This window comes from Apiospora aurea (genome assembly GCF_038362705.1).
Source record: "Apiospora aurea strain CBS 24483 chromosome Unknown utg000004l_segment0_segment0, whole genome shotgun sequence".
In the NCBI taxonomy this organism is placed as follows: Eukaryota; Fungi; Ascomycota; class Sordariomycetes; order Amphisphaeriales; family Apiosporaceae; genus Apiospora; species Apiospora aurea.
The window spans coordinates 4184335-4315155 of record NW_027117391.1 but is presented as its reverse complement, the minus strand read 5'-3'; the positions used below and the strand labels follow the sequence as shown (position 1 = coordinate 4315155).

Below are 130821 nucleotides of genomic sequence, written 5' to 3'. Positions count from 1 at the left end.
CATGCTGCTGTAAGCGGTGCTCGGATTGGGATAGAAGAGGCTGGGCAGCGTGCCGTCATGTTCGTGCTTGAGCCTCGAGGTCGAGAGCTCCATACTGTCAGCCATTGATGTTACCACAGGCTCTGGATCGGTCCGGTGCGTAAACATCTCGATGCCTTGTCGGGTGTCGTTTCCTTCGTAAATCGGCGTCGGGTAGTACTGGTAGTCTTTGCTGCTCTCAAGTGCCTTTACATCCTCCACCGACATGACAGGCTCCATGGGCAGATCATGCGGACGATTGTGGCCACTGTATTGGCCGCGGTGCTCATAATTACCCGTGCTGTAGGTGGATCCGAGCATAGAGCTTCCTGGACCATAGTCCTGCATTTGGGGCGCGTACCCGCTGAGAGAACCTCCTGCAGCCCCGGGGCCGCTGCTTGCGCTGCCTCTCCTCTCCGACTGGTAATGCCCTGGAGAGCGCCCTCGAACAATCATCTTGGCCGACTTTCTGTGCGCTACCTTCATCCATTGGTCCGCCACGCCCCGCCCAATCTCGCCCACGTGAGCATGCAGCTCAACGACGAGATGGTAAAATTGCTGGGCAGCTCTTCGCTTCCCGTTGTTCGCAGTTGCTTGTTTGAACTGTATTCGCTCGAACGTATGCTCCGTAGGATGCCCACTCGGCGACTGGTTGAAGCCGTCGTATAGGCTTCCCGACGCCGGGCCAACTCCCAATCGGTGACTATGGCCATGGCTGTCAGGATATAGCGTTCCTAATGGGTGCGGTGTCTGCTGGGGCGGCTTGGGGCTAAGCTCCACCCTATCCGGTCTGGAAACGGGGCCCTTGTCCCGCTTCGGGGTATGTTGAACAAGATCAATGGTGTGCGTGTCGCTCTCATGGACCATGGCCGAGATGGACATGGCAAAGCCATATACCTCGTAGTGGGTCGCGCTCGAGTTTGGTGTGTAATGCATGGCAGCGCCAGGGTAATTTGGCGTCAGGCTGTAGGAGCAGATGCACGAGAAGTAGTTTCGTCTGTAGCAGGTCCACTCGCCCTCGGAAAGGAAGAAGCCCTTATCAATAGTGCCGTTGATTTCGACTTTGATGGGACTGTGGCCCGTGGCATATGCGAGTTGTCCATGTTGTTGGATGCCCTGAAGAGGGGGGATGTTCTGGTTGCTTTTGGCTCCGTATGGTGGATCCATGGTCCTGATTGGGTTTGTGGTGAATCCAAGCCCGGGGCTGGGTGTCGGCGACAGTGGATGCCGTCGAGAATGAACTGAGAATGGTGGCGATCTCTGTGGGTGGTCGAGTGCCCTGGTGTACCCCGGAGTCACTGATGAGTAGATGTCTCTGGTCGTCTTGTATCCTAGGTTGGGAAGCGGGTGGGATCGAGGCGCATTTGCCATGCCCACCGACGACGTGCTATAGGTGTCGTGAGCAAACCAAGACAAGTCTTGGATAGGTTATTGCACAAGGCAATAGAACCTAGAGAGAATCATGGCATGCGACGTACCTAGCGCCCAGCCGTGGCCTAACGTCCAGGTAATTTGAACCGGGGTGGTAAAATGGGCTGCTCTCCGGAGGAAACCCTGTGGAGGCGTTGAGAAGGGGTACAGTTGCTGGAAAGATTACGGGCGGTGGCGGTTGACTTTCTAACGTCGTTGATGAGGAGTTGTTGGAGTCTTGGGTGAATCTTGTTGTCGGCGCACATCAGCAAGGACACTATAGCAGATAGGTAGGCAGATCGTGAATGGGGTGCAAGGCTGCCACGGCAATGTTGTATTGCAATCCCATACGAGACAGCACTCAAGTGCCACATGGGTATTACAACCAACACTTAACGTGGCACGAAAAAGTGCGGGTGCCGATCGGAACGTGTGAACCACTTGGACATGCTGGGGAACCCAGAAGTACTGCCTGCAGCCAGTGCTACTTTTCGCTCTGGCGGCTCAGGCAACCATGCTCCTTGGATTCGGACCTATAGCACGGAAGAATGCAAATGTCGGCCAAGAGTCCCCGTCAGTAGGTGACCACGGCTGCCCGACGGGTAGCCCTGAGCATCTTCAATGGCCACAGTACTTGCGCTGCAGGGTACGAGAATGAACTGCGAGCTTCATACTCCAGCGGATATGATATATGGGCGTTTTTGAAAGAGGTGGAGGAATATTCCATAGTGGATCAGAACTCGAATTAGGGGGGACTTTTCACTAACCTCATCTCAGACGGGGGTGGTATATCGAGGTAGTCTAGCCCGGACGGAGGAGACTCGAAGTCCTGTCCAGCGAGAAATGCAGGTCAGCCTAGGGGTTGATTCATTGAAATTGACAGCTAGTTACTGGTGTTTGTGAAGAGGGAAGGCCGTTTCCGAAGGTGCCATGTTCACAGACTTGGAGAGTTCAGGTGGACATGATTCGCAGGATCTGCAGCGGGTGACTGTGACTATTAGCGGTCTGTCTGTAGGCTGCATAACCGTGCTCAGTTTTGAGGAGGAGGGGGGGGGAGGAAGTCAAAGGCAGGACGGGGAGAGAGAAGGACGCGAGATGTGTATCGATTGTATGTCTGCCTTCAACTATAGCATGGTAAGATGACAGACACCGTCCTCTTCCGGTTTGCTGGCGTACATGAACAAGAAAGCAGCTTCCGCCGGTGGGAACGACTAATCATCCAAGATAACGGTTGTTGTTTTTATCGTGCCACTAGGTCACAGAGGACTGCCCCTGGGGTAGTACAAGTGCAGTTCATGGGGGAAGCGAAGTGGCATTTCCTGTCAGGGAATGCCAGGAAGCCTTCCCACAAGAAGATATGTGCAGGATGGGGGTATTTAAAGAGGCAAGCCTCCCTCGGGTCCGACTCGCTTCCTTCTGCGCAGCGATGCAAGAGCCAGGTAGAACGGGGAATGGGAATTGATTGCAGGAGGACCAAGGCGGATCAGAGGTGCTTGTGGGAAAGTGAGATCGTTGTATAAGGTGCTCGCGCATCTTTGGCGTATCAATATGAGGTATGTAGTACTCACTAGTGTTTCCTGAAGAAGTTCGATGTGATGCACACCAACCACGCTTTCGCCTTGCCTGCGACCACGAACCACAGTGTAACTCTCCGGCCGTGGGTCGAATATCTTTTGGTTTTTCCCCCTTCAGAGCGGCTGATAGGTCAATCACGTACTTTGGGTCAAAGAACCGGCATGCGCAAGCTTATATTGCGCCTGCCCGCTCCGCAAAAGCCATTATAGGTGACAAGGCACGAAGAGATGAGGGAAGAGAAAAAGAAAAAAGAGAGGGAGGGAGAGATGGGGGAAAGATCCAGTGAGAATAACGATGATGATGCACAATAACACAACAAACAACCAAAGGAGCGGGCTTCACCTTGTGGAGAGAATTGGTACTCATAAGCAGAAATTCCCAGTCGAAACTGGCGTCGCTCAGTTACAAACGGTGCGTGTTCCGGTTTCCGTAATGCTGGTTCTGGGTCTGGGTCTGGGTCTGGCTCAGGTCCCTGGTTCTGCTAGGCAAGAGGTACCCATGTTGGGCCCAAGTCAGCGAGCGCTCCAAGTTCGGTTCTGTCTGGTCCCTCGTGCTGTGCGTGCTGTGCGTGCTGTGCGTGTTGTGCTGCAAATTATGCCCAAGGCATGGGGGTAATAATGAAATGTAATGTAGGGGTGCGTGTCTGCGCCGCACATACGACCCCCCGGTCAAGTCACTTTTAGCGCAGATGGATGGGTACAGCGACGAGGGTACGGGTACGGGTACGGGATGGCCATCCATCAAATCTCAACGACGGTCTGGATGAATGGGATGGGTGTTCAGGGTGCTGCTCACTCGCTCGCCTTCATTCAAGGGTATGGCCTGATCTAACCTAGCGATAATCCCCTGTCGCCAAGTGATCCAATCGCGCGGCTGCTGTTCCTCTGCCCTGTACCTGTATTTTCCATTGGTCGTCAGCCTGGCTTCCCGACAGGCAGCTACCGTTTCGGTCAAAAGTCTCGCGACCGACAAACAAAGACGAGGAAGGTGGCGATCCAGCCGCCGGGTGAGCCACGAGAGGCCGTAGCGTAGGTACTGCCAAAGCAGCCGCGGATTCGGCACCCAAGCAAGCAAGTATCGGAACCGTCATGACGTCTTGCTGGCAGCAGGGCTTCCAAGGGGCACTGCCCTCTTGATCGAATTCTGTGCCTCTGACTGGCCCCCGAGATATGTACCGGTCGTGCCGCCTCCGAACCATCCTACCAATACCATGTTTGCGCTCTGACGTGGCTGCATGGGCTTCCCGAATCGAATGGCGCTATGCGACAGCTTCGGGGAGAGATGGTAGAGACGGTGTCTGATATGCAAGACTTACAAAACGTTCCTGTCAGTCGATCAGCGCCATGTCCGTTGTTTCCGGCTCTGTGATTGACCCGTCCAGTCTCCGCTGAAGAATGGCGTCAAGCGCCACGGGCCCCGAGCCCTCGGGACCAGACACGGCAACAGCCCCCCCTCTTCATTGCGCATATGTATATGCGTTGAGCGTAATTGGACTCGTAGAAAGGACGGTTCGCGACGTTGAGGAGCATTTGGAAAGAGTATGCGTACATACCTACTCTACAGTGAAACCAGGACTCGAAAACTTTCAGCTTTCAGTGTTGTGTATCGGTGAACATCGGAGTCGGACCAACCGTGGCAACGAATCGTGTCTTTCATGAGGATGCTTGACTTTCGAATCTGGGCCAACAGGAGGACGAGCGGACTGGTACAAAGTGATGTGGAATGCCACTGGAGCGTCTTTTGACTGTTCTTGTCAACTTGGTTGGTTTGGCTAGGTCAAGTTGGAACCGAAATGCCATGGTTAAGGAGGAAAGGGAATCTATATACTTAGGCGCTAGCCCCGAGCCCCCTGGCGTGGCTCCCGAAGACACAAGGACCCTGCGAGGAAGGATAGAGACTCCCAGGAGCTAGACTGCTTGTACCACGGCTGCGAGCGCAAGCCAAAGCTAGTTGTTCTCATGGACTTGTTGCAGTGGCTGCATAGACGATAGTCGGCGGGATGGAGGCGTCAGACGCTAAAGAGCAGCTCTTGTATGATCTTGTCAACTCGGAACAAGACAGGCAGGTCTTTTTAAACAGCAAGATCGAGATAGCACCTACATCTAGGGCAAAAGGCAGGTTGCTCGCACTCACCATGGGCCGACAACGGTCCTGAAGATGGCTGGAGTAGTGTGCATGCTCGAAGCCTACTAAGCTGGTTGTGTAAGTGGTGATGGATGGAAGGGCCCAAGAAGTTCCAAAGCCTACAGCCACAGACTCGTGGCCACTGCAATTAGTAATCATATATCAATCAAAAGGCGCATGGAAAGTGTAAGTTGGCTTCACCTTCAGGTGCTGTGAAGCGCAATGGAGCACGGGACACTTCTAGCTGACTGGAGCGCTGTATGTCAAGTATTCGATATCCCCCATACCTCATATCCCACGCAAGCAACCACGCTAGGAGCTTAAGGCTTATGGTTCCAGGTGCTGCTCCAGTCGATCTAGCCTCACGGACCAAACAAGCCTCTGGTCATCACCTCAGTACTATGACTTGCCCTGCTTGGGGGCAGGCAGCCTCCTGATGTGCGCTGGCATGAGGAACTACACCAGACCTTTCGAAGTCAGATGCCTGTTTCATGTATTTTGGCCGCATTACGCCGTATAGCATAGCAACTTGCAAGGTCGAGTACGTGAGCTAACAGCCAGTTGCAGTGGCGGATGATGTATATGGGATGCTGGAAGGTGGACATTGCGCGGAAGCAGCTTACCTACTGGAGGTCTGGCGAAAACTCCATATCTCGTGCATCAAGATCTGCAGCTACCCTCCCTATCCTCCTACGAGACGCCACAAACACTGCTGGTGATTAGGAAGGGATCTACCTGGCCAAGGTTGGTATACACTCCTCGGCTACCTGCATGACACGCATATGAGCGTCATGGGCGATATGAAGTCGGAGCCTGCTATTGAGATCGGAAGAGCCTGGGCTTTGTGTGTCTTGCATTTGACTGCCGGCCTTTCCAGTCAGAGGTAACCTGTACTTTGCCATTTCGGGCGAGAACTCTGTCCGCATGGCGACGGTAGGCTTGAGGCTATCCTAGAGAGGCCCACGCTGCCTTCCGAAATGCGTGGCATTCGTAGTATACCAAGCTTGTAGCTCGCCGCAGTGATCGAGTTCCAGCTGAGTCGTAAGACTCAGGCGCGGCTTCTAGGTCCTGCTGCCATAGAAAACGCGACATCCCCTTGCGGGAAAGCGCCTGGAATGTTTTCGGCCTTACCTTGACGAACCACGTTGCGTCCAGAAGCCGGTTGGGATCCGTTCCATTACACTGCTCGGCAACGACCGAACCATCGCAACCAAGGCTTGGCTCTAACGGCTGTGGTGTGCCAATAATTATCTTCTTGCGCCAGTGGAGTGGGACCCCCGGAAGGTACGGACGTAGAGTAGGTAGAGGAGAGGAGAGCAGAGCGAGAGGGAAAAGCCAAGTCCCTTTGGCACTAACGTTGTCGATGATCCCGCCTGACACGTGTGGCTCTATGAACGTTTTCTAAAATGATACCGAGATCAGCTTAGCCTCAGCTAAAGATCCCGTCCGGTTCGCCTGTGGTTGAGGCCAAGTGAGCGACGGTCTATACGACGGCCGCTGTCTCTCCTGTCGACGTCGGCCCCGAACTCTACTGCAAAGCTTACATTGAACATTGGCATGTAGGGCTGCCCCGGTGTACTTGAAGGTGTACTTGGTGATGGAGACACCCTCCTCCGTCAGACCAATCACCGGCCGGTGTGGAGCGCACCTGGCTTGGGTACGTACATACGCCCTTAGTATGCAGTTGGGTTCAGTCCGGATGCTCGACCAATGAAGTTGACGAATACCCGAGGCTTGAGGCTGGCTTGGGGAAGCCCTCCCAGATGGGCTATAGTCAGCTTCACCAACCGCCAAATTGGCTTGGGCCGATTCTTTAGCTGGTATGTAAGTACAATGCGTGCTTAATATAGTGGCAGGCCCATTGGTCATGCACCGCAGCATCCAATAAGTCGCTTAAGCAGGCTGCCGCTAGGTCGGTCGCAAACTTGAGGTTTCGACAGCATGGGCCGGCCGGCCATATACGTGCGGTCACGGCTAAAGAAAGGGCCAGAAGAATTCCCATGTCCAGACTGGGATGTTTCAGATGACGGGTTCCAGGACCGTTTGAAGAGCCACTGCAGTGCTGAGGCCCGGTGTTCCATTAGCAGTTGCCGAGTCGATCACAGCTTGAGAAGTCGTGTCCAACAGCTACAGGAACTGTTGGAGTAGGACCAAATCAGAAAACGGCACTTGCGCCTTTGGTGGTTGTAGGCAGGTAGCTCCCAAGCCAAGCTGCATCCAGGTACACATTGATGTAGAATTCGAGCATTGATAGAAGTGGGTAAAACGTCCTGTGACCACCCCAAGGAAGAAGGTATGAGTATGGGTGTACTTTCTTCTGCTGTTTAAGGCCTTTATCTCCCACTTCTCGCCCCCTCCCCCCATCCCATCCCCCATGGAAAGGTTCGCGAGTCCTTGCAGTTCTCGAGTTCAGTTTTGCGTCGGAACGGGCCGTGTTGTTTAATCGGGGCCTACTGCCAGACGAGGCGAAAAGGACTCAACTGCACAGGGCACGTTTATTGGCAAAAACTCAATCGCGCACGCAACTGTTCAGTGCTGACTGCAACATTCATTGCAGCTGGGCTTGGAAGCTCATATAAGCTGGGTCGTTCACTCCGACGTCCCAGATCTTGTGTGATGTGACTGATCTCTGACGAACCTAGGTCTTCTTTCGTGTACACGCCATAGGCCAGAAACGGCTGCTTCGTTCGGTTCTTTTTAGTAAGTCGAGCAGGTGTGTGCGTGTGTGTGCGTGTGCAGGTGAAGTGTCGAATCCCATTACATGGCACCACATAGCATCCATCCTACAGTATCGCGTGCAGAAAGCAAGTCAGAGATGCATGGGCACAAGCCACGGCAGGGGTCACACATGGTAACGGCCTAAAATGAGCCAGGGTTGAACGTGTCGAAAGGCATCTTCACGCCCTGGTTGAGCCTAGCCAGGGGCCATGACAGGCAGGCCAGGAGAAGCCTGTGGTGTGGAGAAATGGTTGAGGTTGCTGGAGCCAATCTCGAAGGGGAATAGGGAGAATAATGTATATCAATGGAATGGGGAAGTGGAGAATCGTCGCGGGAGACAACACCTCCTCCCACTACATGCATCTTACTAATAAAGCGTAAATAGCAGCGGCAACTGTCAAGTTTAAGCACGGTGGCGTGGTTCGGGACTGCAAAAACCACTAGTCCAACTACGAATGGGCTGTAGGTGGGTTGGCTGACGTCTGGTACCATTCTACAGTGAAGCTAGGGACCTGTCTGTACTTGAGGATCCAGTATGTAGGTATGTACTTAGTGGAAGAGAGCCCCTCACGCCAACAATTGATGTTCTGCTCAGGCGGGCCAAGCCGAGAAACTCCTCTGTCCGTCCCTCCATACCAAGCTTTTACTACCTAAGTGGGTATGTACTTGGGGTGCATCAATACTTGGAAGTCAGCCAGCCTTGGTTAACCTCTCCTCTCGCTAACTTAGAGAAGTAGGCAAGAGGCATGTACATGTCTTTTAAGGAATCAGGTACATAGGGCCTTCCCTCCCAGGAAATTGCCTAGGGGACTAACTCACTGGCCTCGTTGAATATCCTATTAGTGATACAACAGAAGCGGCACCAGGTTGGAAGCCCCTCACCTCCTTGGTTACATACATACTTCAGATGCTCACATACAACCGGAGTATGTAGCCACACGCACCGTTTGGCCTTCACACTAGCCAATTGCTGCCGAGGACGCCCAAGCACTCACCGGTGTGACTTGAAGTCCTTCGCGCCTTACCCGAGCCGGAATGGGACAGCTTCGTCGACTCAGACGTTGAGTCGTTGGCACGGTGTCGCTTCCATCAACCTTAAATCATGGAGGCGAAGCTTTGAGGCGACAGAGCCTCGGCCTCGGCTTCGACTAAAAGCCTTCCCCCGGTGCATCACTGCATGTGGCCCGTCCAGAGCGCCTGGCAAAAGGAGGGATGGAGCCGGACGTTGGGAGCTCCTGCCACTCGGAAACGGCCCTGGAGTTTATCGGATGCTCTTGCAAGTTCAGGCTCACTAGCGGCCCCAATTCGCCTGAGACCATCAGCCATCCATCCAACTACCTGCCTTAGGCTACCTCCTATGTGCTATGCTATGTGATGCTCGGGGGGAGGGGGTGGCTTCAACGAGCGACAGCCTTCGGTCGAGGACACGCACGCATACCTACCATAACGAAGCCTGCTCGTCGAGGTTCGTACCACCTATTTTTGTTTTTGTTATTCACCCACGCTCAGTCGATGGCTGGCTTGCAGCTCTGCATCTAGATTGCTGTTGGGGGCACCCGCTCGGTGGGGGGACTTGGACGTTGAGACTTCAGCCCTGCTTGGTCTTGAACCCCCAGCGGTGATGCATTGAAAAGTTGATGGTCAACAATCTGTGTGGTTGCGCTGGGTACCGATTCCAAGTACCAGAGTATCCCAACGGATTTCCACGGTAACTGGCCACCAAACCCGATGTTCTTTTGTTGTCCAGGACTCCTCCCAGGGCAACCGGGCCCTGTTTCTCTCGACAGGGCGGCTGCCACAGCAGTCGACCAAGCGAAAACCGTCATTTGTGATCAATGACTCGATATGCAACCAGCCAAGGGCTTTTTCGGGTTACGCAAGGCTTCCAGCACCTGTGCCAAAAGCTGCAGCTTCCCGAACAGCCCTGGCCCGTTTAGAGAGCCTGGCTTGCTGTTGTTGCCACGGAACTCGGTGAGCCCAAAACACTGCATATTACGAAACAGCAAGTGACCAAACTATACATGAGACAGATGAGACGTGCTCCGGTATGCCTACATGAACAGTCCAAGTTTTGGGCGGCTCACTTTACACGACGAGGCCGTCCCTCTACTCTTCAAACCCCTTCCGGTGCTGTACATATAGCTTCGAGAAAGCAACTGGACCTCACCTCCGACCAACCCCCCTCCCGAATGCCGTAATCAAGCCAGGCGATGATTACGTGTCCACTCGAGCTGCAGAGTGACGGAGGCAATGTCCACTAGTAAACTGTAAATCTTGACCGACTTGCTCTGGAGTGATGGAGCGATGGAGTCTGAAGCGAAGAAGCCAATGAGTTGCTGACAGCATAGTGCAACAGGCCGGGCCATCACCACACAGAGGTTTGAGAGGTGGTCGATCTGCTAATTCCGGCACGGCTCTACTGTAGTTGTACTGAGGGTCATACCCGAAGTACATTATTTTCTGCAAGGAGAGGCCTTATCATTGGCATCTGCTGGCCCCTGCAATTAAAGCTCCGTGGCCAATGGCAGCAGGCCATCTCAAATCATGCGTGCAGCAACTCCATAGCAAAGGAACAAACACCTGCCCTTCTCTCCGACCATCAGCCGAGGGAAGCCATGGGCTTCCACTTATCGTCGCGCCCTCTACGTACCGGCAGCATGTTTCTCGCCGTCGACTGGGCTGGCAGTTCGAGTTTGAGACCCGCATGCAAGCTGGTTGGCATGGCCAGAAGCCACTGCACCGCAATGCGCGACGAGAAGTGGAAGTGCCCTGTATTCCATCTGCCGGCATGTGGTCTCTGGAAATCAGGCCATATGCCTCAATCTGAAGCGTTGATTTCCTAGCACTGTTTCTCAAGATCTCAACCCCCAGGGGCTAGCGCTCTTCCAGACCTCACTTTCCGCATCTGTTCGCTTCCCATTTCCGAATCCGGCAGGGTCTCATTCTCCATCAATATCTCCAGCTCAGGTAGTCCGGAGGGGAATCATCTTGGGCTGACGTCCACTTGCCCCAAAATATGCCTTCTTCATCTAGACTCCTAGAGAAAGGACATTGCAGGGACATGTGGTCGATCGACCTCCAACCCGAATGACTAGGAATGAAAAGGGCCGAGCAGTTTGTAGAATCATCATCTGGGGCCTGGTTTAGATATCGCGATCAGGTCTGGCCACGAGTTTGGCCATCACGCCGACGGACCAACCCTACCCTAGATCTGTAGGCATGGTGAGGAAACAATGTGCTGAATATGCGGATGAGCATGGCCTTCAAAGATGCGTTGAGATGTTTTTCTGCGTGCCGTCGATTGTATTTGCATTTCAAAAGGTCGCCCCGCAAGTCTAGATGGATGGTGTTGACCACCTGACCAATATTATCGCAGTCCCAATGCCCGGTTGATCCGACTTTCAAGCTTCCATTCAGGGGAAGAGGACGCGTCAGGCCTCCCAATCTTTTACGACATCTCCCTCCCAGCCTTTCTAAAAAAAAAAACAAAAAAACAAAAAAAAAAAAAAAAAAAAAAAAGACTTGAAGTCGACTAAACACGCAAGTTTCCGTGAGCTGGGTCGTTCATATGCAGACAGCTTCATCACGCCCAAGGGTAGAAAACAGCCCGCGAGCGACGTATCCGCAAAAGACCAGTCAGTTGATTTTACTTGGGAGTCAACGACAATGACAACCAGGCATTCGCGACTATTTCTCCTGTTTTGAGTTCTATCTCTGATATAGTCTCTGGACCCTCGGTAGAGCAGGGAAATGTAAGTGTCCTCATTCGGGATGGCCCGACCTAGGATGCAAAGAGAGACTGCGCCATGTGTTCTAGGTGTCTATCAGAACCTGGAAAGTTCCTTACAGATACGCTGGCAGCGCCATGTCTCATAGCACCTGGCTGCTCTGCTCGGCCAATGAGCCACCCCGATGCCTAGGAGAGATCTCAGCTCATCTATACGCTACAAGACAGGTCTACATCGCAGACCGGGTTATGCTTGGTTCAATAGCCTCCTTGAGCAGGCTTTTTGAACAGGCTCTCCAACGAGTGGCATGCAAGCCAGTGTGGTCGGACTTTCAATGATGTACGGGATGGCCCCGGAGTCCGGTCTGCAGCAATCAAGCAAGCAAGGCGATTTTTCACCCTGGACGAGGCAATCCTGGCTTATCCTGACCGGTATCTCCCCCGCTCGATGTTCAGTAATCAACCAGTCTAGTCCTATCGATGATCAATGAAAAAGGGCGGGGGGTGAGTACCTAACTGTTGTATTTGTTTGGGCTACTCCTCTATCGCTGGGTCAGATACGCTCCAGGAGACAAGGAGATGACATGGCCAGTCCAAACCGGCTCGAGCACACACGCCTATCAACCCCGACGTGTTAAGCCCCCCCCCAGGTTACACCAACATGAGCCTACCGGTCCTTTGTTCTGGCTTGACACAAGCACACACGCACACGCACACACAACGGCATGCATGGCAGACAGTTTCTTTTGTTTCTGCCAAGAGAACACCACGATGTAGGACGTAGATCTGCCCAACGTCGAAAGGGTTAACGGAGGGCCACATAAGGGGGAAGCAATGGGAATATAGATATATCCCGTCAACCCGGTAAATGGACATACCTGGGTAGCGGATGGTGAAAGAAAGCCTGCTCCGGAAGCAACTAAACAATGATCAAGAATTGCCGACGAGCCCCCAACTCCCCAACTTCCCGTCCGTCCTAGCTGCATCACTCGATGGGAATTTTGCCGAAGAAACACCATCAGAAACGTCATAACGCTGCTGCCATCACATCCCGAAACCTTGCCATAGAAGAAGCCCCTTAGTCCCCCTGACCATGTAGCCGATATCACCAATCCTTCTCTCCGGTAAGCGACGGGCCAACCCCCTTAGTCGCAACGATCGCGGCGGCCAACCTCGTTCATCATAATGTCGAGAACTATTTCTCTTCTCAAAAGGGGCCCATGGGGCTAAAGAGAAACGTGATACAGTGCACGAGGTACCAAGCGGACGAAATATACTGTCCTCTCTGTCCCACCAACATGACAAGCCTGGTCAGTCTACGGCCCACCCAGCGCATTCCACGAAGCAATCGCAGCGTCCGGTTCGGGTTTTCCATCGAGCTCAGGAACATGTACTGGTATTAGTGACACTACCTCACTCGCAACTCTGGGGAAGGGGGGCATGTAAAGCAGCAACGGCATGAATGAGATGAACCTCTTGAGCATTTCCTCATCAACCCAACAACAGCAGCCCCTCCTTTACTCCTCCTGTCGATCTACGGTGGTACCGAAACCAACAAAAAAACTGCAACGACGGTCCAGCGAGAGAGCAGCATACCTCCTCCCTCCCCAGTTTTTCCCTCCCAACCAACGAACAACCTCCCCGGGGGGCGCGACCAAACGGGACTGTGCGTGCGCTACAAGGCGCGCGCTACTCGCTACTCGCTACTGCTGGCTGTTTATTTATCCGGGACTATGTGTACAAGAGAGAACGAAGTAGTAGCAGAAAGCGGACGGTGCGTGTAAGCGTGTGTGTCTCGGGAAGATGACGCGGTCCCGAAGAGAAGGGGGAGGGAAAAACGAACTAAGGGGATGGCAAACAAAGACAAGGCCCTTCTCGCTCAGTGGACGGGTAGACGCCGAAACAGCAAAGACCTCACTCGCTTGCTCACTCGCTCACACACACACACACTCTCTCCCTCTGACAAATAAGGAGGCCTGCAAGAAGGAGTTTGCGAGAGGAGTCGAGCTAGAGAACGCAAAATGATTAGTCGACCAAGAGAAGCATTCCCTCTTCTCTTGGCGAGCCACCCGATGCTTGTTTCCCATCTCTTCTCTTGCGTTCTTCTTCTTGCAGCGAAGAGTTGGGTTGGAGGGGTGTGGGAATCCGGCAATGCCGCCCGCTCCATCTTGCCCTCGACGAAGTTTGACTGACTGAGGCTTGGGACTTGCACTCATCTGCGCTGGTAAAAGACAGGGCTGCAAGCGCCGTCCTAGCCAAGTATACCATAATACTCTAGCATGCCTAAACGGTAGCCTACCTCTGATCTTCGTCCATCTGTGTTTGACTCCACTGCAAGTCAGTTCGGACAATATGCCGCTCGTCGCGCGGCCCGTGACTATGCCCATTATGCCGTCCTCAACGCGAACTTGAACATTCATCATCTGCCTTCGAGATACGATTGCCTTTTAAAATAACCGTAGCGTAAATGCATTGATGGCTGTCTGAAACATTACTGTTCGTATTGTTGAATATGACTGGTTCTCTATTCAGTTAATAATGATGTTGAGAAACAACGCGTTTTAGTCTCCTTCTATCCTGTATACTTCAGAGTTCTTTATGATGTGAATACAAGTATGGTGTCTTCCCCGTGTCTATGCGCATATAATTCCCAGTAGAACCATTTCTGCTCGGCCTACAAGGACGCTTGGCTGGCCATGAGGCCGCCTACCACAGTGAAGGACAGGATCGGTGATATGAGGTATGATATCTGCGAATCGGCTCGTTAGAAACAGCGCCCGGCGCACATACTAGGGTAGTGTTTTCGTTTTATTGCAAAACTTACCGTAAGCAGCTTCGCAATGGAAGCCTCCTCGCCCTCGTCGGCGCCGCTTACCTGGACCATGGCGATCAACTTGGTCGCCGGTGGGCCCACGGGCATGAGCATCATGGCGAACCGTAGCATGGGGTCGTCCCCAAGCAAACTCGTATGAGACGCGAGCCCGTAGACGATTCCTATCGACACGCCAGTCCAAAGGATAAACCGCACAAACAAGATGAAGCATAGCGTGGCCTTTGGGAGCTTCGAATTGGCCTTGTTGGCCTGGCCCTGGCCATTGCTGCTGCTATTCGTCTTCTGGAGGGACGAGTATAGCGACACGCCCGCAAGCAGGACGGGTACGGGAACGAATACGCTACCAATCTTTTTCAGGGGCGAAGTAAGCCAAGCGGCAAAGATGCCGCCCTCAGCCGGGTCGTTGAAGAAGGCGCGATGCAGGGCCGGCACCATACCGATGGTGGCGCCGAGGAAGGCGCCGAGGAGCGGTGCGTTGAAGAAGTCGGAAGCGAGGGTGAGCCACCACCGGGCGTGCGGGCCGATCTTGGCCCACTGCTTGCGGGTGATCAGAGTCACCCGCCTCCTCGGCGGCCTGCTTAAGAGGGCGTCGGATCCCGAGGCCCTGGCCGCCTTCTTGGACAGGAAGATGGACGTGCTCGACGAGGGCGAGGAGGAGAACGGGTTCACGGAGCGTAGCGCGTCGGCTGGGTGCAGGAGCGCGCTCTCTTCGTTTGGCAGCGTGTCCCCCTCGTTGGGGTCATCGTCTCCGACGCCGTCCATATCCTTGTCCTCGTGTTCTTCTGGGGCGTGTTCTGTGTCGATTAGACGCGGGCCCACCGCAAAGGTCAGGCAATTCGAAACCGTCGAAAATACGAGCAAGTAAGCCTCTGCGTGCTCTAAGGCCTGGCTGACAGACTCGCCGCCGCCGCCAGTGGCCGAGGTCAGCAGTTTCAGGACCCCGGAATCGGCCAGCGCCCCGATCAGCAACAGCGGGTAGCTCGTCGAGTTATTGAACATGACGGCGACGATGGTCCAGTCGGGCATGCCGAGTACGTGGTGCGCGAACAGGCCGATCAGGAACGACAGCAGGTGGCATGCCAGCGCCCAGAGCAGGACGATGCCATACCGGCCCGCCGAGCCAGGCTCCAAGTCGGACCCAATCTTGGTGAGGAGCAGCGCAGGCAGAAAGATGCGCACGCACAACTTGGACAGTGGCTTCGAGCTATGGGCATCGAGAATCTTGCATTGTGCTGTGATGACACCACTGGCGATGATGACCAGGACCGAAAGACTGGCTTGAATGGCCCCAACAAAGGACTCGTGCAGTCCGCTTGGTGCCATTGCAGTCTTTGATTGGAAGGCCCGGTGATTTCGGGTGTTGGACTGCCTTCAGAAGTGGTTGGTTGATGTTCAAGTTGAAATTGGTGACCGTGTCTGTAGTCGTAGGTACGAAATATACCTAGTCTATCTGGTGGATCGTCACGTCCCCCTAGGCTTTACGTCATCGATACCGCTAAGACGCACAATAGTTACGATCTAGTTTGTTGTCCAAGTAATCAAGCACCTTGACAAATAAGTTCTCAGTTAGTTTCGGAGTGGCAGCATCCTCTCCGGATCGCTCCCCACTATATTTTGGACATAAATTCATGTAGTGGCTGTATCGCCATGAGTGGTGGTCGCCCTAGAAGATTTACCGATGTTGAATGGGCACTATACTATTTTCAAGAAACGGACAGCAAGTTTTGCAATGCCTCGAGGCTTCCAGTTCGGTACCAGAGTCCGAGATCCAAGAGATGGCTTGCTTTCTTTTCTCTCACAAAGTTTGGTGGTAATGAACTCAAGGCATCAGGTCTCCTTCATCCCGAGTTTCTGTAGATTATCAATATCTCCAGATGGCGTCGGCCATCTTGACAACCTGTCCCATCTCGGTGACATCGTGCACCCTCACAATATCAGCGCCGCCCTGCACTGCAGCCGCTACCGTTGTGGCCGTGCCGAAAATGCGGTCCATTGGCTGTGGGACCCCAGTGATCTTTCCGATGAAGCTCTTCCGGCTCGAGCCCAGCAACCAGGGGAACCCTTCAAGTCCGGGCCAGCTCCGTAGTTCGTCGAAATGCCGCAAGATGTGGAGATTCTGCTCGCCCACCTTGGCAAATCCCAGACCGGGGTCCAGAATGATGCGCCATCTCCGGATTCCAGCTGCCTCGGCTTCTGCGACCCGCTCCAGAAGCTCCCGGGCAATGGTCGGGACGATCCCATCCGGGTAGTCGTTCAACTTACTCATGGTGCCGGGGTTCCCGCGCATATGCATCAGGCAGACCGTCTTCCCCAACTGTGCCATGGTAGAAAGCATACGGGGGTCGAGTTGCCCGGCTGAGATGTCGTTAACGATGTCCGCGCCTGCCTTGACAGCTGCCTCGGCGACACTCGCGCGGTACGTATCAACACTGATTGCGACTTCGTGGGTCTCCGGTATACTGCGAATGAGCTCAATGACGGGAAGAACGCGAGTAATTTCCTCTTCTGCGGTAATGTCGGGCGTGCCGGGTGAGCTTGATTGGCCACCGATATCAATCATTGTTGCTCCTCCGCGAATGAACGCGAGGACGGTGTCTCTCAGCGAGTCCGGAGTGTGGACGCCTCCATCAGAGAATGAGTCAGGGGTAATGTTCAAGATGGCCATCACCTGCGTCTTCCTTGTCGCCTTGAGTGCCGTCAATGGTTTCACCGAGGAGCAGATCGGGGTCATGGTAGAGAGTGGCTCTTTCGACGGCGGGAGGTCATTGAGGAAGTCCTGTACCAGCCTCCAGGGCCTGTCTGGATAAGGAGCTTTCGTGGGGATAAGCTCAGCCAACGGTCGTAGTACGAAATCCCGCTCAGGGATGCCAATATGCGGAATCTTTAGCCTCTCATGGTCAACCTTCTCATTCTCATAGAGGAGAACATCCAAGTCAATGTTCCGCGGTCCCTTATCGATGAGCTTTTTGCGCCCCATCGACTTCTCAATATCTTGTAGTTGGTCCAGGAGAGGGAGCGGCTCAAGATCAGTCTCGACCTAGAGGGTTACTCATCTTTAGCCACGGCTGGCAAGCTTGGGCAGAGAAGGTCGTTGAACACACCTCGCAGGCTCCATTGACAAATCTATCTTGGTCCAGGACGTACATAGGCTCGGTCTCCCATAGACTGCTGGTCCGTTTTACCTTGATGCCCCTGGCGTCGAGCTCCTTGCAGGCCTGCTCGATCATGGCCACGCGATCGCCCAGGTTACTTCCCAGGGCAATGTAGGCATTGCGCTTTGGAGTAGGCGCCAAACCAGCGGCGGCAGCACTGCAGGCGCAACCTCCAGATGAACAGCCATGGTTTCTCTGCGCACCCTGGTCCATTGCGAGCTTGGCGAGGCGCACACCTGACGGGCGCGAAAACAAGCTGGGGGTTACAAGGGGTCTAAAGCGGCGCGAAGAGGCGCTCCATGCTCGAGGAAACGCAGGAATCTTCATCAGAGTGCGGACAATGAAACAACCAGTGAGCCAACCCCTAAATGTCTACGGACTCGGAAGCAATAGCGTGCGCTTCATGGGCATCGTAAGCACAATTGCATCTCGGGCGAAAAATTCGACGGTTGAGGGCCCTCTTTGGCACGGATGATTTTGGCGTGCATCCATGACGGTCCGAGTGTGGGGCGCTCATCGTTAGCAGAAAAAAAAGCTCCGTCCAGCGTTTTGGGTACAGCTTCCAAATGCTCGGTATGCTTACTTAGGTACATACTAAGTATGTGCATACCTGGGGAGGATGCATGTGCATCCATGTATGCCATAACGGCCCTGAGGCCGTCTGCTTGTGGTGTTGGTGACTTTTGCGCGACAACTTCGATTGGAGTCTTCAGTCTTCAAGCCACCGAAAGCTGCATGTAGTCAGTCTGCAGGAAAGCAACCATCATCTCCGAAGAGCGCAATCGCATCACTTTATCGAATGAGATGTTTCAAAATATGGGCCGGTCTTAAGTTCATCCCTTGAAGGTTTACGCATTCGGGCCTGGGATTGCCAGACTGGCATGGTATGACCGTCTCGCCGTATGAGACGCGGCACGCACCCTCACGGACCTCACCCTCTTGGGCCTCGGCATTTTCGACGGCTGGGTGGGGGCTCTCTGAGCCTCTGACCGGCTCTGGCCTGCGCTGCCGCCATCGCTAACCGCAACAACGTTAGCCTGTGACGCCACTTCCATGATCCTCGGCCTACAGCACCAGCAGAAGCCTAGCCGACTTGGTCCCATCGACCTTCCCCAGATTCGACCTTCCCAAAGCCGTCTGTCTCCGCTGCATCGTTGGACCCGGAACCAAAGCCGCGAAGTCCATCCTTATATAGAGCCGGCCCCTATTCATTCCACCTGCCTCTCGGAGAGTCCATTCATCTTCCTTCAAACTCCTGCGCTTCGCTTCTTTTTACCCGACCTGACCTGACCCATCTACGTACGACCTCTACATCCAAACCACCTACCACCTACCCTCGACAAAGTTCAACAACTCCGGAAGGTCTTCCGCATATCTCAAGATGGCGTCTCCTCGTACGTCTTAGCTCCCACTCCTGTCGCGCAATCTGGGCATCCGCTAACCGCTGTTCGCAATGTAGAGAAGATTCGAACGACCGTGACCGATCTTTTCAAGATTAACCACCCGATCCTACTAGCTGGCATGAACGTCGCCGCAGGCCCCAAGCTGGCAGCCGCCGTCACCAACGCTGGTGGACTCGGTGTCATTGGTGGCATGAGTTACAGCCCCGAAATGTTGAAGGAGCAGATCGACGAGATGAAGTCATACATGAACGACAAGAATGCGCCATTTGGTATCGACCTGTTGCTGCCCCAAGTCGGCGGTAATGCGAGAAAAACAAAGTGCGCCGCGCTACAACGTGCCGAAGAAGACTAGGGGTGCTAACTTTTCTGTCTCCCAGCTACGATTACACAAAGGGCAAGCTCAACGAGCTCATCGACGTTATCATCGAGTCCGGCGCAAAGCTCTTCGTCTCTGCTGTTGGCGTGCCACCCAAGGCCGTTGTCGACCGTTTACACAAGGCTGGCATCTACTACATGAACATGGTTGGGCACCCTAAGCATGTGCAGAAATGCCTTGACATTGGGTGCGACATCATTTGCGCTCAAGGCGGCGAGGGCGGCGGCCACACTGGCGATGTCCCCACCACTGTCCTCATCCCGGCCTGCGTAGAGATTTGCAAGAAGTCCAAGAGCCCGTTGACGGGGAAGCCAGTCACTGTGATTGCGGCAGGTGGTATCCACAACGGCAACATGCTTGCCGCTTCTCTCATGATGGGCGCCAGTGCCGTCTGGGTTGGTACCCGATTCATCCTTGCTGACGAGGCCGGTGCGCCCGAATCCCACAAGGAGGCTGTCAGGACCGCCAGCTTTGATGATACGGTTCGAACCCTCATCTTCACTGGGCGCCCGCTGCGGGTCCGAACAAACCCGTACATCGAGAACTGGGAGAACGAGCGGAGGGATGAGATCAAGGAGCTGACGGCCAAGGGAATCCTGCCTTACGAGGCGGACCTCGAGAAGGTCATGAACGGCAGCGACCAAAAGCCCCCGGGTGTTGAGGAAGCAGCAGCCGAGAGCAGCGACGACGATGAGGTTGACGACCTGATGGAGCAGTTCCGGCCGTACTTGATGGGCAAGTGCTCGGCTCTCGTCAACGAGCAAAAGAGCGCCAAAGCCATTGTGGATGAGTTCATCACTGATGCCACAGCAGCAATGAGCAAGGGCACTCAGATGCTGGCCAAACTGTAGGACTAGACGAACATTTGCAGGGCGGCAGATTCGGGCTTGGATTATTTACTACCTTGGTGCTTTAGCGCAGCAAATACGTTGAATGTTGTACATACATATCTTTTATTTAGTCACTTATCCTAACTGTACTGGATTGATGGGTTCCGCAGCCACAACTGTGAAGTCGCCACCTCAAAATCCCGAGTGGTCGTCGTGGAGGGGCACTTCTTAGTTCTTGCTACCACGGTATGGCACCTGTGCGTTTTAAAGAGGAACAAAGTGGGATATTATTGCATCATCTTCGAGAACGCCCAACATGTACATCTACGACATTAGCTTTTACTTTTCCTTTGCCTATGAAAAAGACAGCATTACGCATCGTCGATGACAGGAGCAAAAGTTCCTTCCTACCTAAGAGACCGCTTCCGGGTGCGACCCACTGATATACTCTACGTCATCATCAGCAAAGCCCCAACAAACACAAGCCAACCATAAAAGCCGTGAGCTGCCGTCATGCCTACATTTATTCTACAATAATCGAAATTTGATCTTCCTGAAGCTGTTGATTTCTCGACATTCCCACACACCTGCATACTACCTCTACACCAATCCACCCCAGCCATTCACGTCTTCAACATCACACTCAACATGGCCGCGACGCACAACTTCGACGTCAACAGCCTTTTCGGCGTCAAGGGTTATGTCGCCGTCGTCACCGGAGGAGGCAGCGGCATTGGCCTCATGGCCGCGCAGGCCCTGGCACAGAACGGCGCCAAAGTGTACATCACGGGCCGGCGGATGGAGGCGTTGAAGTCGGCGGCTGAGAGCCATGCCCCGACGCGTGGGGAGGGCCAGATCATCCCCGCCGGACCCTGCGACGTGACCAAAAAGGACCAGCTCGAGAAGCTCGTGGCCGAGATCCAGGAGAAGGAGAAGTACATCCACCTGCTCGTTTGCAACGCCGGCGTGTCGGGCCCCAAGGCCGAGCCCAAGGCCGAGGACGCCGAGGAGCTCAAGAAGCAGCTCTGGGAGAACGAGTCGGTCGAGCAGTGGGGCCAGACGTTCGAGGTCGACGTGACGTCGGTCTACTTCACGACGGTCGCCTTCCTGCCGCTGCTGCAGGCCGGCACGCGCCTCAAGGGCGGGCCCCTCGAGCCCTTCGCGCCCAGCGTGATCACCACCAGCTCCATGTCCGGCCTGATGCGCCACGCGCAGGGCCACTTCAGCTACAACGCCGCCAAGGGCGCCACGGTGCACCTCTCGAAGCTCATGTCGGCCGAGTTCCAGAAGGCCGGCATCCGTGTCAACTCGATTGCGCCCGGCTACTTCCCGTCGGAGATGACGGCCAAGGAGAGCGACGAGAACCAGAAGAGCCACCTCCCGCCCGAGAAGATCCAGGACAAGGAGCACGTCCCGCTCATGCGTGCCGGTCGTGAGGAGGAAATGGGCATGACGGTCCTTTATTTGGCCAAGAACCAGTACGTCAACGGCGAGATCATTGCTGTTGACGGCGGTGTGCTCAACGTACTGGCTGGCCGCTAAAGCACGGAACTGCCTTCGAGTTACGGAGTTATGAGATGGAGAAAAAAAGTGATATTGGACCACGTTAAGGCGTTGACTGGCGTTCTGAAGTTTGTTTGGCTGGAATACCTTGAAATGAGGGGGTGAAGAGTCACCATTGTGGTGGCTTATACATTACCATAGATGTGCAAGGAGAATGAGAAGAAACCTGCCTACCATTATTTTGTCTCTATTTGTGTGATAGACTTTCCATAACCTCCAATTGTCAACCCGCCAATCTGCTTATCTCCGCTGACTCACTAACAGCGCTCTACTATACTTTATTCATGATTTGAGGTTGCGTCAGGGGTGCTCTATAATGCCATATAATGCCCACTGCTAGTATGAACAGGAGCGACTCTTTTCACTCAGGCTTTCATTCTGCCGGTACGCGTCGGTTGGGGGTGGTTGGCATCAATGCATCCTCTCCTCACGACCATCCAACCAACTCGTGCAATTGACACAGCGCACCGCCTGCATATATATAGTGGTTAGTTTCATCGTGTTCTCCGACATAATAAGTCTAAAACTATAAGTATAGGACTCTACCTTGTCGCTGATTTGTTTCTTGCAGTAACGGCATTTGACAGTGTGCTTGATGATCGGCTCGGGAGAGATGCACTGGTAGACGCGAGCCAGACAGTACAACGCCAACCCGACACCGAGAAAGTTGACACATTTGTTTACGAAGACGCTGCCAAGAAGTGACGGTCAGTTCATGTGCTTCTCCTCCAGTACAGCCAAGAGTGGGGAGAGGGACAGGAAGAAGGCAGCTTCGGCTCTTACCCATAGGCCAGGACCACGGCGCCGTCGAGCTGTGCTTGGGCTAGCGTGGTGTAGCCGTCCAAGTCGTCATACTTGGGACCGGCCTTGAGCACGGCGAACTTTTCGTCTATGTTGCGGTTGAGGGGCAGGATGACCGCGATGGGCGGAAGCAGGATGTCGCTGACGAAGGAGGTGGTGAGCTCGGTGAAGGCCGAGGCGAGACTATATTATGATCGGCCAGTCTACTGGTCAGCAACCCCACCTCGCTAAGTTGTTGGTGCTCGTGAATAATATCATGGTTTGATATGTTGCTATATCGCTGCCGGCTGTAGGAGCATAGCACCGGCCGGGAAACAATTCCATTGGTAGGGGGGGCTATCGTTGAATTCTGGACGAATGAGAGGTAAGAACCGAGGAATACTAACATCAAACCGACTGCTATCTCCAATATGTTTCCATTGAAGGCAAAGTCTACGAAATCATGGAAAAGTCGGCGAGCATGTTCCTCGCCTCGCTCGAGAAGCTGGGTGCGCTCATCGTCGTCCAAACGAGGCATTCTGTGTACCGAGGCCGTCGGATCGAATATATTTTCTCTCCAGACGAAACAACGACGCTCAAAAAGGCGACCAAGTCAGGTGCTCCGGCGAGAGCGAAGAAGACCCGAAGAATGAAGAGACTGTGGTCTTGCTGCTTTTCTCCCGGCATGCCCAACGTCGCTTTTATCTGCCGGCAGATTCCAGCGGTGGAACTGACGGCGGCGTGCAGTGTGGGACCAGTTCATCCCAACAGCGGACAAGTGCGACCTCTGGGGCTCCTTAATAGTGCAGGAACCGGTGGCTTAGACACTGACGCTTGCCGCGACAACAGCTGCTGGCCACGGTTAGATAAGTTGACGATTAGTATTCATTCATTGTTTGGTCCAGTTGTTGATTCGCTGGTCAAGTAGTTGATATCCAAATCTTCAAGTGGTAGGTACCCAACGTGGGTCGTTGTGGGATTTTGGCCAGCTCGCGCGTTGGGCTTGTGACAATGATCAACGTCGTCGATCCACGATCCACGCCGCGGGCAGAGCTGACCGAGACAGCCACATCCCTGGGGAAAGCTGTCGCGACTAAACATGTATGAATAATCAATTTCGCGTGAGCTAGCTTCTAGTGGTAAGCCTTCTAGAGACTGAGGACTATAAGTAAGGAAATTTGAAAAGCAGATCAGGGTATAAAAGTGCCAATAAAATCGTCAAACATCATGAATCATATTTGTGCCCAGGCCAGTCACGTCCGCCTCGTAAGATTCCGTACCCAACTTCACAATTACTGTATCACCAACAACAAGTTCCAAACCAGATAACAATCTAGATTCGTCAAGGTCTTCCGAGCGACCCGCGTCATTATACTCGTTACTCTTCATCGCCCGGGTGAGTTTTACACCCGAGAAGCATGCGCGTCGTAGCTCGCACGCTCCTTGTCACTCCTGTGCTGCTTTCTGGGAACACCGCTCCGTCGGTTCTTCAGCCAGATGCCGATCCAGGAGATCAGGGCTACGACGATGGACCCAAACGCCACCCAGGTGATGATCATGAACTTCCCGCCCGCCTTTGCGGAGATGCCCACGTCGTCGCCCTTGTCGTTGATCTCGGACGCGCCCTTCTTGGCGATGGCAGTCGAAATGGCACTGGCGATGCCAAGAGCTAGGGCGGCCAACGTGGCGGTAATCGCGCTGGCCACGGAGAACAAGGTGCTGGGGCCGATGGTGAGGGCCCCGATGCAGAGAAGGAACACGATTCCAGAAAAGCCGATGCCGATCACGTAGAGGGCGAAGATAGCCAGAAGGAAACCGTTCAAATAGTTGATCGCCTCCTGGATGCCTTCAGGGATCTTGAGATCGGCAGGGTTGAGATCGAGGGGCCCCACTTCAATCTCACGATCGAGTACGGACGACAGGTTGAATTGGAAACCGGCCTCCTGCGCGGTACAGTTGGTCTGGTTGAACCAGGCGCCGGGGCTCGTGGCGTTGGGCGCGTAGTTGCCCTCGCAAGCATTCATAACGTGTAGAGAGTACCATTGCGAGATGCCAATCTCGGCCGAGAGCTTATCCGCAATGTCGTTGCTGATCTTGTTCAGCTCGTCCGAGACGGAGGACTCAATGGTCGCTACCACACTGCTGAAGAAGCCACCGATGCCTCCATCATCGGTCGAAGTCGGATCCGAGCCTCCACTGGTCGGTGTTGGGACCAGGTCGTGACCAAAGTTGGACATGTTGATCTACCCAGGCATTGTCAGTATTGGTACCCAAAGGCGCGCGGCAACAACATGTCAGATCGCAGACTTACGGAGATGATATGGTAATCTTCCATTTGACCAGGCTTTGAACCGGCAAACAACGCCACCAATGCGAGTGCGAAGGCCGCTGCCGAGAATAGTAAAGGGCATAGCACGAAGGCCCGGCCCGTGGATTTGTTAAGCCCCCGGGAGCGCATTTTGGGAACTCGAGTCAAAAATTAGATATAAGTATAAGTGTTGGATAAGGTTTTGAGACGACACTTCAAGCTGGTATAAGGTGAATGCCGATTGCGAGAGTCCAGAGCAGCGGCAGCCTTACGCATAAATAGGTACTTATACGCTTCGTACGAACAAAGGAGCGCGGTGTGGATATATAACCAGCAGACGTCCAGCCCAACCAACAAGTTGGGAATCCAGGTCAGCAAGCCCATCTTGCCATGATGCAATGCGGAAAGGTGCTTGCCCACCACCCACTTTCCTTTGAGACCCTGGTCCAAGACATTGGGAACCCACTCAGTCAGGAACTAGGCTTGCTGATGTCGTCGTTCGTGGCAGGCCGGCAGGCCAGAAGTCAGGCTAGGGACGAACACGAAATGGCCTTTCTGCGAAATCTGATTGGCCTTGGGCAGGCGCTGCGTCATCAGGGTCTTCAGGGGTGGGCATGGCAATTTGCCAACCCCGGACCCAGCCACGCTGATCTAAAGATCAAGAGCCAAACGTCATCAAAGCTTGGCGTCCACTGGAAACCATCTGCCACCTACATCTGGATATTCACCGGACGATGCTATTTAAACATCGCTTCTGATGATTCGAGCCCGACCAAAGCGCGGCATACAAATAGTCAGGTTCGGCTGAGAGCAAAGAAAAGAAACGCGGATGAGCTTTCATTATTTGATACGTCGATTCCAGAACCTGACTGGTATTCGACCAGCACCTTCCCCGATTTCACGGTTAGTGTGCGGAATTGCCAGTGTCTCGTAGAATTTGAGTCAGGAATCAGGTCCCATCGTATTCCACGAGGGCACTGCAGTGCTAGAAGCAGATCAGGAGAAATAAAATACCTTATGGTCACTCTGTTTATCAGGCTGTATTGGAGGGTGGATTACTTAAGTAGGAAGATATTTTAAGTACCTGTTTATCATTCGTACCTGCGACTGCGAATCTGGCTCAGCTGCCAAGCTGCGTGCGATAACGATCTGAGTGAGAAACTCATCGCTGTTCGCCTAATGCACGATGTCAAATCTTACTCCGAATTGGATGTGACAATTCCCGGGTCTGCTTATCGAAAACAAGCAGCCAGCCACCTTGCATGCTTCTATACTCGCAGGAATCCTCAAGCCTCAATGACTCGACTTGGATCTTCTTCGTGAAGCCACATGCCGATATTCATTGGGCAATTGGAACAAAATGAATGCGACGGCCAATTGTGCACTGACTATCGACGGCTGGTCTGGCCCGACCGTCCAAGGATGCCGGGACGACTTTGACTTCACCTTATCTTTCGAGCAATATATCTTCACCATCCTTCCAGCGTCTGCTTTGCTCATCGTCGCGCCACTTCGGATCTTCCACTTGCGCAAACTCCCTGCCGTTGTCGGGGGAAGCCTCCTCCGCCACTTGAAACTCGTGGGGTCATCCCACATGTTGATATGTTATGGAGAACCTGGGATCAGCTCACCTACTAAATGATGATATCGTAGGCCGCCCTTTTGTCTTTTGCTGCTCTGCAATTGGCCTATTGCATTGTCTGGGCGACATGGTCTCCGACGAGCTCAGCAATTCGCTCAGCAGCAATTGCGGCTGCGAGCATTTCGTTTATAGCCACACTTTTCGCATGCGTGCTCTCGTATTCTGAGCACGCCAGATCTGTGAAACCCTCGTCTACACTAAACGCGTATTTGCTGATCTCTATCATCCTTGACGTCGCTACTCTTCGAACACTATGGCGAAGCCAGCTTCCGGTGGCTATCCAGGCGTTAGCCACCGCATCGTTTGGTCTAAAGGCATCCATTCTTGTGCTCGAAGCAACCGAGAAGCGTAGGTATATCCTCGACAAATGCTACGCCCGTAGCCCTGAGGAAACGAGCGGAATATATGCCCAGGGGTTTTTCTTGTGGCTGAACTCACTTCTCGGAAATGGGTTCCGGCAGTTGCTCAAGCCCACCGACTTGTTTCCGGTAGAAGAAGGCATGTCTGCTGCTGTGCTGGATGGCAAGTTCTGGAAGAACTGGCACCGCTGTGAGTATCTTGAGCTATTTCCACCCAAAGTGGCAAGCACTAATAAATATTGTAGCCTCCGAATCAAATAAGTATAGGCTACTGACGGTCTGCTTTAATACGCTCCAATGGCCCCTTGCTGTGACTGCAGTGCCTAAAATTATCCTACTAGCCTTCACCATATGCCAACCCCTGTTACTCAGTCGCTTCCTATCTCATCTGCAAAACACCTCAGAGCCTGCAAACATTGGATATGGGCTTGTTGCAGCATACGGCTTCGTCTATATCGACATGGCAGTCTCCTCGGCCTTTTACTACAATAGAGCGTCCCGAATGGCAACCATGCTTCGCGGGATGCTAGTCTCCGCGGTATATAGAAAAACTATTGGGACCAGTGTCGCTGCTACTGATGAATCTGCGTCTGTTACGCTCATGAGCACCGATGTAGGTTCAACAACAGGCTACCTTGACGACGATGGCCCCTGCTGACTATTTAATAGGTTGAAGCAATTGCCAGAGCTGCGAGGTTCATTCATGACATATGGGCTGATATCGTCCAAGTTGCCATTGCAACATGGCTATTGAGTCGACAGATTGGACCGGCAGCAGTAGTTCCCATAATCGTGTGTTTACTTTCTCTTGGGCTTACTTTCTACATGAGCCCCAAAGCTCAGGGGGCTATGGGTGCTTGGGTCGAGAAGGTCCAGCGACGAGTTGGTAAGTATTATTTGGATATCATTCCGGAATGACTTATACTGACCCTCGACTAGGAATCACGTCGAGGATGCTGGGCCACATGAAGGGTATCAAGATCTCTGGACTTACGAAGAGCCTCGCGGGCTCCATCAATCAGATGAGGACGGATGAGATCAAGGCTGCTGCGCCGTTCCGCCTAATCAGTTCACTGTCTGCCACCGTTGGCCAGATCCCTATCCTTCTGGCCCCGTTTGCCACTTTCGCTTTCTTTGCTATCATATCCCTCCGTACGGGACAGACGTTCGAGGCCACGAGAGTATTCTCGTCCCTCTCTTTCGTCATCTTGTTAGCCGCGCCCCTGTTCGGCACCTTGGAGGCAATTTTCGACACGTTCTCGGCACTCGCGTGTTTTGAGCGAATCCAGAAATATCTCAACAAGCAACCTCGCCGGGATGGGCGAAGGATGGATTTCCCACCACCAGGCCCGGGCCAGTCACTGGGCCTTCCATTAAGCGTGCGCAGACCATCAGAGCGAGAACCACTATATGCACACAATGACCAGGTTGAGCTCACGGACACGCCTACAAGACCCGCGGCGCTCCAATTAGATACAACCGAGCACTACGGCATCCAATTACGGAACTCGTATTCTGGCTGGACGGATGACGGCAAGTTTGTCATAAATAACGTCAGTTTCGTTGCGAAGAAGAATCAATTTGTACTCTTAGCTGGACCCGTCGCCTCCGGGAAAAGCACGCTACTAAAGGGACTGCTCGGTGAAGTGCCTTTCACCTCAGGGACTGTCACATTGAGCAGCCACAAACTATCGTGGTGCGACCAAACACCGTGGCTAACGGTAAGTGGCAGCATTATTGTAACCCAGAATTGGGCGGTTACTCACAACCAGTCTTGTTAGAACGGGACTCTACGGAAGAACATTATTGGTTTTAGCCCCTATAATGCCGAGTTGTACGATCAAGTCGTTTATGCTTGTGACTTACAGAAGGATTTCGCACAACTACCCGATGGAGATGATTCCATGGTGGGAAGCAAAGGCATATCGTTGAGCGGTGGGCAAAAGCAGCGAGTTGTAAGTCGGCTTCGCATACGCTCTTTCTGAGAGAACCCGGTTTAACGGCGGGCAATAGGCGCTTGCGAGAGCTGTATATTCGAAGCCGGAGATTGCCCTGTTTGATGATATATTCAGCGGGCTTGATGAACGCACAGCTAATTTAGTCTGTACGCGCCTTTTCAGCATTGGCGAAGGCCTACTCCGAAGCTGGGGTACCACCGTCATCTTGGCGACCCAGTCCGGTAGGTGAAGTAGATCACCGTTATTCAGCACTCCCCTCTTACTGATGTTTCATTACAGCTTGCTATTTGTCCATTGCTGATCTAATTATCATGCTTGGGCAAGACGGCTCCATCGAGGACATGGGCACCCTGCCAGAAGTCTCGACTGGCCCTGGATTCCCCAAACTGTTTTCACCATCTGACAAGCACACTGCGCACGAAGACGTAGCGAGCAAGGAGTCTACCGCGGTTAAGCCACCACCGAAGAACTTGACTGAAGACGCCACACCCAACGACAAACGTAGGCAGCTTGGTGACCGTGCAGCTTACGGATTCTACTACTCATCTCTAGGGGTAGTATTTGCTGCCATTCTGCTCGTTCTCGAAGTTTTCACTGCCTTCTTCCAGACTTTTCCCAGTAAGCTAGGATGTCACTTCTCTTTTGCCAACATAGGACTCATCTGGTTTCTAGGCGTGTGGCTCAAATGGTGGACGGATGCTAGTGCTGCTGAGGGCAACAATGACATCTGTCTCTATCTTGGCGTGTACGCAGCTCTGCAGGTCGCCGGGGTCATCTCATTCTTTGCTATAACCTGGTAGGTCTAGTAGCCCTCCCCTCAGGGGCTCGTACTAATGCAGGATAGGTTTGTGCTCATCAAGATCATTGAGAAATCAGGCCTGGAAATGCATCGTAGATTGTTGCATGCAGTAGTACGGTATGTAAATTCTCTCCCATACAAAGCTGGATCACCACCTGACCCATGGATACATAGGGCACCATTGTCACTCTTTACTACTGAAGATACCGGATCGATTACCACAAAGTCAGTCTTGCACCTAGGGCCAATTATTACGGCATTTACTAAATATTCCAGATTCTCCCAGGATTTGGGCCAACTTGACCATAACTTGCCAATGGGGATGCTTGTGAGCATCAGCAGTAAGATTTCACTCTCGGCAGATTACCGAGCCTTGGTTTGCTGACGAACAGGCCTTCTCGTTTGCATTGCGCAAGCCGTTCTCATCGCATCCGCAACATGGTATCTGGCCATCAGTTTTCCCGTCCTGATCGGAGTCATCTACTGCCTTCAGAAGGTTTTCCTGAGAACATCACGCCAATTGCGACTTATGGACCTGGAGGAAAAGGCCCCTATATAGTAAGATATTCCAGTGATAAAAGATTGCCACAATGAAGCTGACCCAGTTAGTACACAATTTATGGAGACGCTGGCAGGTCTCACCACTATCCGAGCCTTTTCGCGGGAAGGGGCCTCAACCGAGCTGAACCATGACCTCGTCGACCGATCTCAAAAGCCATTCTATCTGCTTTTGATGGTGCAGCAGTGGCTCGTTCTGGTACTCGACCTAATCGTAGCCGCCCTCGCTCTTCTCGTGGTCGGGCTGGCTGTCAGACTGCGTGACACGGTATCCATTGGTTTCACTGGCGTGTCGTTGGTACAACTCATCACGTTTGCCGAGACCGCCAAGATGCTGATTCAATGGTGGACATCACTCGAGACGTCGATAGGTGCCGTTTCGAGGATCAAGCAATTCACAGAAGATACACAGGATGAGAACTTGCTGGGCGAGAACCAGTCAGTACCGGAGAATTGGTCCGCTCGTGGATCGATAGAAATCGGCGGTATCTCTGCCTCTTACGGTGCAGGGGGTCGGCTAAACAAAGCCTTGGACGATGTTACTATTTCCGTCAAGGCTGGAGAGAAGGTCGGCATCGTAGGGAGAACCGGAAGGTATGGTCCAGCATTTTGCCATCAGGCTTTAGGTTACCTTGTTGACACCAAGTATAGCGGCAAGTCGTCTCTACTCCTCACCGTGGTTAGGATGCTCGACATCGCAGCTGGATCCATCACGGTTGATGGGTTGGACTTGGCTACCCTGCCTCGCGAGGAGGTACGGTCCCGACTCATCACGATCACGCAAGACCACTTCTTCCTGCCTGGAACGGTGCGACAAAACATTGACCCCTATGAGTCATCGACCGTCGCAGAGATCATAGTCGTCTTGTCGAAAGTGGGCCTCTGGGATGCCATCCAACAGAAGGGCGGCCTAGACGCCGATTTTGACGAGGAGATGCTCAGTCACGGGCAGCGGCAGCTTTTCTTCCTCGCCAGGGCGATCCTAAGAAAGGACTGCGGTAGGTTGGTCCTTCTCGATGAGGCCACTAGCAGGTGAGTTAGCTTCGAGTACGACTTGGTGGGTCGCATTGATGCTAATTGATGTCCGTATGCAGCGTTGACCAGGCTACTGAAGCACGTGTCCAAGAACTCCTACGAGAAGAGTTTCGTGGCCATACTTTTATCGCCATAGCTCATAGATTGCAGACGATATCTGACTTTGACCGAGTGGTGGTGTTGGAAAAGGGTTGTGTTGTCGAGCAGGGGAAACCGAATGATATACTTCGGAGCCAAGGTCCTTTCAATTAGTTGTGGAGTACCAGGTACGGCTCCAGCAACTTGTTAAACCGGAGCAGCAAGCTACATGTCGTTCATGCATACTTACATATACTTGATGCTGGTATCAATGTCATTTTGTAAAGCACGGTTTATTTTCTACTTTGAGCAGACTGCTTGGTCATTCTGCACTACATATAGTTGAGGTAGGAAGGTGTTGATAGCTGCCTAGAGAGAGAGAGAGAGTGCCAGTGACTCAGTTGAAGCTCGGACCATCAATACTTATGCTCCATATCGTCGGGTGCCCGCCCTCAGTGTCTGCGAAACTTATTATATGTAGGCCATCTACCTTTTTCGTCCCGACTTCCATTATTTGCACTCTCACCGGGCCGGTGCTTTCGTTTTCGAATCCACTTCTGCTTGTCCAACTCTCCTCAAGTGTTTGTTCCTGAAGGGCTGTTATGCCTAAAAAGAAAAGATATCAATCCCAATACGCCAAACCACCGTCAACTGCCCCGCCATCCCTCAGTCTCTCGAGGGGGGCATCGTCACAGACCAATCCTGGTAGGCACCCGAGACACTGCAATCGCTGCGCATATATGCATTCCTGGCTAACAAGCAACTGCAAAACCAGACCATGCTCGCTCAGTCAACGATATACTCTCGGATCTCCGGCGGAGCAACCTGAACTCGGCCGGCGCATCCCGCGGCAGCCTGCTCCCACAAAACGCACCCAGCGTCCCTCCCGCCATCCGCCACATCTTTCAGATCCCCGACACGCCCGCCCCCCGCTCCCCGGAGACCCCAGAGGCGAGGTCCCAACGGCCGAAGAGTACCCCCGGGGCCGCCGCCGCCGCGATCATGGTTGGTCTTGTCGCAATCTAGGCATGCGCCATCTGCCCACCAGCACCCCGCAGCATCCCACATCCAGAACTGGCCCCTGCCGGGCGCCTACTACCCAGATGATGGCAGTCTGATCGACGTTACCCTGCGTCATATGGCGGCAGATTGGGTAACGCAGAGAGATTGGAACAGGTTCTATCTGTATACCCTCTCGGGCGGCATGCGATCGGCTTTGTTGTATTATGTTTCTACGCTGCACGAGGACGGCATATCTGCCGCAGATATCCGGCTGGTGCTCGGTGGCCCTCCAGAATCCGAGCTGGCTGAGTATGAACTGGAGAAGCCGGACGTCAATAAGTTGAACAAGGACATTTTCCATTTGGATCTCACCGGGTCGGTTGGAAAGGGCTTGTCACTGAAGAGCCTAACAGACCTGCTATTCGTAACTACGCGGCAACAGCAGGGCGAGGTCGAAGTCCAGGACTCGTGGGACGCTCCAGAGCTAATCTCGGAACCGACAAAGCTGCTGCCCAACCTCACACATCTATCACTCGCTATGTCTCCCACTTCGACTTCGAGCGCTTCGTGGAAGCAGCTTCTCGCTCTTGCCAGCAAACTGCCAACCTTGACGCATCTCAGCTTGTCCGGCTGGCCAGCACCGTCGCTGACACCCAATGCGATGGCAGCCAAGGTTGTGTCTCCGGTCACGGGAAGGGCCGCGAATTACGGTGCCACCAACCACTACAGCCATATTCTGGACGATGACTGGTCTGAAGCAGTCCTCATTCTCAGGAAGTTGAGCAAAGCGCTCTACAGTCTGGTGTATCTGGATCTCACTGGATGCGGCGATTGGTTCCCTGCCTTACGAAAGGAGGCCGAAGGGGAGAGCTCGACCAGCTCGGTGGATTGGGCCAGTGATTGGGGCAAGATTGAGGTGCTGCGATTGTGTTCTGGCTATGCGGCAGATCCTGATTCAACCGCTCACTTATCGAGACTCTGGGACTGGAAGCGACAAGCTGTTGTGGTGGAAAAGAACATCAGGTCGCAAAGGGCAGGTCGGGGACGCTTCATTACCGTGGAGATGGATGAGCTGCCTGATTTGGTCGAAAGTCCAGTGGGGGTGAATGCTGGCCTGGCTCACAATGCCTGATTCAATTGAGGGCGTACTTATGAATCCTAATAACAGCAGAATTTCCTGCCGTATTCCAGAAGGACGCCATCTCGGTGTCCTACCTGGTTGTCGACTACAACGCCAGCTCCCGCTGCCTCAGACATCTATACCGTGTGTCCGTGAGGAATGGGGGCACAGATGAGTACTGTGATCTCACTACTTCGGTAGTGAGAGAGGAGCACGAAAGCCTGTAGTTGCTATCCTTTTGTTTCTCTCGCACCAAAAAGGTTTTGCTCTGGGTGGGATTCGAACCGTGGGATATCAAAGGCCATTTTGGCTGTTTGGCTCAGTGGTTAGTTGCACGGATTCTGAAAATGCGCACATGCAGCCCATTGTCTGCTGTGCTTCTTATCCTGCCTATCAGACCAAGAGGGAGCTGGTCCGATTTTGTCAGGGGGCAACACCATACCATGTCTCACTTTGCCCCTTGTATTCAGGTCCGGGGATTTGTGGCCCGGACCAGCCAACGTTTCGTTGTTGGACATGATTTGGGCGTACCATTGGAAGATACCACGGCTTCTCCTATTGACACAAATCGCGATGCGTGCCACAGGGCCATCGTATGCAAGTCTAAGCGAGCAGCAGCAACACACAGTCGCAAGGTCTGATGACGCAGTACAGGCAGTGTCATGGAAGACAACATTGTCGATGCCAGTAGTAGTCAAAGAAAAGAAACGTTGAACGTGCTTGGACCAAATCTTAACCGTCGTTTCATGCTTGACCCCAGACGCTAAGCTTAGATCCCGGGAGCAATCAGCAATAGCCAATCGCTCCTGGTGCAACCCCTATTCCGGGAAACCTCTTCTCATCCTCATCAACCATGGTCTATTTGCCTGTGAGGGAGAGGTCAGGGACCCTCATTGTGATTCGCTGGGGGCCAAAACGCCTTGTTGCCTTTCTTCTCGCCATCTCTTTTTTTATTTTTTGTGCAACACACTGTTCAACATGGTAGCTGACGCTGATATTTGCCCGCCGCCCGCTACTGTTAACACGTTGACGGACGAGACGAAATATTGGCACCACCAGGATCAAAGCAACCGCCTCGCTCGTCAGGCCAAACGAAACGTTGAACCACGTTGACTCCAGACGACGTGTATACACGGGAGCTGTTGGCCTTGCTACGTTTCCAAGGCCACGAGCAAAGGATCATCCCGGCGAACCAGGTACAAGACCTCAAATTTGTGCTGTGCCAAAATCGGTACCTGCATTCTTTCCGGCAACCGCCAATTGATATCGATCTTCTCCCAATACCAGCTGGCCATTTCGTCTGGATTGTCGGACATGTCATCACCGGCGCTGCGGTCCGTTGGTTTCGATCGCCTTGTACCTTCTGGACAACTCTCATGTGGACTGTGACAATTGCGCTTGCGGGACCTTTTGTCCACTCTGATGATATCGCACCACGGCTTCTACTTCCGTTTTGCCGTCGTATGCTCTTCATTGCAACGGCACATGGAACGCATTGGGTGCTTGTCGTCAGCTCATTATATTTTCTGGTCCCATTTCCTTCTGGAAGCAAGGCCCATCAAGTCTACTACTAGATTGTTCGCCACTCTCATCTCCTACGAACACAGCCGACATAGGGCCATCGAACTCGCTTCACTATAGACATCTCTCTGTAGAAGCAGGATGTTCGTCAAATCCGTCCATGGCGCGGCCGCTTTGGCTGGCAGTTTTGTGGCCCCCAAAGATCTGGACATCAATGATGTTTGTAAGTTGGCGCTGTTTTGTTCTATCATTAGGGGACAATTTGTTGACCCTAGAACCGCAGCTTCAATTCGCAGTGTCGCCTCGACACTTGCGTACGGGACTATGTCCTATTATACCGGCAATGTCACAAATACCCCCGAGGTGAACCCTTCCTTTGAGGGCATTGTCGATCTCGAGCTGCGCTGACTGTTCTCCTAGACGCTTGCCGTATTCCCGGCGCCGGTTTACTGGTGGGAATCGGGAGCGTGTTGGGGTCCATGCTGGACTACCAACACTACACCGGAGACACTTCGTACAAGGACGTGATCACTCAGGCACTGATTTCCCAGGTGGGGCCCAACTTCGACTACATGGTCCCCCGCCATCAAGGCGACGAGGGGAACGACGACCAGGCATTCTGGTCATTCACCGTTCTGGAGGCAGCGGAGCGCAACCTCCCGCAGCCCGACGACAGCATCCCCTCCTGGCTCACCATGGGGGAGAACATATGGAACTCGATGGTGGCTCGTTGGAACACGACGGCCTGTGGCGGTGGCCTGGCCTGGCAGATCTTCGAGAGCAACCCCAATGGCATGACTTACAAGGTACGTCGATGACGAGCACACACGGCCATCCTTGATCAAATTGTGGGATAGTAGAACTCATTATGCCTTTCTTGTATATGAAAATTAGAACTCTGTCAGCAATGGCGGATTGTTCCAGCTCTCTGCGCGGCTTGCTCGTGCTACCGGCAACCAGACGTACCAAGACTGGGCGACCAAGATCTGGGACTGGTCCGAGTCCGTAGGCTTCATCGACAAGGACTTCAACGTCCTCGACGGGGCCGACAGCAGAGACGACTGCCAGAAGGTCAACCCGGTCTCCTTCAGCTACTCGCAGGGCATCTACCTCTACGGCGCGGCGGTGCTCTACAACCACACGCGCGGGGACGCGACCTGGGGCGATCGCACGAACAAACTACTCAAGGCCACGGATTCCTATTTTGGCCCCTTCGACAACGCGACGGGCGTCATGTTCGAGCACGCCTGCGAGACCGTCGGCAGGTGCAACACGGACATGCTCAGCTTCAAGGCGTACCTGAGCCGCTTCATGTGGGCCACGACCCAGATGATGCCGTCCACGCTCTCGCAGGTCCAGGCGGTGCTCAACACGTCCGCGGCCGCGGCGGGGAAGGCCTGCTCCGGTGGCGCCAACGGCACCCTCTGCGGCGAGAGATGGTACGTGGATGGGTTCGACGGCAGCACGGGCCTCGGGCAGCAGATGTCGGCCTTGGAGGTCATCCAGGGCCTGTTGGTCCAGGAAGCCACGCCCCCCTTCAAGGCGGGCGAGATCCAGCATGTGAAGGGTATGATTCCCGATTCCCACGAGTCTCCTGCTCCTACTACTACCACCACTCCCCCCAACTCAACGACTCCTAACCCTCATCAGTCGACGTCGCCTGACCCGCTTGAGTCCGGGTCGCCGGCTCCGTCTCCTACGGAGACATCAAGTGCTGGCTCATGGATATCTCCTCCTAAATGGCGAACTATGATGGTCAGCTTCGTAGCTGGCTTCGTCATATGGAGACCAGTATGATGGTTGAGGTCTCAGTAGTGTCGGCAAAGAAATGCAAGACAGGTGTAGAAGAAGAAATAGGTGAACGAAGGACTTGAATAGGTTGGAGCTGCTTGGCATATGTTCAATCATTTGCGAATGCCGGTTGTATTATTTCCTCCAAGGTTGATCTCGTGGGCTTGGCTACTTTGCTTTGTTGTAACATTCAAATTGTTAGGTACTTTGGTTCAATGATTCGAATTCTGTTCCAGACCTATTTAAAACCAAAGCTGTGACGCCGTCTCATTTGAAAGGGTACCAAGCCTAACTGCAAGTGGCAAGAAGTATAGCAATACTAGCTCTGGAGGGCTACTGCCTATTTATACATACCCGACGGTGGCCTACACAGCATCTGTAGTCAGAGTCAGGAGATGCCTTACTGCCTGCATGAAAGAGGGTTAAGACACCCCCCCCCCAAACACTGGAGACTGAGGGGGTATCCTGGTAGAACAGGGCACCAATAGCTTTGAACCAATTAGAACCTGCTTCCGACAGCCCAGCAGTACATATATTTCAGAGCAGACGCGACTTCTTTTGTGCACTTGCACTGAGACCTGCAACCTGGCTGGACCATGCATCCCTGTCCAAACGGAGGTTAAGGAAGACTTGCTGTGTTTGCGGCTCTAGAATTCCCTTCATGGGTGTAGTTTCACTGGACTTAGTTCAGGGTCCTAGGGATCGAAATAATATATCCGGGAGTGTGCCCATGGGGTGACGCTCCCCGAAGCAGAGAGGGTCTCTATCAACATGAGCTCTTGTGCCACGCTCATACTTCACCCAGAGCATAGCTCGTCGGTCAACTTGTACCTGTCATTCCCAAGAACGTTACTCGGACTATCTCTGATATCTGCTTACTATCTCTTCGTAATGGCTACACGAGAGCAACCGCGGGGCCGTGACCAATCATTCTGGATCACCCACTTCCATCAGCGAGGATACAAACGCCCCGGACAACAGCAGCAACACCAACTATCAGGCTACCCTCAGGGCGGTGGCAACAGTAGCAGCCGCAGTCGTAGTAATACCAACAATGCCAGAACCGCTAGTACATCGGGCAAGGAACTCTCGTCTTCGCCACCATACCTCTCCCCCAAACCATCCGCGACCGTTCGACCATATCGAGAGCGAGCGCCAGCACTTACAATACCTTCTGAGCGAACAGGACCGACGGGCGCGCGACCTGTTCTCCCGGATCGCCGCGGTGGACGAGGCATACGACTTCGGCAGCGTCCACGAGCACCGGCAGGCGCGCAAAGACCGCGTGTGTCTCCGGCGACGCATCAACGAGACCGTCGACCGGGAAAAGGAGATTCTGGGCCGGTTGGGAGAGATCCACGTGGAGATCCAGTGTCGGGAGCGCTGGCACATGGTGGAACAGCAGAGAGCCTTCCTGCGGCAGCAGGGAGGACAGCCGCAGTGCGATCGGGGCTGGAGCAACGGCAGCGGCGGTATTCTGGACTGGTCTCAAAACCAAAGGGGGTTCGATGCGAGTTCGAGTTATCATCGCCACAACCTTGGGTCTGATATTGTGGGCAACTACACCCAGCAGCAACAGCAACAGCATGCCTGGTCGGTGAACCCGCATTATCCTTCGATAGCTGCTGGGACGTGGACAAACACACCAGAGTGGTACCCGCACTCTAACACACCTAACGGGGCGGATCGCGGTCGTCGTATTTCGGGAGCTCAGGATATCGGTAAGGTGCGATCATTGGTGGGGCAGCCTGCCTACCCATCAAGTCGTTCAAGTTTTCGGTCAAATGCAAGCTATGAGGCAGAGACTGGTAAGCGGATTGGACCGTCACGCAACTCCGTACTGCCTGATTTACGTCTACCAGACCGGCGTCGGAGCCTACCCACCATGCACTACAACTGGGACGGGGGCGGAGGCAGCGGTCATCGGTGCATGGGTTACATAGCGGAGGAGTAAAGAGAATGCACGACAGAACTAGCGGCTTCCCTGGGTTGGTTGGGTGGAGACGATGGGATCTGGATTGCCAGGAAAGACAGTTTGAGTATTTATCGCATCGCATCTAGAATGTAATGATACCCCCTAGAAAACCAAGCCCGCGGCTTGGTAGGAAACTGCCGCCCAATAACCTCAAGCGAACTCCCCATTCTGGCCGTCATCGAATCCTAAGTCTGCTGCCGAGGGCTTCCCACGTTGGTGCGTATGGACTTTGGAGCTTTGTGCACTGGGTGGGGGAGGAAGGATGCCCGGGGCCCGTGTCGACGACGCCGACGAGGGAGGCGGGGGCAGTGAGAATGACGCGAGGGGCGCGCTGCCCTCGGACGACGAAGTGCTGGTTTCGCCGGCGTCGGGCCTCCGGCGGCCGAAGCGGCCGGGCAGGTTGACGGTGATGGTCTCGCCCTCCTTGAGGCTGTAGTCGCGCTTCTCCTCCTCCTTCTTCTCCGAGGCCTTCTTGGGCCCGCCGCCGGTGGCGTTGTTCTGGGGCTGCTCCCAGCCGAGGGACTTGCGGGCCTCCTGCAGGGCGACGCTGAAGTCGAAGGCGTCGCTGCGCTCCTCGAAGCCGATGCCGAGCGAGGCCTTGCGGCCGGCCTCGTCCTGCACGCGCACGGCGAAGAAGCGCGAGCTGTCCGAGACGGGCTCCACGACGACCGCGGTGGTGTAGGGGGCCGCGGCGAACAGCTGGCCGTTGCTGGCGTCCTCGAGCACCACGTCCGTCTTGACCTTTTCGCTTTCCTCCTCCTCGCCGCCCGTGTTGCCGCCGCCGCCGGGCACGGTCTCGGCCGTCTCCAGCACGCGCAGGCGCGCCGTGAAGATCTGGCGCTTGTTGCCGTCGGCGGTCCAGCCGGCGGCGACGTGGCCCTTGCCCGGGACCATGGGCGGGATGTTGTAGACGTGCACCTTGGGGGCGATGAACAGCACGCGCTGGATGGCGTCTGAGGCCAGCGGGCGGCCGGTGATGGGGTCAATGCCTTCCATTTTATGCGAGGGGGAGCTTTCTTTCTTTTAGTAATTTGAAATGAAGACTAGTAAGTAGTTGGGATGCGTCTGTAAAAAGTGAGATATGGCCTTTTGGGAGGGTTTCAGTTTCGTATAGACAGTCTAAGTAAGGTAGTTGAAGGAAATAGCAATGTTGATTCACGCCGCATAGGGGTCCAATTGAACCCCTCTACGGAGTACGGCAGGTAGCTTAAACCACCACAAGTACAGAAGGCACGGGACTCTCTCATTGGTCTTAAAAACCCCCCGGGTTCCTTCCAGCATAGCGCATACGTTGCCATTCCATTCCATGTACTGAGAAGACCTCACATGGTGCCGATTCCCTTTAAAGCTGAAGAGTATAGAGATTCAGGCATGTCCTTATATTCAATACAGTGGTCTACTGCTGCCTTGGGTCCTTAGCAGGGTAAGTGGCATGATTGCTTCCAGCCGATAGATCGAGCACATGTACAGTGTACAAGCAACCTACAGTTGAACCCACCTGGTCGTAGTGGGCCGGCCTTTCCAGACCGGGCCGATGAGGAGTAACGAGAGAGAGAGAGAGAGAGACAGACAGAAAGAGCTCCTCCCTCGGTGATGCGGGCAGAAAATGAAGGTGTGGTATCATCACTTCATTCTCACGTTAAGCAAATGTCACATAATAGCCCATCTATTCTAGGTCGACATATTGACTACATGTAGGGCAGTACAGGTATGTAGTTATTGAGGCCATTGGCAGGCGGTGATCCGATGTACCTAGAACAGCTAAGATGTTGGTTGGTTTGTGCGCTAAAAAATACCATTGATTCATTAATTGATTAATAAAAAGAATCTAGCCGCTTCTACGGTAAGTTAAGGCAAAGAGAGAGCTCCTTCCTCGGCGCTCGGTGATGATGTCGTCTTTTTTGACGTCCGAGCTTTCTTCCATCGGGAGCTTTTGGATTATTAAGGCGGTTTCGTAGATCCAACGATATCTAGATTTCCCCCATCACCACTTGTCATTGGTACAGGGTTTCCATTCTGCATACTTAGATTTCGAACTTGGTCGGTAATTGCAATTGTACTATTAATTTTCTTTTGTTTCTTCAACCCTGCGGTAATCCTTCCTTCTCCCTCGAGGCCATTTTGCCCCTCCAAACCCATATCCGTAAGCCAGCCCGCCGCATCACCATGCTGTGTCGCCAACAGCTGTCGCGGCAGCTCGCGGTAAGAGCGTCGCGAAGGCCAGCGCAACGTCTCCATGCCACCGCATTCTGCCGGTCATATTCGCTAGGCGCCAGCGCATTCTGCCCGCGCACCGAACAGCTGGTCGCGTGCCCACGACCGACCTCCGCTTCACATCCCGGCTTCGGACCGACAGCTCGCTTTTCCACCTCGGCCGCACGACGGAAAGAAAAAGATAACGACTTCTTCAACCAAAAGCTCGAGCCTTTGTCCGAAGAGGAGAAAAAGGCCAACTTGGAGAAGAAAGTCGAAGACGTCAACGAGGCCGAGCCCAGTGAAGCCAAGAGTACCACCTCTGACTCACCCGCTGCGGGCGAGGCGGCAGACGGCAAGGGCAGCAGCGCAGCCGGTGGTGGTGCTTCTTCTGGCTCTAGTGGCGATGGACCCGGAGACGGAGGTCGTAAGGGACGAAAAGGCGCAGATAAGGCGCTGCAGAAGCCCGCAGTGCCCGACGTGTACCCACAGGTCATGGCCATTCCCATAGCGAAGCGACCTTTATTCCCTGGGTTCTATAAAGCCATAACGATCAAGGATCCGAACGTCTCCGCTGCCATCATGGAAATGATGAAGCGTGGTCAGCCTTACGTCGGGGCTTTCTTATTCAAAGACGAAAACGCCGACGATGACATCATCCGCAACGCCGACGATGTATATGATACCGGTGTATTTGCGCAAATCACGAGCGCCTTTCCTGTTCACGGCGAAACCAACAGCCTCACGGCCATCCTGTACCCTCATCGCCGCATCAAGCTTTCCACGCTGATCCCGCCCGGAGCACCCGAGTCCAAGAAAACCGATGGCGAGCCCGAGATTCCTGAGCCTATCCCCAGTAAGACCGATGAGGAAGCGCAGCGGGAAAAGAAGGGAGATGTAGTTGCCAGTTTCGAAGAAGGCGCGGTTGCTCCGAAGAGCACCGAGGCTCAGACTGAAAAGTATGAGCCGACTTCCTTCTTACGGAAGTACCCGGTCAGCCTCGTTAATGTCGAGAACCTGACGGAACAGCCCTTCGATCCTAAGAGCCAGGTCATCCGGGCTATCACAAATGAGATCGTCAATGTCTTCAAGGAGGTGGCCACTATGAACAGTCTTTTCCGCGACCAAATATCGACCTTCTCAATGAGTCAGTCGACTGGCAATGTTGTAGCAGAGCCTGGCAAGCTAGCAGACTTTGCTGCTGCTGTCTCCGCTGGCGAGCCTGGTGAGCTTCAGGAAGTCCTGGCAAGCCTCGATGTGGAAGAGCGAATGCAGAAGGCTCTTGTCGTCTTGAAAAAGGAGTTGATGAATGCTCAGTTGCAGTCAAAGATCACTAAGGATGTGGAGCAGAAAATCACCAAGAGACAACGAGAGTATTGGCTGATGGAACAGATGAAGGGCATCCGACGTGAGCTCGGAATCGAGTCCGATGGGAAGGACAAACTGGTGGAGAAGTTCAAGGAGAAGGCTGACAAATTGGCAATGCCCGAGGCTGTTCGCAAGGTTTTCGACGATGAGATCAACAAGCTGGCTCACTTGGAACCCGCCGCTTCAGAGTTCAACGTCACCCGGAACTACCTCGACTGGCTTACGCAAATACCTTGGGGACAGCGGAGCGCGGAGAACTTCGGCATCAAGAACGCAATGACAGTTTTGGATGAAGATCACTACGGTCTCAAAGACGTCAAGGATCGCATTTTGGAGTTCATTGCTGTTGGAAAACTCCGTGGCACTGTCGAGGGCAAAATCCTCTGCTTCGTGGGTCCTCCGGGTGTTGGCAAGACGAGCATCGGCAAGTCTATCGCCAGGGCGCTCAACCGTCAATACTACAGATTCAGTGTTGGTGGTCTCACGGATGTGGCCGAGATCAAAGGACACCGACGCACCTACGTCGGTGCTCTGCCAGGTCGAGTCATACAGGCATTGAAGAAGTGCCAGACCGAGAACCCATTGATTCTTATTGATGAAATCGATAAGATTGGGCGGGGATATCAGGGAGACCCCTCCTCTGCTTTACTTGAACTTCTTGACCCCGAGCAAAACAGCTCGTTCTTGGATCACTACATGGACGTACCTGTAGACTTATCGAAGGTCCTGTTCGTTTGCACAGCCAACATGACGGACACCATTCCGAGACCCCTTCTCGACCGTATGGAAGTTATTAGACTTTCTGGATACGTGTCAGACGAGAAGAAGGCCATCGCAGACCGTTACCTCGCCCCGGCCGCCAAGGAGCTGGCAGGATTAAAGGGTACCGATGTGACGCTATCCGACGAGGCTATTGATGAGCTGATCAAATCATATGCCCGTGAATCGGGTGTCCGCAATCTTAAGAAACAGATCGAGAAGATCTATCGAAAGTCGGCGCTGAAGATTGTTCAGGATCTCGGCGAGGAAGCGCTGCCGGAGGAGGAGGCCCTAACGGAAGAGGGCAAGGCCGCTATGGAAGAGGCAGAGAAGGAGAAGGAGAAAGACAAGAATCCTGTCACATCCGAGGCATCCGAACAGGAAACAACGGAAAAGCCCCGGGTTGCTCTCAAGGTTCCCGATACTGTCCACGTTACTATCGACAAGGAGAACCTGAAGGACTACATCGGACCCCCGGTCTTCACCTCGGACAGGCTATACGATGTCACGCCGCCCGGTGTCACCATGGGTCTTGCGTGGACCCAGATGGGTGGCTCTGCCATGTACATCGAGTCTATCTTGCAGTCTGCCCTGAGGCCAAGCAGCCGCCCGGGCCTTGAGATCACCGGTAACCTGAAATCAGTCATGAAAGAGTCGTCGACCATTGCGTACTCCTTTGCCAAATCAATGATGGTTCAAGAATTCCCCGACAACCACTTCTTCGACAAGGCTAAGATCCATCTGCACGTCCCCGAAGGGGCAGTGCAGAAGGATGGCCCGTCTGCAGGCGTTACGATGACGACTTCGCTGCTTTCATTGGCACTGGATAAAGCCATCAGCCCCACAGTGGCAATGACTGGCGAGTTGACCCTGACAGGAAAGGTCCTCCGCATTGGTGGCTTGAGGGAGAAGACGGTGGCTGCGCGCAGAGCAGGATGCAAGATGATCATCTTCCCCGAGGACAACATGTCTGACTGGCTGGAATTACCTGAGGTGGGTGTGCCCTAGTAACCACTGAAAATGTACGTGCCATGCTAACCATGATTTACACAGAATATCAAGGAGGGTATTGAGGGCCGTCCGGCCAGTTGGTACAAGGACGTCTTCGAGCTCGTTTTCCCGGACGTCGACAGAGAGCTTGCCAACAAGTGCAAGATCTGCGAGTGGAAGAAGGAACATGGTTTCCCGTCGGAGAGTGAGAAGAAGGATGAATAAGCGTATAGATGGTGTATTATAAAGAGGGCAGCATCACATTTACCGGGCGTTTCGGCGCATGGGGGGTTACACGAGTCGACGACATGGTTCGAGGCGACCCAACAACTCCTCTACTCTTTTACCGAACAGCGATACACTGTATTAAAAAAAGGACAATCCTCCATGTTAAGCATGGGAGGCTTCCAATTGCAGGATACTGTATAAATATCATGTCAACGTTCAATGCCATATCGGTACCATTTATCCCGGAACCGAGTCCCCCAGGTTACGGCAGCGCCAAGTTCCGGGCTTACGCTACTGATTGTACATGTTTTGCTCGAATGTTTGGTGCATATTGTCAAGCTAGGTGCGACGGAGAATGCGGCAGGTGTATCAACATAAGCCGTCGTAAGCCTCGTAGGACGAGCATCTAGTCAGCCAGCTCCCGGGCCTATCTATCAACTACAAGAAAAAACGTAACCGCGGTCACGAGGGGGTATTGGAAAGCAAAGTGTGCGTGCCCAACGGCGGAAGGTTTGCGGACTAGTGACTTGTACAACTCATCAAGTTCATGAGGCCAATAAGTGCCCAACTCGTCTGCTACCCCCTAACCCGCCTACCCGCAACCCTCCGACACAGGAATGATCAGAAAGCAGGACGAGGAAGAGGAAGCGCATCGGCTGGGGTCTGGTTGGCTGGTTGGCCTCTGAGGGCCCCGCGCGCCGGTTGGAAATGATTGAAAAAGATCTGAAGGTACGCTTGCGTAGTTGTGCGTCCCGGGAGTCAGCAATACATATACTATTGCGTTGATTGCGTCGCATTGAATTTGGATATATATGATAGTACCTACTGCTATCCATATAGGGGGGAAGCAAGCTGGGTGGGGGCAGCAGCGGGAACGAGTGCCAATCGTTAGGTAAAGGTACCCCCGGATGGAACCCAGAGAGCCATGACCAGTAGTAGGCACCATACGCTCTCGATCTCGATATACCACTATTTCGTACATGATCTGCCGCTACTCCAGCCACGAATGGGTCTTGCAATCGCGCAGGAGGGGCAACTCCACGCTATTAGTATATTACGGCGACTGCGGCATATTGAAAGAGAGGAGACGGGGCGAAGACGCACGCGCGCACGTACGCACGCATATAGCAGAGCTTCATGGCTGCTGGGAGTACGCGCTTACATCGAAGATCGTTCACGTGAGCGTGGGAGAGAAGACGAGAATGACGGCTAAAGAAGACGAAGACGGAGAAGAGGAAAGAGAAGGACCCCAGCCGCCGTTTCTAACACCGACATGACATCGATACATCCAGTCGGCTGCTGGGGGTTTGCGTAAGTACCGGTACGGCCTGTACAGACAGGAGAGAGTAAGTAGACATGCAGGTAGGCGCAGGAAGAAATGACATGGGAGCCATTCGTTGCTAGCCAATATTTGACAACCAGCCTCGCTTTTCCATGCCGCGCTGAGCATGCACCGACGAGGAATATATGTATCGCTGCCCAAGTCTGTGCCCTCTTTGGTTGGAGAGTGGTTAGATCGGGTAATAGGGCTGATAAAGTTCGGATGGGGGGGTGGACTATTGGACGCGACCAGCACGGGTCGAGATCAGATCAGGTAGCCGCGTGATCGGAAGCTTCTGCTGTGGTTGGGTTAGGTTCCAATCGTCTGTAACGGCCGGGGCTATAGAAAGTCCAGTCGGTTTGTCATATACTGTCGCAGAACTACGTAACCTAGCAACAGCCTAGGTTGCCTAGGTGGTATTGGGGTTGGAGATGAGCAAAGCGGCTCAAGTCAACGGACGCCGCACCCGTTTGTTCCGGCTCAGCGCCGGGCAGGCATCCTGACGCCATGTGTCGTGTGTGTGTGTGTGTGTGTGTGTGTGCTTGTATCAAGTCGGTCTTTTAGCTTTTGCTGCGTCGCATGCCTCTTTTGGTCTGACCTGGAGACTTTCATGTATCTGGCATGTCCCAGTTGTAACGTTTCGGGACAATCTTGAGGGACAAGGTGACATGCTGAACGGGGCCTAAAGAAGGGGCCGCTCACTAAAGCGCCGTGCTAGTCCGCCGTGCGCTGGACCACTGGTTCGTTCCTCGCTTAATGTGCGTCTATAGCTTGGAGCAGTGCCCCATCACACGTCATCCTGTCTCTAAAAAGTCCCCCCCAACCTCTTTCGGTACGGGATGGAAAAAATCGTACAAAGCGATCTGGTGGTCTGTGTTGGCGTTCCTCTGTGTGAGGGCGGCCCAAAGGTGCAGCGGATGACGATAGACCGCGACCGCCGGCCATGCCAGCGCAGCGTGTGCGAGAAAGTCGATCGTAGGTAATCGCAAAAGGTTCTATCTGCCCTGGCCGACCTTCACCGACAGGACCGATTCCTCAAGCAGGTCAGTACGAATCCGAAAAAGTGTCAGTTTGTTAGTTCCAAGCTAGACTAGCCGAGATCCATAACCCGCTACAGCAGAGATGCGGTCAACGAGTCTGCAGGTGAAGGAGCATGGGCAGCGCAGGTCGCAAGAATGACTGGTTCCCCAGAAACGACACTGGCCGGACCGTAACGCCCTCGAGCGGTTTTCGTTGCCCTCCAGCGCGATCAAGTGAGACATTGCAAGAGAATGGTCCCCGCTCGAGCGGCAGATTCTCCGACAGATCCTAGTCGTCCAGTCTCTCGTAAGATGACGGTGCATCGTCGTGCTACCCGTTGCTTGTCTGAGCCAGAATTTGCAGGATTTGGCGAGAGAAACGACATGAAGCCAGGTAGGCGAGGCAACAGGCAGTTGATGCGCCGCGGGCTCGCCGACCGGGTGAGCGAGCGACGGCTTCTCACGTCTTCAATATTGCACTTTTGATGGCTGCAGATGGCATGGCATGGCACTAAACCCGTAGCCTAACCTAAAGGTCTCCAGTGGATACGTGTATAGACTTCGGCACATTACTGAAAACAGTAACCACGGTTCTTCCCGTCGCATTCTGACGGCTGTGCGACTCTGCAGACGTCTAGAAAAGGAGCAGAGGAAAGGCACAGGGTGGCAGCCCCGGCGGCTGCAAGGAGCCAACGCCGAACTGCGACTTGGGAAGAGAAGGGTTGGCTAGCTGGGTTGCAAACAAGGTGGTTATGTCCAGTCCGGCCAAATGAGGCGGGAGGGAGAGCGATCCAACATCCAAGACGGGATGTGACTGGAGAGAAAACGATGCACCGAAGCCCAAAGCCGCAGATGGTTGGCATGGCACGCCTCTTCCTTTGCACGGGTTTCTTGCCAACCAGCATTTTGCCCGCACCTACATTGGAATACACTATATACCTGGCGAAAATGAGAACGGCCCCCTCGTCAGTTGTACAACACATCAGCAGAATCCGGTCAATCACAGAGTTGAATTGACACAAACGGGTGAAGAAACAAGCCCCCCACCAGGTAAGTAAGCCCTCGACCCTGACGTAGTTGCAGCGAGGGTTCCGGTCGAGTCATCACTCAGTATCGATACGATAATCCATCTCACTACCTAGGTATGTACCTACCTGTCTGTGGTAGCCGACTGCCAGGTGCTCTCTGAACATGCAGGCCACGCAGTATAGCCATACTGCACAATGCATGCACCTCCTGCTCGAGAGAAGCACTATGTAGAAAAGCATGTTGAAATGGTGGTTGTATGTAAAGAACAAAGTCGGCCAATCCCTGTCGACCACGAACCGTGAACCCCTCGCCGAGCCAGAAGGGTGCTAGCACCAGTCTACTAGTACCACTGCGAGTCTGCGGCCACCACAAGCACTGACAGAAGAAACAACCCCGGCCTAAGCTAAGCCGATGGGCTGCCCGTCACCCTAACTGTAAGCGGCCTAGACGGGTGCCTGTGCCTGCCTATGCCTGCGCTTAGTGGGATGCTGCTGCTGACTGCCTTCACCGCAAGCATCTTGTCGCGCACGAGGTAGGTAGAGGGGAGAAACTGGAGATGCTACAGTAGGTACTGCCGCCATGTACTGCTACCGCACGTCTCCGCTGCCCGCATCTGCAGCATAGACTTCTGTGCTGCTACTACTGTTGCTGCTGCTGCTTCATCTCCTCCTGCATGTTTTCAGGGTGTGCGATGGAGATGGTCGACCTTTGCGGCCCTAACCGACCTCGACCTTTTTTTTTTTTTTGCTAGAGCTACGCCCAAGCACCATCAGAACGAGAGACATTCATCCATCCCATCACGGCGCCGCGCCCAAATGCCAACACAACACCAACCCCATCCTCGGACCCTCGACTGGACGGGCTGTGACTCTTCACCAATAACATCGTGGGCGCCTCACTCGACCCCAATTGACTCCCACGCCGCACCCGTCGACTGACCACCTCGTCATTGCCGTTGCATGTGTGGTGGTGGTGCTCGTGTTCCATGCTTTGGCTGCCATACGCTCGCTTGCGCTTCTTTCATGACGACCCAACTTTCCAACCAACATAACTTCTAGCTTCGATTGCCTATCGAGATCGGTTGCTTGCATAGACCTGCGTTCGACAAACATACCCCGACGTTGTCCTGCTGGCTTCTGCTGGCTTCTGCTTCCGCCCCAAGGATATCCTCTTTTCCGCCAAATCACCTTGCTCCTCCTCGGGGGCCCTTCATCTGATACAACCCGCTGCGAGACGCGTCTCGTATGGCCGAAAGCCTCACTCGCCTGGTCGAGATTACGTCAAGTCCAACCACCCCGACAACGTGGAGCAACCCAGCCCACCAACCTGTCAAAGCTTTTCTAGCCCGTCTGCTGTATCCGAATAGTCGGTCCCACCCTTTCCTCTTGCGGAGCAGCAACTTCCTGGAGCAAGACACCTATGACCCCTCGTCGACCACCTCAGCTTTCACCGAGTCTCCGCCAACATGGCAACACAGGCAGACCTGCCGTCGCACGAGTCCCCGCCGGCCGATAGCAAGAGGTTTTCGGGCATCTTCAAGAAGCTGATGTCGTGGAAGCACAGTACGCCTCCTTCGCCTGAACTCGCGGCTCAAGAGGCTGACGAGAAGGACGAGAAAGTGAGCAGACCGGCCTCGCCTACCAAGGACCTTATGCGCCGCGTTTCACGGAGGGTCGTCCCAGGCTTACCGCGCGCAAAGACTTTCAAGAGACAACAATCCGAAGGACGAGACAAGCTCGAACCAAACGCGCCCACCCAAGCCGAGCGGAGGGCAGTGTCCGTCGATCGAAGAGCGAACCATCCCCGCAGCCCGTCCCATGCAAGCCAGCAGCACCAGTTGCCTCGGGCGAGTGCGCCGGATTTCCTTGATGATACGTATTCTGTAACCACAGCTGGGCAGACATTGTCGGTGCCGCACAGCCCCGTCGGGGAAAAACACTTTCTGGACGGGGGCGTAAGCGCCGTGGATATCGATCATCCTGAGGATAGGGAGCTTCTCCGCCCTGGAACGCCGCTCGGGATCCATTCTAGGGATCCCTCCAGGGATCCCTCCACAGCGGGTGCGCGATCTACCACGACTTCATTATACGAAGCCCAAATCCATGAGGAATTGGAATCAAAATGGATCTTGAACCTTTCAATGCATTTCCGGGACAAGTCGAAACGAGAAAAGTTCTTTGTCACCTTTCGCCAAAACGACTTTTTGTGGCGTCGTGTCACAATTTCATTGGACTATAGGAATGCACCTGATGATTCCCTAGAGAAGGACCTCTTAGACACCAAATTCCAGCGGGAGAAAAGCGCAAAGATATACGAAGCAATTCGAGAAAGTCTCCATGACATTCAATTCTATGAGACTGTCACCAATCTTAAACTCCAGACGACTGAGGGTAGGCTGCATGTACATGTAGTGGAGGATGTAAATGTAGGTTGTCTCCTTGCCTCGGATGCTCTCGCCTGCTTAAAAGGAATCATGACTTATCGGTTTGATAACAGGAAATCATCCACTACCCTACTGTTCGCATGATACAACACTTGCGGTGTAAACGGATCCGAGAACGCAACCTTGATTTTGACTCGCACATGTCGGGGTTTGTTTACAAGATTCGAGTTGGTGAGAAGACTCTAATCAAGAAGGAGATCCCTGGCCCAGATACGGTTGACGAGTTTCTCTATGAAGTGAATGCTCTCAACGCGTTAGCATTCTCTTCGAGTGTCATCAAGTTCTACGGTGTAGTCGTTGACGATAATGATGAGAGTGTCAAGGGGCTTCTCATTGATTACGCTTCACAAGGCGCCCTTATTGATCTGATCTACGATTCACAAGAGGACGGTCTAGTCCTGTCTTGGGCAATGCGAGAACGATGGGCCCGGCAAATTGTCCAAGGCCTCGCCGATATCCATGAAGCTGGATTTGTACAGGGGGATTTTACCCTCTCGAACATTGTAATCGACGATGATCGGAATGCCAAAATCATAGACATCAACAGGCGTGGCTGCCCAGTCGGCTGGGAGCCGCCGGAAGCAACCCCGCTCATCGACAGCAACCAACGGATCTCAATGTATATCGGAGTGAAGTCGGATCTCTATCAACTCGGGATGGTGCTGTGGGCGCTTGCGACGCTAGAAGACGAACCCGAAGCCCACCGAAGACCGCTCCGCCTGGATCCCGAAATTGAAGTCCCGCACTGGTACCGAAACATGGTGGAAAACTGCTTGAGCGAGAACCCCCGGATTCGTCTGCAAGCCAGCACACTTGTGACCATGTTTCCGGAAACACAACAGTGCGACGACTTCAACAGTCCTCAGATTCGCGTCGAGGATGGATTTTCCGTACAAGAATATCTGGTGGATAGCTACGACCAACGTGGCCGGCCGCAGATTAGGACTGTAACTCCTCGGAACGACTGGTCCTATTTCGGTGCTGGCAGCCAATCGCATGCCGAGTCGCCCGGTCTCTCCGACGACTCATACTACTATCCACCTCGTGGTCGATCTCCTCCCAGCCCGCTCCCCAGCAATTCCGGATGCGACTTGCCATACAAGGCACGAAAGCCGGTGTGGTATGGGAATGATGACGTCCCATCAACAAGAAGCTCATCTTCCCACGATCCACACGCACCCACACCCAGAGACGTACACGCTGCGGAGGGTTTGGCCGTTGCGGACAGACTAGAGGAGGACCTCCGAGCGGTGAGCGGGGGCGATGGGGGTCTTGATGACGAAGTGACCCCTGACGGAAGCAAGGGAATATCTCGTATGCCAGCGCAAGGGATTTCTGCTCCGCCGGAGATCGTTGTGGACGATACCGAGGATCCCCCAACACCCCGCATCGCAGATGCATCTTCGGGCGTGGATGAACCGACGCCCGCCCAGGATATGGAAGGCCAAACCTCTGGGCCCAAAGCGACCAGCGCCCGTGAGCCTGCCGAAACTCACGAGCCCGCGGCAACAAAGGAAATGGCACAATCAAAGGTATCCGAGGCCACAGAACATGAGTCAAATTCAGCTCAGAGAACCTCTACTTGCGTCCAAAGGGACATTCAAGAGTTAGGCGGATTTCCCAGGCAAGCGGATAAAGGACCTGGCGAAGACAGAGTTTCATTCGAAAGGGTGACGCCAACCGATCTAGATCACGAGACACGCGAAGACACCGAGACACAGTCAGACTCTAGTCCTAGTTATACCTACGACAGGGCTGAACGGAAGGAAGGCCGGCTGGGAGGGTCTACTCTTCCACAAAATAGAACACAGCCTAACATGCCGAGTGAATTGACCGGTATTGGTTCAGGCCACATCGTCCAGGATGGCGAATTTCGACAGAAGATCTGTTCAGACGAGGATCTCGGTCTTTCAAGCCACACGGCAACACAGAACGTAACATCAAAGGCGTAAAGGGGCGCATTAACATACAGCATCTAGGGAGGCTATATTTTCTCTATTGTTTGTTTTTTATTTCCCTATCGGAAATTTGGCCTCGGGCGGTTTTTGAACGGCGCACCACTTGCTTCAGCAGCATCGCTTCTTCGAATTCCGGAATGATACCGATACAATGAAGCAAATAGGAGGATTTACCACATGGCATGCGCGGCATGCAAACGGAGTTTTACGACCGGAATGAACGAACCATCTTAGCTGCCGAAACCCTTTTTTTCTGTTTCTTCTTGGATGACTGACTACCTTACCTTTTATCAGTGCAACATCGAGCGGAGGCGAGCAAGCTGGTTGGCTTTCCAGTATCGAACGAATGCCTGAAACGAGAGACGATAGTAGTCTGCTATGTCCATACTACACCCTGTACTATTTACGAATTTAATGAGATAATCCACATCCCTATGTATTCTACCATTGCCCGAAAACTGCTTAGTGGTCTGATTCTGCGTATGCATTATGCAACTGGGGGATATCTCTCAGTTCATTATGTTCGCTAACACCTCGGGACTGCGAGTGGCAACATGCATTTCATGCTGTAGCCTGTGGGCAGATTTGTTGGCCAGCTTTGCAGCCCAAGCAGACACTTTTCAGTGTAGAGTTGTTGGCTGCAGTCGCCATTGGTTTCGGATGGCTGTCCTATCAGGCAGATATTCGGCTAAGACGCCCGGGGCATTGCCGCCCGTACTATTCAAGGTCGGCCCCTCGGCCCCTCGACACCTCTAGTACCTGTCAATACAGGAATCACTCACAGGATACTCCGTATATTTCGTGATATTGTGCTCTCAGCCCTCGGTAGCCTCGAGTCCGTTTGTGGCCATACTCTTTCCGCGAACAACAACCTGCTATTGTTTAGCTCATGGCTTCGCTCATCATTTAAGGGGCAGGAGAAGTCAGAGGATTAAGGTTGGCCGACTGTTGTCCTATCGAGAATTCGGCTAACAGCACTACAACGGAGCAGCTGGGTCTCTTTGCTAGCGACGAGAAAATGTTAGTCTCGGCCAGCGCTGGAGCAGTCAAGAGAGGCTAAGGGGGTTGATTAGTTATCTACTACACGAAATTCATCTCTGCTCTCCTCATTGATGCCATGCGCTCTGACATGGCTTTCATTGCAGGCGTATATCAGACGTCAAAATAGCCCACGTTCATGGCGATGACCAAACTCAGGGGTAGCTCTTACGGTTGACTGATCACACTCCTCGACGCCACCATGCTCGAGTGGCATGTGCCTGTTCAATTCGTACTTGGATGACAGCCACTGCGACAGCCCCTGCAAATACTTGGCTGTCATTCTCGGCCTAGACTCAGCCTCAATGAGATGGCACAGGCCTCTCAGAAAGCCATGCTGACGATTTCAGGGTTTGAGATGCTCATTAGAGTTGCTGAACGTTGTTCACGATCGATTCATCTGAAGATGGATGGGCTGATGGGTTCGTCGTTTGACAGCGGGACGGGTGGCGTTCCCGCCCTTTGGCCACCCCCTGGCCAGCCAGCCAAGCACTGCCGATCAAGACGCTAGAAAGGCTTCCAGAACAAAAAGCAGCTAACCTAGGTTTGGAGGGGCTGCAGGGGTAGTTTTATTTCCGCCCGGCTACTCGCCAATCGCCCGCGCGCTTTCTCCAGAGGTGCCATGGGGACAAAGATCGGCTTTCTCGGATGCTGGTTTTTTGCCGGAGTGTACCTAAGGTATGTATATAGCTGCGACGTTACGTTCTGTTGAGCTTCGTTGGAGTGGCCTCTTGCGCTCGCAGCAACCTGTAGGGCCGCATCAGAACAAAGTGTATTGGCCTCAACGGCCACAGGACAAGCTACGGCCTATAATTAGCGACTGATCTTAGATCAGATGCGGCAATCTAGGAACCCGCAATCGCAATATTGTCGAGTAGTACGAGCTGTCGAACGATGCTCGCGAGAAGGAGTAGGAAAGCAAAGTTTGGGGGTTCAAGAAGTTGGGGGAAGTCCCCGCCCGCCGCCCGCCGCCCGCCGCCCGTCAGCCTTGAAACCTGTTTCAGCTGGTAGGTGCGTCCCTGTCAGGAAGGTGAAGACGTCTGGTACTTCCAACTTCCAACTTCCACCTTTCAACCGCCGCTCGGAACTGGCTTGACGCCTGCTTTGGACAGCCAGCCCCTCGATCCTGATGAGCTCGGAAGCGAAGCGTGGCATGGGATGGGGATTCATGTCAGATATTCCTCGTCCATTCGGATTCGGGATGCGGGGACCAATTAATTGAGCGGCGCAATTGGGAAAAGATTGATTAGAGGTACCTAGGTACTCGGTACAGTCCGATAAGATGGATCTGGGCGTGCCTTGTTTGGGGCTCGAATGGGAAAAATGCCAGCCACCCCCAAACGGGAAGGACCCTAGTTCTGCGAGCCAATCAGCGTCAGTTGAAACTTCCCAACAAAAAAAACCCTCTTGCAAGTCGCCCCCCAACAACCACCACGCCACGCCGCCCGTACCTCATCTGGGTACCTACCTACAATACTAGCCGAGGAGGGAGGCAAAGGCAAAGAAAAACAGAGAGAAAAAAACGGCCGCCACGGAAAAAGACGTACATGGTGCATGGGTTTTGAAACCGGCAGGAATGAAGGTGTCAGCAGAAGCGCAAAACAGCACAATGCTTTCCCCACGTTTACAGTATTTGCCTCCTCCTTCAGTCTCCGTACTGTCTGAGTCTGAGTCTGAGTCTGAGTAGGTACCTGCTGCACTTACTGCCCGCCCGTCGTCTTTGCCTTTGCGACTCCATGTTCCCTGACCAGACGGTTGGAAGCTCTCATCAGAGGAACTTCTGCCACTATGGTCATGCTGTCTCTATGCATTGATGCAATCGTTGGCTGCTGATTATCGGTGGTGTGCATCGACGTAGGAGATAAGGCCAGGCAAGTACGGGGCGGGCGTAATCCGTCCGCTACTGCTACTGCCCCGGACAGAAGGCAGTTTGTCGGCAGGGATAAAGGTTCCCTCCCCTCCCAATGCTTGCCCTGGCTTGCCCGGCTTGCCGTAGTAGTAGGTCGTCATTTCCTTGGGGAGAACGTAGGCCACAGTAGGCCACAGTAGGCCCTGATCCCAGACTGCTGCTGCCCAGGACTAGCAGTAAGACCCAGATCCAGAACCCATTTCGCTGCAGGCCGGAGCCACTCTTCTGCCCATCCACTCCCCGCCATCTCGCCTTGGCTGCTTCGTACCTTTCCCACCAATTCCCCCAAAGCTTGAGTTGCTGAGCTGAGCCGATCCCGAGTCCGAGGCGGCCACGTCAAATATAATCCCCCAATCCCACCGCACGCTTCTGCTTCCTGTTCTCTCTCTTGCAGCTTTGTTTCCCCATCCCATCGCATTCTCTACCGCCGTCACCATGGCGGAGTCCAACGTTGCTCAGGTCTTCCCTGACGGCACCACCGACTACAAGCCTCTGCGCAAGGCTGGCTATGACCTGAAGAAGCCGCACATCACCGAGACCCCCATTACCTGGGGCAACTGGTACAAGCATGTCAACTGGCTCAACACCTACTTCATCCTCGGCGTCCCCGCCATGGGCCTCATCGGTGCCTACTTCACTCCCCTCTACACGGCCACGGCTCTGTTTGCCGTCTTCTACTACTTCAACACCGGTCTCGGCATCACAGCTGGTATGTCTTGCACATCTTCGCATAAAAAGAAACGAATCCCTCATCTAACATGAGTCAACAGGATACCACCGACTTTGGTCTCACACTTCTTACAAGGCAACCCTCCCCCTCAAGATCTACCTGGCTGCTATGGGCGCCGGCGCCGTTGAGGGTTCCATCAGATGGTGGTCCCGAGGCCACCGCTCTCACCACCGATACACCGACACGGAGAAGGATCCCTACTCCGTCCGCAAGGGTCTCCTCTACTCCCACATTGGCTGGATGGTCATGAAGCAGAACCCCAAGCGCATTGGCCGTACCGACATTACTGACCTCAACGATGATCCCGTCGTTGTCTGGCAACACACTCACTACATCAAGTCGGTCCTGGCCATGGGTCTGCTCTTCCCGACGCTTGTCTGCGGCCTCGGCTGGGGTGACTACCTCGGCGGCTTCATCTACGCCGGTATCCTTCGCATCTTCTTCGTCCAGCAGGCCACCTTCTGCGTCAACTCTCTTGCCCATTGGCTCGGTGACCAGCCCTTCGACGACCGCAACTCGCCCCGTGATCACGTCATCACTGCTCTTGTCACCCTGGGCGAGGGCTACCACAACTTCCACCACGAGTTCCCTTCGGACTACCGCAACGCCATTCAGTGGTGGCAATACGACCCTACCAAGTGGATGATCTGGACCTGGAAGCAGCTTGGACTCGCCCACGATCTGAAGCAGTTCCGCTCCAACGAAATCGAGAAGGGTCGTGTCCAGCAGCTCCAGAAGAAGCTCGACCAGAAGCGCGCCGGACTTGACTGGGGCATTCCTCTTGAGCAGCTTCCCGTTGTTGACTGGGACGACTTTGTTGCCCAGTCCAAGAGCGGCAAGGGACTTGTTGCTATCGCTGGTGTTATTCATGATGTCACTGATTTCATCAAGGATCACCCTGGTGGCAAGGCTCTTATCTCGTCGGCCATTGGCAAGGACGCTACGGCCATGTTCAACGGTGGTGTTTACCTCCACTCCAACGCTGCCCACAACCTGCTCTCTACCATGAGAGTTGGTGTCCTGCGCGGTGGCTGCGAGGTGGAAATCTGGAAGCGCGCTCAGTCGGAGAACAAGGATGTTGCCGTTGTCAATGATTCAACCGGCCAGAGAATCTGGCGCGCCGGTGACCAAGTCACTCGCATTGCCCAACCGGTTGCCGCAGCTGACGCGGCATAGCTGGGACATTAGACATTTGTCGACGATTATTAGGACAAGGTCCATAGCATTATTAGAGGCGTTTTAGATGGCGTATGCAGGAAAACTCATGGCTGGCACATCATGACTTGGTTTTGGCTGATTTCCAATAAAAGAGTACTGTTTTACTCTGGTCAAATTGACACGCAATAGCGATAAATATCAACAAGCGATTCATTCTTTCACGCCTCTTCTTGCTCTTCGTGCCTACCTAAGTTGCCAGATGCCTATACTTCAGCAGAGCGTGTGGCACCCCTCTACGTGGCCAGTGGATGTGCAGTCGCTCCGCTTCGGGGCGAACCCCTTCGAACCAAGCGGCTTGGCTGGCAATGGAATGGTGCCTGGTTTGGACACCCGCCGCTACCGAACGGTTTTTCCCAACAACATGGGTCAACTACGTAGCAGCTCTGCTGTCACGCCCGATTCGGTCTTTCACATGCTAGCTCAACGAAATGTCCAACGACATTGCATCTGAATGTGTGCGGTGGGTGCAGTTGATAAGAAAGGCTCAACATGCCGTATTTACAATAGTAAGTACATGTGTATGGAAAACACAAGACCAGGATGTCAAGCATGCGTCAGCCAGTTACGTAGCAAGCAACACAAGTGGGCAGCTCCATCTTGTTCATCAACTAAGGCAAACTCGGAATAACCAATAGGTGGTGAGGTGTCTGCTCATCACGTCGACCACTTCTTCCATCTCTCCAATTTGCAGGTGCCTCATCCGTGTCCTACTTGGCCACAAAGCATGTTTGTCAGTCTTCTGAATTGGTTTCATTTCGGGGTCTACATATCTATCTTGCGGCGAAGAAAGGTGAGAAGCTTCAACGCATGCTTTGCCGTAGCTGGCTGCGGCTGGTATCAAATAGGAGGGGAAGAGCGAAAAAGCGAAACTCGAAATAGTAGATGCGCTGCCATGTGAGAAGTGTGACGGCCCCTCAAACGCCTGGGGTGTATAATGGCTTCTTCCCACCCAAGGCTTAACCCCCTATAATGTCCGTCTCTCAGGCAAGGTCATCCCCGCCCGAACGTCATAAGCAAGACCGTTCTTTTGCTGTAAGGGCCCGCCAAAGGGGCCAAACTCTGGATAAGAGTCCAGATGAGCTCAAATAGGATAGTCCATTGAACGCCTGAGATGCTCTGCCCAAGATATCGCAGAAGTAGTGAAAACCATGTATCGTAAACCGTAAAGACGAGCAGATGTGGAAAGAGCCCGATGGCCGAATCACTTGAACAAGCTCCGCAGGTCCATGAGCTTTTGTCTGGCGGCCTCGGCCTTGTCCATGGCTTTGCCGCGATCCATACTGAGGCTGGCCAACTGCTTCTTCTTTTCTTGAAGTTCGAGCATTTTCTCCTCGATGCTATTGGCCATGATATAGCGAACCGTTCGAACAGGACGCTTCTGTCCAAGTCGATGTACTCGGTCGACTGCCTGCGCCTCGGCTGCTGGGTTGTACTGGGGTTCCATGACATAGACATTGCTGCCTGCAGTCAAGTTGAGACCCAAGCCTCCTGCCATGATGGAAACCAGTATGACGTGCACTGAATTGTCGTCTCTGAAGGAGTCCATGGCAGCGGTACGCGCATTTCGCGACATTTTCCCGTCGAGACGGGTATATTTGATGCCATTCTTGTCCAATGCTAACTGGATCAGATCAAGATGGGACGTCCAGCCGGAGAACACCACCGACTTGAAGGGTGCCTCGTCCGGTGTGGCCTCGCTCTGGGCCTTGGTCCTGAGTAGATCCTCTACAAGCGCACGCGTCTTGGTATGCGGGCCAGAGTAGCTCTCTAGGGAGCTCGATTTCTTACCTGTCTTATGATGGGTATCATGCTCCACATCTGCCTTGTCCTTCCGAAGTTCCGTGAGAGACAGTCGAATATGAGAGGAGCACATAGGGCATCGACCGGTACCATGATTGCCCGTCTCACCATCCCACGTTGGTTTGCAGGATGGGCATATCAAGTGAAAGCATGCTGTCAGGTAGCCGAGAATGTTGTCCTCCTTGTCCGACTCTACATCAGTGCTGCCCTCTCGTGTGCCTAGCTTCTTGTCACATATGAAGCACTTGTCAACGTTGGTCTCTTGCATCAGCTCGAGGACCTCATAAGCTCGAGTCTCACCAATAGCCGGTCTGTCGTCATCGTCACTGTCAAGATCAATAGCCGAATCCTCCGTCATACCCTGGACGAGTGCAAGGTCTTCTTCGGAGAGAAGATCGCGCCCATGCGCTGAGATGAGACGAAGTCTCAAAATGGATTGCAGGATGTGGATATAGGATTTGCCGCCGACCATCTTATCTCTGCCAGAGGAAAGAACCGCAACCTTGTCCTGCGCGTTTCGCTCAAAGGATTTGTACAGCTTCTCCTCGGACGGAGAGAAGTGGAGCTTCACGAGCTGGTCCTTGCGAGGAGGCAGGTCAATCTTATCTTTGAGGCGCCTGAGCGTGATGCTGTCCACGAGGACCCGAAGCTTGGGTACGACTTCGGGATCACAGACCTTGAATGGTGCCACAAGGTACTGAGTAAACTTACTCTTGTCATCGAATGGCTGGAGTCGTATGAATGCAAGTAGAGCTGCCAAGTCATCAAGCTTGTTTTGTACAGGCGTTCCCGTGACTGCCCAGCGACGATTTGCCTGTAGGCGGCAAATCGCTTTGAATTGTAGAGTTGACTGCTCACGTATCATGTGCGCTTCGTCCAGAACTACCCGGAACCATCCAATCTCCTCAAGTGGATGGGGTCCAGGCCGTCTTTTGTGACGAGCATTGACCTCGGTCGACACAGAACCATACGTTGTGATGACAAGGTCATACTGGGCGAGCTTCTTAGGATCTCGTATACGACTTGATCCATGGTAAATGTAATATGAGAACGTCCCGGGCTTGATGTGTGTCTTGATCTGCTCCTCCCAGTTTGTGATGGTGGTCAGAGGACACACGAGCAATGTGGCTCGAGAATTGCGGGAGATGCGGGTCAACGCAAGAGGCTCAGGCGTGGGTACGTTGAACCGCGACTGACCCTGGTTCTTCTTGTGCACAGGTGGTTGGGGCTGCACCGGCGCTGATTTGGACCATTCTTCAGCTGCATCGTGGGTGCTCGTCACCAATGAAAGGATACTAAGCGTCTTTCCCAGGCCCATCATATCTGCAAGGATGCCGCCGAACGTCTCGGGGGGGTGGTTGATGGTGTATTTGTCCGGTGATGACGTTATAATAGCTCTGCTGGCCACTAACATTCGTTTTAAGCTGCCAAAACGAATTCGGTGTTTTGCCGATGCTCAAGAGCTTGCGCGGCTGTTCTTTAGTCATCATGAAATGGAGACCTTGCTTCTGATGTTTTAGAAGTTCGGTCACGATTCTGGAGTCTGGCTCCATCTGGGGAGGTCTTCGCTTCGCGTAAGCGAATCGAAAACTCCCATCACCTCATTACGAATCTCCTCAACGGTTCGCACCGTTTGAGGTACTGGCGCCGCCAGAGCACCCTCCCGATCTCGGATAATAGGCTGAGGCCGGATGCCTTGAAGGCTTTGCGGGTTTTCGTACTTTACCCCGCTATCCAGGCGTGTTGGGTTGCGCAACCAGAGTTGTTTCTGGGACAAATGTCTGCCGACGGCTTTGGCAGATCGCCGAGGGCCATATAGCACCAAGTCGAGGTTGTAGGCCTTAGAAATCGGGTCGCCAACTCGCTCGCCCTCCATCTTCCGCGTGGGAATCCGGCTGTCAGTTCTGAGCTGTAGTCGAGCGGAATCTAACAAGGGCGAGAGGCCCAACGCTGTCTGAGGGTCCAACGTCCCTACAATATTGCGGGTGTAGTCCTTGGCATTGATAACGTTAGTAACATCACCAAGTTTGCGGTTTAAAACAATCTTGACAGTGGGCCACCAGCCGTGTTGGAGAGACTTGTGCTCAGGCTTGGGGCTGGGGACGCTGTGACAGTTAATCTTGGCGCCTTGTATCATGCCATAGCAAATCTCCTGTCTTTGTGCGTCCTCAATCGCCTTGGCCTCGTTTGCGTCGTCATCACCTGCGAACTCAGTTAGCACCGACCATAGAGAACACCAAGGAGTTATATTAGCTTACCACCTTCAGTCAGATCAACTGTATCGGCGCGCGACATCGATGGGCTGTTGGCGGCTTCCTCTTTCTTGTCCTTAACATATTGACCCATCATTCCAGCACCTCCATTGCCAAAAGTACTGGGAACCTTCTCGTCTGCGCTGTCGTCGAGATCGATAGTCTCCACCCTACGGCGCTTCGGATGCGGTGCTGCGCTTCGGTCTTGGACATGGTTCATGCGCTCAATCATGCTGCCAAATCCATTCACAGGTGAAGGGGTATGGCTAATGTCGAAGCCCCCATTGTAGGCGAAGGAAGGCGGCGTGCTCGCATTTGAAGCATAGCCGTCGTTCGGGCTTGAGAACTGAAATTCGAGTGGTGTCGGACCGCTGGATCGGCCTGGGAGGTTTGCAGGCGTGGATCGGCCACTGACGTTATTCGTGCGCGAAGTCGTCGTGAGTGCCGCGCGGGGGTTCAGAAGCATGTTAGGATCAAAGGAGGGTGCGCCATGGTTGCTTGACAGTGCCGATGGGATCGGCAGGCCGTTTTGGGTAGAAGTGTCTTTGTGAAGTGAAATGTAAGTATCACCGTAGAGCGAGGGTTTATGTGTGTAAATGTCGTCGTAGAAAGAGGGCTTGTGTAGAGCACTCTCTGTCTGAAGCTCTTGGGGCGCAAGGACTTCCTCGCTCCGAGCTCTTTTGCAACCAGGCGGGGGCATGGTGTGCGCGGGAGGGGGAGGGTCGGACTGACTGTTACCAGTGATGTAACCGTTGGGTGCCATGTTATCAGATCCGAAGCGCTCAGAAGGGTTCGGCAATCAATGACGCAGATAGTATCTGCAGACTCGCCGACAGGATATGTGATCCTAGTCCGAGGTCTTCATCGCGCGTGCGTGAAAATCCGGGTCAGTAGGTGTACGGTCCGGTACGCAAACGCAGGTAGGTGTAAGTATGTAATTGTTTGGACTGTGTACTGGGAGCCTGGTGAGTCGAAGTGGGTGCAAGCAAGAACGTTCCTCTTTGTGCCCGAAGAATGAGAGCCGCAGGTAAGAATAGAGATGGGATTTCGAGGACCGCGGGGCAGCCACAACCGGGTCGGATCAAAGGCTTGGTCGGTGCAGAGGTAAGAAAGACGGCGATGGAAGGAGAGAAGACGGACGAGAGTGAAGGAGTGAAGTGCAGAGAATAGAAATGTTGGGCCTCGCACAGCGGGGGCAGAGGGCGCGGCGGTGTTGGCGACGGCCAGACGGGAGAATGCAGGTTTGTCACAAGGGCTGGTGTTCAGGTATGGGGATGGGGATATTTGGATTTCAAGCTTGATGCCTTCGACAACCTAGCTTCCCACTTCAGATGATCATCTGCACCATGTTCAGATCAATCAAATAATGGATGTGATTGATGGCGCATCCGGGTACGTACCCAACCCAGTCTGCAGTTCCAACAGTTCCAGTGCGATGCAGTGCTGAAGTGCCTTGGACTAGCGCTGAACCCCACTGATCGGAGAGCGCTGATGATAGGCTGCCCGTTCTGATTAGGCGAACGGCTTCCACTTCCATCGACCCGCTCCCTGCTGATGGGATGGTGATGGGGGGGGTTTGGGTGTGGTGGAATGTATCCAGGTAAGTATTGATGGCGATGGATTGTTGTGTTTGTGTATGGATGTACCAATGTATCAATGTATGTATGGTAGATAGGAAGCAAGCAACAGCCATGTGAGGGATTTGCTCAAATGAACATTTAAGCACTTGCGTCGCCGTGGATTCATTGAATGAAAGTAGGGCGTGCAATGGTGAATCTAAGGTTAGGTGCAGTCAAAGTTGTGACGGTTGGTTACACATTACGAATATGAAACCATTTCCTGCTGTAGTGTTGGTACCTAACCACGATACTAAGTAAACGACAGCTCCCAAGGAGTGGGTGCGCTGGGTGGCTGCCTAGGTGAGCTTTGCCCAACAGCAGAGTTGCGATATGTGCGGCTGACTATTCTTGTCCCTTGCCTGTCCTATCGGCACTCTTTTCGATGCTTGCTCGGATGCAGAATCTATTTGTCGCATGACCTAGGACGACCTGCAAACTCCACATATTACAGATAGGCTATCGCCAAAATCGTTAGCCCGTGTGACCACGTGCCCCTCTACTGACTGGGCCATTACACAGGCCGGGACCCATTCCAATACATCATGTAAAATGTTACATCTTTTCTGGGGGTGGGTGGCAGGCAGCAAGGAGGAAGAGAGAGAGAGCGTCGGGTTGCGGGTTGTCACGCTGGCTATGTCCAGACAGGCAATTGATAGGTACAGGCCGGCATCGGTAAGATTATTGCTCAAGTATGCATATGTTAAGTACTTACTTAATACATGGCGTTGGCTACATAGAGGTGCGTAAAGTAAACTCCGGCTGCTTACTTGATATTGAGCCAAATACTCCGCAAAGCAAGGTCCATGACATGAGCTATACGGGGATCATTATACCAAATACCCTCAGCATAGGTGTGCAATTTTGTTTTTCTAGCCTTCTTCTCCCTGGTGGACTCGTTCTTCACGCTTCGATTGTGACTGGGACCGAAAGAAGCAAGAAACTCTTGAAACTTGCAGCGGCGGATGCCCAAGCTGCTTCCGGCCCGCCATATGTCCCCTTGCCGATGCCGTCTCAGAAATAACACTGTAATAAAGTCAAACCCTGAACATCAATGGCTTCCTTCTTGGTGCGTCCAATAATCGATAGATCAACAATGACAAATTCCCCCCCCAAAGTGTTACAATATCCGTGTTGTTATTATTGTTTTTCCACGGACTGCTGCGTGGCCCACCCCTACTCCTGCACACACTCATACGACCCTGACGATGACTCAACTCAGCTGACTCTCAATCTGGGGGCGATGAACAAGTCGTCACCTTCAGGGTGCTGTCTCCGGCGCTTTTACCAATGACACCCGTGGCAGAGTCTTGTACCAGTCGTGCAAGAATCCCACGCGTCAAAAACGCTTACATGTCAGCCATGCTGTTTTTCAGCCACCGAGAGGCCCTCGCTCAGTATGATAATTTCCTGGCAAAGCAGGGAGGGTTGCTCTGAACCCTTTGCTCGCTGCAGGTGTTCTCGACTTCTACTTTTCGTTCGCTGTCTCCTGCGCTTGGACGCCTCTTCGTTGTTGCGCGAGCGAGACCTGGACGGGCTCTGGCTCCGGTGACGATTCAGCTGCAGCACCTTCAGCAGTCTTTTCCGTGTGGGCGAGAGGGAGCCGCTGCGCAGCCGCGACGCGGCCCTTGAATTATCAAGACGAGAGATAGAGCGGCGACGGGAACGACCCCGAAAGGTGGCAGATTCTCCCGACGGGCTGTGGGTGGTAGTGATCTTGATATATGGCGGGGGGCTTCGGCGTCTCTTTCGTCCTCTCTGGTTGTCCGGTTCAGGCGAGGAAAAGGCGGACAGCATGATGTCTGCCATGATATCGGTGGTCACTGACTCGGTCGTCATTGCGAGCGGCAAGATGCGCAGTAGGATAGAGCTTGGATGTGGGAAGCCGCAGCGAGTTTGGCTTTCGGGTTCTCCAAGCAGGCGTTCTCGTATTGCTTCCGTAAGTAGACCGGTTTTACTCGGGTAGATTGGCAGGCAGTCGTGCGTAGCTCTGTAAAGGCAAACGGGAAAGAAGAGAGTATAATCGGGTGCTTTGATATTAAAAGGTAGTGGTAATACAAGTCATGGTACAGGTGGGCTTGAGTCTTGCTCGTGAGTTTCAAGAGAAGGAAGAAGGCCTCAAATATGAAGTCGAGGGATGTGCTCCAGGGATAAGTGGCCAGGGAGGCTAAAAGGGGACTTAACGTGGAAGCTCGGATCAGGAGTGCAAACGCCCCATTGGCTTGAAAGGGGAACTACCACGACGAAAGATCTACGAAACCATTCCATATCAGTGCCAAAAGGCAGTTGCGGCAGCTGGAAGAGATCCCCCGCGAGCCCGCCGTTCTCCTGGAGATCTCGAGACATCGAGGGGGAGCGTGCCAATTGAATAGACGAACATGATACGATGGGAAGCACCTGACGTAAAGGTTATATTGGGTCCCCATAACTTTGGCGGCTTAGCCCCAGGGCCTAAGGAAGTGTAAATGCGCCCAAACACACAAAACTTGCGAGCAGCAAGTCGGATCACAGTCGTCTCCATTGCGGATGAGTGGTCCGTCAGTCGTACGGAGGCTTCCACGCCAAGGCTGGTCCTCGCTAGATGCATACTACTGGTGTGTGGTGTTTTGGCGGGGTAGACTGTAGTAGCCCGCTAGGGGCATTGTTGGGGTGTCCAGGGTGCTTGGAAACCGGAAAGCCATCCATATGTGCAAAGTCCAACGATAAGAAGTCTGGGAGGGTGTTCCGACTAGGGCCTGGTGATAGGCCTGGTCTGGCTCGAAATCTACAGCTCAAGCATCGGAATCGATTACGACCTACCACTACGACAGTCCAGAGGCACAAGGCCGATTAAAGTTGGGCGGCATTGACAAGTGGCAATGACAACGGAAGAGATCCGCTCGCAAATCGCGACATCATCTGTCGCTTTGACGAAATGACGCTGTCGACAATCAACAGGTCAGCGCATCACACATCACGCCGCACGCTAGCGGCTACGAGAGGTAGGCCTGTTAAGTAAGTCTGGGGAACATGGCTACCAAAGCAGGCAGTGCATTAGCGCAGTGCCGTTGGCTAGGGGTAGATGCTTCGTAGCTTTGTTAGTACGGCTGGCTGTAGTAGTGACTACTTTTAGTCGCGGAAGATGATCACATTGGTTGGTTCATCAAACTGCCATTGATCGTAGAGAGGAATGAGGTTGCATTTTCCGGGCCAGAAGATTCATGTTTCAACCTGGTCTTTGGTCTGGAGTTTTGCAAATGATAGGTACGTGGGTTGGCATTTGAAATCCTGTTCGGAGTGGGAGTCTAGTGGCATCCATCGGCTCCATTCCCCCTGACCGGAGCCCACTATAACTTTTTCCTTTTGTTCTAGAAGAGACCTCAAGAAGTCACCAGCCGTGGTTTCTACATCGCCAGGTAGCTTTTTTTGAATTTGTGGTGACGATAACCCATCCAGTTATCTATGTCATTACTCACGAGGTACATAATAATAGCATGCGGATCTTAGGCTCATGACATCTACTCACGTAGAGTGAGGAGCGAAGATATCATGATTCCCGATGTCATGTCGAAGGCCCACCCCCACCACACGGAGAACGGACGCTGCAGCTTCCGAGGGGCCGCCCACGAACTGCCCAGGTGGATCTGGAGGCACAGCCTGGAGCTAGTCTCTGGAGGGCTTAGCGCCCGTCTCGCCTGCAATGCAACGCAACGCAACTCTTTCTCTTCGACAACCGCCGCGGGAGTGAGTGACGTGAAGCAAGCCTCGAACCAATTCAACCTGGATCTTGCTGCGCTTAGGCATCGCCATCTCTTCTTCACTCGATTTGTACTATTATTGACCTTTTTTTCCTCCCTATTCAGTACGCCATTTCTAATCGGGGTCGTGTTCTCTTTACTCGAGGGATTTTGCGTTAGTTGCTGCCTAGTTCAAGCTAGGGAGCTCGTCAAACCAGACATTTAGATACATGGCCTACCTAGCCTGAGGGACAGCCAGCCGACATCCACCATCCATCTTCCCCCATCGAACGACCATCGACAGAAGACCGCGCGCCACGTGAGCAGTCAAACCCATTGCTTCCTAACATGCCGCGACACCGCCCCGCTACCACAGGCTACGAGCGCCTGGCACAGGCCGAAGACTTGAGCGATGATTCCGAGGAGGATCCCTTGGGCCAGAGCTTTGCTTCGCTCCAGCCCCAATCGGCGCCGAGATTTGCGCAGATTTCCCAGCCGCGCCCGCACTCTGGGATGGCCTCCCCGAAGACGTTGTCGAAACAGAGACACCGACCCCAAAGAGCTAGGAGTAACTCTGGCGTCGACCTCAAGGCCATAAATGCTAGGCTGGAGAGATGGGCAGAGGAAATTGCTGCCAAATTTAAAAGGACGAAAGGCAAAGGCAAAGGGGGAGAGGAGGAGTCTCTGGAAATCCATTACAGTGTCTTCCACCCCCCAGATGGTATAAGACCCTTTACTGCGAGCTCCCTGGCTGCTAACCCCTATAAGCCTGCCATGTCTGAGGAGGAGTTTGAGAGCATTGTGGAGAGCGTTCGGACGGCAATAGACCAGGGTATGCATCCGAGCATGATTACTCAAGGCAGCTCTGGAAGTTACTTCGCCCGTAACACAGAGGGGAAGATTGTCGGAGTATTCAAGCCCAAGGACGAGGAGCCGTATGCGGCTGGCAATCCAAAATGGAACAAGTGGATACATCGAAACTTGTTCCCGTGCTGTTTCGGCCGAGCCTGTCTCATTCCGAATCTTTCGTACGTTAGCGAGGCGGCCGCATACACACTTGACTGCCAACTACGAACCCAAATGGTCCCTTATACCGATGTGGTCTGGCTCTCCTCCAAGTCGTTCCACTATCCTTACTGGGATCGGAGGAACTTTTACCGGAAGAAGAAGCCCTTTCCGGCCAAGCCAGGGAGTTTCCAGGTGTTTCTCAAGGGCTTCAAGGACGCCAATGTGTTCCTAAAGCAGCATCCTTGGCCTGATCAGTATTGGTCAGGCCTCCGAGCGAATGACACGCACCGCAACAAGCGGAGGAGATGGGCTGATAGCTGCCGGCCTTCGAGCAGACGCGCAGTAGATGACGAGAGCGACGATGATGAGGTCAGACCGCAGCCACTTCCCCCAGGCCCTGACAATTTCCAATGGACCGAGGGTCTAAAACAAGCATTTCGAGAGGAGCTCGAGAAGCTTGTGATATTGGACTACATCATGCGGAATACAGATAGAGGTCTTGACAATTGGATGGTCAAAGTCGACTGGGAAACACAGGCAGTATCCATTGCATCCGAACCACCGCAACTAAACCTGGAGATTGACGAAGACAACGACGAGCCAGCGCCGCGGCCTGTCAACTTGGCTGACCGGAATAAGTCTCGAGGTCCTGGGCTGGACGCTTATCACACCCAGAAACCGATGCAGGCTAGGAGTCCACGGAATTACCAGGATCCCCAGATCTCTATAGGGGCAATAGATAATTCGCTGTCTTGGCCCTGGAAGCATCCAGACGCCTGGCGAAGGTGGGTTACTACCAGACCATGCTTGACGCTTCTTTCGCTTACATTGATACAGTTTCCCGTTTGGCTGGCTCTTTCTACCAGTAGACCTCATTGGCCGACCTTTCTCTCAGAAAACAAAAGATCACTTTCTACCGTTGCTAACTTCCACGGCGTGGTGGAGCGAGACTCAACTAGCGTTGCGCAAGGTGTTTCAACTCGATCCTGACTTTCAAGAAAAGATGTTTTCGCGCCAAATGGCTGTCATGAAAGGCCAGGCCTGGAACGTAGTCGAGACCCTGAAAACGGCTGATCATGGGCCATTGGAACTCACGCGCCGTGTTAAGGTGTGCGTCTGGGACGATCTAGTCGACGTCCCCATAGCAGTGCCGATGCGTACTACAAGCACAGATATGCGTCGCAAAGCCGAGCCGGAGCTGAGGAATGCCATCGAGGAGGAAATAGACATCGGAGCGGCCAATTCCTCGGCCGCCGCCCCTGACCAAACAGACGACCTGCTGGGATTTGCCAGTCCGCTGCCCAACCCAGGCCGATTCGAGCTCTCGACGCCTCGGGCTTTGTCTCCGGAGCCAGAACTCGCCATTGAGGAGACTTCGCCGCCCAACGGCAACGCGTCAGATCCCTTTGACGAGCTGAACGGGGCATCTAATGCCTCCCGTCCCAAGTTCTCCCGAATGGCCCCCTCGCACACGAGTTACCACGGCCCGAGCCGTACCCAGGGTCACATGTACTCACCACGCCGGGAGCGCCGCTTTAGCTTCGCCACGGCGGCAGGGCGGCGGAGTAGCAATTCCATCGCGACGCAGATGTACGGCAGCCACGGGGGCCTGGACGACGAGGACGGCGACCTGGAGGGCGACCTGGGCTTTGCCGCGGCCGAGGGGGCCGAGGGTAACCGGCGGAAGGTCATCGTGGAGCGGCTCGAGACAGTCAAAGCTCGCAACCCCGTGTTCACGTGGTGCTAGAAGACTAGTAGCTGGCACTGGATGGGAGAAGAGCTACCAGTGTAAGCACACCATAATGATGATTATTATGTGACGATGGGAGCAAGTCAGAATAAGGACCTGGATTATAGGCAAGGGGGTAGGTGTTTGGGAAGGGGCGGGGAGGGAGGGATGTGCAGGTATAAACATAGGCATGGGCATAGGCGTACGGTATGCGTGGGACTAGAAGGCGAGGCTGCATGAATACATTACTTCTACCTAAAGACACGGGAACTGCCTACCCGGAGCCGTGGATTCGGATCTTTGACGACGGAACTAGCATCTTGTGCCCAAAATGTCTCCTTGGAGAGCCAAGAAAAGAAAGATGTGATGATAATGTAGGTGAACGAAGTGGGAAAGCCAATACGGCAAGTAACATCCGGGGCAGCGTCCTCCTTCTGGGCTAGGAAGCCATTGTTACCATCGCGCGAAGGCGGAGTGTTCTGCCTCTATCTCTAAATGTGCCGCATTTTTGCATTCGGGAAGAACCCGAACCGGCATATATGCAGACGCTTTGTCGCAGGAACCTATGATCAAAGGGGTGGAGGGCGAAAACTGGCTGGCCAACGATCGATATATTTGGAACCCGGAGAATATCAGTCAAACCCCATTCAAGGAATTGAATCGTGGTTACTACCTTTACCCGCCAAGAAGAGGTGCCCATATATGGTTTTCGCCATATTCCCACAACAGTAGCCGCTGTAGATTTCTACTAGGCACATACAGGTATATAGACCGGGGTCAGTAAGTACCCTTAGCATTAGCGTCCTAGTAGGCCGAGTTCCACGACTCTTAGTTCTTCAGTCCTGATCAGAAGTTGGACTACGATGGGGGTAAAGGGATAGATACATGGCTGGCTCGCGGGGAGACAGGTTTATTGGTCCCTAGATGTAAGGTATCTCGAAACGTGGTGGGCTGAAAGCAGGGCATGGAGTTCTCATTCTCGCGCAGTAACGCCATTCTTGCGTAATAGGGGGGGGCCGCATCAAGCAACTAACTCGTGCATACAAATGTAAGTGTATTTAGTACTGTAACCCATCCCATGGGGTCAAAGCAGCGCAACACCGCCTGCCTCCGCCGACCCCCAATTATTCCCCGACGCCATAAGTGGGAAGCGATGGCCGGTGGGTTAGGTAGCCAGGTAGGTGGAGGTCCCGACCCCCAAGAGACCCCAAGGAGCAAGGCCCGACGTATGGTCGAATCCAACGCCCGTCTCTCACCGAAACTCGCCAGCCGGCCAAGGAGGAGGGGGGGTTGTGTCACGGTTCGCGCTCTCTCTCTCTCACATGCCGTTTGTTTTATTTGGTGTCTTCCTCCCCAATCATCTGCCCCATCTTCTTGCTGTCTTCGATGCTGTAGCTCTCCCTCCTTGCTATCATTGGTTGCTGTGACTGTTGTAACGTCCGGTCGAATGTTACGTGACTGCTCACTTCTTTTCCAGTCTGCTTGTCTAGCCAGGCTGGGGAAGGAAGAAGAGGAATAGCCCCATGCCAGCAGCCAGGAAGATTGGGGGGCGAGAAGATCTGGCCAAGAAGCACGCACGGCTTTGGCCCGTCTCGCGGTAGTGGTTCTTTCCCCGCGCAACCGCCGAGCATTTGACACGATTACACCTATACAGTGACGGCAAAAAGGAAAGAAGACTGGACGGCTGGCAGATGACTGAGCTTAGTACTCGCAAGAACAGGGCATCGAGCGGGATCTGTTCTCCGGCTCTGGGCCGCGGCCAGGCTTGGGGGCCCTGGCTGCATGTGTGGTGTGCGTGCGTATCTGTTGGCATGACACCATGGTGGTCTTTTGGACAGGTCTTTCTCTCAGCAAGATAGCCATGCAAGAACTCCCATTGCAGCAACTAGCTCGTCGACCAGGTCGGCGAGGCTTGCGGGCGGTGTTTTTCGTTCCCCCGAGGGAACGGTTTGTAGATCCGAGCAGCCACCTAGACTAGCCCCCATTGAGCCATTTTAACAGACCCGAGCAGTCCTTTGCCGCGGACACGAGGGGGCAGCATGGTGCAGTGTAGTGGTCGTGCAACGTGGACTGCAGTATGTAGTGCATGATTGAGGCGCGGCTGCATTAGGAATTCCTAGCAGGTTAGGACGTACTCAGACTGGTAGCTGCAACAGGTAGCTTGGGGGGCCATCGCGGAGGCAACGAAAATAACCAGGGGCCAAATAAGGCTCATGGCAACCAAAGACAGCTGGCGTAGTCGTAGCGCCGTCAAAAGAACCCGAATGCGTATACGGTTCATGCACTGTATTTTTCTTCTTCTTCGTCATCTTTCTCGCTCCCTTCTTTTCCCCCAGTTTTCGAAGGAGTCAGGTTAGCAGATCATCATCGGCTGCCTCTGATGTGAGACGATTTGTGATGGGTTTGTGAAAGAAGCCTGTAGTCATCGTCGGTAGCAAACAAACTGCTTGGGCCCGTCAGATTGGTGGTTGGTCTTGCCAAGGTTACCAATAGTCGACGTCTCCTTCGCTTGCATCCCCGTCTCCCCCTGCAGGCCAAGAATAGACGATCGACAGAGAAGGGGGAGTCGACTAAGATGGAGGATGAGGATGCTGACTGTTTGAGCGTTTGTGCCCCCCCCCCGCCTTCGCCCTCTCCGCAAGGGAGAAGACATGCAGCATCTGAAGAAGAAGATGACACTTTGTGCTGAGACGGGCGATCTCGGGTTCTGTTTGGCCGCGTCGTACGGCTGAAAACGCCGTCCCGATTGAATGGCACGCAGCCGGCGCTAATGCATAAGACCTGAGGTAAGCTGTCGGGATATCTCCAGCAGAGAGACACACAGCCAGCAAGCAGCGTCAGCCGAGTTTCCAGAAGGGCGGGAATATGCTTTGTTCTTTCATCGTCATCGTCCTCTTTTGCTGGTTGTGTGCCATATCCTGTCTTGGCGGTATCGGTGTCGGTGTCTGGTGCATTGCAATATGTTATGTTATGTGGCATGAGGGTGCTGCGTGTGCCTATCCCCTCCATAGAAAACACGCACTCTCAACAAGGATATCCTGTATACCCAGTATATATAATAATACAGGGCAGTGAGGATTCCACCATTTGTTATATATCGCGGCCTGTTATGCGGCCTGCCCCTTCTTAGGATGTTAGTCGGCCCCTCTCTGTCGACCATCTCTCTCTTCTTCCCTGTTCTCTGTTGTTGTCCCCCCCCTCGCTCTCGCTCGAGCACCCAGGCTAATCAAGTATGCAACCTCCGTTACGAATGATGTCCACGTTTGGTCCAGTACGTACGTACGTATCGATCTGGTGCTTGTATGTATGCATATGCTCATCTTTTCATTGGACAAAGTCATATGTGATGTATGTTACCTGGTATGCAGTAAGTCACTGAACAGTAGCCTGCCTGCGGCGGTCGCAGCCATTGGCATTCCCAGGCGGGAAGATTTCACGGGACGTCTGGCTGCGTGCAACCTGGAGATAAGACAGATATGAGTCAGTGTGCATGTGTAGGTCCATGCTGCCCTTCTTCTTGCTTCTGCTTCTTACTTCTTGTGCCATGTAAGACTGTCTGGGGCTGCATATAGTGACATTACAACTTACAGTATGTTGTGGATATGTTCGATCCACCAATTCCATCGGTTCCACCGCGCAGTCGCTGGCGCCCCTCCTCATCCTTCATACCCAGCTAACCCTTTGTGGCCTAACACTGTCTGGTAGCTATGCCGAGACCTTTCCTATACGCCATCAACTTCACCGCTGGCGGACGGGAAGGCCGGCTGTCGATGAAGATCAATCCCATGATCCAGTCTCCTGGGAGATGCCAATGGAGCTAGTGTAGCTGACTGTCTCGCTCCCGACGGATTAATCTGACCCTGCTAGTGGATAGCATGCACACAACGGCATACCTGAATACATCCATCTGCCTCCAGTCTTTTCTTTCTTCTGCATGACAAGGTCGGGCCATGTACACAGTGGCAACCACAGCCAAGATCTCGGAGGAAAAAATCCCTTTCAGTGTAGGTCGCCGAAGCCGGTTGCGCGTATGCAAATCATATCGTCCCAACAAACCTTTCCAATTTGTGCTGCAGATACATGATCGGCCATGACTACACTCTGCGGCGCTTTGTCATTTCACCCTGTCGGGAGTCGGCCCACTGGGATGCCTTTTTGGGAACATGATGGTCCGCATTTGCCGAGGCTGCGAATCAGTCTAGCCGACTGCTTCGGCCAAGGGACGTTCCGGGAATAATTTCGTGCCAATGCTGTCGTTTCCTCGGCATATGAAAGCTGTTGTTGTGGCCCTCTAGGGGCGACGAGCACCCGGCGCGTGAATGGGTGGGTGCCAAAGCATGTAGCTATTGGGAGACTTTGGCATTTAAGCGTAGTCCCCAGGTTCCAGCGTCCTGGGCCGTGGCTTGACACTTTCCATCCTGCCGGAACCGTACAACGTGTACCAGAACGGGAGACCCAGATATTTGGGTTTTGGGTCGCCCCCCCCCTTACTGGACCAAGTATGTGCTCTGTCACGTATATATTCGGCCCTGCAAGTCAACCACACCAAGCCAAAGAAGCGACAACCCAGGTCATTTCTCACTTTCCCTTAGTATGGAGCACAGCACTGCAGCGTGGCGCCACAGGCCATTCACGGCCCCTTCCCCTCAGCTTAGAAGCACGCCTGGTTGGTCCGTCCTCTCGAGACAGGCCACGGCCGCCATGCAACGCGGGTTCGTAATAAGATAGAGAGTGGAGATTGGTGCTGGAGAGAGGGACGGCAGAAGGACCACCGGTCAAGCTGAGACTGGGTGTGGAAGCTGCGGGAGGGCGAACACCCATGTACAGCTCCATGTAGCTGTCTCTTCTCACTCTTTAGCTCATTTACCCTTATTGATGTAACAGACCTTTCTCTCTCTGTGTTTGTTGCTGAAATTGCCTTCCTGATCGGGGCTGTGAGAAACCCAGCACGTTCCGCCTCTGGCCTGCATCGATCCACTTGGCCGCATATGAGAACATGCTGATGCTCGACCATCGTCTTTGGCAAAGGCCATATCGAAGACTCGGAGTTTATCCCAACCCTGTAAGAAAAATGCTCTACCTGGGGGCCGTAGACCTTGCACGTCCATGTTGCAACACCCAATGCCACCTTATTTGCGCCTCTATCGAACAAGTAGCATTGACGTAAAGGGGAGCGCCAGCAGGTGCAGGAGGCAAGAGTTTGTTGTCAACCAGGCTTATAAACGAGACGCCCGCTCATTGGGCACACGCATAAGACAACGGTCGGCCATTTTCAGAAACACCCTCCCCGAAGTCCAACAAAACATTGGCTTGGTAAATATTTGCGATTTTCTTGCTCCGTAGTAGTCACGACCGGGCTTGCTTACATCTTCAACACAAAAGAAACCGCCGGCGCTCCAATACCCTTAGTCCAGTACTGGGAAAGAAATTCCTCAATAGGAACTATCGTTTATCGTCATCGTACATCAGGGGCGGAGCCCTGACGAGGGAAGTGTTAGTCATCTGGCTCAGCGCTGATAATATGGCGGAGTGGGACGAGTAAGTGACGAGACCCCCAACTCTCAACCCGCCAAGGGAGTTGACTTTGATCAAGGGAAGAAGAAAGCGCCCTTCCTATCCTCCCCGAGGAGCATTTCGTACGGATCGTGTACAATGGTAGAGAGTATCATCAACTATCTCTATCGAGCAATGCGTATCTGGCTCCTATAGACGAGGTAGGTATTCGACTGTTTGGATAGGACGACGAATTGCTGACACGAGATGACTGTAGATCGAAGTGGAACGACTCCAGATGACTCACGATATGTTTTCTCTGGTATTCGACGATAGGCTTATTTTCCCAGAGATAACCCCCCTAAGAAGAGTGCTTGACTGCGGAACAGGAACTGCAAACTGGGCCGTGGGAGTTGCGCGGAGAGAACCTCAGTGCCAGGTACGCAAAGACCCCTTTTAATCGTCGTATCAAACTTCCGTGGGGAAGCCCAAGTCGATATTTGTCTCACGTTTTGGTTGTCGACTCCACTTCCGTCCGAGGTTCTCTACTGCCACTGGGTTGTGTGTCTCCAGTCCGTTTGACTCGTCCCAACTTTAGTGAGTGGTGGCGACGTTCGCATCCGAACCGAAAAGTATCGTTTCCAAATCCGGTTTCTGACTTTGGACTGGTTTTAAGGTGTACGGTGTCGATGTTAGCACAGAGATGATGCCAATGTACGGTTACTATCCGGTAAATCTGCATCTGGAACAGGCAGACCTTAACGAAGGGTGAGTTGCCCAGGCATTCCGCCACAGGAGTATGGGCGCTAACCATGAGCAGTCTGGAATACCACGACAACACCTTCGATCTTGTACACAGCAGGTTGCTTGCTGGCGGAATCAATGCCGGAAGATGGCCGTCGTATCTCCGCGATCTGTATCGAGTGCTTGTTCCCGGAGGCTGGGTCCAAATGGTGGAGATATACTTTAACGCCCAGTCCGATGGTGGCCACTTGAGTGACAGTCAGTTTATTACACAGGGAAGCCAGTCCAGGGAAGGGAGACTAACACTTATTCGCATATAGACCATGCTCTGAGCCATTGGTCCAGGCATTATCTAAGCGCAATGGAGCAAGCAGGGAAAGACCCCCGTGCGGGCCTCAAGCTAGAGCACTGGATGAGGGAAGCCGGCTTCACCAGGATGGAAATGAGAGAGGTAACCCTTCCAATGTGTGGCTGGTCACACGGTAAGAATCTGCATGTCGATCCCGGGACTTCGCTGATGAGACAACAACAGACGAAAGGGACTTTGGCATCGGCGTTGCCAATCAGGAGAATGTTAGCAGGCTTCTATCCTCTCTTGCTTTGTACCCTTGTACGGCCATACAAGAGTAAGTCTCGCTGAAGGAATTCGTCCTCACCCCGACTCCGCCAAAATAGAAAACTGATTTTCAAAGTATGACGATCGAAGATTTTCACCTCCTTGTAGGGCAGGCACGACAAGAAGCCGCCAGTCTGGGGTTAAAGGTAAGATGTGACCAATCGATTGCGTGCAAGTACAAGATGATCTTGCTGACTGGTCTGTTTATGAAGCCATACTTCAAAGCGTAAGAGCCTACTCGCCGAACCATGTTACCGTCTCGCCAGGGACATATTCATTTGCGTCCAGAACTGACATAATCTGTCAGATACGTTGTTGCCGGTATGAAGCGCTCAAGTCCAGCTGTGTCTAGCTCGCACAGGTACAGCTCTAGCAAGAGTTCTTCCAGCCGTCACAGGAAAGGACGAAGTGGCAAGCGGGCACATCGCTGAATGTGGCTGAGCCGGCATCTTCGCCGCGAAAGCGTCGAATTGGTCATCGAGAAACCGTTGTCGAAGAGAGAAGATTGGCAGAGTATGATGCAGCTTCGCACATAGTCTCGAGGAAGCTTCCTCAAGTACCGAGGCATTTGGCCCGGTGTATGACAACCTGTAGGATGTCGTGCGTATTCAGATGGGGTAGAGCGAGTACTCGTGGCTGTCCTCCATAATAAAAGTGTTTAGGAAAACTTCGGTGTTGTCGATAATGAAAGGTTGATGGTGATTACCAGCATCAGAACCAACACGAAGTTGAAGTTGGGATTTCCAGGTTACAATGAATGAAGTGATGTTGGCAGGCGAGGAACAGTATGAAGAAGGCTGCGAAAGAAGACTGCCAAGTAGAAGGACCAAGTGGGAGTCGCTACTACGTACCTACCTACTTACTAGGGTAACTACCTACTTGACCTTGCTGGATGATGGTGGTCGCAACTTCCAACATTGGGGGGGGGCGATCTCGTGGTGTCTCGCTCGCTGCCGGCATGTGATGACGGCACAGAAAGTGGATATGATTACTTCTAATGTACCACTTTGCCTAAGCACTTGAGGTACTCTACATCTCAGGTACCGGTGCCTATCCAAGGGCAGCCTATTGAAAACGAACAATTACAGATGAACTTCGGGGCATAGACGCAGATATCCTTTGTACATGTTTTGTTGTAGGCAGGGCAGCATGAAAAGGATGCCTTCGATCGACGATTGATGCAGACGAGATCTAGCACTGTATTAGTAGCCTGTATTGGAGGTTGTCACTAAGCCCTACGCAGCGCCCCCAATTTTCTGTAGGGATGGGGCTGACAGTGTGACACCCACGCTTGTTTGGTGGAGCTGCTCGGCGACGACAGGGGTGGACAATGGCCCGTGTTCAGAAGCCAATTGGCAGAAGCCCCAAATTTTTATTGCAGCTCAAGCACGATACCTAGTAAATTCCTCCGGTTCGTTCTTTACGCACCACGCCGCCGCCGTACACAACCCAGGAAACACCCGACCGTTCCCGAATCCCAAACACACCACCATGGCTTTCCAAGCACCCAAACGGCTACCCCTGGGCCTGGTGCGGGCCGCTCGGTTCACCAATGCCACCACCTGGCCCGCCGCCCGGCCACTCCTCAGCATCCCCAACACCGCCCCGCTGTGCCGCCGCCAATACTCCTCCGACCCGCCGCCGCCGCCGCTGCTGCAGAAGCTGAAGACGGACCTCAAGACGGCCATGCGGGCCAAGGACGCCGCGCGGCTGGCGGTGCTGCGGTCGATTCTGGCGGCCACGCTGAACGCCTCCAAGACGGCTAGCCCGATCGTCACGGACGCGCAGCTCGTGGCACTCCTGCGCAAGACGGCGCGGGCGTCTCGCGACGCTGTCGCCGAGTTCCAGGAGGCTGGCCGCGCCGACCTCGTCGAGAAGGAGCAGGCCCAGATCGACATCCTCGAAGAGTACGCCGCCGGCAGCGGCGTGCAGGAGGTCGGTGCCGACGAGCTACGGACCATTGTCGCGGGCGTTGTCACGGCCATGACGAGCGAGGGCGGCGAGGCAGCCGGAGGCAAAGCGCAGATGGGCAACGTCATGAAGAAGCTGTTGTCCCCCGGTGGGCCCCTGGAGGGTAAGGACGTGGAGAAGTCCGAGTTGGCGAAGATTGTCAAGGAAGTAGTGGGATAAATGAAATCGGCAGATCTTACGCCTGAAAAGTGGGCGTGCCATATTGTATATTAAAGGAAGAGATGTACACATGGGAGTGTGTGCTCCGCTCTGTATATTTGTGTCAAAAGACTGTGGCGCGACATCACTCAAAAGGGTTCGGCAAGCAACCTGAATCTCCTCTCAATCAAAGCGTTGGCAGTGCTGCTCTTGCATATATATATATACATGTCATAGACACCACATGGTGAGATGACCCTGCCATCAATCCGGACCATGAAACTGAAAAACGAGTTTGAATGCCACAATCTTAGGAACGACTAAGTGATATCTATCAGGTTTGTACAAAGCTCTCCCCCATTCTCCCAAAATTGACCAATGCCCCCAGAACTCCACACCTTAAAATGGTAATACCGGCTTCAAGCCTAGGAGAGCTCGAAGCGTTCAGGCAAGACAATAGGGGCTACCAAAGTCCAGGTATACAAAGCATAGCAGATCCAAGCACACACGATCTTGACCCAGCTGGCCCAGTACGTTCGTCCCACAGGCGCAAAGTCTCCTGACTGCACCTCCTCGTCGCCCCAGGTCGAAGTGAGCAAAGTCGCAACCCAGCAGGTTGCCAGGAAGAAAATGACGTGGAAGACAGAGTAGTTGTACTGTGTGCTTGCGCGCTCGTCGTCGTTCGACGACTTTCCACTTGACTCATCGTCTTCGTCGTCTGACAGCAGAGCATCAGCAGGCAAACTTCCTTCCTCCACAGCTCGCCGCAGCACCTCTCGTCTCATATCCTGCCGACCGGGCTGTTGTGTGACGAGGCCATGCTCGTCATCATCGGGCAGTCTGATGCCACCGCGGTTGTTCCCCAGTCCCAGGCTTTGGGTAGCTGCGCGGGTAGTGGTGTAAGCTACAGTCAGCATGGTAACGATTGCACCGATAACTACCGAGCTTGCCCGAGCGCCCTGGGCGCGAATCAAGGGGTTGCATTGCTTGTCGTCAGGCTCCATGGAAACGGCGGACATGGTGAGGTATGTGCAGTAGATGGCGACCATAGCAGCCTGTGCCAAGCCAGCCTTCGGGTTGTGCTCCTGAATCGCAGGATGGACCGAGATGAAGGAGATGCCGAGCCACATGATCAGGTTGATGGTGATGGCAGCCTGGTTCATGGAACATCCACTGGACGCAAAGAAGATATACTGAACGATAGTCATGGCCAAAGACCCCAGATACATGCTCAAAGTTGACCCAATCAGCACAATCCTCCAGACCTTTGAATCCGTATTTTCGATCTGCTCGAGGCAATATTCGGCCCATGTATGGGCCAGATCAACCAAAAGAACCAATCCGAGGATCAAAAACAGCATAGCACCGATGAAGCCGATATAGGTGCCCCAGAAAACATAGAATTCGTCGGGAATCAGGAACGAGAGGACGATGAAAGCCACCCAAGCAATGACCTTGGGGCCCCAGAAGCCATTCTGCAAGGCAGCCCTCGGGTTCTTGGTATTGTTGACGCCGAAGAGAAGGCTGGCGAAAATGAGATGGAAGAGGCCAAGGGCGAAGTTGATCCGTTGGACAGCCAGCCGTCCATAGCATTCTCCGTTCGGGCAGTTGATCTTGACATAATCAAGCATGAGATTTTGCAGTTTTTCGACGGCCCACGGGGTGAGCATAACCCATGCTACCGTCGAGTTTACCAGAAGCATAAGGGCATAGGCAATACGGGTGGCAACACTGTCGAATCGTTGGTTAGCTTCGTCGCGAAATCTACCACGGAAGAAGACAAGGAAGCGTCTTACCTGTTGCCACACTTGCCACACGCGCTGCACACCATGGAGCATGTAGCAGCACCGCAGCAACTGGCCGCGAAGGACACGAGCTATATCGCAAAGACGGCGTTAGAGAGAGAACGACAAGATGAGCAATGCGCGGGAGTCAAGAGAAGACCTACCGTGCCCATGCTGGGTACGGCCAGCAGTGGAATGGATAGGAGAGCACCCATCGTGCCGTTTCCGGTGGTATCGTATCCGAATGAAGGTGTTTGTTGATGAAATGGATGTTTGCCAACGATGGTTGTTATTGTTGGGTGGATGGCAGCAAGTCAATCTGAGAAGCGCTTGTCGCACGCCTGAATTATGCGGCAGGCCCCGACCGTGCACTACAGATTACGTCGTCACCTGCACCGGCTGCCAAAGGTGGGGCGCCAGTCACGAGTCGCATGTGCGAGATGTTTATGAATCGCTGCAGGTGGCACATGCAGACATCTTATTCTCATTCCTGGTATCTGTAGCTGAGGCTCGAAATGCTGTATGCATGGTTGGATGTTGAGGTATTCCAAAAGATGTCCAGTCCATAGGTTGGGCAGTCCGCACAACATTGAATTGTATTGGTCCTGGCGATGCCTTGTTACATAACGTCAACAGCGGATTCAGGTACGTATTAGTACGAGCCATCTTAAAACTGTCTCTTGGTGCCAGCCAGCGTCTACCTGTTTTGCCCGCCACTCAGCAAGCTTAGATTGGAACCATTTGCTAATACTTACCAACCGCCAATGTTTTGGTCACCGCTCCTGGCCGCCGAGACAATTGGCACAATTTCATTTTCCGGCCTGAGCATCGCCAACAATAGGCAGCACTAATAACGAGACCAGATGACTGGAGTGCTGCTGTTCTTTCGGTGGATGATGGATAAGCCCGTCCATTCGTTCGTCCCATCAGACCATGTAGCCAGCGAGATAAACGTTCGCAAACGTTGTCTCATGGGACTAACTGATCCATGATGCGTATGTAATGGTCGGGAATCTGGCGCTTTCGCGATCAAGGGGATCTGATTGATAGATAGGTCAACTTAGATAGACTCTACGGAGTACAGACCCTCCTCCATTTCCAGCCGGCTCCCGCGATGGAACTAAGACACATGCAGTATCAAGCCACCGGTACATGGAAGTTGGGATGTACATACATGTACGCTGGGGAGCTGCATGAAACCCGCTGCCCACCCACCCGGTGCACTCCCCGATGCCGCGGGATGCCACCAAGCGCTGGAACTATGGGGGAGATAGCCTCCGATAAGGCAAGCATACGTACATTCTTCTTGGTCCTTTGGGGGGGGGGTTCCACGATAGCCAGCCGACAGACACATCAGCACCTGCTGTTCACCAACGCTCTTTTTGTTATCTGCCTTATTATGTAGGCCCGTCCCTCTGCCTACCCCTTCCCATCTGTCTCCTCCCCCAGCACACTCTTTTTTCACCGTTCTTCTCTCTCGATGCCGCTATTGATCGCGGGTCTTGCTCACAACAGCTCTGGCCCCATCCCATCTCCCGCGCCCGCCACCATCCCCTGAGTACACTGAGTACCCAGAGTAGGAAGCCCGATATCGCTGCGAACTTGCACCAACAACATGACGTTGGATAAGGACCTCCGCCAGGCACGTATCGTGTCCAGTGTGTCTGCGACAATCATCTCCCTCGCCTGTGGGACAAATGTGAGCTTCAAGCCTGGCCTGCGACCAGGAACCAGGAAACCAAACGCAACGAATTGCATACATCTTTGCTAACCGCACCAACTCGGCAACAGTACGTTTACTCAGCATGGGCACCTCAATTCGCAGACCGTCTGCGCCTATCCGCGACCGAAAGCAATGTAATAGGCTTGGCTGGAAACCTCGGCATGTACTCCATGGGAGTGCCCATCGGAATGCTCATCGATAGCAAAGGACCGCGACCGGCAGTTGTCCTGGGCTCCATCCTACTCGGTATCGGATACTACCCTCTACATGTGGCATACAGCGAAGGTCATGGATCGGTGCCTTTCATGTGCTTCTTCTCCTACCTGACGGGTCTTGGAGGCTGCATGGCATTCAATGCGTCTGTCAAGACTTCGGCGCTGAACTGGCCTCACCACCGAGGCACGGCTACCGCCTTTCCGCTCGCTGCCTTTGGCCTGTCGGCATTCTTCTTCGCTTTAGTGGGCTCCGTCTGGTTCCCCGGAGACCCGAGCCGCTTCCTGATGCTTCTGGCCTATGGAACTTTCGCCATGACCTTTGTCGGCTTCTTCTTCTTGAGAGTGTACCCACACACGCCGCATTATCAATCTGTGGCGTCGGGCGAAGAAGGCCAGTCCGACTCGCAGATTCTACACCGAACCACGTCCCACGAATCGAAGACACGGCGCTCTGCTTTCCATCACGGTCAACCTGCTGAACCTGGTACGTCATCTAATAGTTCAACAATACATGAAAATGCCATCTCAAACGACGACGACCCGGCCCCGGACCATGAACTCCCAAGCAACCCAGCGGTTGATCTCGAGGCGGAGACCACCCCAGCCAAAGGGGGTCGAGATGAGGTTGGGGAACTAGATGAGACGTCTTCTCTTATGTCTCGGTCGACCACGTCGTCGTCGCTACCTGGTGAAGTATTTGTGCAGAGCAGTATTGATTTGGATCGTTCTCATCGTGTAGATATTCGCGGCTGGGATTTGTTGAAGAACGTGGAGTTCTGGCAACTGTGGATTATCATGGCCATTCTGTCTGGCATTGGTCTCATGACCATCAAGTAGGTACCACCCGGGCATACCCCTGTGCCCAACGAGCGCTAACCAGCCACAGCAACATCGGAAACGATGTGACAGCATTGTGGAAACACTACGATGACTCTATCGATGACAAGACGCTCGTGCTACGTCAGCAGATGCATGTTTCTATCCTTTCTATCGGCAGCTTTGCGGGAAGATTGTTGAGCGGTAAGTGCATATTTCCGGTTCTTAACTGATGTGCATAATTCTGATATGTTGTAGGGATGGGCTCGGATTTGCTGGTCAAACTGCTCCAAGCGAGCCGCGTATGGTGCCTCGTTGTAGCCAGCGGCATCTTTGCCGTGGCACAGATCTGTGCCTTGAAGATTGTGAATCCCCACATGCTTGGCCTTGTTTCGGGCTTCAGCGGTCTGGGATACGGCTTCCTCTTTGGCGTGTTTCCCTCCATCGTGGCCGAGTCCTTTGGCATCCACGGCCTGAGCCAGAACTGGGGCTACATGACGCTGTCGCCGGTTGTCAGTAGTAATATCTTCAACCTGTTTTACGGCGCCGTGTTTGATGCGCACTCGGTCGTGGAGCCCAATGGAAGCAGGACTTGCGAAGACGGCATCAATTGCTACTGGACGGCCTACATGGTGACACTGTGCTCCTGCGCAGTGGGCATTGTGGTTACCCTGTGGGTGATTTGGCATCAACGACGGGAGCGACAAAAGGAGAATGTCAAGCTGGCGCGTGGCGAGGACTAGAGTTAGTTATAGAAGGTTTAGCGATTGTAGGTTGTTGATAGATGTTTTGGTAGATTTAGACAGGCACAGCGAGCGGGTTTTCAATATAAATAATTATAGGTTTACTTGTAATAGCACTAATTCGGCTCTATAGGGAGTCCGTCAACACGTGACGAGCCTGCTGGGGAATCTTCATAACATCAAATAATTCCCCGACCCGTACGGCATTATATAGTCGGGCTAGCATGCCGCTACCAAGGGATTCTAATCCTTGAATATGATGGGAATGGTCGGATATAGGAGCTTTAGGGAAAGCTAGCAACGCGAATAATGTGGACGCAGTTTTTTGTGTACTTTGTGCCCGTTTGAGGTAATGGGATTGGTGCTTGGACTATGCGATCATCTGTCAAGTACACCACCGTGTAGCAACATGCTATAGCCACTAGGTTTCGGGCAAGTAGAACGCGTTCGAATTGAATGTGGTATCTTTTCTCCCAAACATCGGACAAAAGCCCTGTCTCCCTCCCCCTCTATCTCTCAGCACCACCCCAAACGTCAAGTACCCCCTCTCTCGCTACTTGACCATACCTATAGTACTTAATTTACTCAACCGGCTATATCCTCATCATGTCTCAGTCCGGAGTACTCCGTGCCCTGGTTTGCCGTGGCAAGTCGAGCGCAAAGACTGAGCAGCACCACCGTCTCCGTGGCGGCGTAATGGTTGAGAGCATCGAGCAGGATCTGCAGATGCCTGCTGAAGTTGGTCTCGTACTTCTTGAGGATCTCGAAGAGGTTGTTAACCCGAGCCTCCTCGTCCAGCATCGATTTGTTAGAGGCCATGCTGTCGTTGTGCGACTTTTGCGGCTTCAGCGCCTGGAAACGTCGCCATTGCTCGTCGCTCATGTTGGGCGGCTTGATGTTGCCGACGAGGTCCGGATCGGCTTTTTCAAGCTCCCTGGATAGCCAGTTGGAGTATGCAGCAAACAGGGTGCAGGTCTGCATGAGCTTGGAGTGGATCTAGACGTAGTTAAGGATGAAAGTCAGCACACACATACTCGCCTGGAATGGAAGAGCCAGGGTACTCACCCTGATTAGCCTGCTGTTGGTAAGCATGCAGCCTTTCAAGCAGGTATCTAAAAAGTCCACATGATCCTGCATCAGCTCATCCACTGTGCGATCGGGTTTCCCTGTCCCCTCGAGGCTGCCGTCCTTCATTTTCAGCCTGGACATCAAAGCTTGCCAGTTCGGCTCAATCACCTCCAGCGTACAAAAGTACAAAAGCTGCTGTACGAAAACGATCATACGGGCACGCAATGTCCATACCCGCCGCTTCCAGATTTCTATCCGGCGAGCCGACGACCTGTGGCACCACACAATGGCGTTGTTGTGTGTCTGCCATGTTGTGCACAGCTGTGATTCGAGATGGCGCAAGGACAAAAGATACCGGAAGAGAGCCTGGTAGCGCCATATCGTCTTTCGGCTGATAACCAGAGAGACAGGAAATGGGACGCTATAATTTAGTTCAAGAGAAGTGAAGCCGTTTGCGTTCTTTTCTGCTTCCAGGGACGCTGCACTAGTAGGCTGCAACACCTCGCCTTGCTCCATACCTGTGATGTTGACGACGCGTTGCAACATCTTGATGAGGCTGATTTCGTTCATGTCCACATGGACATCCTCTTTGAAAGGATCTAAAGACACGATCGTTCCGGGCTGCCGCAGGACGATATCCAGGAGCGACTGCAGCTTGACGGTGTTAACAGATTTGACTGGTTTTCGCAACTCGGACGATCCGAGTTCAAGGAAGTAGGTGAAATAGTCTGATGGGTCGAGGAAGAAGTAGTGTTTTAGCGAGCGTAACCGCGCAGGGAGTGCATGCGTCGTTAGGAGTAACTTCATGAGGGACTCGTTGGCGTAAGCATATGCGTTGTTGACGTTCTCCAGAAACCGGGAATCATCGAAAGTCACCGGGACGTCTTGAGCGACCTTGCTAATGTCGACTCCTCCGCACTCTCGGACAACGTTCAAGTACTTGCCGGCAAGGAGAACCTTATCCCTTAGCCCTACCAGCTGCAGCGGGATATCCTGTTCGCGCTGCAGCGTGTATCGACGCTCCCAGTAGTCGTCGGTGTAATCCTTATCCAGTTCCTCTCGAGTAATGCTCTTCTGCTCCTTAATCAGGAATTCACCGTGAGGGTCGTTGATGCCACCATGATGTAACCACTCGTTGAGCATAGCCATATATGGTCGACTCGCATCGCGCAGCAGAGACGTCAGCAATGACCGAGCTGCTGGGTCGCCCGACATAGTCTCGAGCCTTTTGGTGATCATGGCGAGTACCACGCCGCCCTTGCACACTTTCCGCCCAGTCACATTCCCGGGAATGATATCGCCCCCCTTTTTCAGGTTCTCGAGGATCTGGTCGATATCCTCGGGGTCGGACTCTTCCTCACTCTCGTCGTCAAGCATGCCGTTCTTCTTCAGAAACTCGCGTGCCAGGAAGTAAAGCTGGGCCATGATCTGGGAAGTGGGAAGGGTGTGTATATTTAAAACGTGCAACGTGAAAGAGTCGTTTGTGAGGAACTGAGTCTCTAATTGAGCAACCATGATCAGGTATTCATGCAGGTACTTCCTAATAGCCGCGCATAGTGCATGGTTCACCGCACCAAACTCTTCGCGACTCTGGACATCAACAAAGTGCCCCAGAGCCGTGTAATGCGTCGCCATCTTCAGCATGGACTGCGTGAGGTCTTCCAAGCTCGGATCCAGACCGGGTGATATTTTATATGTCGGCCCGGTCAACTGATCTCGCTCCTCGCTCGGGTTGTAGGCATAGGAGAAGCGGATGTATTGACCCTCATATCCCATAAACACGAATAGCAGGTCCTCGATGATGGCGGCTTCCTGCGCCTCTAGCGAGAGCTGATGCAGAGCTTGCGGTTGCAGGGCCATGGGCATATCCGACGCCAACGGGGGTACCGTTATACGGCGCGCCAATGGCGCAGTCGAGGGCTTGGATAAAGAGGCGACAGGCTCCCATATTTCTGAAGACGAACTTGTATTAGAACTACAGAACCGCTAAGAATTGAAGACCTGGATGGACCTACTCGGAGGAGCCTCAAGGGGTACCTCTCTCTTCGACTCGGTTGCGCGATGCCTGGACGGCTCCTTGGTCTTCCATCTCTCAGACGGGCCGTAGTCTCTGGATCTTCTCTCGGGGCTCTTGGCTCGCGACATGAGCTTTTCCCTCGTGGTGATTGTCGCACGCTCCGTTCTGCGTTCCTCTGCGCTTCTGCTGGCCGGCCGAGGGTTGCCGGACGCCGACCGCTTATGGGCGGTGCTGGTGAAGGAGCCGCTTCGCGATTCACGGTGTTCGGCCTTGAAGCTATGGTTTCCCGATGCCATGCGGGGTCTTGAGGAAGTCGGGTTCGCATTGTCGTTGCTGTTGCCATTACTGCGCCGGTCCGCATAATTGGAGACTCTGGATGACATGATGGCGTTTCGGCGACATTGGGGACCAGAGGTTATGGAATTGTAACCCCGGGGCGTTGTGCCAGAAGCATCAGTCAACGGCAAGACAGAGAGTATGGGTAGCGGCGGGCGGTTGTTGACTTTCTTGCTGATTGACGACAGAGTTAGTTGAGCTGGGCATCCAATTAAGCTGCATCGGGCCAGAAACCGAGTCGCGTTTCGTCAATCAATCAATCAATCAATCAGTCAAGGTACATCCCACTCTGAGGGTCAGGTTCCCAGCTTTTGCTTCGGGTTGGGCACTGGTGACTGGAGTTCCGCTGTGAACTTCGGGGAGGCTCTGTGCTTAGCGCCAGTGATTGCCCTGCGCGCTAAGCGACCACGTCCTAGGGTACCTAGAGTAGGAGTAAGTACCTAAAGTAAGTACCTAAAGTAAGTACCTAAAGTAAGTACCTAAAGTAAGTACCTAAAGTAAGTACCTCAGGTAACTGGGGGTGGGTGGTAGTCACCGACGTGCAGTGCTGCTGAGCTGGAGCTTCGTCAGTAGAGTAGTAGCCTTGACTTGATCTCAGAGCTCCAGAAGCAGCTCCCGTCCATTCATCAGCCTTCCCAACGTCAACACCACCATCGCCCGCCCGCGCAAACAAACAAAACAGCAGCACCGCATCTTCCCACCCACCCGACGTCAACATACCCACAACCCGTCAAGATGTTTATGGCAAGATCTGAATACGGCAAGTTATTTTCTGATCGCCTCCCGGTGCACTTGGAGGGGTCGTAACCAAAGCTAACCCATCATCACCAACCAACAGATCGGGGTATCAAGTACGTAGATAGCGGCACGCACCCACCTTCACACCAAGACTGCTAACCCCGCCCGCCTCTGTTTAGCACCTTCTCCCCGAAGGCCGCCTCTTCCAGGTCGAATACTCGCTCGAGGCCATCAAGTTGGGCAGCACCGCCATCGGCGTCGCGACCTCCGAGGGCGTGGTGCTGGGCGTGGAGAAGCGGGTGACGTCGACGCTTCTGGAGACGTCGTCGGTTGAGAAGATTGTCGAGATCGACCGGCACATCGGCTGCGCCATGTCGGGCCTCCAGGCCGACGCCCGCAGCATGGTCGAGCACGCCCGCGTCGAGTCGCAGAGCCACGCCTTCAACTACAACGAGCCCCTGCGCGTCGAGAGCTGCACCCAGGCCATCTGCGACCTGGCCCTGCGCTTCGGCGAGAGCGCCGACGGCGAGGAGAGCATCATGTCCCGCCCCTTTGGTGTCGCCCTGCTCATTGCCGGCTACGACGAGGACGGCCCCCAGCTCTATCACGCCGAGCCCAGCGGCACATTCTACCGCTACGACGCCAAGGCCATCGGATCCGGAAGCGAGGGTGCGCAGGCCGAGCTGCAGAACGAATACCACAAGGTAAGAAGACTACGCTTGTTGAGAGGTCGACGGGCTTTCACAGCCATACGGTCGGTATACGCAATTCTAACTTTCTACGACAGTCTCTCACGATCGCCGATGCCGAGACATTAGTTCTGAAGACATTGAAGCAGGTGATGGAGGAGAAGCTGGATGCCAAGAACGTGCAACTTGCAAGCGTGACAAAGGAGCGTGGTTTCAGAATATACACGGACGAGGAGATGGCTGAGGTCGTCGGACGGCTGCCCGCCAACTAGAGGGTATCTCGGTCCTTTAGAACTCACAAAATCCGCTATGATGTCTTCTGCCTATCGGATATCGTGCCAGATAGATCGGTTGTCACCAAGAAGACTAAATCTAGATGATGGGCACTCCAGGTTGCTGGATCAATGGCGCCAGGCGCTGCAACAATGCAGGAAGATATGCCAGCCTCACCATGATTATGTATCAATAGTGTACTGACCAATGAGCTATCAAAACACCCCGTTCTGGCCCAGTCCGGGACAGATGTCATAACACGCCTTTTGCCGCAATCCAAACGGCATCCGCTTTTATCAACCCCCTCTACGCAAACTCCCTGCATCGCAATCAATATCCAAGTAACGACTATGTGATCTACAAGACAGGAAGGACTCCATGTGCCTGAAGCCAAAGACTATCTATCCCCCAGCCCCTTCCCCGGTATAATCCAAGCCTGGAGGTGACGGTTTTCCCATCGGCTGCTTCCCCTTGTCTTCCGAGTCGACGAGATCCAGTTTCTCGAGCTCATCTTGCACACCTAGTAGGCCGAGGGCATAGAACGCCCGCTCGCTCTTGGCCAGGACCAGTTTGTTGCTCTCGTCGGCGCTGACCTCCTGAATCCGGTTTTTGATGCTGCGGGGCTGGCCCCAGATGGAAGGTGCGCCGACGCTGGGGTCCGACCGGTCGAGGTCGGCAGGGGGGTTATAGGGAGGACCCTGGCCCATCTGGGCCGCCTTGGTCCAGGCCGATTCGGCGCCGGACGCGATCTGCCGAGCCGACTGCCATCCCGTCAGCCGCGCGATGTCGTGCATTCGCCGGACAACCCAGTGCCGCTGGTCTTCGGACTGGAGCTAAGAGGGGGAGGCCGATTTTGTCAACACCAATCACTTTTACTCTTTGGCGGGAGGTGAACAGGCAAGTCTCCTCGCACGAATCGGAAATGATAAAAGGGGGGCTTTGCTCACCTGGATAGCAGCTACGAACATGGGGAATGAGCTCTCAATGAAAGCAGCTCCCACCACGGTACTGACAGCTGGCTTGTTCTCGGTGGATTCATCAAGCCCAGCAACAATTCTGCCAACCTCTATGGCATAGCCCATCGTTTGATGTGCACTCATGCCCGCCGCCATCATGGCCACGGGCGGCATTTCAGGATGGGCCCTATGCAGTGAGATCAGCCCCATATAGTAGTTTAGCCATATTCCGGCCACACCATATGTACTATACTGCGCGGCAAGGCCAAAGGGGGTTGGGACCGGGGGGGTTGCGCCTGGTGGAACCTGTGCAAATTCGGGGCCGAATTTCTCTTGGATAACCTCAAAGGCATGCTTGATAAAAGCCCATTCGCGATGCGCTGCAATGGTCAGCTCATCGAGGTCAGAATCCTCCAGGACATCTGACTTTGGTGAGGCTGCATCGCTCTGTGGGCTAAACCCCATCGGCATTGGTACCCGGCCGGAAGAGGGCACCATGCCGGGAAAGGTCCCCGGCGGTGCCCCGCTGCCGCCAAAGGTGCCTCTCAAACTGAACACCCTCCGTTTCCGGGATAAATCACCAGAGGTAAAGCTTGCTAGGCGACCAAGAAGTAGCATCAGGTGATCATAGGTGCCATAGCTTGATGATCAAGTCAGCCACGAGTCCTTGCTGATTGGCGATGAGTACCACGTGACTTACATTGCATCCGAGCGGCCTATCGGTGCTCTTGGGGGGCATTGCAGCCAGTGGTCGTACTCCATGCTACTTTGATATCAGTACGATCCGACGTACGATCCAGATTGTTCCTTACAATAGCTTTGTGCCGCCAAGGATATGTTGATAAATATCCATTTTACAGTACCACCAGTATAGGTCGCTCAGTTTCTCGTATTCGTCCACATCTTTCTCAGTCACGGTGTTTTGATATGCAGGTCGGAGAAACGGAGGTGTTTCGGGGCCCATCCCCAGCTCATCAAACGTGGTGTGCTTACCGGTGAGCTCTGTGAGCAGTTGCACATCGAGTTGGTCCCAATCCCGATACATAGGGTTGACTCCTTCTTCTTCTTCTTCTAGAGATTGATTGGACGGACCGTCATAGGTTCCGAATGTACCTACTGGTTCACCGTAGCCCATATTCGCTGACCTTTCTTGTTGGCTATGTTGGGCTGCCGCCTGCTGCCGCCTCCTCCGCTGCATTATCATTACAGACCTCGTCATTTGTCGAAAGGGAATATCTCTAATAATCCACCGCGCGCCAAGGAGATGTTTACTCCATTTTTCGTGGTCAGAGTTCCAGACCTCGTAGTAGGCCAAGAGCAATGTCGCTGCTAGATTCGAAGGCTGATTACGCCTCCCCGGGCGTCCGATGTTGCGTGCTACGCGCCGGAGAGAAAGATGGTAATGCTTCAAGGACGCAGTTTGTGGGACCTGTTGTAGTTTTGCAATCTGGAGGCTGGCCAAAGCAAGCATGGCTTGGAGGAGAGCAGGGTGGCTGAAGGCCATGAGAGGAAATTTGACTGTAAAGCGGTCAGTCTCCGTATGCCCCAGTTATGGTCGCTAGCTTACAAGCCCATATGTGCTGGCGTGCCTGCACGTTTTGTCCCTGCCTAGCCAGCGTGGCGTCGAACGAATGGCGCTCATATATTGAGATGCTTGGTCCGGTCACGTTGACGAAGTGCCAGAAGACCGCAGCTATCTTCCGGTCGTTGAGAGGAGAGTGCGCCGGATCTGGCTCATACGACACGAGCACGCCGGCATCAGCGTAGCCAGAGAACGTCCTGGGTTGCGTTCCAAGGATATCAAATCTACCGCTGGCTCTCTGGGCAGCTACCATTCCTAATTGGTTGAGCCTCATGGCCGAATCGTGTCTGTCTATAGGACCTTCGTCGTCCGAATCACCCATTAATGCGTCGTCGTCAGGTACAGGAGAGACCTGGCTTCCAACGGCTGGGATAACGGTATCGTCTGACGCTTCGCGCTCCAGCTGCACCGGTATACTACCATCCAGAGAAGCATTGGCATATTGCAGCACGGTTGGCGAAACACTGGACTGGGTATGAGGTCCATATTCGGGAGGCGACAATGAGGAAAAGTCTAGTTGCGATGCAACTTGTGGCCCTTGCCTCCATTGGCTCTGAGGGAAACCATGGTCGGACTCGGGCGACAGGTACGGATACTGTGTAGCGGTTGGAGGAGGATGCTGAAGACCGCACAAGTTTGGATCATAGCCCAGAGGCGGCGACTGCAAGGGCATGGGGTTCAGTCGTGCATTGTAGACAGGGTCGAAGGGGGAGAGGACGCCAGGGTGGTACCCCAGGGGCGGCGGCTTCGGGGCGATAATTTGGAGCGATTGAGCATTGGACTTCTGGGCCGCCGAAAGTTGCTGCTCGCGGACGAGTGCCTGGGGCGAAGGCTGGGCATAGACCAGAGGGCCAAACTGGGCAGCAAATGCCCCGAGGGGTTCCTTGAATATGACACGCTGATTATAGCCTTCACACTGCCTCTTGGACTTGATACAGTTGTTGCAGGTCGGCCTCCCCTCGTCACATTTGATTCGGCGCTTGCGACATGCTAGTGTGCTTGGTTAGAACAGGCGCGGCGGAATGCTCTTCGTCTTCTCTTTCCCACTGAGAACAAGACGACATGACGTAGCAATGAACAACAACCGCGATTGGACATACTGAGACAGCCCGTCTTTGTTCGTTTCCTCACTGCCGTCTTCTTCGGCCCTGAATCCTCGTCACCCTGTTCTCGGCTGGGAGAGGTGTCGCGGGAACGAGGCCGCGCCGCCGTACTGGCCTGGGCCTCTACTTCGGCGGATGCCATGTTTGGGAGACGGAGAGGGAGAGTATATGGGGCGCCTGGATCAAACAGGTGATGAATTTCTAGGTGTCTTGCCGCCTAGCCGTCAAGTCACGAGCCTGCCACATGGCCTACCGGGACCATTGGCCCCCCGTGCGGGCTGTGACTATTTCTTGCGGATGGACAAATTTGGGCGGAGGTGAAGACCATCCACCGCCTTCAGATGTCGGCTGGACCCTTGATTGCACCAGCGCAGCCCGGTGCACGGTACCTTGATTTCGGCAAGCACAATGGTCAGTATTTGCCCAGCGCGTGGCCGAGACAGGGCAATGAGACGGTGTGAGGCAAGACAAGAAGGCCCAATAATTCCCGCCGTCGTACGTGCGAGTACTCAGGTTATTGGGCGGTTGGAAGGCAACAGCGGCTTGGATATGGAGGCCACCTGGAGAAGACCAGACCACCAAGGAACGGATGGCCACACACTTTGCTTGTATATAGGACACCTCAGGTAGCCAAAGCGGAGGACTGAAACAAAACCGGTGTAACCAAGCAGCAACACTCAGGATATGCTTGTGGGCGGGCATGGAGGGGCGTGCCTCCTACACATTGGGACATGCAAGGGTGAGGGCGTCGCCGTAGACGTCGATGTATAGGCCAGAATAGGTAGGTAGGGTAGGTATGTAGTGGAAAAGCAAGCGTATGTGAAGACTTGGAGGTCCGTGGTCTTGGTCGTGGTCGCACGTACGGCCGAATCTACGTGAGTAGCTTCAATTCGTGGCTGGAATTAGCTGAATGAACCGGCCTGCTACTCCTCCATGCCGTATGCAGCTACAACCATCTATGCACGGCACGTAATACAGCGCTTGCCTAGGCAGAGATAGCTGGCGGGTGGGGCTAGAGCAGCAGGTATTCTTCGTTAGTCAAAGTGGTGATTGCCCGAGCCAAGACGACAGTTCCGTCTCCCCCTTGTCCCTCCCATTCATACCAATCGGTATATGGATATGAATATGCATCCGTATACGCTCCATGCCAGATGAGATCAAATGCCATCCACCGTCGCCGATGATTGCCATCAATGCTACCCTAAAATCACATAGATTGATAAGATGGGAATCCCTCTGTGCCGAGGGCGGCGCTGATTCCGCGGCTTACATACATCCAGCGAACCTCATCCGAGCAGTGCATGGTTTTTTTCGTCCTTGCCCCCTTGCCAGATGGGCCCAGCAAGGTTGTGGCGAGACACAACGGTGCAAACATTGAGACCATGATTTTGACTGTACATGACTTGCTTGGATGCGTGTGCAGTAATGCATGTATAGTGGACTTGATCGTCAATACGGGCCAAGGTGCGCCTACTTCTTCTGTGCGATGATGTGTGTGACAATCGCTGCTGCACCTGCAGACACCACAGGCTGATATGAGCAATGGGAGGTTCTGATCCTGTCTTTGCACCCACCCACACCTGATAAGCCATTGCTCACCGATGCGGCCTGGAAGCCCTGGCGAGGGCGTGTGTGTATATCAACATACTTCGCCATGAAAAGATGTTGAGTGTGGCCAATGGTTCCAATCTGTTGAATTGAGCATCGTACAAATCGACCCGGAGCCCTGAAGACTATGGGAGGCAGCTAAATGTGTACTTTCGAAGCTCGAGTACGTTGACAGCATATGGTGGCGTGCGCCAGATCAATACAGCGTCCACTATAAACTGGTCATTTAAGCTTTCTGTCACAGTCAGAAGAGTTCTCGATCAAGAGTGTGCCGCCACCGCGGGTCTGTCCTATGATTGTGATCAGAAATAATGCCCATGATTACGAAACCCACGTCACCGTAGGTAGGACATTGGTAGATGCGCCACTCGCTGAGACTCTGGCCCAACCCTCAACGACCAAAAGCCGTTGCGCCAGCTACATCGTCCCTGTATTACTCCGAGAGTCCTTGATCCACTGCGTAGCATGTGCCAGAGTACTCTGCTGAGAGAGAAGAGAATGCCGACATATCCACGAGGCCTTTGGGTTCGCGAGAGGAAAAGAGGAGGGGGCGAGAGAGAGAGGGCGAGATCATGGTGAGAGAGATCATGCACCCAAACCTATTCGACATATTTGTCATCCCTACGCTCCACAATGTGCGAGGTCCCAGAAGAGGTCGACCGACAAGACCTGAGCGGGACGGAATTTCCAGAGGAGTTTGTTATGGTGACACGAACAGTGAATGCCCCCAGGTGGTAGGGGGATCCATCCGAGGTCCACGCAGAAGCTTACCTACAGGTTGGTGATTAGACCAGCATGTATGCAAATTGCCACACGCTACCAAGCTTGGTAACATTGATTGCTTTCGGGAGCAGAATGCGAGCAAGCTACAAACTTTGCGAGAGGTGAGTGTTTGCCCCTTACACCACCAACGATGGCAAGGTCCAGTCGCCTAACCATTGGCCGGTTTCAACCTTTCGTTCGCGTAGGCTGGAATCGAAGACGCATGTAGCATGGACTCCAAGAACGACCCCGGAGAGATAAGTGAGTGCGGAACATATAGCCTCGTAATCATTGCTGTCATCGGCAGCGAACTGTTTCTAGCGTGTCAGCGGTTGCATGCTTGACGCCCTGGGCTCCAACAGGCGTTTGTTCTAGAAGCTTGAACACCCCAGCCTGACACTACCCATAGGTGAGGATCCCTATTCAGGGTTGGGTTACTTGTGACTGTGTTTGATGGCTAGGACAGTTCCGACGGGAAAGTGACAGTGCCTGTGGCATGATATGGTCCAGCCAGCCCTTGCAGGATGCAAACCGCGTTTTCGGCAGCGAGACGAACTTGATATAAGTTGGCTGGGATAGACTTGGGAACGATGTCAAAATCGGGCCGAGTGTGACGAAGGTAGTCGTCGTGTCCCATGCCCGACATTCAGGGATGAATGTGACAGGTGACAAACCTCTACTTCAATGGCCAGATGAGTAATTGTTGATGGACAACAAGGAGGAGGCGCATATAGTATGAGGTAGCTGGACGGAGAGTCCGCGATGTGGAGATCCGAGGATGCTTTGCGAGATAAACCACATCAGGTTAGTTGCCTATCCATGTCCATGGGCCTTGTCTGACCGAGGCACAATCAATATGCATTCTTCGAGTCGGTGCAGGTGTGTATGGGAACGAGGTTGGTGAGTTGAAGACTTGCAGGGAAAGAAGTCCGGCTTTGTAATCCGATGTTCACTTGTCCAGCACTTACATACAGGGAGGCCTGGGCAAGAAGGAACAATTGATCAATTGATTGATCGATCTAGAACGAGTCCCCCTCCCAGAATGTGACTGCCCCTGCCCCACCCAAATGGCTGATTGGCTGGGCTGCAGCGAACACTCTCCGGTGTCAGTACATGTACCTACCTAGAGGTTTAGGTATGCACTTAGGCAATCCCTGTCTGCTGTAGGGGGCCATTACGGGGCTCTGGGAGGTACCTACCGACCGAAAAGTAAATCCTAAAATTTTCGAGCCCAGCAAATCGATCTCTGCTGGCGTTGAACCTCGTCACGATTGGACGAACACTTTGAATCTTAGCAACTGCCAAAAAAGCAGGCTGTTGGTTTTTCTACGAACTTCGTTTAGTTTTCCCCCGTGTCTCTTTTGTCGCGAGCTTTCCTCCCCAACGCTAGAATTCTAGAAGAACAAAACAAAGGCCGATAGAAACTTAAGATGTTTGCAGTTCCAGGCTGGTCGGTGTCCGCCGCCAACCTCAAGCCAGAGGCCGCAGCGCCCCCTGCCAATAAGGAAGCAAAGGCAAAGCCGGAAACGGCCAGCAACGACAAATCTGACAAGTCTGACAAGAAGAGGAAGCGACCCTCGTCAGGCCCGGGAGGCAATGTCACTGCGTCCAATCTTGCAGACCTTTATGAGCAGGTGATTGAGGGCAAGCCGAAGAAGAAGAAGGCGAAGGGCCCTGCCACCGGGTTTGGCTCGACCCCGAAGGGCAAGCAAGACTCTGCCGCTTCCGCCAATGCGCCCAAGGTCAAGGGGGGCGAGGCAACTGTAGGAAGGGAGGGAGAGGAGGGTGAAACAACCTCAGAAGCGCCTTCATCGAAACCCAGTAGGAAGGAGAAGAAGAAAGCCAAGAAGGCCGCCGCAACGCCTCAGGATTCAGAGGACGCCGAGGCCAACGGACAGCCCAGTGCGCACGCCAAGGATGCCCCGACAAAATCGCCCAAGCAGAAGACGGCCGCTCCGGCGCAAGCCGCCCCTAAGCTCACGCCTCTGCAAGCATCCATGAGGGAGAAGCTGATCTCGGCGCGGTTCCGCCATCTTAATGAGACACTCTATACGAAGCCGTCTGCACAGGCCTTCCATCTATTCGAGGAGTCGCCCGAGATGTTTCAGGAGTACCACGAGGGCTTCCGGAGACAAGTCAACGTCTGGCCCGAGAACCCCGTCGACGGCTACGTCGCCGACATCAGAGCCCGGGGTCAGCAACCGACCCGGGGCAAGGCGAGAGTCGGCCCACCGCTGCTGCGCACTAACGGCACATGCACCATCGCCGACCTGGGGTGCGGCGACGCGAAGCTCGCCGAGGCGCTGCAGGGCGACAAGAAGAAGCTGCGCATCGAAGTGCTGAGCTACGACCTGCAGAGCCCGAGCCCGCACGTGACGCGCGCCGACATTGCGAACCTGCCGCTCCACAACGGCAGCGTCAACGTGGCCATCTTCTGCCTCGCCCTTATGGGCACCAACTGGCTCGACTTCATCGACGAGGCCTACCGCGTGCTGCACTGGAAGGGCGAGCTGTGGATCGCCGAGATCAAGAGCCGCTTCGCGCCACCCGCCAAGGGCAAGAAGGGCGCCGTCGTCACCCACAGCGTCGGCAACCGCAAGAAGGCGGCGACGCTGCCGCAGGGCAAGGGCAAGCTTAGTAAGGAGGCCAAGGCCGAGGCCCACGCCGAGCTGGAATCGGTCCACAACGCCGAGCTCGCCGTCGAGGTCGACGGCATGGACGACCGGAGGCAGGAGACGGACGTCTCGGCCTTCGTCGCAGCGCTGCAGAAGCGCGGATTTGTCCTGCAGGGAGAGGGCAGCGACGCCGTCGACTTGAGTAACAAGATGTTCGTCAAGATGCATTTCATCAAGGGCGCGCAGCCGACGGCGGGCAAAAACGTCGTCACGGAAGAAGGAGGCCGGGCTGGTCCCCACAAGAGGGCCGGAGCAAGGCCCGCTGCCAAGAAGGAAGATGTTGACCAGGCGGACGAGAACAAGATCCTCAAACCATGTGTGTACAAACTTAGATAGGATTGTTGGTTTGCCATTTTTTGCTGTTTTCATATCTACCCCTTCCTGTCCTCCAGTGCCATCTAGCGTTGGCAAAAGGCACATAGGTACATATACCAACAACATCCTTGGGCGATAAACAAAAACCAAGGCCTCTAATCAAACAAGTCTTCTTCGCAGTACCCTTATCAAAATGAACGTGTGGACACGTTGTCGCTTGCTTGCTCTCCCCATCCCGGCTGCATCTTCTATGACCCCCGTTACTGCACCGTGAGGGTTCCGATTCATCCCTATACGACGCCCAAATGCATGTATTAACCTGGTTGTTTCCGAATTCTCAACGCTATGCGATGTCCGTCCGCCCGTCCGTCCCCACCGGCTTCCTCCTGTACCAAACTCCACCGAGCGGTCACACTTGAGACTGTCGACGTAGTGATATCCCAATTTTACATATTCTGGAAAAGCAGGCCAGCAGCGTACTCGACGTTCCCATCGGTAGCTTCGAGAGCATTAATGGCGTCCTGTCTGTTGACGCCAAGTGCCATTAACTTCTCGATTTTCTCTTCGGGGAACTGTTGGGGCTGGCACTGGGGAGGGGGCACAGGCGCGGCCGAGCCTGGGGCTTGTGAGCTAGCTGTGGGTGCTGATCCTGAAGCAGGTGGGCCGGTGGAAGGTGTAGGCGCTGACGCAGGAGCTGTAGTTGTACTCGGAGCCGCAGCTGGGGCCGCAGCACCACCAGCGGGCGCAGATGGACCTGTGACGGCACCAGAACGAGCGCCTATCGTAGTACCTCCTGGGCCTTGGACGGTGGGTTCCTCGTTCAAAGCCGCTTCCGTCTCCCTGGGAATATCCGACTCGCCCAAGAACTCAACTTCCTCGCCCTGGATAATCAGTTTATTGCGCGACAGGTCAATGGTCGCCTGGTGGCCCTTGAGAATATCCAGACCCAGCAAGAGATCAACCGACTTGCCCTCCATGACGGTGAATGCGGCGGGCAGGTACCGAGAACCTAGTTGTAGCATCGTGTAATGAACCCGGCCAATGATGTTTGCTGTACCTACACCACGAGCAATGCCGGCAAAACGGCGATCGACAAGATGCATGATATTGCAGGCTTCGGCACATGAAGGGGACATGATTGTTGCCTGGGCGCCAGAGTCGACCAGAGCCTTGACTTTGGTACCGTTGACTTTGACATCAATGTAAAGCAGGTGTACGCGACCGAAAGCTGTTCTAACGTTAGCAGGCGACCTCTTGCTGGAAAGGGGGTTGGTTTATATACACTCGGGGTTATATTCCATGGCGTTTTGTAGGTTTTCCATGACGTTCTGCTGCCGGATCATCTCCTCAATGCGGGCTTGCGCATCCGGATTGAACTCATCCCGGTTCAGCTGCTCGATTTCACGCATTCTCTGACGCCTTTCATCCTCCTGGCTGTCGTTGCCTTGGCGCATGAGCTGAGCGAATCGTGTAGGGTCGTTCAGAGCATCCGCAATCTGGGGGTTTCGACGCCGGAGCTCAGCTTGGAGACGGGGGTCGCCAAGGAATTGCAGGCGGACCAGCTCTGGATCCTGCTGCGCGGCGGCCTGCTGCTGCTGTCGTTGCTGCTGCTGTTGCGGCTGCTGCTGAGGAGGAGGTTGAGCGACACCGGTATTACCCCGCATGTCACGAACGTGTAGCGCAAGCATGTCGCCGTCCGAGATCTGTAGCTCCTGAAGGGTCTTGGAGGCGTCCGTTATCAGCTGGCCGTTGTGGTAGAGGTGTTGCGACGGCGCCGGGATGCCCTCGGCCTCGATAGAGCTGCGCAATGCGCCGAGGGTCATGTCGGGGAAGACATCGAGAGTCAACAAGCGCAACTCGGACTCTTCGACCTCGGGGTTGTTGACGTTTAACGTGATACGCCTGTCGAGAAAAAGAAAGTGATTAGACAGCAGGGCCCAAGGGAGGTGCTCCGGCAGGTAGCGCTTACATTTTGGCGGTGACAAGAATGTGTCAGTGTGGCTTTTTGTGTGAATCAAATCCGAAGCTGGTCTTGTGACGTCGGAATGGAGGATGAAGAATGAGGGTACGGAGCAGGAGCGAGCGGCAGACCAAGGTCGGCTTTGCAAAGTCTTGGTGGCACCTAGAACCCGCTTCTCTGGCGATTCGGCTGACAAAAGAAGTTGCTTACCTCCCCCCTCGGAATAGAATGTGGTAGAAGGGCGAAGGGCGAAGGGCAATGTCGGGCTGGAGGTTGTTAAGCTTCTGAGTGAGGAATACTGCCTCTCTCCCAAGGCAGAAGGCAGACAGGCAGACAGGGCAGACGGGAGTGGGAGGTACATTGATCATTGATGTATGGAGCACGGGACGACGTAAGAATAACAGGGAACCTGGAACCTACCTGGCCTGACCTGAACCTCCTCTCCCACCCCAGCACGACAGAGCCAGAGCCAGAGGCCACTGACCATCGACTCCCAGCTGATTTGGCCCCGTTTCGAGCCTTAAAAAGTGGAGAGTATATGGCCTGAGCAGCTGGTAGGCTATGCGAAGAGGGTACATGCTTCATGGCAGCATTGAGCAGTTGATGTGCGGCATACCTTAGGTACCCAAGTAAGTATGTAAGTATGTAAGTATAGGCGGGTCGCCTAAGGCAGCCAAGAGCTGTCAAGTATACTGTCGACTTATTATACTAATACCATCAATGGCTGGCTGGCATGCTGAAGAGCACATGGAACGGAGCAGCCCCGTTGCGGAAAAGCCTCAACGGCAAGCACTGGATACAACGGCGGGGCTCAAGGTAGGTAGGTAGGTAGGTAATGACGACAAGCTGGAGTAGAGGGGTCCAAAATGGCTTACCTTGTAGGTACATATAGCTTGGGCCCCTGAACATTCGATCCCTGTCGATCAATTGATCGATTTTGACGCATCAACTGGAAGATTTGCGTTAGTCAATTGTTGTTACCTAAGGAGGCACTTGCACTTGGACATGTTCTGCTAGCTACGTCCAGACAATCAATTTGATAACCGACGTTTGCCTATACTTATGTGAAGAAGTGTACGATAGCGCTAGAATTCCGGGGCGTGCCGCCTACTTCCAACTGCAGCATCTCTGTATGGATCTTGAGACTACAGGCTCTCCCCCGGAGGATGGAATAGGTGAGCCCCGGAAAGGATCAAATGGTATTCGGGATTGTAGACAATGCAAAACCTAAGCCAACATTTCCAGAAATCACCTCTTACATGCGCCGCTGTGGCTGACCTATGCTGAGCCTCTCTTGGTTGTCACCCTTCGTTATTGGATGCCGCGGCCCTGCTCAAGCGAGACAGTGCGAAGGTGTGCGATGGATTCTAACACCCACTATACCACAATATGTATCCCACAAAACAAGTCGGAGTAATGTACTCGCAGTGGCTAATGCGTCTGCCAGTATCATATGCGAGGTGTTGGATTGCGCACGCCATCATGGGATGAGGCGCCTAAACCCCTATTTCGCAAGACTACCACTACACAATAATCATGCAGATGTTTCTGCTGCAGCCTTCTTGCTGCCACTTGGCACCACTACGTTCGGTTCGTCATCGTCGTCATCGATATCCTCATACTCGTCGCTCGAGGACTTTGCTTGGTGGTGGTTGTGGTTTTGCTGGAGGATGTGCCCACCACCTTTCCGACCAAAGAAATCTTCTGTCCTCAGGCCTCGGACTTGAGTGGGATCAATACTCGACATGGCATTGCCACTGGCTTTGTGCTCGCGGATGAACTCTCGCACGGGAACCATGGCAGCATCCCGGCAAGCCTCTTTGATATCGCTGCCAGACATTCCTGCTGTGACCCTTGCCAGATATTCAATGTTGAATTGGTCCGTATCAGACTTGGTGTCCTTCAAGACCAGTTGGAGGATCCGTAATCTTTGGCTCTTATCTGGCAGAGAGACGGGGAATTTCTTGGGCATTCTCCGCAGAATAGCTTCGTCAATGTCATGAATGCGGTTTGTCGCACCCAGTACGCATATCCTTGCTGGTACACCACGTGTGTTTGCTGAAGTTAAGCCATCCCATAACGTCATGAACCTGCTTTTGTATCAGTATGGACTCACGGAGGGGAGTTTACATCACCTACTCGGCTTTCACCATGCCACTGGCTTCGTGCTCACCACTTCTCCGTGTACCCAAGACCGCGTCGATCTCATCAATGAAGATAATAGCCGGCTGCAGTTTACGCGCAAGAGAGAAGACAGCCCGAACAAGCTTATTCGAGTCTCCATACCATTTTTCCGTCAGAGTAGAGATGTGAAGGTTGATGAAGGAAGCACCGCTTTCGTGGGCAACGGCTTTGGCCAGCATGGTCTTGCCGCAGCCTGGGGGTCCGTAGAGGAGCACACCCGATGGTGCTGATAACAGTGGCGCTGCGTGAGAGTACAGATGCGGCATGGTTAGCGGGTATATGACTGATTCTTTCACTTCCTCGATGATATCTTCCAAGCCACCAATATCTATGATTGGGTCAGCAGGCTGTCATCGGCGTTGGCAACCCCAGTGCACCTACCGTCGAATCCAACTGAGATGTCTTCCGGCGCCACCACCTCCATGGCCACGAGATTTTCGTATTCATTGAGCTGGAGGTCTTCTATATGTGGACCTTTGCGAGAACTGCTGGCCGAATCATTTCCGTCTTCTGTGCCATCTTGTCCCCGGGATTTTTGCAACCGTTGCAGATTCGCCTTGGCTTTGATCCTAGCTTGTTCGTGCTTCTCTTTCTCCGGATCCGCGAGTGTTGACTGTAGACTCGAAACGAGGTTTCTGGTAACCCACCAGGCAAGCCCGGTCTATCGCATAGCGAAGATGCTCAGTTAGCCTGCGACTGCATGTGAATGGTGTAGCCCGTACGACACAGGGTTTCTTACCATGCCCAGTAATAAGGTGACGTCCCAGAAGTAATCGGAACCGCCGCGCCTTCTGTCGCCCATGTTGACGGCTTGATTTAACCAGCCGAGAAGCATTTGCTAGTTGGATGCGACGAGAGGGGGGGAGAGAGAGAGAGAGAGAAGAGGAAAAGGAAAGCAAATGTGTCTATACTGCTAGATTGGTACTCGGGCAAGATCGAGGCGAGATGTAACTGGAGCACATAGGCTTTTCGCTGAACTGTATGAGATTCGTCGGAAGAGGCCAATCACAAGATGATCCGTCGAGGAGAAAGGGGCCGACATACACGCGCCGAGGATTGAAGAGGCGATGTGCAATTAATCGCCACCAAAGACGGCTAGCTATGGTAAAGTGGTAAAGCCGTGGGATGTTTCCAAAGATCGATTGATAACGTCCACTGGAGAGCACATTGATAGCCCAGTGCCAAGTGGTGCCAGGGTGCTGACTGGGCTGGAGTAGGTACTGTAGCCTGTGCCTGTGCCTGTACAAGTAGGTACAACAAACAGGCAAAGTTGTGCCAGACTGGGCTGGACGTGCGGCGGCTTCTTCCGGTGGGGCTCGGACGGCTGAACAGGCTCGACCGGCAGCCAGCACGGTCTTTATTGTTTACTTCACTTTCTTTACATGCAGGCCTGCCTACTTCGAATCCCGCTGCTCGCTCCATCATTGAGCCACCTGCAACTTGTGCCACTCGAACGCGATCGACACGGCGCCAAACGCGGAATCCAGAACGCGGAACGCATAGCACTACGAAGTAGGACTTTGATCATTCGATATTCCCTCCTTAAAGTTCTATTACATCCCGTATAAGCCGGATTGCAGAACGATCGGCCCCGCGAAAGTGCACTCTGTCAATCCAGCATCGCGTAAAATCGGGTTCGGTCCATGCCAAAGGCCAAGTCCAAGGCACTACTCAGTCTTTTGGAGTCGGATGAGGAGGAACAGGACACGCTGACCTCGACAATGGCACCAGCAAAGAGAGGACGGCCGGCCGCCGCTGCAAAAGCCACCAACACTGCACAGAATGCGACGCGCCAGACGAGTGTCGCAGCGCAAAATAACACAGATAATTCGAAGCAGAAGCCCATGCAAGGACGAGGCCGAAAGCGACAAGCACCAGAGGATGCCGAGATAGAGGACGAGCCATCGCAGAACGAAGACAGCATCGAGGGTAATGTCAAGCCCAAAGGTGCTCGTGGTCGTCCGCGTGGCGCCAAAGCCGCGAGGTTGTCGGACGTGACGGATCAGCCGGCGGTTGACTCCGAAGCGGAGCCAGCTTCTCAGCCAGCTAGGAGAGGGCGCAAGCCTAAGGCGCAAACGGCAACACCTCCCATGGACCTTGAGATACCAGAAACGCAGCCGCCCCAACCGGAGATACCAGAGACGCAGCCGATCGAGACGTTCGACGATAGTCTAGACCAGGATGAAGTCGAGGATCTTCCGATACCTGCATATAGCCGCTCTGTTATGTCCGCACAACGGCCTCAGCATCATATGGTTCCCTTCAGTGCTAATCGACGGCCTATGGCGGCTTCAGACTCTGAACTTCACGACCCCATGTTGCGCCGGCGCTTGGGCGATTTGACCCGGAAGTACGATAGCTTAGAGGCTAAATACCGCGACTTGCGTGAACTGGGAATCAAGGAGGCAGAGCGAAACTACGACAAGTTAAAGAAACAAGGGGAAGAGAGAGCTGCAAGTGAGTCTCAAGAGTTTGAGACCTTCCCTCCCTGAACGGTGCTAACAAATCTCAAAGCTGCCGACCAATTGATTACCACCCTTAAAGCACAGCTTGCTACTCAGACAGAATTGGCAAAAGAGGGGCAGCGCATGAAGCAGCAACTTGAGTCGAGCGAAGACAAAGTAGCTGCGGCGCAAACGAAGCTCGGAGAAACGACGAAGTCTTTGACTGAGGCCCAGGCGGAAATCAAGACGCTGAAGACCAAACTGGCAGCAGCACGATCCGCGGAGGCCGCCCAGGTTAAAGTGCCCAGCAGTGCAATCAAGAACAATTCTGCTCCCGGCCGGCTGCTCGCTAATGCCGAAGCGGCTGCTCAGGTGGCGCAACTGAAGGAGGATCTTTATGCCGACATGACTGGTCTAATCATCACAAGCGTGAAGCGCGAGGAAGATGGCGAGGTTTACGATTGCATCCAAACCGGGAGGAATGGAAGTAAGTTAACCGCCCGGGTGATATTTTTGTGGCCAATACTGACTCGGATCTGCAGCTCTTCACTTCAAGCTCTCTGTGGGACCAGATGAAGAGTCTGAGAACATTGATGATGCAGAGTTTATATACATGCCTCAGCTGGACGAGAGCCGGGACCGGGACCTGATAGAGGTGCTCCCCAATTTCCTTGTGGAGGAAATCTCGTTCCCCCGCCCGCACGCGGCTAAGTTTTACTCGCGTGTGATGAAGTCGTTGACAGAACGGCTGGATTGAGGGGAATTAAAGGTACGATAAGCGTGGTATGGTTTTGCGAGGCTGTAAGTTTAGTGATACCCCTTTCCGTTTCTGGCGATTTAGTGGATTGGATGAATTGACGACGCGCTTGTTGTGTTGTGAGATCCATTTCCCAATGTTGAAGCTGCCGATGTCCTGAAGTCGTTTCTGCAAGTGACCACACCGAAGGACATATACATCGGATATCAACGTAGTGAGTTTAAAATTAGGCAATCTCGTAGAATCTTATTAGGGACCGTTGTAGACCCTGATGGCGTCTTGACTTGCCCATCAAGGTGCGCCAAAGTTATAGTTCTCTACTTACATAACAATATAGGTAGATGAACCTTTTCTCATGCCTACATGTATATGTACATGCAGCTACCGATATTCAAAAGCGCTGTTCCGGGAAGGACCGTACGCAAGAAAAAAGGGGCGTTGGTAAGAAACGGAAAACCCACATCACGTAGAGACATACAGTACGGTGACAGAAAGATTAACCCCCCGCTAGATCCCGAAAAAGTCAAATATAGACGGCGAAACTTGACCTTGGTAGGTATAAATTCTTTGTTTAGTATTGCACTTCTCCAAAAGTTAACCTTGGTAGGTATAAATTCACTGTCTATATTTGACTTTTTCGGGATCTAGCGGGGGGTTAATCTTTCTGTCACCGTACTGTATATCAATTTCAGTAACAGTTTGAAGTGGTGTTAGCTGAGGGCGTTCCTTGAGAGGAGTTAACATACTTCGTTGGACCCCTTGGCCTCCCTCCCAGATCTCAATTAAATGCAATCGAACCGAACCCCTGTAAATGACGGAGAAGGCCTGTCCACCCACCAAGGATGCCACCACTGACGGGCTGCAACGAGCAGACAAGCTCCGGAACGAACGGGTCGTCGAATCAATTTAGCTTGGCCAGGATGTACTTCGTACTTGGCGTCGATGCAGCACAGCGTCAACGTGTTGGACTCCACACCAAGGGTTGGCGGGTACAAGAGGCGCATCCATCTTCGTAATAATTTCTGAATCGTGTTCTCTGTCTGGCCTCTTTCGACATCAACCGTCTCGTCGTCCGTACCTCTCGTGCAGTAGACGCGCGCTTCGTTTTCTTTTTTTCTTTTCTTTTTTCTTTTGACCAAACTCCGATAAACTGCAACTGAGCACCTACCTTCGCTTTGTTTTTCCTGGGCCATTGCACATGGCGGACCGAACGTCTGGCTTGCGACTTTGACTGCTTGGGCTTGTGACGACATCTCGTCTTGTCGCAAACACAAACATCTGCCAGAGAGACACACGAACAACACCTTGCCCTTCGCCATGGCGTCTTTCACTCGCTTCAAATTCCTGGCAATTGCCATGGTCTTTCACATTCTGTACTTTATATCCATATTCGATATCTATTTCGTCAGTCCCATAGTGTCTGGCATGCGCCTTTTCCAAGTCGACAGGCCCGTGGCAGCCAAAGCACCCGCTGATCGCTTGGTACTGTTTGTTGGTGAATACAGCCTCCAACCCATGCGCGCCTCTGTGTTCCTCAACGCTGATAACCTGTAAACAAGGCGACGGCCTACGCGCCGATAAAGCTCTCCAGTCTTTCCCGGACCCAACCCCCTCCTCAGAAGGCGATTTGACCCCGCGACCTCTGGCCCCGTTCTTGCGCTCGCGCATTCTGGAGCACGGCACCTTTGGAGTTTCGCACACACGAGTTCCCACCGAGTCGCGCCCGGGACATGTAGCCTTGATAGCTGGCTTGTATGAAGATGTGTCGGCCGTTGCGACTGGCTGGAAATTGAATCCGGTCAACTTTGACAGCGTATTCAACCGAAGCAGGCACACGTGGAGCTGGGGGAGTCCCGATATCTTGCCAATGTTCGAACATGGTGCCACGCCCGGCAGGATTGATGCCGACTGTTACCCTGCCGAGTTCGAAGATTTCTCTCAAGATGCCCTTCATCTTGACCTGTGGGTGTTCGATCATGTCAAGGAGCTGTTTGCCGAGGCAGAGAAGAACAAGACGCTGAACCAGGCTCTAAGGCAAGACAAGATAGTCTTCTTCTTGCACCTGTTGGGACTCGACACAACTGGCCATGGCTTCAATCCCCACTCCAAGGAGTACCTGAACAACATCAAGGTCGTGGATCAGGGAGTGAAGGAGATTACCGAACTCATGAACAAATTCTACGCAGATGACAGAACGGCGTTCGTCTTCACCGCAGATCATGGTATGAGTGACTGGGGTAGCCATGGAGATGGACACCCAGATTGTACCAGAACCCCTCTAATCGCCTGGGGTTCCGGTATCGCCAAGCCATCTCTTTATCCGGGTACCATTGCGCCAGGCCACGACGAATACTCTTCTGACTGGAACCTTGACCACGTGAGGAGACACGACGTTGCACAAGCGGACGTTGCGGCCTTGATGACCTACCTCGTAGGCACCGAATTTCCCGCCAACTCGGTCGGTGAGCTGCCATTATCGTACTTGTCTGCAAGCGTCGAAGAAAAAGCAAAGGCCTCCCTAGTAAATGCGCAGGGAATATTGGAGATGTACCGGGTTAAGGAGAACTCCAAGATAGCCACAGAGCTCAGGTTCCGACCATATGCGCCACTGAGTGCGGAAGGCCAAACCCTGGAGGCACGTCTTGGTGCTATCCGCGGACTGATCGAAAAGGGGCGATCAGAGGAAGCTATCGAAGAGACGGCGGCCCTCATCCAACTTGCGTTGGAGGGCCTGCGATATCTACAGACATATGACTGGCTTTTCCTTCGTGTGCTCATTACAATAGGGTATCTTGGCTGGATGGCTTATGCGATCACCACTGTGGTTGACCTTCATGTATTGCAAGGGTCAACGCAGCCACAGAGATCCCTTGGGGGCGTGCTCTTCTTTTCATCCATCCTTGTGGCTCTTTACGCCTCCTTTATCGTATCGAGATCCCCGGTGACTTACTACGCTTACGCGTTCTTCCCAGTACTGTTCTGGGAGGAAGTGTTTGCACGCCGCGAAAGCCTGGCGAAAGGGCGACGTGCCCTTTTCGGGCATGTCACATCAGGACCCCGTGTCTTATCTCTTGTCGTAAACTCCGTTTTATATCTTGGGGTTATCGAATCGCTTGTGAGTACCCGGTGCACTTGTTCCAATCACATTTAATCGCTAATCCATCTTGACAGGCATTGGGGTACCTCCGCCGCGAGGTATTGACCGTTTTGTTCTGCATTGGTGCTTTCTATCCGCTTGTCTTGGGTATCTCATTTCTCCAGAAGCATAGCGTCCTTTCAGCCACTTGGTTTGGTTCGTGTCTAGCCATGAGTGTTTTCACTCTGTTACCGCCTGCCATGAAGACTGAAAATGTTACTTTTATGTGGGTTATCTTCCCATGGGAACCTCGAGCGTAACTAACGTTTGTGCGTAGAATGCTGGGTGGCTCGCTGATGGTGGCCGCTGGTGTCTGCTATTTGCTTTTCGAAGACAAACTGATTGCCGAAACATCAAAGTCCAAGGGGCCGTCGAAGAGCAACCATATCTCGCGAGCATTGATCGGTGTTCAGGTAAGCCTCAAGAGGACAAGCACCACCTGTCCGCCGTATCCTATACTAATCTTTACCCAGACCGGTCTAGTTCTACTAGCAATGCTCGTCACACGCTCGAGTGCGCTCTCGCTCCAGGCGCGCGCCGGTTTACCTCGTGGTAACCAAGTGGTTGGGTGGCTTGTTTTGGTCATCTCACTCTTGATGCCCTTCTCTCATCGCCTCCAGCCAAACAACCACTACCTCCATCGCTTGATGGTGATATTCCTAACTTTTGCACCTACCTTTGTGATATTGACAATCTCTTACGAGGGTCTGTTCTACTTCGTCTACTTTCTCACCCTACTCACTTGGGTCCGCCTTGAACACTATGGATACATCTTCTCGGCATCATCATCCCCAAAAGCGATTGATACGAATGGCATAGCCCCAGGAGTTCAGACTCTAGTACGGCTTCCGAGTTTCGACCATTGAAGCTGTCAGACGTACGGATTGCTCTGTTCTTCTTCGTACTCATCCAATCAGCCTTCTTCAGCACCGGAAACATTGCTTCAGTCTCGGGTTTCAGTATGGCCAGCGTCAATCGATTGATCCCCGTCTTCGATCCGTTCTCACAGGGCGCGCTACTGATCTTGAAGGTGATGATTCCATTCGCGTTGATATCCGCCAACCTAGGCATCCTGAACAAACGATTGGGTGTAGCGCCTTCGGCCCTGTTCATGGTAGCCATGGCGGTCAGCGATATCCTTACTTTGTACTTCTTCTGGGTTGTCAAGGATGAAGGGTCTTGGCTTGAGATCGGGTCTACGATTACTCATTTCGCCATTGCCAGCCTCCTTTGTATTTTTTGTGGCCGGCCTGGAAGGCGTCAGTGCTCTATTTATATCGGGCATCGATGTGAACAATGTCGTCAAGGCCCCTAAGACCCCAGCCAACGGTGCAGCCATGGATCTGGTTGCCGATATGGTGGTCGGTGAGGTCCAGGAAAAGGAACCGGCACCCACCTCAGCACCTGCTACCAGCACTTCTACTGCTGGCAATACACAATAAATGTCTTGGCTTGTGGCTTAAACAGCAAAATAGAAGACAGAAATATTAGAAATTTGTTCGAACCCCCTAATAACCCATCTTGATCCTGGCTTGAACAGTCCCAAAGTTGAGCATGATATGAAGGCGGGTTTTCAAGACTTTGTCCGCGTCCTGGAGGGACAGTGGTATACGGTTGGGCTTTTTGCATCCAGTGATACCGAGGCGAGGCTATTGGCTTGAACGATCGAACTGCATATATCGCCCTCGGCGGAAGTGGGTTATAGTCCGGGCTGGTGGTGTGTCCGGAGGTGTGGTGGGGGGAGGGTTCTTGACATGGCTCGATGGCTAATTGGCATTGGTGGAAGTACGTCTTTCCCGGTTCGGAAAGCAACTCGCATGGTATTTATTCATCGGAGGCAAAGGTAGGGGCGGTGTGCGGTGTTGCACATCAAGTATAAAAGATAGGTGCTATATCTTGCCTACTTTGATATACACAAATATACACACACGCAATGTCGTTGCGCAAAAACAAATAAACATGACAATAGTGGATATTTCGCCAATAGAGAGGGCTGTTCAAAGAAGAAGGCTTTGGACTGGTCACGGACCTTGGCAGGCCAAACCAGTGTTGAGGCTAATCATGATGCGGGAACCCTTCGAAAATATATATAAACGATGCGTAGACCCATCAGCCGACCGTTTAGTCGAAGTCCGCCAAAACAGTAAAAGGCCCTAGTAACACAGCTAAAAGTCGGCGGCCAAGGCTTTTGGAACGAGCCGTTAGGCTGCCGCTATTGCAACTGTAAGGCTGGCTGGCTGGCTGGCTGGCTGGCTGGCTGGCTGGCTGGCTGGCTGAAACGTAACTCTCTCATCTATGGTACTATGGGTCGTGCCCCATTCCTGTCAGACGCGTAGAATTATGTATTCTTATAGCTTGTACGTGTCTAGTCTAGTTTAGTTATTTTAATATAAATCTATACTTATAAAGCTAATTTAGTTATTTATCGGTAAAAGCGGGTAATATATCGCTACCTTTATCTAATAGGGCTAATTACTTTATTTAATATACCTCTTTAAACCTTTCTCATTATATATTTATTATTAATATTAACGTGGTTTATTATTACGCGATATATATTACTTAATAACGTACTTTTTCTATTTCTTAACCCTTTTATATAAATTAATTTAATTATAACGCTTAAAATTAATTAAAATTACTTATTATTCGATTCTTTACTTAATTTTATATTCTTTTTATATATTCGCGTATTATAACCTATTTCGTTATAAATATTATAGCGCCTTTTATTAATTACTTTTTATTTCGATAAACCCTTATTTTTATTTTTATTAAGTATTACACGTTTCTTTTTTATTTTTTCGTCCTATAGCTACTAAGATTTTTTAATAATAAAGGCTCTTTTAAATTAAACTCGTAACTTTTTAGTTTTCCGGCGCTTAAAAAGTATTAAATTAATCTCCTTTAATATATATATTTTATCACGTATAAAGGTTATTTTATAAGCTATTTTAATTATACCCTTCGCTATTTAATCTATTATATTTAAATTAGCGTTAAAAAGCTTTTTTAATAAATAAACACCCTTTTTTAATATAAATAGAATGTTTAATTATTTATTAGGGGTTAAACGGCGTTTAAAGGTCGTAAATATTAACCGTCCCTAAATGAAATAGGTTAAATATAGGCGTTTAAAGACGTATATTTAACTTATTAATTACCTCGTTAAGGTTATAAGGTATTAAATTAAATGCGTTAAATTTAGATTTAATATTAGTTTTTATAAAAATAATAAAATACGCGGCTTTAAAAGCGATAAAAAAATTTAAGCTTAGTAATATAGTTTATAAAAGTTTTAATAAATAACTCGATTTCTTTTAAATAAGTATACTTTAAAAGCGAATAAAATACTATATCGAAAAGTTAAAGTAAATATAATAAATAAGGAAATATATTAATAATAATGATATCGTTATTTTAATAATATACCTCGAATTTAATTAAAATATAGCTCTTATAGTTATCGAGAATTAGGAGACGGTAACGACCCTTCGTTTACGATTTAATATATTTATTAAAATGTTTAATTTAATTTAAGCTTATTTCGTTATTAGTTTAGCTATTAAAAATCGATTTAATTACCTAATCGCCCGGTAAATCGGTTTCGCGGGATTAATTCGCGAAGTAATATTAACTTTAAATAATTAAAAACGGCGGAATATATTAACCCTATAAATTAATATATTTAATCGCCGTTACTTATTCCCGATTATTAAGTTAAACCGATTTTATTTTTTTACGCCGTTCGGCGTATATTATAACGAGTATTAACTCGATTATACTTATTATAAAGCTAGTTTTATTAAAATTTTAAATATTTTTATCGACGATTTTATATTTCGCCTTTATATTTATAATTAGCGTAAATTAAATAGAAATAATTTTAAAGTTTTTATAAAAAGCTTTTTAATAATTGTATTAACGATTTATTTTAATTTTTAAGTCTAGGTTACGATTAATAAAACACTTAACCTAGTATTTATCGACGCGGTCACCGCCGCGCAACGCGATAAAAAAATTAATTATATTTTCTATACTAGCGAAATTAAAAGGTATCCATTAAATATTTAAATTAATTATATATTTATAAAATACCTCTTTTTAATTAAATTTATTTTACGTCGTTTCGGTCGGATTTCGCGTTTTAAAGTTCGGCTATAAATTCGATAACGTAAAATTAATTTAGGTATATTATAAACTTTTATTACTACTCTTTAATTTATTTAATTTAATCCGTTTCGTATCGCTTAAATTATTAAAATTATCTAATCTTTTAGGATTAATTAAGTATTATAGTTATAAAAATATTACGCGTTAAAGTTTAATTATATTAAAATTAAATTAAAAGTGCGTCGCTAAGTAATATATATCGCGTAGTAGTAAACCACGTTATTTCTTAATAGTTTATTAAGGGGTCGAATAATTATTTAATAAATAAATTTAACTTGAACGAAGGTAGCCTTTAATTTAAATACTCTAATAATATTAAGGTTACGGTATTAAATCATGAATAATTAATCGGGAAGGTAATAAATAAATCGATAGATTTCGTTAATTATATCGCTAATAAACTTTATAAATTCCTAAATACTATATTATTATTATTTATATATATAGTTATCCTTTTAATAAATCGTAAGCTCGCTATTAAAATTCGCTAACTTAATATTATTAAATAATCTATTTTAATTATAACGAACCTTCGGTTAAAAAGAAACCTATTACCGAGTAAATATATTAAAAGGATTTACTTTAATAATTATAAAACGTTTATAACTATCCTTTATAAACCTTTTAAAGCGTTTAATCTATCGGCTAAATCCTTAAACTTCTCTTTATATATTTAAAGAAATAGTTAAAGCTTAAAAGTCGCGGTTCTAAGGTTCTTAATGCTTAAAAGCGCTTAATTAAACCTTAATAATAATAAGGGTAAATATAATAGTATAATATTACGTTAATTATAATAAATAATAATAAATAATAGCTTATTTTAATAAAATATATTTATTATACGTTAAATCGCTCTTTTAAATATATAAAACTCTTAATTATTAAATGCGTAGAATTATATATTCTTATAGCTTATATATATTTAATTTAATTTAATTATTCTAGTATAAATCTATACCTATAAAATTAATTCGGCTATTTATTAATAAAAGCGGGTAATATACCGCTACCTTTATTTAATAAGGCTAACTACTTTATTTAATGATTCCCGCCGATAGACCTATAGCGATATACGTGGTAAGAGGTAAAAGAAATAACCTTTTAGTTAAGTACCGATTTTCACGTTAATAATATTAACTATATTATTTTTAATGCGATTTTTACCGATCGCTATTATACCCTTAATCGTATATACCTTATCGGCGTTAACCTCGTCGGCGCCCCCTTTTAATCGATTTTAATTGTTTTTAATATAATTTTTAGTGATATTTTTATTAATTAACTATATTTATACATTTACACTTATATATATTAACGTTTAATAATATAGTTTAATAATTTACGAAAAAGTATTAATATTATATTTACACTTTATTTCACGATATTAATATAAATAAAATAGAAATTAAACGTTATTTTAATTACTTTAAAAGTTAAATTAAAAAGGCTATTAAATTATTAATTTTTAAAGCTCGTATTAATAAGCTTCGCTTATTAATTATAGTCACGTAATTAGGTCTTTATAAGGCGGGGCTGTAAATAGGTCTTAAAATAAATGGAATTTACGACGAAGAGGAAAAGAAAGAGAAAATCGAGCTAGGGCCGATGCGGCAGATCGGTTTTAATAATAGGGTAATAGGGCTAATATAGGGTTTCTACATTAATTAACGCATAGGTTAACGCATTATATTACTACCCCCCTTTGTAAAAAAACGGCGCCTCGACGGCTTTAAAGGGGATTTAAACGAAAATATTTTTTAATTAAAGTAAAAATAACCTCGGGTATTTATTTAACTATTTAATTATAAAGCCTTAATTCTTATAGTATCGCGGTTAAGCTTTTCCGTACTTTATCGCGAAAATTCCGCTAATTAGTTTTTTTTATAACGGGGTAATTTTATCCCTCCTTTTTATAAAATTTCTTATTATAATCTATTTAGCTTTTCGCCTCGTTAATTAATAAAATTTTTTCGATATTAATAACTTATTATTTAAATAATCTTTATTAAAACGGTCCTCTTTTAATAGCACTGTGTGAGGGGGTGACGTAGTTATATAAAGTAATAAAGAAGGAAGGAAGATCACCTAGGCTAGCTGTGCGTGGAGCTAGCAATAAAGTGGCCAGCAGTGGGGCTAGTGCAGCGGCACAGACCACACTGGCAGGCCAACTAGGTGATCCCCTAGTGGGGCCTATTATCCTCGATTACCTTTAAAAGCGATATTTCGATTATATTTCTCGTAAAAAAATAAAAAAGAGTACGATTAACTAGAGATAATTTCCTTAGCTAGTTACTAGAAATTCCTTTCCGATTTCGTTAAATTAACCGAAAAAAAAGAACTCCCTTATATTTTTTAAAAAGAGAGCTTTTATAATAAACTTATACCCCGCATTATAACTATTATCGTTACAATATATTTTAACGAAATTATCGATTTTAACGTTTATATTAAATATTATAAATAAATAGTTTAAAGCTTTATAAACGCGGACGAAAAAAAAAGTAATTTAACAAGTCTTTTTCTTCGTTAACGGATAAAAATAATTCCGATAATAAAAACGATAAGGCTAATACCTTTAAAACCTTTACTTTTATTAAGCCCACCTCGTAGGTAAACATTTCCTCGATTAAAACCTACCTTCCTTTTATTACTATTAAAGAAACTTAAAAGCTAATAAAAAAAGACGATACTTTAATTATTATTAAATTAACTATCGGAAAACTAACTGCCCTTTAAAGTAGTATAATACTAAAGGACGTAAACTTATCGATATTAACGAGATTTATCGGAAGTATAAAAAAGTGTCGCTTAACTCTTTTTTTTAATAATCGTAAACTTAATTAAGCCTTCGCTAAATCGGAGGGATTAAAAAATTAATTTTAAGGAATAAGGACTCTTTTTTAAAATAAGTGTTAACTATTATTAAAAATAACTTAATAACGATACTATTCGATTTTCTATAAAAACTAATTAAAAGACTTTTTTAACTTTTAAATATATTATAAATAGTAATAAATTATCGTTATTTATTATTATAACGCTCGTTAACACGGGAATATTCGGTTATTTATTTATAAATATAAACTTTATAAGTAAAGTAATTAAATAATTAAGTACGAAACGAGTAACCGCTTTTCGACTTTACGAAATTAAGGGTTTCTACGGTAAACTTTTTTAGCTTTTTAACGTAGTAATATTCGTTAACCTACGAATTTATTACCGAAATACCGGGTTAATTCTTTTCGTAGTAATTAATATAAAATATAATTTTATTATTAAACGAAAATAGTTCGAGGAATACGACGTCGTTATTTATTCGAAGATTCGTTACTTAAATTATTTTAATAATTAGAACCTTATTAAAAATATAAATATACCGGTAAACGAAGTAGGTATATTATTATAATATCCGAGCTATTAAAAAGATACGAATATTAAAAATAAGGCCTTAAAAGCTTAAATTAAAAAGGATAAACGGGAACGAGACGGCCGACTTTCTTAATTAAAAGCCCGTTTTACGTAAAAAGAAAGTATACGGTTATTTAATATTCTTAGTCCCCCCGCTATAAAAAAAGAAATCTAAATCCCGAAAATCTATCCGCGTACTATTTACTAATTAAATAAAAAAGTAATTGAAATGCAGCGTAATTTTAATAATAAACTACGGGAATTAAAATAACTCGATAATAATCGCGAACGAACGCTAAAACGTACGCTTTATTACAATTAAAAAAATAAACGCGGACTTTATCGCCTTACCCGCGACGCTATAAATTAATACCGTTAACGAGCGCCCGATATAATAATTTTAAACGCCCTAAGCTTTTGTCAAAATATAAAAAAAGACGACTCGTACTAAATTTATAAAATCACTTTCTATTAAATCGATAAGTTTATTTAAAAAAAGAAACCTTCCGAGATAATTCTTTACCCGAGGATAAAAATAAGCTGCGTCGAAAAGTAAAAGAAATAATACTTAAAGTATATAAAGATTTTTATTATATATTTAATAAAGTATAGTTCGATATATTAATTAAACATCGCGGATTAATAAACTATAAAATTAAATTAACGAACGGTATAAAATTAAACGACTTAAACTATAGCCTACTTTATAAAATATCCCTAGAAGAGTTTACCGCAGCCCGAAAATATATTTCGGAGAACTTTTAAAAAAGTTTTATTATATTAAGCGATACCCCTTAAGCGGCTCCGGTATTTATAACTTTTAAAAGTAATAGCGGACTTTGTTTTTACGTGAATTTCCGGAAACTAAACATTATTACGTAAAAAAATCGATATCCGCTACTATTAATCGAGGAAACCCTTAATAAAATAATTAAAGTAAAAATTTATATTAAAATTAATATCCGGCAAGCCTTTTATAAGGTCCGCCTAAGGACGGAAAACGAAAACTTAACGATTTTTTAAATCCGTTATAGAGCGTATAAATATAAGGTCCTCCTATTCGGATTAATTAATAAACTATTTACTTTTTAAAGGTTTATTAATAACTTATTACGAGAATACCTCGATAATTTTTACTATGTTTATATTAACGATATCCTTATTTATTCTAAAAATCTTTTTTAATACGAGGAGTACGTAAAAAAAGTTTTTTAAAAACTATTAAAAGCCGGCTTTTAGGCTAACTTTAAAAAATGCGAATTTAATATAATAAAAATTAAATACCTCGGTTTCATTATTAAAACCGATAGCGTCGCCGTAAACCTTAATAAAATCTCCGCGGTAAAAAATTAATCTTTATCGACGAACGTAAAAGCGGTATAATTATTTTTTAGATTTTATAATTTTTATTATAAATTCGTTAAAAACTATAGTAAAATCGTTAAACCGTTAACGATATTAACGAAATTAAAGCAATTATAAGTCTAAAGAATCGAATAGTAAATTATTTTTAATGATTTAAAAAACGTTTTATTATAAGTATTAATTTTTTCGTACTTTAATTACGAAAAGGAAACGAAGCTCGAGACCGACTCGTTCGACTATATTATTATTAGCGTTTTTTCCTAAAAATAGGACGATAAGGAATAGCACCTAGTTAGGTATTTCTCGGAATTCCTTTAAAGATTAAAGCTTAATTACTTTATTTACGATAAAGAGTTATTTATTATAATTCGAAATTTATAATATTAACGTGTGGAATTAATCGGGCTTTAATGTTTTAAATCGTTTACTATTATTATTAACTATTACGCGTTTAAATATTTCGGTATTAAATAATATTTTAACTCCTAATAAATCCGTTAAACCGAAATTTTAGCCTAATATAACTTTATTATTACCTACCGGCCCGGAAAAAATAACACCGTCGCGGACGCGTTATTTTAAAAAACAGAGAAATTAAAAACCTTTAAAGCTAAAAAAGAAAGCGAAGAACACTAAGCTATTTTTAAACACTTAAACCCGTTATTAAGATTTAGCTTTAAGGCCGCCGACATTGAAATTATATTATTAAGGGATAATATCCCGCCCCCAATTTATTAAAGATATCCCTCTTAAATGCCCTACTTAACGTTAATTAATAATTAGAAAACTTTAAAGTTTTATACGAAAAAGCGCGTATAAATTATAAAGATTTTATATTAATTAATAAACTATTACTTTATAAAAGAAATTAGCGGTTTTATTAAAAAATAACTTTTAAACGAAGATTATCGAAAATATTTATTATCGAGTAATAATTACCTATTTAAAAATAATTAAAACTAAAAAGTTAATTTTTTAAGATTATTAATAGCTAAAATTAATAAACGATTACGATATATTCGTTATTAATTATATATGTAAGCTAATTAAAATTTTATATATAAAAATATTAAAGAAATTTTAATTACTCTTAATACTTAATTAATTATAGTAAAACGTAATAATAAACTTTAAAACTATAAACCCCCGAATAAAAAAACGGGCTACGATATAATAATAACGGTTATTAACCGTTTAACGAAACGTAATTAAACTTTCCCTTATAATAAAAACGTAAATACAAAAAAGGCCGCCTAGTTTTATTATTAAAGGCTGTTTTAAGTATTCGGATTACTATAAACCGTAATTAGCGATAAAGGTACCTAGTTTACGGTTTTTTTATAAAAAGAATTTACTAAATATTAGGTATTAAATAAACGTTCGCTTTTACGATATATTATAATATAATCGGTTAAACAAAAATTATAAATAAATATATAAACTAGCGGCTATAATTATTTTTAATTTATTATTAAAATAATTAAGTTAATACGTTACCCGCTTTAAATTACGTTTAAACTATAATTCTGTATAACTCCTTTAAAAAAATATCCCCTTTCGAAGTAAAACGGGGTTTTAAACCCTAGAGCTATTTCGATTAAAAAAAGAGAACTTAAAATTTAAAAAGATTTCCTCTTAACGAAAAATTAAATCGAACTTAAGCTTAATAAAACGTATAAACTATTAAAGAGTACGTTAAAACCGCGCGGCGGGCGATATTAGCCTTTTAAAAAAATAAGGGAGTAAGTAAATAAATATCGAAAAAACCGGATTTCGACGTAGGCGACCGGGTTTATATTAAAAAAGATCGCTAGCTTAAAGACGAATTAACTCGGCGATAAGTTAGTTTTTTTTATACTCGATAGTCTTTTCGCATTTTATTTTATAATAATTATACTTATAAATTAAACATTTTTAATTTATAGAGAAATAGGACTTATTATATTAATCGATTTTTTAAGGACCTTAATAACCCGCTGTCCGAATAGGCTTTAAGGCGCCCGGTTAATAAAATCGTAAACCTTAACGAATTTAAAAGCCCGGAGTATAAAATATTTAAAATTAAAGTATTCCGAACTTATTACCGTAAATTATAATATAAAGCGGATTAAGTTAATTAGAAAAATAACGATATTTAATACTCGGCTTTTAATTTTAAGAATATTTCGAATAAATTAGAGGATTTTTATCGTTAAAACCTCGATAAAGCCGGCCCCTCGATACGATTAATATAATAAAAACTTACGGTTAAAAATGATAGGCCCCACTAGGGGGGATCACCTAGTTAGCCTGCTAGTGTAATCTATGCCGCTGCACTAGCCCCACTGTTAACTACCTTATTACTAACTTTACGCACAGCTAGCCTAAGTAATCTTTTTTCTTTTTTATTACTTTATATAATTACGTTACCCTTTTATATAGTGCTATTATAATAGTAATATTTTTTTAAAGCCGCGTATAGTAATAAGCTTTTATTAATTAATTTAATTAGCCTTAATACGAATAATTAACGTTAAGTAGCTATTTATATTACTATTAAATACGACGAGCGAACGTTAAATAGTTTAGCCGCTGTTTAAAGATTTTTTTAAGGAACGTTAAATACTTTAGCGAAGATTCGCGACATTATCACCGTTTACGAAAAATTTTTACAAGCAATTTATTTTTATAGTTTAATTTTAAACGAGTAATTTAATAAACGTTAAGTATTTAAGTTATTCGTTATAAACGAATCGATTATATAATAAAGCTAAACGTTAAGTAGGCTATTAATCCTTTTTAATTTATTATTTTAATAAACGTTAAATACTTAAAATAATAAAATTAAGACTTCTTTATTTATCGCGTTACATTCGTTTTTTCGTTTCTTTCTTTCCTTTTTTACGTATAAAAAAGTTAGCTACTCGTTTATAAATAACCGTATAGCACCGCCTATAACGCGTAGTAAAAATAGCGAATTAAACAGCGAGTAACTTAATTTTAAACTATTACTTACTTATAAACCTCGCACCTATTTACTTTTAACCCTAGAAATAACCGAACTTTCCCCTTTTTAACTAAGAATCGCAAAACGAAAGCGACTTTAAAAAAAACGTTATTAGGTTTTTTTAATCCCGATTTAGAAATAAAAGAACACGATTTTAATTTAAATACCGCCTTTATCGGTATAAGGAATAGCGGAGAGTCGTTCGCCACGGGCGGCGGCAAAGCTCGAGATTAAGGCTCGACCGCTAATAGAGTTCCGAAACCTAAAAAGGTTTAAGTTAATATTAATAATATAAAATAGGTCGTTACTAATATTAATTTAATTAATAAAACTTTACCCGAGTATAATCGACGAATCGGCGAGTTTATTACGAAGGTCGAAAAAGTAAACGATAACCTATAAAAGTTTTAAGCGAACACGGAGTAGAATTTCGAGATTATAAAAGTTAACCTAAATAAGATTTCGAGCGGTTATATTTAAAGCTTTTAAGAACTTAAGGATTTAATTTTAAATTAATTAATATTAAGTATAAGTAATCCTTTAAGTAATAAACTTAACACGTTTAAATTTACTTATTAACTTAATTTATTTAGTTTATAATAATTAAACTTTAATTTATTTATAACTACTTAACTAACTCTTTAAAACTAATTAGTTAAATTTAGCTCCTTTAAAATAAAGTTATCTAAGCTTAAACGTAACGATATCGGTATATTTAACCCGGAATTCGAGGATAAAAAAAATATCGGTATCGTTTAATATAGTCGCGATTTAATTTTTATAAACGTTCGCGCTTTTACCGATCGTATTTAGACGTTTATTAACGATAATCCCGAAAGCCCCGCTGGGCAGTAAATCTTAACGCTTTTTTTAACGCTATTAAGAAAACCTGCGACTGTTTAATAAAATAATAAATTTATAGTTTTTAACCGTCGAAATTTACAACGAGCCGGATTAATAGTAACGTTAAATGCTTTATATAATCGCTTCGTTTTAAATTTATCGGAAGCGACTTTACGATTTAACGATATAACGCTTACACTTTACGATATTACCTCGAATAAATACGCTTTTCCTTAATTTTTTAATAAAATATTACGATACTCCCGTATAATAAAAACCTTTAGCGATAATAATATTAATGTTTATAGTGTTTTAATTTATATTTAGTTAAAAATATCCTTTAAAATTAAACAATATTTTATATAACCTCGACAGTTCGAATTACTTCCTTAGTATTTATAGCGCGTTAGTAAAGCTAAGTTTAGTTTATTTACCTTGGTTAAATAAAAGTACTTTAACGTTAAATAATCGCGTTATATATACGATATAAAAAAGAACTTTAACTAAATAAGTAGTAAGTTTAAAAGAAAGTTATAAAAGAATAATAATAACTCCGATTTCGATAGCGGTAAATAAAGCCGTAAATAAAACAATAAAAAAAGTCCTATAAAGATAAATCCGAAAAGAAAAAAGCTCGTAAAAAAAATACGAGAAAAAGGATAAGTTTAACGATAAGGAAAAAAGTTTTCCTATTATATCGAAAAGTATAACGATAATTCACTTAATTTATCCTTGTTTTTTTTCTTTCGATTTCGACTTTAATAAAGAAGTCCCTGTTTATATTATTTATAATTAAAACCACGTTTACTTTAAATATTATATTTTATTTTTTATTAAAAAGTAGACTAAGCTTTATTAAAAAAAGTGCGATAGTATAAAAAAGATACCATTTTTACCTTCGTTTACCGCTAACCGTACTATTTATTATTATTACGGTAGCTTTTTTCTTTCTTAAAACAAGCTGTTTTAATATATTTATAGTTATAATAAGGTATATAATTATTAAAAGATCGACTTAAATACTTTGCCGCAGCCTCGTTAAAGCGTTTTAAAGAACGACGTAAACGATGCGAACGAGTATTTATACGTCGTTAAGGAAGCCCTTTTAGTCGAAACTTTTAATACTTCTATTAATGGTTATATTTACTTTAAAGTAAAGGCCCGTATTTCACCGGATAGGGATATAAATTACGTTTATTTTAATCTCGGAACAGGCTATAATTTAATTAATTAAAACTTTTTAATTAAATTAAACTATATAGTTTAAAACGAGAAGTACCGCTTTAAAAGCGTTAAACGAGCCGATATTACTTAAAAGGCTCGATTCTTTATTTACTTAAAAAGAACTAACTTTATAGGTAAGTTTAAATTAATTAAGTTAACGAGAGAGGCTTAAGTTAAAAGCGACCTTACTCTTAACCTATTTTTCGGAAATAACATTTTATACCCGTATAATATAGTTATTAATCATATAATTATAAAGGTTACTTATTAAAAGCTTATTAACTTCGAGACTATTTTTTAAGTTTTATTTAAAAGTAACCTTTATAATCGACGAGGTTTTAATATACGTAAGGTAACTTTTAAGCTTAAAGAGTTAACGTATACTTAAATCGATTATAAGCCCCTTTTTAAAAGCCGTGATTTCTGTTTTTACTTCGAAATAAACACTGTTTATAATATTATTATAAACCTTAAAAGCCTTTAAGCTATTATAATAATTAACTCGACGAATAAAACCATTATTTTTCCTAAGGGAAAGAAGTTAAGTAACATTAAAAAAAATATAAACACCGGATTTTTTAAAATAACTTAAAAGGCTAGAATAACTACTTTTATTACCATAGCTACTTTAATAGGCGTCGTATAAATGCCTTCGGACACTTTAAGTTTTAAAGCTGCAGCTAGTATACTTTTTATTATTACTTAGGTTACTTTTAATTATAGCGTTATTATTCGAATTAACGCTAAGTTCATTATAATACTTATTATAACCGCTATTATTTCGAATATAATCCTTAATTTAAATAGTCCGTATATTAATTTTATAGATATTACTTTTAATTTTACTCTTATAAAGGGTACTCTTTTTACCGATAAAGTTTATAATATTATCGTCGACTTTAATAATTATTCTTTAATTAATCATTACCCAACGAACGTATTACTTATAATACTACTTAAACCCGATAAACCGAAGATTACCGAGCATTTCTTTATTTTAAGTATTAAAAAGCCTACCGACGTTCTTAAATTAAAAACCGAAGAAGGTGTAAGTATTTACGCCGAAAAAAAGTTTTTCGCTAATAAACTTATTAGAATCGTTAAGAAGTTTTCTAAGCTTTAAAAGGATAATAAGCCGATTAATGTTCCCGAAGATAAATAAATAAAGATTCTTTTAATTAACGAATAGTAAAACCGTAAGTTAAATTGCCGGCTATACCCTTTTAATAAAAAAGATTAAGAGGTTATTAATGCTACTTATAACGCTCTTTATAATTAGGGAAAGATAAAGTGAGTGAATAAACCTTTATTTTTTACTAACCCTCTATTCGTTATTTAATAATAAGTTTATAATGAACCTAAAGGACGAGTCGTCGCAAATTTTCGCGTTCTTAATTTTATCGCTGTTTTTAATTAGTATTTATTATTACTATAAAACGATGTTATTTTTAGTTTACGAAGAAAATATTTTATTATTATCGTCGACGCAATTGTTTTTTTTACTAATTCCTAGTATATAAAGACTTTCGAAACCGATTTACTATAATAAGTTATCGAGGTTTAAAACGCTTAATAATTACTCTTATAGGTTTTCGGAATAATCCTGTTTACGCGTAAAGATTTATAGATAAGCTTTTAGCGAAATACCGATACTTTTACTATGTTTTTATTAATAATATCGTTATTTTTTCCGAGATAAAGAACGAGTATATTTAGTATTTAAAAACGATTTTTACCTTATTTAACTCCCGCGATATTTTTATATTACTTATAAAGTTATTTCTTAGCTATTTTTTTATTAAGTTACTCGGTTATCGCGTTAATAGCCTTAGTTTAATTAATACTAAAAACCGTTTTATTATCTTTAAAAAGCTCGCATTTCTTAGTAATTTAAAAGCCCTTGAATAGTATATCGGTACCGCTAGATTTCTCCGCTATTTTATACTTTACTACGCTTAAATTATTAAACCCCTTTAAAAGCGCAAAACTACATTGTTTATTAAAAAACGTAAGCAAGGTAAGGTAGTTAACGGTAATCTAGCTAAGCGTATAGCTTATTATAAATCCATGTACTATAAATTAACGAATTTTAAAAGAGCCTTTTTTAACGCTTTTTAATTAATTATTTATAAGAACACCGCTTTATTTTATTTCGATCCTAATAAAATCCTGTTTATATAGCTTAATAGATTAATTTAACGCGGATTTAACGTTATAGTTTTTCACCTTAAGACTAGCTATAAATAAACTCTAAGTTCTTTAATTCCTTCGAATTAAGTTTAACCTATCTCGTACTTAAGCCGTATACTATCTTAACCGGAGATTAAATACGGTCTTTTTAAGCTCGAAATGGCATGTTTTATTTAAATAGTTAAGAAATTATATACTACGATTTAATCGAGTAATAACCCCGTTATTATTTTAATAAATTACGCTGTAATTAAAGGAATTTACGATTAAATAACCCTTAATATAACCAGCACGAATCGATTTAACGCTCGATTTATTAACGTTTTTATTTACCTATTATAATACGGCTTATAAGTTTATTATATTACGGGAAAGATTAATTTCGTTCCTAATGCTTTAAGCCGCCTTTTAGCCGTTTAAAATACTAAAGCATGTTCTACCGAACCTGCGACGCTAGACGAGGTTTAATATATAAAATATAACGCTTATTTTTTAAAGGCTAAAGTTTTACTCGATAATTAATTTCGTTAATAGTTAATTAAAGGACAGCGAATTAATACTCGTTTTAAAACGATTATTATAGACCTTAAAAGAAATATTAAAATTAACGAGGTCGTTAAAAATTTCTCTCGTCCCGGCTATTTTTTTCGAAGTCCGCGATAGTTTACTTTATAATATTAATCTTTTAAGTTAACGAAAACTTTATATGCCACATAAATTTATTTATAAGTTTATAATAATAGCCTACGACGATTAATATTATTAAGGAATCGAGAAAATATTAAAAATACTTAAAAGTTTCGCTATTAAAAATAAAAAACGATTAGTAAAATAATATTATACTCATTACCCCGGATATCGACTTAATACGATAAATTATTAACCGAAGATTAGCGACTACTAACTCTTTAAAAATAAGGATCCGTTATTAATACGTAATATTATAATCGACTTTATTCTAAGTCTTTTTTAAGTAAATACCGAAGGAACTCTTTAGTAATTAAAAAGAAGGGAATATAATTACTATTACGATTATATAATAACTATATCGTGTTAAACTTTTAAATATACGATGCTTTTTCTTAATAATACTTAATACATAGTAGAGGATTAAGGAGAGGTTTTTAGAACTTAGCTTTTTTTTTTTTTAATTAAGGAGTGCCACGAGGCATTATTTTTAATCGAAACTCTAAGTTTATAAGCGATTTTTAGAAAGGCATGTGGAAATTACTTAACACGCGTTTACTGCTTATAACCGTATAGTATCCTTAAGCCGATAGTTTTTCGGAACGAAAAAACTAAGAAATCGAGATTAGTATTCGTTTTTATACGTTTATGTTCCCTAATAAAAAGTGGTTAAATCTTATTCCTTCGCTTTAATAGAATATAAATAATGCCTATTAACGTACGATTAACTTTACACCTTATAAGTAAATTTTTAATTTTAAAATTCCCGGTCTATTAAATATTATTACCGATATTAACGCTATCGAAAAGAGTTTCTCCGAAGTCCGTTATATACGCGAGTATATACGTAAAGACGCTTTTTTTATTATAAATTATATAATTATTACTATTAAATATCGTTACGATTTTTATTATTAAGCTATTAAGTTTAACGTTAATAATAAAGTTTACTTAAAACTATATTACGGCTACTATTTATTTAATAACCCTTCCCGAAAGTATTTATAATAATAATTAAGTCTATTTAAAATACTTAAACGTATCGGTAGATTAGCCTATAAGCTTAACTTCCTCGAACACATTAAGGTTCACTTAATTATCTCCGTTAAGTATTTAGTACCGTCCCCGAATAGTAAAAACATTTTTGGTAGAAAAGGTCTTCCTCTAGGTCCTGTCGAAGCCGATTAGGAAAATAAACTGCTACGTTACGATATTAAGATTATTTTTAACTATAAACGAAATAAAACTAAGGATAAGTACGAATATTTTATTAAGTAAAAAAGCTTCGCCTATTATTAGAATACTTAGAAACGAGAAAATACTTTAAACGGCTTTAAAAAACTAATTAAAAAGTATTAAGTATAAGAAGGTAAAAAGCTTATTAAATTATAATAACCTCGTCGCGGAAAACCTAAGAAATAACGTTCTATTTTTTAGGGTAATTAGCCCGATCGCGTATCTTTTTCGCCTATTCCGGCTATCGAAGAATTTAAACGAAAAGGTTTTCGTTTTCGTAATCGTTCCGTCGTTATTAACGTAATCGCTAATAATATTATCGATTTTTTTAATATTTTACCCGCTTAGCTCGTTAATTAATTAATTAAACGAGGTAAAAGACGTTTTCGTAAAAACCCCGTTAACGTACTATTTATTAATTTAACTGTTAATAATTTATAAATCCTTAAGGCTATAGCTTAATTAAAACGTAAACGCAGTAAGCTTCGTAAGCACCCGTTATTAAAAAATTAATAAATTACTTTTAATATATAACGATAAACGACGTATTATAATAATTTTATATTATAATATTATCGTATTATAATATAAAAAAAACCACGTTATAAACTAATTAAGAATATATAGTCTTATTATATATATTAAATTTATAATCTAATTAAAAAAGATTAAATAAAGGACCTACCGAGGTCGGCAAGCTTTTTCCGAGCCGCCGGCTATTTAATAAGCCCTATTAAGGGAATTACTTAATTAGCCTATTAATATAGTTTATACCGCTATACTAGCCCTACTATTAGCCACTTTATTATTAACTCTACGCACAGCTAGCCTAAGTAATCTTCCTTCTTTTTCATTATTTTATATAATTACGTCACCCCTTTACACAGTACTATTAAAAGAGCTCGTCGATAATAATAATACGATTAAAATAGTAATCCCAGAAAAAAGGTAAGAGTTTACGAGTAGCATTACTTTTTACTTAATTACGAATAGCGTTAAATATTTAATTATTAAAAAAAAATGGTCGATATTTTTAGTTTATATATCTTTAATTTAATAAAATTAAACTTTAAAAGGAACTTTATTTTTATTTTTATCGCTATAAAAATCGTCGACTTTAATTTTACGACTTTTTTTATAGCGAGTGCCTTTATCGTTAATAATCGTAAAAGGAATATTATTACGTTTATTTATAATTAGTTAAGTAATAACGGCTTAGGCGTTATATAATTACTTTAATCGGTTCGTTAATTCGATATTAATCTTTATAAAGTTAATAGTTAAATTATTTATAGTTACTTTTATTTATTCCCAGGTAATAACGGCTTCGTTATAAGCCTTAGTTAACTTTTTTAAGGTAGTTTTTAACGAATCGAGTTTACCGTTTAATCCGTTAATTTTAAACTACTCTTTTATTAGGTTTTCGCCTTTATAAATATCGTAATAGTCGAAAAAAGGGAGTAAAGCTAAGTGTTTAGCCTAGATAGCGGTTAACTTTAATTAAAAATTTACCCGGCGAGCCTTAATATAAAAATCGAATACTTATACCGTACGGGTATAACTTAATAAAAATATAAAGCGTACTTTTTGAAATAACTCGTTTAGGTTATTATATATTTTTTAAACTTGTTAAAGGCGATAAGTCCGCTTTTTAAAGGTTATTTAGCTTCTTTAATTTTAATTTACGAGGTAAAAAAGAAAGTAGTTTTATTATTATCGCGGGTATATTAATTAAATAAAGCGTTTAATTAAACTTAAAGGTTATCGCTATTTAAATCGTTAATTATAATGTTATATCGTAAAAACTAAGCCTTCTTTTATAATTATTCGAAATCGACGAGGGTATAAAAACCCTATCCGTTTTTTACGTTATCGGGGTTATTTTAAACGATTTATATTTATTTAACCTTTAAGTTAATTAATAGGCTATATTAGTTTAAAAATCGGCGAAAAAAGCGAGTTAACTTTTTATCGGATTTTTTAAGTTTATTAATAAGCTTTATAAAAACGTTTTAATTAAAACGTATATATCGCTTAGCTTTTACTTAAAAAGCGCGGTTATTCTCGTTATACGCTATAGCGCGTTTATATTAAAATAAATCGTTAAGTATTAAAAAATTTAACGTTAATTAATTAATATTTACTCCTTATTATATAGCGGCGAGAATAGTATTAATTAATTTAAATAATTAAATAAAATATTATATTACTAAGTAATAAAAGGGGCGGTCGTAAATAATCACGTAATTAAGTCTTTATAAAGCGGGGCTATAAATAAATCTTAAAATAAATAAAATTTGCGATAAAGAGGAAAGGAAAGAGAAAATCGAGCTAGGGCCGATGCGGTAAATCGGTTTTAATAATAGGGTGGTGGGGCTAGTGTGAGGTCTCTACACTAACTAGCGCATAAGCTAACGCACTATATTATTATTATTAATTAAAAAAAGGAGCTAAAAACTTTTATTATTACGTTAAAAGTTAACCGATTTATAAGCTTTTTCGAGCTTTTTATATACTTTTTTACTAATGTTTTCGAAGTATACGCTATTCGCTTAGCTTTTTAATAATTAGAATTTCGACGCCGATTCGCCCGTAAAAAGCCCTTAATTAATAAAAATATACGCGATCTCCGGCTTTAATAAGCTTATTTTTATCGTTATTAAACTTTTAAGTAATAAGCTTAAATCTTTTAAACCGATAAGACTTAAATAATTAATAATATATATCGGTAATAATATATTATTAAAAAGCTTAAAAAAAGCTTTATTCTAATTATATTAATAATTAATTTAAAAAGAAAAAAAGAAAAATATTTTAAGGGTCTTTTTTAACGCTATTAAAAAAAGGCTAGGCTTTTTTTAAAAGAAGAATTAAAGGTTAATTAAAGCTGAGAATTATTAAGAGTATATATTACCTTTAATCGATAAATAAATTTAGCTTTACCGGTAAGTAAATAAAGTTAAGCTTATATTAATATAAAATAACGCCGCCGCTTACGTCGTTATATTAATAGAGATCGATTTTAATAAGTGTTATATACGCCGAATATATTAGCTATTTAATAGCCTCGACCTTAACTTTATTAAGAACGTTTAAATTTAAATAAAAGATTATATAAAGGATAAATATAATTAAAACGAGGATCCTCTTTATAATATGCTTCGTAACTATATAAATAAAGCTTAAAAAATAATATTAAAAAATTAATTAATAGAATTATTATTTATAATATTATAAAAATGTTAAAATATAATCGATACTAATAAGTATTATATAAAATAGTGATATATCTTTTAATTCTATAAATATTATAAATGCGAACTGGTGTTTTTAATCGATACAGCTAGTGATACTCCGAAAATGCTTTATTTTAATGGTAAAATCGGCTAAATCGGATATGGTTAGTCTTGGTTAATCAAAGGGTGTGCACTAGTCAAGTACACGGTGGATAGGCACTTATTTACCCATTATACTATGTAGGCGAATGTAGCACATCTGGCGACAGACTTGATACAGCATATCCCTCCCCATCGCGATGCCTGCAGGTTCAACAACGCAGATCAGTTGAAGAAAAGTGCGGAGAAGCTCGGGAATGCCTCCAGCCCCGTATTCAAGTAAGGATGGGGTAAGTCAGATGAGGGGCCAGGATGAGTTGACTCTGCATATGTGTGTGTACATGCTAGTATACACTTGCATCCTCCGACCGGGTTTCCTTCTCTCCCTACCTCCCTACGGACCCAACCTCCGCCAAACTTGCTGGCAACCTTGCCTAGAAGGCACCCACCATTGGAGAGCTGGCCCTGAGAGCATCATCCGATTGCCCATGCATCTAGGTTAGGTAGGCTTCGGACGGCAAGTGGGCACCTGACAAGCTGACTTCGGGTGACAGGGACATAACGATCCCGGGTGGGCTCTCACGTGTTATTGTAGAGTTGTATTGATGGAGTCGGGTCGATGCTCTTTAGTATAGTTATGGTTATAAGACACCGACATGTCGTTTGAGAAGATGGAGCCCAGCATTGGTTTTCGATAAAGACTGGAAGTTGGGCATGCTCGCTTCAATCTCCTCCTCCTGCACTTGAATTGGGGAATGTCTCTCCTGACTATAGCTCGCCTCCTTCCACGTTTACTGTACTGCTCCTCCAAGAAGCCAACCCCATCTTACCAGGACCTTTTGATACGCGGGCTAGCTTGAGTACATGTAGATATAGAGACGGGCAGTTGGTCGGCGCTATTCCGCGCTCCAGAAACACATAAACTGGAGCTCCTTTATTAGGTAGGTATTGAACCTCCTTTGCAGCTTGCTACAGGCCGGGCACGAATCCCCCTACTCGAAAATGCCGAGTCGTCCGTCGGTCTGTCCATGAAACAAACAAGACCCCCTGGAGCGGACTGGACAGCAGCAATACTTGTACATAGTATTCCGGTCTATAGCATCATCTCGAGAATCTGGCATCCCAACATCGGACGAAAACTCGTATATGTACGCAAAGGCAAAGCTTCTTCCACTACGAAACAATACCGGAGAGCTCGCCGACTGTTCGCGCTGCCTCTACTGCCTGCGTTAGGTACAGACTGGCATGGAAGGCGGGAAAAAAGGACTGGTGAGTAGCAACAGCAACAGCCTATGCGCGCGCACGGGAAGTCTAAAATCCCCGGTGCTGCCATGCTGATGCGAAGTGGACATTGCAATGACAATACCCCTGCTCCAGGTACCTACAGCGCATGTACAGCACCACCGCGCAGTGGATAACGACCGCACCGATTCGACTTACTTTAACGTCTAGTACAGGCCTACATAATCAATCATCTTGGCCGACTTGTGCTCCAGCCAACCTGTAAGAGGCCCCCAAGCACACGAAACCTTGCCTGGCGCAAAGTCAA

At 49.5% G+C, this 130821-nt stretch overlaps 30 protein-coding genes across 30 annotated transcripts in view; 16 read left to right on the top strand and 14 right to left on the bottom strand.

Moving 5' to 3' along the window:
* The window catches only part of PG986_006105 (uncharacterized protein), a gene marked incomplete at both ends in the record, with an annotated part of 1772 nt that extends 78 nt beyond the window's left edge, over nucleotides 1–1694 (bottom strand). The window contains 3 exon segments of the mRNA XM_066842327.1: nucleotides 1–1405; nucleotides 1497–1602; nucleotides 1616–1694. The exon segment at nucleotides 1–1405 is cut by the window's left edge and continues 78 nt beyond it. Coding sequence (XP_066702189.1) covers nucleotides 1–1405; nucleotides 1497–1602; nucleotides 1616–1694 — 1590 coding nt within the window.
* Nucleotides 1695–14246: 12552 nt separating this feature from the next.
* On the bottom strand, nucleotides 14247–15728 carry PG986_006104 (uncharacterized protein; the record flags this gene model as incomplete). Its single annotated transcript, XM_066842326.1, has 2 exons — nucleotides 14247–14321; nucleotides 14397–15728. 2 exons carry the CDS (start codon nucleotides 15726–15728, stop codon nucleotides 14247–14249), a joined length of 1407 nt encoding a protein of 468 aa, XP_066702188.1.
* Nucleotides 15729–16266: 538 nt separating this feature from the next.
* PG986_006103 (multifunctional folic acid synthesis protein) lies at nucleotides 16267–17884 on the bottom strand (the record flags this gene model as incomplete). Its single annotated transcript, XM_066842325.1, has 2 exons — nucleotides 16267–17442; nucleotides 17507–17884. The coding sequence occupies 2 exons, from the start codon at nucleotides 17882–17884 to the stop codon at nucleotides 16267–16269; spliced, it is 1554 nt and encodes a 517-aa protein (XP_066702187.1).
* A 1054-nt stretch (nucleotides 17885–18938) lies between these two features.
* Nucleotides 18939–20187, top strand: PG986_006102 (uncharacterized protein; the record flags this gene model as incomplete). Its single annotated transcript, XM_066842324.1, has 3 exons — nucleotides 18939–18951; nucleotides 19017–19278; nucleotides 19338–20187. 3 exons carry the CDS (start codon nucleotides 18939–18941, stop codon nucleotides 20185–20187), a joined length of 1125 nt encoding a protein of 374 aa, XP_066702186.1.
* A 627-nt stretch (nucleotides 20188–20814) lies between these two features.
* Nucleotides 20815–21708, top strand: PG986_006101 (NAD(P)-binding protein; the record flags this gene model as incomplete). Its single annotated transcript, XM_066842323.1, has 1 exon — nucleotides 20815–21708. The coding sequence occupies one exon, from the start codon at nucleotides 20815–20817 to the stop codon at nucleotides 21706–21708; it is 894 nt and encodes a 297-aa protein (XP_066702185.1).
* Nucleotides 21709–22140: 432 nt separating this feature from the next.
* Nucleotides 22141–23047, bottom strand: PG986_006100 (Large conductance mechanosensitive channel protein; the record flags this gene model as incomplete). Its single annotated transcript, XM_066842322.1, has 3 exons — nucleotides 22141–22420; nucleotides 22513–22713; nucleotides 22917–23047. The coding sequence occupies 3 exons, from the start codon at nucleotides 23045–23047 to the stop codon at nucleotides 22141–22143; spliced, it is 612 nt and encodes a 203-aa protein (XP_066702184.1).
* Nucleotides 23048–23912: 865 nt separating this feature from the next.
* On the bottom strand, nucleotides 23913–24967 carry PG986_006099 (sur7 protein; the record flags this gene model as incomplete). Its single annotated transcript, XM_066842321.1, has 2 exons — nucleotides 23913–24752; nucleotides 24821–24967. The coding sequence occupies 2 exons, from the start codon at nucleotides 24965–24967 to the stop codon at nucleotides 23913–23915; spliced, it is 987 nt and encodes a 328-aa protein (XP_066702183.1).
* Nucleotides 24968–26177: 1210 nt separating this feature from the next.
* Nucleotides 26178–33380, top strand: PG986_006098 (uncharacterized protein; the record flags this gene model as incomplete). The annotated part of the gene is made up of 15 exons (XM_066842320.1): nucleotides 26178–26401; nucleotides 26635–27008; nucleotides 27160–27431; nucleotides 27488–27704; nucleotides 27758–28539; nucleotides 28687–28773; nucleotides 28832–28997; nucleotides 29056–29394; nucleotides 29449–29572; nucleotides 29621–29692; nucleotides 29750–29800; nucleotides 29852–29916; nucleotides 29968–30133; nucleotides 30185–31165; nucleotides 32156–33380. 15 exons carry the CDS (start codon nucleotides 26178–26180, stop codon nucleotides 33378–33380), a joined length of 5145 nt encoding a protein of 1714 aa, XP_066702182.1.
* A 1650-nt stretch (nucleotides 33381–35030) lies between these two features.
* PG986_006097 (mannan endo-1-6-alpha-mannosidase DCW1-like protein) lies at nucleotides 35031–36686 on the top strand (the record flags this gene model as incomplete). Its single annotated transcript, XM_066842319.1, has 3 exons — nucleotides 35031–35112; nucleotides 35310–35695; nucleotides 35784–36686. The coding sequence occupies 3 exons, from the start codon at nucleotides 35031–35033 to the stop codon at nucleotides 36684–36686; spliced, it is 1371 nt and encodes a 456-aa protein (XP_066702181.1).
* Nucleotides 36687–37734: 1048 nt separating this feature from the next.
* PG986_006096 (uncharacterized protein) lies at nucleotides 37735–38634 on the top strand (the record flags this gene model as incomplete). The annotated part of the gene is made up of 1 exon (XM_066842318.1): nucleotides 37735–38634. The coding sequence occupies one exon, from the start codon at nucleotides 37735–37737 to the stop codon at nucleotides 38632–38634; it is 900 nt and encodes a 299-aa protein (XP_066702180.1).
* Nucleotides 38635–38805: 171 nt separating this feature from the next.
* On the bottom strand, nucleotides 38806–39651 carry PG986_006095 (uncharacterized protein; the record flags this gene model as incomplete). The annotated part of the gene is made up of 1 exon (XM_066842317.1): nucleotides 38806–39651. One exon carries the CDS (start codon nucleotides 39649–39651, stop codon nucleotides 38806–38808), a length of 846 nt encoding a protein of 281 aa, XP_066702179.1.
* Nucleotides 39652–40821: 1170 nt separating this feature from the next.
* Nucleotides 40822–44190, top strand: PG986_006094 (Lon protease-like protein; the record flags this gene model as incomplete). Its single annotated transcript, XM_066842316.1, has 2 exons — nucleotides 40822–43968; nucleotides 44029–44190. 2 exons carry the CDS (start codon nucleotides 40822–40824, stop codon nucleotides 44188–44190), a joined length of 3309 nt encoding a protein of 1102 aa, XP_066702178.1.
* A 4837-nt stretch (nucleotides 44191–49027) lies between these two features.
* PG986_006093 (Receptor-interacting serine/threonine-protein kinase 1) lies at nucleotides 49028–51957 on the top strand (the record flags this gene model as incomplete). Its single annotated transcript, XM_066842315.1, has 2 exons — nucleotides 49028–49987; nucleotides 50059–51957. 2 exons carry the CDS (start codon nucleotides 49028–49030, stop codon nucleotides 51955–51957), a joined length of 2859 nt encoding a protein of 952 aa, XP_066702177.1.
* Nucleotides 51958–55345: 3388 nt separating this feature from the next.
* PG986_006092 (Acyl-CoA desaturase) lies at nucleotides 55346–56816 on the top strand (the record flags this gene model as incomplete). Its single annotated transcript, XM_066842314.1, has 2 exons — nucleotides 55346–55619; nucleotides 55681–56816. 2 exons carry the CDS (start codon nucleotides 55346–55348, stop codon nucleotides 56814–56816), a joined length of 1410 nt encoding a protein of 469 aa, XP_066702176.1.
* A 1243-nt stretch (nucleotides 56817–58059) lies between these two features.
* Nucleotides 58060–60072, bottom strand: PG986_006091 (SNF2 family domain-containing protein; the record flags this gene model as incomplete). Its single annotated transcript, XM_066842313.1, has 1 exon — nucleotides 58060–60072. One exon carries the CDS (start codon nucleotides 60070–60072, stop codon nucleotides 58060–58062), a length of 2013 nt encoding a protein of 670 aa, XP_066702175.1.
* Nucleotides 60073–60186: 114 nt separating this feature from the next.
* Nucleotides 60187–61673, bottom strand: PG986_006090 (SNF2 family domain-containing protein; the record flags this gene model as incomplete). Its single annotated transcript, XM_066842312.1, has 2 exons — nucleotides 60187–60860; nucleotides 60917–61673. The coding sequence occupies 2 exons, from the start codon at nucleotides 61671–61673 to the stop codon at nucleotides 60187–60189; spliced, it is 1431 nt and encodes a 476-aa protein (XP_066702174.1).
* A 2209-nt stretch (nucleotides 61674–63882) lies between these two features.
* On the bottom strand, nucleotides 63883–64365 carry PG986_006089 (uncharacterized protein; the record flags this gene model as incomplete). Its single annotated transcript, XM_066842311.1, has 1 exon — nucleotides 63883–64365. One exon carries the CDS (start codon nucleotides 64363–64365, stop codon nucleotides 63883–63885), a length of 483 nt encoding a protein of 160 aa, XP_066702173.1.
* A 2225-nt stretch (nucleotides 64366–66590) lies between these two features.
* Nucleotides 66591–68997, top strand: PG986_006088 (Phosphatidylinositol 4-kinase lsb6; the record flags this gene model as incomplete). The annotated part of the gene is made up of 2 exons (XM_066842310.1): nucleotides 66591–68035; nucleotides 68088–68997. The coding sequence occupies 2 exons, from the start codon at nucleotides 66591–66593 to the stop codon at nucleotides 68995–68997; spliced, it is 2355 nt and encodes a 784-aa protein (XP_066702172.1).
* Nucleotides 68998–75284: 6287 nt separating this feature from the next.
* Nucleotides 75285–75978, top strand: PG986_006087 (uncharacterized protein; the record flags this gene model as incomplete). The annotated part of the gene is given in 3 exon segments (XM_066842309.1): nucleotides 75285–75474; nucleotides 75492–75842; nucleotides 75941–75978. Coding segments are annotated over 3 exon segments (579 nt in total), but the record flags the coding sequence as incomplete, so codon positions are not given.
* A 1345-nt stretch (nucleotides 75979–77323) lies between these two features.
* PG986_006086 (uncharacterized protein) lies at nucleotides 77324–77962 on the top strand (the record flags this gene model as incomplete). Its single annotated transcript, XM_066842308.1, has 1 exon — nucleotides 77324–77962. One exon carries the CDS (start codon nucleotides 77324–77326, stop codon nucleotides 77960–77962), a length of 639 nt encoding a protein of 212 aa, XP_066702170.1.
* Nucleotides 77963–78366: 404 nt separating this feature from the next.
* PG986_006085 (Membrane protein TMS1) lies at nucleotides 78367–79940 on the bottom strand (the record flags this gene model as incomplete). Its single annotated transcript, XM_066842307.1, has 3 exons — nucleotides 78367–79672; nucleotides 79738–79817; nucleotides 79890–79940. The coding sequence occupies 3 exons, from the start codon at nucleotides 79938–79940 to the stop codon at nucleotides 78367–78369; spliced, it is 1437 nt and encodes a 478-aa protein (XP_066702169.1).
* Nucleotides 79941–81340: 1400 nt separating this feature from the next.
* PG986_006084 (uncharacterized protein) lies at nucleotides 81341–83222 on the top strand (the record flags this gene model as incomplete). Its single annotated transcript, XM_066842306.1, has 4 exons — nucleotides 81341–81424; nucleotides 81517–82496; nucleotides 82550–82683; nucleotides 82738–83222. The coding sequence occupies 4 exons, from the start codon at nucleotides 81341–81343 to the stop codon at nucleotides 83220–83222; spliced, it is 1683 nt and encodes a 560-aa protein (XP_066702168.1).
* A 585-nt stretch (nucleotides 83223–83807) lies between these two features.
* PG986_006083 (Spindle pole body component alp4) lies at nucleotides 83808–86690 on the bottom strand (the record flags this gene model as incomplete). Its single annotated transcript, XM_066842305.1, has 3 exons — nucleotides 83808–84218; nucleotides 84288–86242; nucleotides 86306–86690. The coding sequence occupies 3 exons, from the start codon at nucleotides 86688–86690 to the stop codon at nucleotides 83808–83810; spliced, it is 2751 nt and encodes a 916-aa protein (XP_066702167.1).
* Nucleotides 86691–87378: 688 nt separating this feature from the next.
* Nucleotides 87379–88342, top strand: PG986_006082 (putative 20S proteasome subunit (alpha5); the record flags this gene model as incomplete). The annotated part of the gene is made up of 4 exons (XM_066842304.1): nucleotides 87379–87407; nucleotides 87482–87494; nucleotides 87561–88085; nucleotides 88169–88342. The coding sequence occupies 4 exons, from the start codon at nucleotides 87379–87381 to the stop codon at nucleotides 88340–88342; spliced, it is 741 nt and encodes a 246-aa protein (XP_066702166.1).
* A 402-nt stretch (nucleotides 88343–88744) lies between these two features.
* On the bottom strand, nucleotides 88745–92126 carry PG986_006081 (C6 finger domain-containing protein; the record flags this gene model as incomplete). Its single annotated transcript, XM_066842303.1, has 6 exons — nucleotides 88745–89176; nucleotides 89291–89939; nucleotides 90000–90062; nucleotides 90112–90817; nucleotides 90867–91871; nucleotides 91982–92126. 6 exons carry the CDS (start codon nucleotides 92124–92126, stop codon nucleotides 88745–88747), a joined length of 3000 nt encoding a protein of 999 aa, XP_066702165.1.
* Nucleotides 92127–95784: 3658 nt separating this feature from the next.
* On the top strand, nucleotides 95785–97365 carry PG986_006080 (methyltransferase-domain-containing protein; the record flags this gene model as incomplete). Its single annotated transcript, XM_066842302.1, has 1 exon — nucleotides 95785–97365. One exon carries the CDS (start codon nucleotides 95785–95787, stop codon nucleotides 97363–97365), a length of 1581 nt encoding a protein of 526 aa, XP_066702164.1.
* Nucleotides 97366–97790: 425 nt separating this feature from the next.
* On the bottom strand, nucleotides 97791–99167 carry PG986_006079 (uncharacterized protein; the record flags this gene model as incomplete). Its single annotated transcript, XM_066842301.1, has 2 exons — nucleotides 97791–98572; nucleotides 98627–99167. 2 exons carry the CDS (start codon nucleotides 99165–99167, stop codon nucleotides 97791–97793), a joined length of 1323 nt encoding a protein of 440 aa, XP_066702163.1.
* Nucleotides 99168–100838: 1671 nt separating this feature from the next.
* PG986_006078 (ATPase family aaa domain-containing protein 1) lies at nucleotides 100839–102323 on the bottom strand (the record flags this gene model as incomplete). Its single annotated transcript, XM_066842300.1, has 4 exons — nucleotides 100839–101394; nucleotides 101444–101816; nucleotides 101870–102149; nucleotides 102228–102323. 4 exons carry the CDS (start codon nucleotides 102321–102323, stop codon nucleotides 100839–100841), a joined length of 1305 nt encoding a protein of 434 aa, XP_066702162.1.
* Nucleotides 102324–103131: 808 nt separating this feature from the next.
* PG986_006077 (chromosome segregation protein) lies at nucleotides 103132–104689 on the top strand (the record flags this gene model as incomplete). The annotated part of the gene is made up of 3 exons (XM_066842299.1): nucleotides 103132–103945; nucleotides 104003–104419; nucleotides 104475–104689. The coding sequence occupies 3 exons, from the start codon at nucleotides 103132–103134 to the stop codon at nucleotides 104687–104689; spliced, it is 1446 nt and encodes a 481-aa protein (XP_066702161.1).
* Nucleotides 104690–106006: 1317 nt separating this feature from the next.
* On the top strand, nucleotides 106007–109267 carry PG986_006076 (phosphatidylinositolglycan class N; the record flags this gene model as incomplete). Its single annotated transcript, XM_066842298.1, is given in 7 exon segments — nucleotides 106007–106184; nucleotides 106249–107804; nucleotides 107861–108051; nucleotides 108103–108238; nucleotides 108299–108664; nucleotides 108679–109057; nucleotides 109083–109267. 7 exon segments carry the CDS (start codon nucleotides 106007–106009, stop codon nucleotides 109265–109267), a joined length of 2991 nt encoding a protein of 996 aa, XP_066702160.1.
* Between the last annotated feature and the right edge of the window lie 21554 nt (nucleotides 109268–130821).